Source organism: Nerophis ophidion, linkage group LG04 (assembly GCF_033978795.1).
Source record: "Nerophis ophidion isolate RoL-2023_Sa linkage group LG04, RoL_Noph_v1.0, whole genome shotgun sequence".
In the NCBI taxonomy this organism is placed as follows: domain Eukaryota; kingdom Metazoa; phylum Chordata; class Actinopteri; order Syngnathiformes; family Syngnathidae; genus Nerophis; species Nerophis ophidion.
In genome coordinates, this window is record NC_084614.1 from 62,392,132 (window position 1) to 62,536,310 (window position 144,179).

General features: G+C 39.9%; 3 protein-coding genes across 6 annotated transcripts; all 3 read right to left on the reverse strand.

Annotated features, from left to right (window-relative positions):
- Positions 1–3,679: 3,679 nt before the first annotated feature.
- On the reverse strand, positions 3,680–27,813 carry LOC133551689 (glutaredoxin domain-containing cysteine-rich protein 2). 2 transcript variants are annotated; one of them, XM_061898658.1, is made up of 5 exons: positions 27,590–27,813; positions 24,978–25,155; positions 21,205–21,314; positions 9,863–10,066; positions 3,680–4,348 (listed from the first exon to the last, which is right to left on the reverse strand). In XM_061898658.1, the coding sequence occupies exons 1-5, from the start codon at positions 27,644–27,646 to the stop codon at positions 4,103–4,105; spliced, it is 795 nt and encodes a 264-aa protein (XP_061754642.1). In that variant the 5' UTR covers positions 27,647–27,813; the 3' UTR covers positions 3,680–4,102. The 2 variants fall into 2 exon arrangements, with proteins under 2 accessions (XP_061754642.1, XP_061754643.1); XM_061898659.1 differs by having other exon boundaries at positions 3,680–4,322; positions 27,590–27,810.
- Positions 27,814–44,443: 16,630 nt separating this feature from the next.
- Positions 44,444–81,150, reverse strand: plac8l1 (PLAC8 like 1). 2 transcript variants are annotated; one of them, XM_061898662.1, is made up of 5 exons: positions 81,007–81,150; positions 78,792–79,009; positions 78,588–78,724; positions 75,860–76,004; positions 44,444–44,733 (listed from the first exon to the last, which is right to left on the reverse strand). In XM_061898662.1, the coding sequence occupies exons 1-4, from the start codon at positions 81,033–81,035 to the stop codon at positions 75,873–75,875; spliced, it is 516 nt and encodes a 171-aa protein (XP_061754646.1). In that variant the 5' UTR covers positions 81,036–81,150; the 3' UTR covers positions 44,444–44,733; positions 75,860–75,872. The 2 variants fall into 2 exon arrangements, with proteins under 2 accessions (XP_061754646.1, XP_061754645.1); XM_061898661.1 differs by lacking the exon at positions 44,444–44,733 and adding an exon at positions 58,361–59,544 and having other exon boundaries at positions 81,007–81,149.
- A 3,912-nt stretch (positions 81,151–85,062) lies between these two features.
- Positions 85,063–133,458, reverse strand: LOC133551691 (leucine--tRNA ligase, cytoplasmic-like). 2 transcript variants are annotated; one of them, XM_061898664.1, is made up of 32 exons: positions 133,295–133,458; positions 132,868–132,989; positions 130,848–130,935; positions 130,696–130,776; positions 130,466–130,606; positions 127,090–127,251; positions 126,906–127,018; positions 126,757–126,820; positions 124,068–124,156; positions 123,752–123,977; positions 115,100–115,187; positions 114,703–114,779; positions 112,814–112,867; positions 112,549–112,689; positions 111,277–111,354; positions 111,093–111,178; positions 110,948–111,013; positions 110,790–110,872; positions 108,192–108,330; positions 107,911–108,123; positions 107,428–107,485; positions 107,275–107,338; positions 103,389–103,572; positions 103,227–103,317; positions 102,937–103,077; positions 102,291–102,431; positions 98,515–98,625; positions 98,331–98,441; positions 96,129–96,233; positions 90,212–90,307; positions 90,002–90,134; positions 85,063–85,490 (listed from the first exon to the last, which is right to left on the reverse strand). In XM_061898664.1, the coding sequence occupies exons 1-32, from the start codon at positions 133,298–133,300 to the stop codon at positions 85,285–85,287; spliced, it is 3,558 nt and encodes a 1,185-aa protein (XP_061754648.1). In that variant the 5' UTR covers positions 133,301–133,458; the 3' UTR covers positions 85,063–85,284. The 2 variants fall into 2 exon arrangements, with proteins under 2 accessions (XP_061754648.1, XP_061754647.1); XM_061898663.1 differs by having other exon boundaries at positions 98,515–98,628.
- Between the last annotated feature and the right edge of the window lie 10,721 nt (positions 133,459–144,179).

Genomic DNA, 144,179 nt, shown 5'->3' on the forward strand with positions numbered 1-144,179 from the left:
TAGCAAGCTGGTCTCGCTTTGCTCGACATTTTTAATTCTAAGAGAGACAAAACTCAAATGGAATTTGAAAATCCAAGAAAATATTGTAAAAACTTGGTCTTCAATTGTTTAAACAAATTCTTTTTTTTTTTTTTACTTTGCTTCTTATAACTTTCAGATATTCAATTTTAGAGAAAAAATACAACCTTGAAAATGATTGTAGGATTTTTCAACACATATACCTTTTTTACCTTTTAAATTCCTTCCTCTTCTTTCCTGGCAATTTAAATCAATGTTCAAGTTTTTTTTTTTATTGTAAAGAATAATAAATACATTTTAATTTAATTCTTCATTTTAGCTTCTGTTTTTTCGACGAATAATATTTATGAAATATTTCTTCAAACTTATTATGATTAAAATTCCCCAAAAATATTCTGGCAAATCTAGAAAATCTGTAGAATCAAATTTAAATCTTATTTCAAAGTCTTTTGAATTTCTTTTAAAATTTTTGTTCTGGAAAATCTAGAAGAAATAATGATTTGTCTTTGTTAGAAATATAGCTTGGTCCAATTTGTTATATATTCTAACAAAGTGCAGATTGGATTTTAACCTATTTAAAACATGTCATTAAAATTCTAAAATGAATATTAATCAGGAAAAATTACTAATGATGTTCCATAAATTCTTCTCTTCATTTTTTTTTGGGTTGAATTTTGAATTTTAAAGAGTCGAAATTGACGATAAACTATGTTTCAAAGTTTAATTTTCATTTTTTTCGTGTTTTCTCCTCTTTTAAACCGTTCAATTAAGTGTTTTTTTCATCATTTATTCTCTACAAAAAACCTTCCGTAAAGGAAAAAAAATCCATCCATCCATCCATCTTCTTCCGCTTATCCGAGGTCGGGTCGCGGGGGCAACAGCCTAAGCAGGGAAACCCAGACTTCCCTTTCCCCAGCCACTTCGTCTAGCTCTTCCCGGGGGATCCCGAGGCGTTCCCAGGCCAGCCGAGAGACATAGTCTTCCCAACGTGTCCTGGGTCTTCCCCGTGGCCTCCTACCGGTTGGACGTGCCCTAAACACCTCCCTAGGGAGGCGTTCGGGTGGCATCCTGACCAGATGCCCGAACCACCTCATCTGGCTCCTCTCGATGTGGAGGAGCAGCGGCTTTACGTTGAGCTCCTCCCGAATGGCAGAGCTTCTCACCCTATCTCTAAGGGAGAGCCCCGCCACACGGCGGAGGAAACTCATTTCGGCCGCTTGTACCCGTGATCTTATCCTTTCGGTCATGACCCAAAGCTCATGACCATAGGTGAGGATGGGAACGTAGATCGACCGGTAAATTGAGAGCTTTGCCTTCCGGCTCAGCTCCTTCTTCACCACAACGGATCGGTACAACGTCCGCATTACTGAAGACGCCGCATCGATCCGCCTGTCGATCTCACGATCCACTCTTCCCCCACTCGTAAACAAGACTCCTAGGTACTTGAACTCCTCCACTTGGAGCAGGAAAAAAAATGTATGACGGAATGACAGACAGAAATACCCATTTTTTTAATATATATAGATTTATTTATTAAAGGTAAATTGAGCAAATTGGCTATTTCTTGCAATTTATTTAAGTGTGTATCAAACTGGTAGCCCTTTGCATTAATCAGTACCCAAGAAGTAGCTTTTGGTTTCAAAAAGGTTGGTGACCCCTGGTTTATCTTCTTCATTTTTTATAACTTAAAAAAAATATATATTTATTTCAATCAGAAAAGGCCCATCTGTTTTTTTGTTTGTTTGTTTTTTAAGTGGAATTAAGTACAGTACGAGGTAAAAAATAAACTTGCATTTGAATTCAAAACATTTTCTGAAAGGTATTAAATAATTGGCACTAATCGGACAATTAACATGAGTGAAATAAGTCATACTAAACTATTAATAAACATTGTATATTTTTTATAATTTGTAGTATTATTTTCAAAGCAGTAGCAGTAATAAATAGTATAAAGAAACTCCTAAGCTATTTACAATATATAATTTTATAAGGTGACACCTTATAAAAAAACATAGTTCCCTGCAACTCATTACTTTCCACATGCAAAAGCTTGAAAAGTCCATTAAATTCAAAAATATTCCATCCATCCATCCATTTACTACCGCTTGTCCCCCTTGGAGTTGCGAAAGGGGCGCTGGAGCCCATCTCAGCTGCATTCGGGCGGAAGGAGTTGTACACCCTGGACAAGTCGCCACCTTGTTGCAGATCGAGTACGAAAATATTATTTATAATAAATATATGTTTAATCTATAGTATAAATCTATATTATTTGCTTTTTTATTTTGAAGTTGTTGAAAGTGAAATAAAGGTAGATGCAAATCAAATACTGTAGAATTTTATATTTTGTACTCACAGCATAGATGCTGTTTTTTCAAAACGGACAAGGTTATTGTTTTAATGAAAACACTAATGATAATAAAAAGTCTCAATTTAGTCAACTTATTTTCAAATTGTTTGTATTTTTTAATATTCACAATATTAAACTTGAAACATAATATCATTCCCTGCAGCCGATTACTTCGCCCATGTAACAATTTTCTGATAGTGTAACATTTGTAATATTATATCCATGGCAGTAGTCCTAGTAGTATACATAACTACCCCAGCTTCATTTCTATTTACAGTATGTAATTTAGTTGTTGATTTTACCTTTAACAAATAGGTTATGAAAATGACACCTTGGTCTACATTGTCAAACTCTAGACCTGGGGCCAGGACCGGCCAGCCACATCATTTAATGTGGTCCGGCCAAAAGCTGGAAATAATGGGTCAATAAAATATTTCATATTTCAAACTGAATGTATTTGTTCTTGCCATTTTGACGGAATAAATGATCAACAGAAATCGCATGTCTTTATGAACTTTAACATGATCTGATCATGCAACATGATAATTTGTATGACATTTTCTTGTGAAAATAAAAATACTTGAAAATTTGTCATCTTGACTTATAGTTTTAAAGGCAAGTTCTCCATAAATTTGAGTGTTAAGGAATATATACTTGTCTATATGATTATGCAATGTAATGAATATGATTGTCTAATATCATGATGAGATTATACATTTAGGTTCATATATATTCACTGTTACAAGCGGCCCTGTGAAGGCAGCCATAACTTTGATGTGGCCCTTAATGAAAACAAGTTTGACACCCCTGTCTTAGTCCTTTCAATTTAAAAAAAAAATGTTTTGGTGTTGTTCTATTGTTGTTGTTTTTGTTGTTATTGTTGTGTTTGCTGTTGTTGTTTTTGTCTCTCTGTCTAATCCCCCTCTTATCCCCACAATATCCCCCTCTGTCTTCCTTTTTTTCTCTTTCCATCCCCTCCTGCTCCGGCCCGGCTGCACCAAATAATAATATAAATACATTTAATAAAGTCAAATTCAAATAAGGCAACAAGAGAATTATCCTACACTTCTCTTTTGTAAAGTAAATCTGAACAGCCGATATGGGCATCTACATCAACTATATGATTTGCCTGAGAAGCTGGACAGGACAAAAAAAAAATGTTTTTGATAATTAAAGTGTTTTTAATCAATTATTTTATCATTTAGAACAAAAAAATATTTTTTTTAATTTTTGGAAGTGAAATAAAGTTATAGGCAAAGCAAATACTGCAGAATAGCAAATCTGGGTTATTTATTTCAAAACAAACAAGCTCAGTTGGCAATGACTGGGGATTTATTTGAATAAAAACAAAACAATTAAAAAAAAGACACAAATTGGTCAACTTATTTTAAAATTATTTGTACTTTTTTTTAGTATTTTATTACACATATTATTACATTTGAAAAATAACCATATTTCCTGCAGCTGGTTCCATCCTCCATGCGACATATTGTGTGTCGGTACAAATATATCATGTTCTGGTGCAGACAGATAAGAATGGCCGGATTAAACCAGTGAATAGGATTCTTGCGCGAGGTAAAAATACAATTGGTAAATGTTTGCATCATTTTAATTAAAAGCAGCAAAATAAAATGGGGATTATGTCCGCCTCGTGTATTTTCCACCTGCTGCATAATTCCCATATTCAACCATGGCCTCTATGCGTGTGCCTTTAAACGACCCCCGGCTTTCATTGGATCAGTGGCCAAACACGAGCGGTCGCCTTGCCGTTGTCCAAACATGGCGACTTTGCTCGGCACGACTGGCACCTCTCCAGGCCGTGAGGGTAGCAGGCCTGGCAGCGCAGCTCGCTGATGGACTCGTTGAAGCGGTTGGCCAGCATGGACAGCTTGCTGCCGTGACACAGCGAGCACGGGGCGAGGCCCGAGCCGTCGCAATGCTGGCATCTGGCTGCTTCCTGGAGAACAAACACACGGGGGAGCACTTATGGTAGCGAGAAGTGCCATAATTTGAAGAAGAAGAATAAGTAGTCCAGTCAGACATTAACAAGATTTTTTTTGTCGCCCTATTTACTATTAATAGTCACGTAAAAAAACTACATTGACGACAACAATTGAATCCGATATACAGTACAGGCCAAAAGTTTGGACACACCTCCTCATTCAATGCGTTTTATTTTCATGACTATTTACATTGTAGATTGTCACTGAAGGCATCAACACTATGAATGAACACATGTGGAGTTATGTACTTAACAAAAAAGGTGAAGTAGTTTAAAAAAATGTCTTCAAAATAGCCACTCTTTGCCATGATTACTACTTTGCACTCTCTTGGCATTCTCTCGATGAGCTTCAAGAGGTAGTCACCTGAAAGGGTTTTCCAACAGTCTTGAAGGAGTTAGCTCATCGAGAGAATGCCAAGAGTGTGCAAAGCAGTAATCAGAGCAAAGAGTGGCTATTTTGAAGAAAATTTTTTTTAAACTACTTCACCTTTTTGGTTAAGTACATAACTCCACATGTGTTCGTTCATAGTGACAATCTACAATGTAAATATTAACGATAATTAAGAAAACGCATTGAATGAGGAGAAGGTGTGTCCAAACTTTTGGCCTGTACTGTATATCGGATTCAATTGTTGTTTCTTCAAAATAACCACTCTTTGCTCTGATTACTTCTTTGCACACTCTTGGCATTCTCTCAATGAGCTGTAAAGTGAAAACCATTTCAGGTGACTACCTCCTGAAGCTCATCGAGAGAATGCCAAGAGTTAACAAAGAAGTAATCAGAGCAAAGGGTGGCTATTTTGAAGAAACTAGAGTATAAAACATGTTTTTGGTTATTTCACCTTTTTTTTGTTAAGTACATAACTCCACATGTGTTCATTCATAGTTTTGATGCCTTCAGTGACAATCTACAATGTAAATAGTCATGAAAATAAAGAACGCGCATTGAATGAGATGGTATGTCCAGACTTTTTGGCCTGTACTGTATTCAATGGTCGTGCTTATATTCAAGATAATGTCCAAAAGGTAAAAAAATAAATGTAAAAATAAGTTGATAGGTCAAAAGGGAAATAAAAGTGAAGTGAATTATATTTATATAGCGCTTTTTCTCTAGTGACTCAAAGCGCTTTACATAGTAAAACCGAATATCTAATTTTTACATTTAAACGAGTGTGGGTGGCACTGGGAGAAGGTGGGTAAAGTGTCTTGCCCAACGACAAAACGGCAGTGACTAGGATGGCGGAAGCGGGGATCGAACCTACAACCCTCAATTTGCTGTTACGGCCGCTCTACCGACCGAGCGATACCGCTAAAGTGTGAGGTATCGTAAAGCCAATTCTAAACTGCTATATGTCACGTCAACATTAATTGGAAAAGTAAACAATACATGGGTAAAAATAATAATACAATGTTCTTCAGACTTTATATTTAGGGAAAAGATTCTTCTACGATAAAAACTTTGTAATGTGGCTGGTTTTGTAAATACAGCTGTAAATCTGTCACCATGACGGGCGTCCGAAGAAATGCTAAATGAGCAATTATCGCTACGGGCTTTTGAATGGACGAGGTCGTAACGCTTTTAGACTGAACTAAAAATATTACATAAGGCCACGACTGAATAAATGTTTTGCCGACACAAAATATGATTGCATCCATGAGACGATTGAGCGTGGCCACAAAACAACGGCACAGGGCGTTTATGCCAGGGGCCGGCCCTAAGTCCAGTAGGTATGACAATTTTTATTTTTATTTTTTTTAATTAAATCAATATAAAAAACACAAGATCCACTAACAATTAGTGCACCAACCCAAAAAACTTCCGCCCCCCCATTTACACTCATTCACACAAAAGGGTCGTTTCTTTCTGTTATTAATATTCTGGTTCCTACAATATATATCAATACAGTCTGCAAGGGATACATAAAGTCCGTGAGCACACATGATCGTGCGTGCTCCTGATCCACTAATAATACTAACCTTTAGCAGTTAATTTTACTCCTTTTCATTCATTACTACTTTCTATGTAACTGTTTTTATATTGTTTTACTTTCTTTTTTGTTGAAAAACATGTTTTTCACTTAAATGCTCCATCTCTCATCTCGAGACGCATCATTCGTGAAGAGTTGTGGGGACGTCAGTTGCTAAGAGTGTTGGCCGTCCATAAATTAGCCATAAATCATAACAGAATATACCGGAAGTCCCATTTAGATAAAACTTACATTACTGTACAACTATCTCAGGTTCACTTATCATATAAATAGTCCTTACTTTGACACAGCTGGTACTAAAAAAAAAGAAACTTTAAACACACGACACATACATCCCAATAATCGACAGCACATAGTATGTCACCATCTTCCATGACAGTTTTGGACTAGTGTTTGATTTCCTTTGCTTGGTGTTATTTCTGGTTCAGTGGCTCTTCTTTTCTTGTTTCCACATTGTTGCCTCCCTCATCGGTCCCTGATTGGCAATCAAGAAACACCAGTCCCTGGTTTCCAGTCAGGATGATTTGTATACCGTCCAGATCATGTTATGTTGTGTAATGGCTACACTACTGAGATAGGTGTTTTTTTGCTATCACAACAAGTGTAGTGTCTTGTGCACTCCCTAGCTGCACTAGTTTTTTGTGCTAATAAATAAACATTTTACCATTAAGAAAATGTTGCGTCTGGTCGCATGTGGGAAGGACAGGAAGCGTGCCGGTAAGAGTCTTTAAATCCAGCAAGGCAAAATACAAACAACGTTGTGCTGCTCGGAAGTGCACGGGAAACGCAAAACGAACGTGACCAAGTTAAAGTTAGCACAAGGCGGGCATGGGAAAGCTATTTTAGCCTAGCATGAAACAAACGCAACCTGTCGCCTCGATCGAACCTTGATCCAGCAAAGACTGGCTGGGTGAAACGGTAATAAGAAAGGGGAGTGATTGGAGGCAGAAGCAGGCGTGGAAACCGGTGTCGAGATCAGTGCACCTAGCAACAAGAAAGGAGCATTGAGAACGGAACACAAACCATAGGGAGAATCATTACAACAGAAAACAAAAAGGTCATGTCAGAAAAACTAAAAACAAGAGATAGCTAATGTTTCACCCTGGTTAAATTGGTGCCCTTCGCAGAATTAATTTGGAGGAACCCGCCTGCCATTAAATTCTCTCACAGTTTTTATTTGTGGGAAACGATTGTTATTAATTTTTAATTTTATTTATTTATATATTTTATACAACTTTACTATATTAGATGCCGTTTTAAGAGGTATGTCCAGATTGAACCTATTGATGAATTACCATCAATTAATTGACATGGACCCCGACTTAAACAAGTTGAAAAACCTATTGGGGTGTTACCATTTAGTGGTCAATTGTACGGGATATGTACTGTACTGTGCAATCTACTAATAAAAGTTTCAATCAGTCAATCAATCAATCAATGATTTCAGAGTAACCCAAAAAGAAAATAACGGTGTGCTTTTTTCAAATGTATCAGCTATAAATTCTTGTTTCCAGCAGTTTTACCACCGCGACAGAAGGCCACTGTATTGCACCCCGCATATTTTTTTACTTGCCCAGAGGCTCGACGATGCCTCTGCATAATTTATGTCACGATAAGCAGCCCATGTAGTCCACATTGTCTTACGAAAAAAAAAAAATTATATATATATATATATATATATATATACACAGTGGGGCAAAAAAATATTTAGTCAGCCACCGATTGTGCAAGTTCTCCCACTTAAAATGATGACAGAGGCCTGTAATTTTCATCATAGGTCCACTTCAACTGTGAGAGACAGAATGTGAAAAAAAAAAATACAGGAATTCACATTGGAGGAATTTTAAAGAATTTGTAAATTATGGTGGAAAATAAGTATTTGGTCACTTCAAACAAGGAAGATCTCTGGCCCTCACAGACCTGTAACTTCTTCTTTAAGAAGTTATTTTGTCCTCCACTCGTTACCTGTATCAATGGCACTTGTTTGAACTTGTTATCTGTATAAAAGACACCTGTCCACAGCCTCAAACAGTCAGACTCCAAACTCCACTGTGGCCAAGACCAAAGAGCTGTCGAAGGACACCAGGAAAAGAATTGTAGAACTGCACCAGACTGGGAAGAGTGAATCTACAATAGGCAAGCAGCTTGGTGTGAAAAAATCAACTGTGGGAGCAATTATCAGAAAATGGAAGACATACAAGTGATAATCTCCCTCGATCTGGGGCCTCAGGCACGATCTCATCCCATGGGGTCAAAATGATCATGAGAACGGTGAGCAAAAATCCCAGAACCACACGGGGGGACCTGGTGAATGACCTGCAGAGAGCTGGGACCAAAGTAACAAAGGTTACAATCAGTAACACTACGCCGACAGGGAATCAAATCCTGCAGTGCCACACGTGTCCCCCTGCTTAAGCCAGTGCATGTCTAGGCCCGTCTGAAGTTTGCCAGAGAGCACATGGATGATACAGCAGAGGATTGGGAGAATGGCATGTGGTCAGATGAAACCAAAATAGAACTTTTTGGTATAAACTCAACTCGTCGTGTTTGGAGGAAGAAGAATACTGAGTTGCATACCAAGAACACCACACCTACTGTGAAGCATGGGGGTGGAAACATCATGCTTTGGGGCTGTTTTTCTGCTAAGGGGACAGGGCGATTGATCCGTGTTAAGGAAAGAATGAATGGGGCCATGTATCGTGAGATTTTGAGCCAAAACCTCCTTCCATCAGTGAGAGCTTTGAATGGTTGACCAAATACTTATTTTCCACCATCATTTACAAATAAATTCTTTAAAATTCCTACAATGTGAATTCCTGGATTTTTTTTTCACATTCTGTCTCTCACAGTTGAAGTGTACCTATGATGAAAATTACAGACCTCTGTCATCATTTTAAGTGGGAGAACTTGCACAATCGGTGGCTGACTAAATAGTTTTTTGCCCCACTGTATATATATATATATATATATATATATATATATATATATACACATATATATATATATATATATATATATATATATATATATATATATATACACATATATATATATATATATATATATATATATATATATATATATATATATATATATATATATATATATATATATATATATATATATATATATATATATGTATATACAAATTGTGTGAAAACACTGTGCCGTGTGCTCTGAACACAAAAGAAGATTAACTACCGGACTTGTGTGCAGGCGAGACCAAGAAGAGAGAGGGAAGGGATTGCCAATTTGTAGGAAAAAAATGAGATGAACTTTTTTTTTTTTTGCGCTTGTGAGTGGCAGGGGAGTGCTGCAAAAAACATTGCAAGGGATGTGAGGGTGAGAGAATAAGCAGCCCTGTGTGAGCAGTTTGACATTATGGGATGTAACGCGGTGTTTAATCTCTTTAGAGGGAACATGATTGAGAGAGCGGTCAAGAAAAGAACAGGCTAATAAATACTCGCCAGCACCCTGCTGAGAATACTGGTGGGCAAGGATTGTTACCTCCACCTGTTTCTGCTCCCCTTCCTGTGTACTAAGAGCTTTAGGTCGCCTCCTGCTCACACGCTCGCGACCCTGTGTGTAGCCCTCCGAGACCACTGGGGGCGCCGAGTAGTGGCGCACCATTTCAGCCTTCTTCATTGGTGCTCGTATAACGCGCAGGTTGCTGGTGTAGATGATGATCTTTCCGAAGTCCAACACCGACGACTGAAGGGGGAGAACCAAATACAGGGAGGAATTATATGTTTTTGTATTTAATGCAGAGCAGGGATTTCCTGGTCAGACCCGAGTTTGCAAATCGAAGAGCTATGTGGTGTGGCTTGGCTATTGCCGTCGTCCAACGGGAACCCACGTGACACCATGTTGGTTTGTAATAAGCACAAAGGAACATATTTTTTATTTTAATTAGCAAAAAGCTGCCGGGCAAACATGGTTTTGGTTACACTTTTGATTTATATTTAATATATTTGTATGTATTATATCTATTATGGATGGATGGATATACTATGGTTACAGTTTTAATTTAATTTGCCGCTGTGTTCGCGACAGACAAAAATTCAGTAGATAGCATAAATAAAACAAGAATAAATATTCTAAAATAGATTTAAATGGATGATCATAAGTAAGAAATATGCAATATAAAATCAATACAATTTACAGTTATCAAATAATAATGAGTATGCTTTTAATTTATTAAATTAATTGAATTTAATAAAATTAAGAGAACAGGACAAGCAGTAGAAAATGGATGGATGGAAGATTACCATTTTAAATATTTAATTCATATTGAGAATAAAAATTGTATATTTAATTCAAGTGTATTTCTAAAAAAATTTACATTTAAAAATACATATTGTATTTTTTTTATTCTAATTGTAATGTAAATACAACCATATTAAAAAAAATGTTAATAGTAGTTAAAATAAAAAATAATAAAAATGGAATCCTGGTTGATAAATATATATGTTAAATTGTATAATATTTTGGATATAGTAATGTAAATATAAATATTTATGACAATAAAAGAAAAGTTGTTTTTCCGATGAAAAAATAACCTGGAAATACATGCTTTTTTACAAACATATTTTAAATAATTGATGTAAATTAAAAACGTGCTTTATACAATTAATTAATTAGCATATTGTATAAAAAGTGATTTCGTTTATTGAAAAACTTTTTTTTTCCAATTCAATTTATCATTATATATTGTAAGTTAAGGTAATAAACTTGATGTATAAACTTATTTTGAGTAATGTATTCAATGATGTAAAAATAAATATATTTGTTCATTTGCATAATGTACATCATTTGTGATTTCACAAAAACTATTTCTAATTTAATATGATCCATTTATTATATTTTTATTCTAACTTTAGATACAAAAACATTATCTATGAACATTATATTAGTAATTTATCACATGAAAGGACTTAGTTTAATGAAAATGTTGATTAAAATAATTCAGCTATTATCAAATATTTATAAAAATGTATCAAACTAATTCCACATGTAATAACAGAAGCAATATATAATAAATGTATAAAATACAAAAACCTAATTTACGAACATTATTTTAGTAATTTATTACATTTATTTAATGATTTTGTGTGATGAAAATATTTAAATGATTCAAAAATATATACAATTTATCAAATAAATTCCACAAATAAATATATAGTAAATGGATGCAATTATATTTGTTTGTTTCATTTTCTTAATTGTTGTTTCATAATTACATAATTAGCCGGGATAAATCACAATGTTTGTGAAGTGGTGTTCAAATGTAGTTCCTTGCGTTACACATTAACTTTGCATTAAGAGGTTAAGAGGGGCTAGTGGTTCTCAACCTTTTTTCAGTGATGTACCCCCTGGGAATTTTTTTTCAATTCAAGTACCCCCTAATCAGAGCAAAGCATTTTTGGTTGAAAAAAAGAGATAAAGAAGTAAAATACAGCATCGGTTTCTGATTTATTAAATTGTATAACAGGGCAAAATATTGCTCATTTGTAGTGGTCTTTCTTGAACCATTTGGAAAAAAGATATAAAAATATCTAAAAACTTGTTGAAAAATAAACAAGTGATTCAATTATAAATAAAGAGTTTTACACATAGAAGTAATCATCAACTTAAAGTGCCGTCTTTGGGGTTTGTAATAGAGATCCATCTGGATTCATGAACTTAATTCTAAACATTTCTTCACAAGAAAAGAAATCTTTAACATCAATATTTATGGAACATGTCCACAAAAAATCTAACTGTCAACACTGAATATTGAATTGTTGCATTTCTTTTCACAGTTTATGAACTTATATTCATATTTTGTTGAAGTATTATTCAATAAATATATTCATAAAGGATTTTTAAATTGTTGCTATTTTTAGAAAATTAAAAAAAAAATCTCACGTACCCTTTGGCATACCTTCAAGTACCCTCAGGGGTACGCGTACCCCCATTTGAGAACCACTGGGCTAGTAGGTCAGGCGAGCATCAGCAGACACCGAAAACAACACCTTTTTATGACTTATCGCTAACATTTATTTCATTTGTATCTGCTATGGTGCAGATAAACGCAGCAATATACATTTTTCTTTCCATACGTGGAGAAATGGCAATCAGATAAGGAGCATATTGTGCTCAGTAGGAATGTGTGTCTGTGAACTCCGAACGGCCTCCACAAGAACACACCATCCTTAAATCCACATTGCTGTCCTTCGCTGATAAAGGCGATAACTTTCTGTGGGGCGTCTGAGACGGAGCGTGGCTTTGCGTGAGGGAATGAGGTTGACACTAAGCCAGCGGGCAACGTGGTTGACCTCCCTCTAATGAAGCCGCTGTCATGGAAGTGTCCATGTCCTGTCACATGGGCAATTTGCTGCTTGTTTGCCTGTTAATTGTTTGCAGCCAAAGCTACTTTTTAATACTTTTTGCATTTCTCTTTGAAGTCTTATTCATAGCCTTCTTCTGTGAGCTTCTTTAGGAAACCCAACAGGAGATAATGTTGTTATTGTGTTGTGTCTGTTTTAGGCAAGTCTATGGGGGACTAAAAAATACAACTTTATTCATATTTATATACATATACGGGTACTCCGGCTTCCTCCCACTTCCAAAGACATGCACCTGGGGATAGGTTGATTGGCAACACTAAATTGGCCCTAGTGTGTAAATGTGAGTGTGAATGTTGTCTGTCTATCTGTGTTGGCCCTGCGATGAGGTGGCGACTTGTCCAGGGTGTACACCGCCTTCCGCCCGATTGTAGCTGAGATAGGCGCCAGCGCCCCCCGCGACCCCACAAGGGAATAAGCGGTAGAAAATGGATGGATGGACATATATATATATGTATGATGACGTGTCCAAGCATCACCGTGAGGTGTATTCAAGTTCTATATATATATATATATATATGTGTATATATATATATGTTTTTTTTTTTTATTCCTTCCATATTCTTCACGTATACAATGCTCCCGGAAAGTTTTCACGGCGATTCAGTTTTTCCGCATGTTATGTTACAGCCTTATTCCTAAATGGAATATTTCCATTGGTGTCCTAAAATTCTACAGACAATACTACATAATGACAATGCAAAAATTATTTTTTTTACATTTTGTTCAATTTTGAAAATTACAAGCCTCAAGTCTTTGAATATAATGGGATTGTTTTAGTTTTTCATTTTGAATATATTTGCAAAAAAAAATAATAATAATAATCCAACATTGTCATTATGGAGTATTGTTTGTAGAAATTTGAGGACACAATGAATTCATTCCAATTTGAAATAAAGCTGTAACATAACAAAATGTGGAAAAAGTGAAACGCTGTCAATACTCTACGGATGCACACGTCTGCTATGGACTCCAATTTATCTACTTTGATTTCTATTTATTGTTTTACCCATTAAAATCGTTTTTAAATCATATTTTTATATTGTTTTTATTTTTTATTCAGTCATTAGTGGAGCTAAGGATATTTGAATATTGTTTTTAATATTGTTGTGCAGCACTTTGGAAACATTTAAGTTGTTTTAATGTGCTATACAAAATAAAGCGGAATAGTTTGGATTGATATTAACTGCTTACTTTCTGCTGTTATGTGGTTCCATCTAAACTTTTTAAACCTTATTGATGTTTAAAGCCAGTTTAGCGTTTTGCTTAGCTATTAGCATGCCTGCTCAAGGTGTGTTATAGGTTTAGCCTTGTCCTCCAGTGATAATACTACATGATTATACTAAGAAATGCACTCTGATTGCAGTAATGGAGGACATTATTATTAAATTAGGAGAACTGCTGGAACAAATAATTAGCTCCTAGGTGCTTGTCGGCCGGTGGACCAAATATAAACAACGTATCATCCAAAGGGGATCGATAATTGTGATCAGCATTAAAAGGCATTAATCAGAAATGGCGATCACATACTTTTCACAAAACTCAGGATACTGATCAGTGGCCAATCACTCGGTACATCCCAAGTTATTGGTATTGGTATTGGTATCTGTTTGAGAAAAAAATATTGTACATTACTTGTCCAGGGTGTACTCCACCTTCCGCCCAAATACAGCTGAGATATGGTTCCATCACCCCACCCGCGATCCCAAAAGGGACAAGCGGTAGAAAATTGATGGATGGATTATTAAAATATATATAAACACATATGATGTATCCGTATGTATATATCATTTGCTCTTTCTGCCACTGAAAAACCAACCCAAAGTCATATATTTAAAGTTGAAATTATGAGTTAAGAAAGTCTTAATTGAGAGATAAAAAGTCCTAATTATGAATTACAAAAGTTATAATGTGATGATAAAGTCGAAATTATGAGGTAATTATGAAAAAATTATGAGATAAAAAGTTTAAATTATATAAGGGTCAAAATTATGAGATAAATCGAAATTATGATCATTATGTTATACCGACTATTAATCCCGACTTCGTATTTCATAACTATGACTTTATCACTTAACTGTCATCAAGCGTTGCTTAGCAAGCATGAAATTATTTTCTGTTTTTCTTTTTGCAACACAAAAACATGGTTGGCATTCAGTAAGAGCTCCATGCACCTTTGGAAGGAGAGTATTTTCATGCTCTTTTTTTTATGTAAACAGCTTTTTAAACAATCAAATCTATCAAGAGATTCCAAGATGGCGGCGCCCGAACGGGCTGCGCTCTCGAGGAGCTCTTGCTAAAGATGGAACATTTGGCAGAAATACCGGACAATTCCACAAACTTTATGGCTGGCTCACATCGTGCTCACTCCGTGATCACGTACGACCGCCAGACACTTCTGGATGTGGACGAATCGGGCCGTTTTGGACTGATAGACACGGGCGTGCTAGAATTGCTAACTAGCACGGGAATACATCGGCGGCTACATCCAGCGGCCTGTGAAGCAGGGGAGTCTAGTAGCAGCGGGGGCCGTCTACGGAGCAGACGCCAGCGGTGTGTTCGGAAACGCGGATGCCGAGCGGGGCTAAAAACAAAGCAGAAGGCTAATCCCCACAGAACACCACTTTCCTCCATCCCGAAGACGGATTTAGATGGAAAATGCGAGACTACTGGTCTGGGTAAGGAGTCAGTTAAATTAGAACAAGTTTTTTCTGCTTTGAGTGTTTCAGAGTTGGACATGTGTTTTACTGAGGTGGCTAACTATGATGCGTGCAGTTTATCAAAGCAACAAACAAACAATCGGAAAATCCCCGTTACTGAGATGGCTAACCATGATGTGTGCAGTTTATCAAAGCAACAAACAAACAATCGGAAAATCCCCGTTACTGAGGTGGCTAACCATGATGCGTGCAGTTTATCAAAGCAACAATCAAACAATCGGAAAATTCCTGTCGTATCAATTCTTAGATATGGTCGTAACTATACTAAATGCACTGGGCATAATAAACACAACATTATTAATATTGCTACTACGGATAATTTGATCAAAAATTCCCTAAAACAGCCCACTACCTATAATATAGGTTTTTTAAACATAAGATCATTGTCTCCTAAAACGTTGTTAGTTAATGATATTATCAGAGACAACAATCTTAACGTCATCGGTCTCAGCGAAACCTGGCTTAAACCAAACGACTTTTTTGCGCTAAATGAGGCATGTCCTCCTAACTTTACACATGCGCATATTGCCCGTCCGCTTAAAAGGGGTGGGGGGGTCGCACTAATATACAACGAAAACTTTAACCTTAGTCCTAACATAAATAATAAATATAAATCGTTTGAGGTGCTTACTATGAGGTCTGTCACACCGCTGCCTCTACACCTGGCTGTTATCTACCGCCCCCCAGGGCCCTATTCGGACTTTATTAATGAATTCACAGAGTTCGTTGCTGATCTAGTGACACACGCCGATAATATAATCATAATGGGGGACTTTAATATCCATATGAATACCCCATCGGACCCACCGTGCGTAGCGCTCCAGACTGTAATTGATAGCTGTGGTCTCACACAAATAATAAATGAACCCACGCATCGCAACGGTAATACGATAGACCTAGTGCTTGTCAGGGGCATCACCGTTTCCAAAGTTACGATACTCCCGTATACTAAAGTATTGTCCGATCATTACCTTATAAAATTCGAGGTTCAGACGCATGTTCGTCAAACTAATAATAATAATACCTGCTATAGCAGCCGCAACATTAATACAGCCACAACGACAACTCTTGCTGACCTACTGCCCTCGGTAATGGCACCATTCCCAAAGTATGTGGGCTCTATTGATAACCTCACTAACAACTTTAACGACGCCCTGCGCGAAACCATTGATAACATAGCACCGCTAAAGTTAAAAAAGGCTCCAAAAAAGCGCACCCCGTGGTTTACAGAAGAAACTAGAGCTCAGAAATTATTATGTAGAAAGCTGGAACGCAAATGGCGCACGACTAAACTTGAGGTGCACCATCAAGCATGGAGTGATGGTTTAATAACTTATAAACGCATGCTTACCTTAGCTAAAGCTAAATATTACTCAAATCTCATTCACCGTAATAAAAACGATCCTAAATTTTTGTTTAGTACGGTAGCATCGCTAACCCAACAAGGGACTCCTTCCAGTAGCTCCACCCACTCAGCTGATGACTTTATGCAATTCTTTAGTAAGAAAATTGAAGTCATTAGAAAGGAGATTAAAGACAATGCGTCCCAGCTACAACGGGGTTCTATTAACACTGACACGATTGTATATACGGCGGATACTGCCCTCCAAAATAGTTTCTCTCGTTTTGAGGAAATAACATTAGAGGAATTGTTACAACGTGTAAATGGAATAAAACAGACAACATGTTTACTTGACCCTCTTCCTGGGAAACTGATCAAGGAGCTCTTTGAATTATTAGGTCCATCAGTGCTAAATATTATAAACTTATCACTCTCCTCGGGCAGTGTTCCCCTAGCATTCAAAAAAGCGGTTATTCATCCTCTTCTTAAAAGACCTAACCTCGATCCTGACCTCATGGTAAATTACCGACCGGTGTCTCACCTTCCCTTTATTTCAAAAATCCTTGAAAAAATTGTTGCGGAGCAGTTAAATGAACACTTAGCGTCTAACAATCTATGTGAAACCTTTCAATCCGGTTTCAGGGCAAATCACTCCACGGAGACAGCCCTCGCAAAAATGACTAATGATCTATTGCTAACGATGGATTCTGATGCGTCATCTATGTTGCTGCTCCTCGATCTTAGCGCTGCTTTCGATACCGTCGATCATAATATTTTATTAGAACGTATCAAAACACGAATTGGTATGTCAGACTTAGCCCTGTCTTGGTTTAACTCTTATCTTACTGATAGGATGCAGTGTGTCTCCCATAACAATGTGACCTCGGACTACGTTAAGGTAACGTGTGGAGTTCCCCAGGGTTCGGTCCTTGGCCCTGCACTCTTCAGCATCTACATGCTGCCGCTAGGTGACATCATACGCAAATACGGTGTTAGCTTTCACTGTTATGCTGATGACACCCAACTCTACATGCCCCTAAAGCTGACCAACACGCCGGATTGTAGTCAGCTGGAGGCGTGTCTTAATGAAATTAAACAATGGATGTCCGCTAACTTTTTGCAACTCAACGCCAAAAAAACGGAAATGCTGATTATCGGTCCTGCTATACACCGAACTCTATTTAATAATACAACTCTAACATTTGACAACCAAACAATTAAACAAGGCGACACGGTAAAGAATCTGGGTATTATCTTCGACCCAACTCTCTCCTTTGAGGCACACATTAAAAGCGTTACTAAAACGGCCTTCTTTCATCTCCGTAACATCGCTAAAATTCGCTCCATTCTGTCCACTAAAGACGCTGAGATCATTATCCATGCGTTTGTTACGTCTCGCCTCGACTACTGTAACGTATTATTTTCGGGTCTCCCCATGTCTAGCATTAAAAGATTACAGTTGGTTCAAAATGCGGCTGCTAGACTTTTGACAAGAACAAGAAAGTTTGATCACATTACGCCTGTACTGGCTCACCTGCACTGGCTTCCTGTGCACTTAAGATGTGACTTTAAGGTTTTACTACTTACGTATAAAATACTACACGGTCTAGCTCCATCCTATCTTGCCGATTGTATTGTACCGTATGTCCCGGCAAGAAATCTGCGTTCAAAGGACTCCGGCTTATTAGTGATTCCCAAAGCCCAAAAAAAGTCTGCGGGCTATAGAGTGTTTTCCGTTCGGGCTCCAGTACTCTGGAATGCCCTCCCGGTAACAGTTCGAGATGCTACCTCAGTAGAAGCATTTAAGTCTCACCTTAAAACTCATTTGTATACTCTAGCCTTTAAATAGACTCCCTTTTTAGACCAGTTGATCTGCCGTTTCTTTTCTTTTTCTTCTATGTCCCACTCTCCCGTGTGGAGGGGGTCCGGTCCGATCCGGTGGCCATGTACTGCTCGCCTGTGTATCGGCTGGGGACATCTCTGCGCTGCTGGTCCGCCTACGCTTCGGATGGTTTCCTGCTGGCTCCGCTGTGAACGGGACTCTCGCTGCTGTGTCTTGGATCCTCTTTGGACTGGACTCTCGCGCTGTGTTGGATCCATTGTGGATTGAACTTTCACAGTATCATGTTAGACCCGCTCGACATCCATTGCTTTCCTCCTCTCTAAGGTTCTCATAGTCATCATTGTCACCGATGTCCCACTGGGTGTGAGTTTTCCTTGCCCTTATGTGGGCCTACCGAGGATGTCGTGGTGGTTTGTGCAGCCCTTTGAGACACTAGTGATTCAGGGCTATATAAGTAAACATTGATTGATTGATTGAAGGTACATTTTCAGCACTGACAAAATACACTTCTGGTAAGAATGAGATAAAAAGTCACAATTATGAGATAATAAATTATAAGCTTAATGTCACGATCGGCAAAAAGCCCACTCAAAAAGGAGTGAGGAAAATCAACTAAGGATGCACACAAATGTGCAGAGGAAAAAGTAAACACTACACATCAGCGTCGGAGACAGACACTGGAATCAGGAGCATGAGTGGAGCCAAAGCAGAGGAGACGAACACGACTGGACAGGTGAACCATCAAATATTGAGTGAATGGACTGGGGAGCTTAAATTTTTAGTCAGAAGGAAATTGGTATCAGGTGTGTGTGAAGGTGACTCCGCCCCGTAACCCAAAAAAACAGGCACTGCAATACAAAGCAGACAGGCGGCAGCAGAGCTGCCAGATAATGACGATAAAATGTCGCAATAAGATAACAAGTCATAATTAGTAGATAATAAATTCTGAATATTTAGCTAAAAAGTGATAATTTTGAGATAAAAAGCCAAAATTATGAGATAAAATCATAATAAGCAGATTCTTTTTTTAATCAAAATAATGAGACAATACAAATATCATAATTTTGACTTTTTATCTCGTACTTTTCAACCACTTTTCCCTCTCGAGGTCGCGGGGGGTGCTGGAGCCTATCTCAGCTGCATTCAGGCGGAAGGCGGCGTACACCCTGGACAAGTCGTCGCCTCGCCGCAGAGCCAACACAAACAGACAGACAACATTCACACTCACATTAACACACTAGGGCCAATTTAGTGTTGCCAATCAACTGATCCCCAGGCATACTTGCCAAACCTCCCGAATTTTGCGGGAAAGTCCCGAAATTCAGCGCCTCTCCCGAAAACCTACCAGAAGAAATGTTCTGCCGAAAATCTCCCGAAATTCAGTCGGAGCTGGAGGCCACGGCCCCTCCAGCTCCATGCGGACCTGAATGGGGACGGCCTGTTTTCACGTCCGCTTTCCCACTATATAAACAGCTTGCCTGCCCAATCACGTTACAACATCTACAGATTTTAATAAAAAACTGTACACACAAGGAGACGAAGCAGAAGAACGAGGAAGTTACAGCCATGGCGACGGCGGCCGTAATAGAGTGATCTATGTTGTCTTTTGCCATCTCCTGGTGAATGTTGGCTATAGCGTTATGGGGTTGCTTTTTTGATTGGCCAACGATTTACGTGGTGTTGTGCACCTGACGGCAAGTGAGGGAGGCTGTTCTGATTCCTGAAGCTCACAGTAAAGAGATGTAACTTCATCACCATATATAGCTAGATTTCCCTGAAAGTCATGTATTTCATATATATGAAATACTCGAGTTGGTGAATTGTAGATGTAAATATACTCCTCCCCTCTTAACCACGCCCCCATCTCAACAACGCCTCTGCCCCACCCCCCACCTCCCAATATCTGAGGTCTCAAGGCTGGCAAGTATGTCCCCAGGTGCATGTCTTTGGAGGTGGGAGGAAGCCGGAGTACCCGGAGGGAACCTTACGCAGTCACGAGGAGGACATGAAAACTCCACACAGACAGACCCCGAGTGCTGAGATTGAACCAGGACCTTGTTATTTTGAGGCACACGCACTAACCCCTGTACCACTGTGCTGCCCATAATGTTGACTTATCTCATAATTTGGACTTTTTATCTCATATATTCAACATTTTGACCTCATAAATTTGACTTTTTAGCCTCTTTCACATAATTATAACTTACTATTGGGCCTCCATAGATTTATGATTTTTAAACAAAGCTATAAAAAAATTAAGTAAATTGTGCATAAACATAATCTCGTTCCATAGTTGCATGGATGTCAAACTGTATGTCAACCATGTTGTGTGTAGCAAAAAGTAAAAAAATAAAAAAGACAGAATTAATCCTTTCATGCTTGCTGAGCAAAGCTTGTTACATGCGACTTGTGTGTATATTTGGACTGAATATTTGGGTCAAGTTACCAAACGATGCAAGGTGTGGCGCATTAATTTTAATGAAGTGGGCAATAAAAAATACTGCATGTTTACTTTCAAATTAATTTGTGTCTACTACACCATTCGGCTGCAAGCTTACGTTGGGGTCTCCATCTGTTTGGTGGTTCTGGCCCGCAGCAGCCTTGTAGGCTCCCGTTCCTCTGTACACGTTTATTCTCTGGGCAGTGAGCCCTGTTGGAGCGTTGACACCTGGACACACAACAAAACATCTTGTCACGCTAGAGTGAGAAACTGGACTGCACATCTCCTGCTCCCCCCTCGCCAAAACGGCACATATGCTGCATAAGTAGTCAAGGGCAGCAACGGACCTCATTGAATTTTTAAATAGCAAGTCACATTTACACGGTAAAAGTCGTCCTTTTTTCACGTCCTGTTCTGTGTAAAAAGCCACAAAATAGGCGGTTCAAAACTGACAGTTTACCACCTTCTGAGCCATGACAGAGGCTGGACAGCACCTGTGTGCAAAGAAATATGGAAAAGTGCAGTTTAACACCTCACACTTACCGTATTTTCCGAACTATAAGTCGCAGTTTTTTTGATAGTTTGGCCAGGGGTGCGGCTTATACTGTGAAATAATTACCACATTACCGTATAATATCAAATATTATTTAGCTCATTCACGTAAGACTAGACGTATAAGATTTAATGGGATTTAGCGATTGGGAGTGACAGATTGTTTGGTAAACGTATAGCATGTTCTGTATGTTATTTGAATGACTCTTACCATATGTTACGTTAACATACCAGGCACGTTCTCCGTTGGTTATTTATGCATCATATAACGTACACTTATTCAGCCTGTTCACTATTCTTCAATTATTTTAAATTGCCTTTCAAATGTCTGTTCTTGGTGTTGGGTTTTATCAAATAAATGTCCCCAAAAAAATGCGATTTATACTCCAGTGGGACATATACTCCGAAAATTACGGTACTCCCACAACTGTCACCCTCTGAAAAAGACTTGATAAATGGACATTCATGCTGGAATCTATTTTTTATGCCTATTTAGTCGCATCTTTGCTTAAAAGGTAACATATTAACCAGTTTAGCATCTCCGCTAACAATTTCGAAGAATGTACATAAAGAACAGTGGTTGCTGTACACACTGTAATGAAAAGTAGCAGACCCAATACAAATCCCTGTGGGACTGTCACACCGCCGTGAGGGATGTCTTGTCTTGGTTTCTTCTGCCTTGTGAATTGCATGTTTTAGTTTGAAAAGTAGCTCCTCTCATTTCAGATCACTTGCCCTTCCTTTTGTGTCAGTCTGACATCATCCCAGACCCCTGATTGTTTCCACCTGTTCCCCATTACCCTCATGTGTCTTAGAAGCCCACACCTCCCTTTGTTCTGTGCCAGGTTGTGTCGTTTATTCGTGCCTCTCTAAGCGTCCTGTCCATGCCTTGCCTCGTCTTGTGTTAGAATGCCTTGATCCTGAATTCCCTCGTTGATATTTTCAGTTTTCATTTTCTCCTCCTCAGCAGAGTGATTTTGTGTTATTAGTTTTACAGCCGAAGTGGTGAGTTTAAATTTTTTCTTATAGTTCTTCCTTTTCCTCAATTTTTGGAGCGACATTTTTTGTTGACCTTCATTAGATGAAAGACAGTTTAGAAGTTTAATAGCCATTGTTTTTTCCTCCTGTTGGATCGTTTTGTGTTTATAATACGTTTCATAGAATATACGGCGCCAAGTATAGTTCATTGTTTTTGTGTTTTCCTCCTTTTGGAGTGATTTTTGGTTGTTCCTTTTTTTTGGAACCTATTTCACCAACTAGTTTGGTTATAGCCTATATTGATCTGCCCTGACTCTGGAGGTGAAAGGAACCTTTCAAAATAAAAGGCTGCCGAATTATTCCCTTCTCTGCATCTGAGTACTATCTTTTGACCAAGCCTGACAGGGACAACAGCAGTTCTCTGACTTGTGCTGACTCATTTGTACAACCTGTTGTCGAATTTCTATAAAACGTTTTAGTCATTGTGTATCAAATGTAAAGGTTTTGTGAGGATAATTCCAGGCATTTTCAAAGTAGTATTTCACTTCCCTACAAAAATATGTGATTTATTATTAATAGGAAGAATCTGGAGACAAAATAAAATGCTCAAATAGTGGAAATAACAATCTGAATAAACATTGCTGATTGATACTGCCAGAGACATACTCTTTTAACAATATGGTTTCAATTAGCATTTACAATTGTGGCTGTAGGCAACCCACCCTAATGTGGGGGGGGGTTGGTGGATTTGAAACATCAGTGCATAGGGAGGAAAATGGCACTCTGCCATGGCGGCATAATGACACGTGTACCTGCATGTACTGTACTTCATATTACGCTCTTTTTACTTGGCTCTCAACGAAGCCGGTCGCATTTCCCTCCCTCTCCATTTCTTTCCTGCTTTGGCTCGTTTGCACCGTTCTCCGAAAATCTAAACATGGAATTGATAAACTGGTCTCTCAGATCAATTGGCAAGACTTTCTCGACAAGGACATGTTCGGCCCGTCCTGGCGGAACGTTTTCGTGAAGGACTCTTGGGAGAGGTGGAGAGTCACGTGCCTGACCGAGCTTTCCGTCAAAGACGTGACGTTTTGAGACTGTGATAACAGGTCATCCGATGATTTTCATTGATTTCACTAATACCAAAAACTTCTATTTTGGTTTCATCTGACCACATGACATTCTCCCAATCCTCTGCTGTATCATCCATGTATCCATTTTGGTATAAACTCAACTCGTCATGTTTGGAGGAAGAAGAATACTGAGTTGCATCCCAAGAACACCATACCTACTGTGAAGGATGGGGGTGGAAACATCATGCTTTGGGGCTGTTTTTCTGCTAAGGGGACAGGACGATTGATCCGTGTTAAGGAAAGAATGAATGGGGCCATGTATCGTGAGATTTTGAGCCAAAACCTCCTTTCATCAGTGAGAGCTTTGAATGGTTGACCAAATACTTATTTTCCACCATAATTTACAAATAATTGTTTTTAAATTCCTACAATGTGAATTCCTGGATTTGTTTTCCACATTCTGTCTCTAACAGTTGAAGTGTACCTATGATGAAAATTACAGACCTCTGTCATCATTTTAAGTGGGAGAACTTGCACAATCGGTGGCTGACTAAATACTTATTTGCCCCACTGTAAGAGCTGCTTGTCGCGATATATGGAGCTATAGGCACTCGATTTTTAGTGATGTTAACATCTCGGAGAAGCTTTCCACTCCACAAGGCGAATTAATGTCCAATTTGAGAGCCAGAAGAGGCAATTAGATCCTCCCTTCTTCAAGAACACCTGTGATGTTTCGCTAGGTTTTCTAAACGCTGAGCAGAGCGTTCTCTAGGGTCTATAGACCGAACACACACTCATGGACTTCCACACCCGCCCCAACCCTTCGCTGCTTAACCCTTCGTGGAGCGGTGGTGTTCAGAGCAGCGCCCTGATGGCAGCAGCTTTGAACCGAATGCTTCCACTCCCTCACTGTTACAATCTTGAGTCTTTTTGTGTGCTGTAATATGTTTGGCTTTTTTTAAATCTTAAGCTGAGTCCTCCTCAGAGGGACTAGTTTAGGAACACCTTCCCTACCTTTTTATTCCCCGGGCGCTCTTGTCCGGTCCTGTATTCCCCTGTCACTGTATACTGTTCAACTGGAAACTAATTTAGATGTATTTTTTTTTAAGTGCGATGACAAAAAAAAGTGATATTCTAATGTGCACGTTATCATTACAGTTGACTTCATGCCAAAAAAAAGCCAACCTGTGACCTCAGCAGCTTCCAGCCAAGTTATAAGCAGCCAGGCTAAGTGCATCCATCCATATTACATGAGCAAGCGTTGTCGCGGTAACAGTTAACAACCTACCCTGCTGCTCCGACAGAGGCCGGTCGAAGCCGCAGAGCTGCTCCATCTCCAGGTGGCCGGGTGGTGCCGTCTTGAAGCTGTGAGGATATTTCTCCTGAGGGCTGTCCAGCTCCTGCCCGTCCTCGTACACGTGCTTGAGGACGCGGCCGCTGTAAGACGACGCCAGTTTGAACCTCACCTGGTGTATTAGGAGCGGGATGGGTGCCACGTTAGTACTTAGTAAGATTCACAGCGATGCGTAGTTTGCTTTGTAGTTAGGACGCCATTAAAAAGTTAAAGTTAAAGTACCAATAATTGTCACACACATACAAGATGTGGCAAAATTATTCTCTGCATTTGACCCATCACCCATGATCACCCCCTGGGAGGTGAGGGGAGCAGTGGGCAGCAGTGGTGGCCGCGCCCGGGAATCATTTATGGTGATTTAACCTCCAATTCCAACCCTTAATGCGGAGTGCCAAGCAGGGAGTTAATGGGTCCCATTTTTATAGTCTTTGGTATGACTCGGCCGGGATTTGAACTCACGACCTACCGATCTCAGGGCGGACACTCTGGTTTTAGCGATACGCTTAGTAATGATCAAAGTATCATGTCATCCGCTAAAACAGTCGTAATGTACTGAATTGACCCCAATGTAAGAAAAAAGTGAAAAAGACAAGTGGCGCCCATTGACTCCCAGCTTTTCCTCCCATCACTCACGCAGTAAACTACAGACAATAAATGGGGAAAAATAGTAATATTACAATGTTCTTTAGACATGATATAATTAGGGAAACTATTATTCTGCGAGAAAATCATAAATAATGCAGTTGTTTTTTTTAAATAAAATCATTTCAAATTGCTCCCCACACACCCTGACACTTCAGTATGTGACCCTTGGTGGAAAAGTTTTCACACCTCTGGATTATCCATCAATCCATCCATCCATTACCTACCGCTTGTCCCATTTGGGCTTGCAGGGGGTCGCTGGAGCCTATTTCAGCTGCATTCAGAGTAAGTAAGTACCGTAAATTGCCGCTGGGGCACTAATTAATTTAAAACCTCTTCTCACTCCTGCGCTTACCAAAGGCATGCGGTAAAAATAAGCATGCGTTAATTATTTTAAAACCTCTTCTCACTCCGGCATTTACCAAAGGTATGCAGTAAAAAATTGAGTGTGATGTAAGCTTGGACCTTAAATCCTACTGAATAGCTCTTAATATTCTTCCCTTTATGCGATTTCAAATTACCTGTATTGAAATCAGCCTCCTCCATTTTAAAAATGTTGATAGGGGAAGTGTCACTCGTGACGTCACGAGTTTGACCAGGCGGTAATACTAAGCATGCGCTTATTATTTTGGGAAGAGAGTTTGACCAGGCAGTAATTCAAGGCAGGTGCATATTATATGCCCTGCGGCAATTCAAGGAAATTCGGTAAGTTGATTTTTTTCTTTAAAATAATGAGACAATATAAAAAATCATAATTTGGATTTATCTCATAATTTTCTACCACTTGTCCCTCTCAAGGTCGCAGGAGCCTATCTCAGCTGCATTCGGAGTAAGTAAGTATATATTTTTTTTAGTTAAACTAATGAGTCAATACAAAAATCATAATTTCGATTTATCTCATGAATTTAACTTTTGATCTCATAATTTGCGCTGGAGCCTATCTCAGCTGCATTCAGGCGGAAAGCGGGGTACACCCTGGACAAGATGCCACCTCATCGCAGGGCCAACACAGATAGACAGACAACATTCACACTCACATTCACACACTAGGGCCAATTTAGTGTTGCCAATCAACCTATCCCCAGGTGCATGTCTTTGGAAGTGGGAGGAAGCCGAGGGAACCCATGCAGTCACGGGGGGAACATGGAAATATTAGAAATAAATTCTCAAATTTTTTCTCCATCCATTTTGTACCGCTTATTCCCTCTGGGGTCGCGGGGGGCGCTGGTGCCTATCTCAGCTACAATCGGGCGGAAGGCGGGGTACAGCCTGGACAAGTCGCCACCTCATCGCAGGGCCAACGCAGATAGACGGACAACATTCACACTCACATTCACACACTAGGGCCAATTTGGTGTTTCCAATCAACCTATCCCCTGGTGCATGTTTTTGGAGGTCGGAGGAAGCCGAGGGAACCCACGCAGTCACGGGGAGAACATGCAAATATTAGAAATAAATTCTCAAATGTTTTCTCATACATCAATAATGTTAGCTCATTTTTTTTTCAATCCTACTGTTACGGTTTTATCCATAACAATACTGTGGGCCAACAGAACACAAGCTGCAGGCCAATGTAAGTGAATAATTGTTTTTTTAGTGCCTGTAGACATACTGAATGTGTATTTGTGGGGCGGTGACATCTGGTTTAGGGCGAAGGCCCCAAAAAGCCTAAATGTCTATGTGCACAGGTGCGAACATAACGTAACACTTGCTTTTGTTTCCCGCCGTGCCAAACGCTAGCAAGACAGAACTACGGTGGTCCTAAAGGAACAAAAAGATTAGTTTTTTTTTTGTTGTTGTTTTTTTAGCTCCAATTTGATGCAAAAGGCTGAACGAACGCTGACTCGATCAACACGCACCCTTGGCCTTGTGAGGCATTTGTAGGCGTTCCCTTACCAACGTACCTTTCTAGGCTTGGCGGCTTCATGCCGTTGACCCTTTCTCCGTTGTGGTTCGTCCATGGCGGCGGATAGGGAGCAGAGCGAGTCAGTCCATTCGCTGAGAGCTGCGGTGATGGACTGCAATAGCGAGAGAGCACAGTTGGGAGCGAGAGTCCTGCTGAAGAGCAGCGAGTAAGAAAGTGGGTGGAAAGAATCCTTCTTCTACTTGTGTTCATGTATTGTATAGTGTGTGTGTGAGTGTGTGTCCAGCCTCCTGTGCCCAAATTTGGCCGCCATTGGCCCACCGTTATAGGTAAGCACGTTGAATTATTCACACCTGGATCAAGTGTACTGAAGGGCGGAACAGAAACCAGAGGCCGCCTCATTATTAAATAATAATGATGGCTGCCAAAATAGAAGCTAATGTGTGTGTGTGTGTGTGTGTGTGTGTGTGTGTGTGTGTGTGTGGGAGGTGTTGCACAAGAGTAGACCGCAGGTAAGTTAAATGGAGCAGAGTGTGTGGGTTTTGAATTGTAAATATATTCAAATCCTGAATTATTGCTTTATTTATCGACTAGAACATTGTGCAACAAAGCAACACCAGAACCAGCAAACAACAACACTGCAAGTGCAACACGCATGACTTTTATAGCGCAGGCAGAGCTGGACAAAGCCGCTGGATGCTGACCACTCGCTTGTATAATTCAAATGCAGCTACTGCCCTTTGTAGGGTTAATTAAAAAATATTAAAAATTGAGGTTGCCTACAGCCACAGCTGGCGATGATAGTTTTTTGACCCTTTGCTAATGAAAGACCACAACGAAGATTTGCTTTTAAAAAATGATGCCTCAGAGCGTGTTAATTGAATAGAGGCGATCATTTGAGCAATTACGGTATTTTAATGTGTTGTTAGTGTTTCTATTTAATTTTTTTTATCAAGCTGTCACGACTCGGAATAAGGAGTGGACCCAGATGCAGAGAGAAAGTTCCAAAATAAAGCTTTTATTTTGAAATGACTTTTTTACCTCCAGAGCAAAAAGTATTTTGCAAGAATTAACAATAATACGCGGAAAATAATTCCGGAAAAAGGTCAATTAAAATCACTCCAAAAAATAGGAGGAAGTAACTAACAAGAGAATGAACTAACAATAAAGTCGTATTAAATGTAACAATAACATAAAGCGCTCCAACAGGAGGAAAAAAAAAAAAGGAACTATATATGTACGCTAAATATGAATAAACAAAAAAATCACTCAAGCAATGAGGCAAAAAACGGAATTTAGAAAAACACAAAAACTCACCAATTAGGTAGGACAAAGGATAACAAAGGGCGCTCGAAGGAGGAAAAAGTAAACTCAAAATTACAGCAAAATGATTTCTCGATCCAATGGGCATGGATGCTAGAAAGACACGTAAGAACGAGACGATCTGGCACAGGACAAGAGGAGGCATGAGCTTATATAGGATATGAGGTTAATGGGAAACAGGTGAAAACAATCAAGGCTCAGGGTTGACGTCAGATTGGTGACACAACAGGAAGGGCCCGTGATATGAAACAAGAGGATTTGCTTTTCAAAATAAAACATGTAAGTCACAAGATAGAAAAACCAAGACAAAACTTCCCTCACACAAGCTTTTATCAAAATTTGAGGAAAATAACAAAAATAACACAGAAATAAGTAACAATACCTAAAAAAAACTATAAAATACACCACATATTTATTATATTTTACCGCAATTTAAACCTATTCAAATTCATAATTGTATTTACCTAATAAAATACAACTGGACGGACTCAGCTTCCATGAAATATCATCCATCCATCCATTTTCTAGCGCGTATTCCCTTTGGGGTTGCGAGGGGCGCTGGTGCCTATGTCAGCTACAATCGGGCGGAAGGCGGGGTACACCCTGGACAAGTCGCCACCTCATCGTGGGGCCAACACAGATAGACAAACAACATTCACACTCACATTCACACACAAGGGCCAATTTAGTGTTACCAATCAACCTTTCCCCAGGTGCATGTCTTTGGAAGTGGGAGGAAACCGGAGTACCCGGAGGGATCCCACGCATTCAAAGGGAGGACATGCAAACTCCACACAGAAAGATGCCGAGTCCAGGATTGAACCCAGGAATACTCAGGACCTTTGTATTGTGAGGCAGACGCACTAACCCCTCTTCCACCGTGAAGTCCCCATAAAATATCAGATAAAAGGAAATCGCTTACATTTTTTTTTCTTTAAAGTTTTTGTATTTCAATTTGTGGAGTGAAACTATGGAATGGTTTGAATGTGGAGTTAAAGCAATGTCCAAACATGAACCAGTTTAAAAAGAAGTATAGGTACATGGTATTCTGGAGGTACAGAGATGAAGAAGGGGTTTGATATTGAGTGTGGGGTTGCCCATTGAGGCAGTGGTGCTGCTGCTGTGGCATGATACCATTTCCATGATCACTAATGGTAATGGTGTGGCTATGTATGTGTGTAGTGTGCATATGTATAAATACGTTTATCATTTATGTATATACACGTTCATTAAGTTTGTACTAGGGGTGTGGGGAAAAACTTTTTTAGAATTTGAATCGCGATTCTCACGTTCGATTCATAATCGATTGTCATTTTTTAAAAATAGATTTTTTTGGGGATTTTTTTTTTATCAATCGAACAAAACAATACACAGCAATACCATAACAATGCAATCCAATTCTAAAACCAAACCTATGTTCAGGAAGCTCCTGGAAAGCGACTCGTCTGGACAACAGGTGTAAATATTAAAATCACCCACAATAAGGACACGATCATATTTGGGCAGGATATCAGCCAGAAATTCAGAAAAGTCGGTTATAAAGTCTTTGTGGTACTTGGGTGGTCGATAGTCGACGGCACACAGGACGACATCAGAAAGACCCAGTTCAAACATGCACAGTTCGAAGTTTGAAAAGGAGGATTGCAGACGGCTCTGACGCCATTTAAAGTAATTTTTAAAAACGACTGCTAATCCTCCTCCTTTTCGACCGGACGAATGCGGAGAATTAAAGTAGGAACACTCTGGAGGCAGAAGTTCATTTAGAATTAAGAGGGGCGGACTGACCGGTTCTCAGCCATGTTCCCGTCACACAGAGGAGGTCAAGTCCGTGGGAATTGAAGAAATCCTTCAGGATAAACGTTTTGTTTGTCAAAGATCTTGCGTTCACGAGACCGAACCTGGCAGGGGCCAGCAGGTCTAAGACACAGCTAATCAAGGTGGGGCCGGACACACAACCTGCAGGTGGTGGGAATCCACCCCGCGCCCCTGGGAGCGGGGACAGCAGGAGCGACGGCGGCAAGCCTCATCCTCCAAACCAATGATAGGAAAAAGCCAGGAAACGATGGGATCCAGCGAGTGTGGGTGCAGGAAGAGACCGGATATCACATCATTCCTCCTTTTGAAAAGCCACGGGAAGCCGGGCCAGGAGTGCCCTAACTTTCACCAGCTTTTTACCACGGCGCCGGAGACGCTTCCGCCGAAAGGAAGGCAGGAAACCGCCCGGGTGAAAAAGCTGACTGGGACGTCGAAAAACCAACGTCAAAGTTGGTCATATCAGTGGAAGAGAGGCAAAGATCAAACAGTGTTTGGCGGTCATACACAAGTAGTGAGTTGACAGAGACGAAAATGGACGCAAACAACACAAGAACGAACAGAGCTGACAGCGGGAGACGGCAGGCCAAGGCACATACTGGCGCCATCTTGAAAAGGGCATTAATGACATTAAAAGAGCAGAGCTGATGCAACCAGCCACTTCTACGTACAGATAGGAATAAAAAGTAAAATAAACATATACACTTTGGTGGCCTCTGCGGTGTTCCACGCCATCTGCTGGGGTGGAGGGAGCAAGGCCAGAGACGGGAGCAGACCCAACAAAGCAACCAAGAGAGCCGACTCCACTTTCGGCCGCCCACCAATTCTCGGCCAGTGCGAGGATACGTCCAAGGAGACTGAGGTGTCAGATACCTGTTCATTCAGCCAAGACACTGTGAAGCTTGTCCATCCCGGTGCTCAGTGCTAGCTCTGCAGCCCTGTCTCTTCATCTGCATCTCCTCCAGTCTCTCCAAATGGACTCTGGTGTGGCAGAGACCCAGTAGCTGCTCTCCATGGCAAAAAGGCTCTCCAGGAGGCAGATCCAGAAGTCCACAAAAAAGCACCGCAGAAGTCACGAAAGTGCCACCCCTTGTCACACAGTCCCAAAGGGTCCCGTACCAAAAGGCAAAAAAAAAAAAAAAATATATATATATATATATATATATATATATATATATATATATATATATATATATATACATATATATATATATATATATATATATATATATACACACATACACAGTGGGGCAAAAAAGTATTTAGTCAGCCACCGATTGTGCAAGTTCTCCCACTTAAAATGATGACAGAGGTCTGTAATTTTCATCATAGGTACACTTCAACTGTGAGAGACAGAATGTGAAAAAAAATCCAGGAAATCACATTGTAGGAATTTTAAAGAATTCTTTTTGTAAATTATGGTGGAAAATAAGTATTTGGTTAACCATTCAAAGCTCTCATTGACGGAAGGAGGTTTTGGCTCAAAATCTCACGATACATGGCCCCATTCATTCTTTACGTAACACTAATAAATCGTCCTGTCCCCTATTTTCCACCATAATTTACGAATAAATTATTTAAAATTCCTACAATGTGAATTCCTAGATTTTTTTTTCACATTCTGTCCCTCACAGTTGAAGTGTACCTATGACAGACCTCTGTCATCATTTTAAGTGGGAAAAACTTGCACAATCGGTGGCTGACTAAGTACTTTTTTGCCCCACTGTATATAAACACATGAAAACAAGAGGGAAACACAAAAGGATGACACAAGAGCACAGGGCTCCTGCCAACAGCAGCCACTACAGCGGCGCCATCTTGGGGGGAAAAAAGGGTTGGAATTGGGGGTTAAATCACCAAAAATGATTCCTGGATAATTTTAGCGATATTACAGAGATAAAAGAAGGCTGTATCTATCTAAAGCTAACGTCTCCTTGTCTTTGCTTGTGTTCATTCACTATGCACAAGTAAAGCCTACAAAAGGTGAAGAAAAAAAAAGGTGAAGCTCTCATTTCAATGACACCTGCTGTGCTATTTTGGATGTATTCTCAAGGGGAACATGGAAGACTGCAGTGGAGTTCTGCACCACTGCCACAATAAACATATCGTTGTATTAATAGTTCTCTGGGAGTGTCAATCCAGAAGGAGTATTATTAGCATGGTAAAGCTTGGAATTTTTTAGCAAAACCGTACTCTTTCTGCACCAAACTTCACTTCTACTTTTCCCGCTCTGGCTTTGCCTTCGGGCGACTTTGTGACAGAAAGGAGGAATATGAGCGGGTGGAGAAGAAAAGGGAGGGGGGGAATAGATGAAAAGACAGATGGAAGCAGGGAGTAAAAAATAAGATGGATGAGACTACGAGGGCAACCAAGGAGAGATGCAGAGAGAGGAAAGATGGACTGCAGATGGATGTGAGAGAACGACTGTATGTGTCTGAAATCATGTCCGGAGACACTTGGACCGAAGGTTATACGAGAGAAAAACGAAAGATTCAATTATTAGTTTTAGTGAAATGTAAATGTATATACTTGTATAGCGCTTTTCTACCTTCAAGGTACTCAAAGAGCTATGACAGTATTTCCACATTCACCCATTCACACACACATTCACACACTGATGGCGGGAGCTGCCATGCAAGGCCCTAACCACGACCCATCAGGAGCAAGGGTGAAGTGTTTTGCTCAAGGACACAACCGACGTGACGAGGTTAGTAGAAGCTGGGGACCCAACCAGGAACCTTCAGGTTGCTGACACGGCCCCGCTCCCAAACAGCGCCACGCCGTCCCCAAATGTATCATCGTATGTATTTGTCCACCTACTCAGTGGCCTAGTGGTTAGAGTGTCCGCCCTGAGATCGGTAGGTTGTGAGTTCAAATCCCGGCCGAGTCATACCAAAGACTATAAAAATAGGACCCATTACCTGCCTGCTTGGCACTCAGCATTAAGGGTTGGAATTGGGGGTTTAATCACTATCAATGATTCCCGGTCGTGGCACCACTGCTGCCCACTGCTCCCCTCACCTCCCAGGGGGTGATCAAGGGTGATGGGTCAAATGCAGAGAATAATTTCGCCACATCTAGTATGTGTGTGACAATCATTGGTACTTTAACTTTACGATAACTTTTTTCAAGCTGACGCTCCGTATCAGCTGCTTGCAAAAGGGTGAACATGTTTTAAAACATGCACCTGGGTCAAATGCGGAGAATAATTTCGCCACACCTAGTGTGTGTGTGACAATCATTGGTACTTTAACTTTAACCTCTACTGTGTTGCCTGTGCTATTATTTCTCCTGACAAGTTCACCATGTCATTAAAGCTCATAAATCGGATTAACGTGAAATTTCATACACAGCTTAATGCACTCTACATAACAATCTACTGGAACTTTAAGGAAGGGGCATCAAAGTCATTTTAGATCGAGGGCCACATGAAGAAAAATCTACTCCCAAGTGGGCCGGACTTGTAAAATAACTTAAAAGTAAAGACACATTCAGATTGTTTTCTTTGTGTAAAAATAGAACAAGCACATTCTGAAAATGTAAAAATCCTAATAATGTTGCGGGTTTTTTACACTCACAGATTGCAGTTAACAGTATTCTATCTGTATTTGTCGTTATTTATACGTCCTGAATAAATTATGTGATGATGTTCAACAGTCAACTCATTGGTGTAAACTTTTAGTCTAACAAGATAAAAAAATTAATAACAAAATCAAATAACAGGATGTTATTTATGTAATTTGCTCATTTTCAATGACTGGTAGACTAACATCATGTGGTTTATTTTATTTTTACATACTGTATCTACCATCATCTACAAATATACAAAGAATTGCTATTGCGACATCTAGTGGACACATTTAGAACAGCAGTTTCGTTCATTCAAAAATTTCGGCTCATTTTTCTACTTAGCAAACTCATCCCGCGGGCCGGATAAAACCTGTTTGTGGGCCTGATCCGGCCTTCGTGCCTTACGTTTGACATCCCTGCTTAAAGGTGTTTATCACAAAATGTGTTGTGTAGCTTCAAGGTTTCCCATTGGGTTGAGTTCTTTATTGCCTTGATGTGGGATCAGATCTGAGGATGTCATTGTGGTTTGTGCAGCCCTTTGAGACATTTGTGATTAAGGGATGTATAAATATTATTTGATTGATTGATTTATTGATTGATTGATTGATTGATTGACAACCAACAAGTACTTGAGTGTAAAATTTAAGTAAGGTTGGTAGAAAAACATGGCTGCCATCCAGCAAAATGTATTTGCAAAGCTCACAGATTTAACAACTAACTGTCCGTACGCTATTGACCATTTGTCCACTATAACATATCATACCTTATATGATACACACAGACGAGACGTAACATAAAGCTGTTAGCAATTTTTGAGCAAATAAACAACATGCATACAAGTAAAATAAAAAAAATGATAAGTTCCAACACCCCACGTGACCCCAAAAGGGACATGCGGTGGTAGAAAATGGATGCATGGATGTTTATTTAAAATTATGCACACAAACGGCAAAAGAGAGGAGCCAGATGAGGTGGTTCGGGCATCTGGTCAGGATGCCACCCGAACGCCTCCCTAGGGAGGTGTTTAGGGCACGTCCAACCGGTAGGAGGCCACGGGGAAGACCCAGGACACGTTGAGAAGACTATGTCTCCCGGCTGGCCTGGAAATGCCTCGGGATCCCCCGGTAGATGCTGGACGAAGTGGCTGGGGAGAGGGAAGTCTGGGCTTCCCTGCTTAGGCTGCTGCCCCCGCGACCCAACCTCAGATAAACGAAAGAAGATGAATGGATAAAATGCAAAAGTGTAATTAATCTGTTTGGAACATGTGATAAAGAAATTGTGGTAGGCAAGCTCTATTTATTGGTACGCGAAAGAATCACTTAAAAAAACGTAGTGTTTTATTTTCCCATATTCAAACACAAGGTTACGTTGGCCCTGCGACGCCAAAAAAGGGAATAATCGGTAGAAAATGGATGGATGGATGGAGGTTACGTTGGAAAATGTGTTGAATGTGGCCAAAAGTATTAAAAACATGTTTTGAGTAACACCTCTGCTTTGTTTTTTAATGAATACTTAGACCTACAATGCTACTGTATTTTAAAGTTGGTCAATATGGTGGTACTTGGAGAGCCAAGTGTTTTCAGGGATTGTATTAGGTGAAAAAAGTTCAAGATATCATATGATATGCACTATATGTATGCTAGTGTGTCTTCCAAATCATAACCCATAGAGCAGGGATATTCAACTGAATTGTTTTGGGGGCCACATTTCACATGTCTCTTTACTACCAGTACTCTGGAATACCCTACCAGTAATAGTTAGAGATGCTACCTCAGTGGAAGCATTAAAGTCACATCTTAAAACTCATTTGTATACTCTAGCCTTTAAATAAACCCCCCTTTTAGACCAGTTGATCTGCCGTCTCTTTTTCTGCTCTGCCCCCCTCTCCTGCGTGGAGAAGTACTTAGGTGACCACGGATGAAGCGCTAGCAGTTCAAAGTCAGGACTTGGAAAGGACCACTCATCTGTGCATCAGTTGATGGCGTCGTTGCGCTGCTGACTTGTCTCCACTCAAGATGCTGGCCCCACTATGGACTGGACTCTCACACTATTAAGAAGATCCACTCGACATCCACTGCACCGGTCGCCCAGGAAAAGGGGGGTCGGAGGAAGGTAAACCCCACATCTGCGGTCCCCTCCAAAGTTTGTCTTTGTATCCCATTGGGTTGAGTTTTTTCTTGCCCTGAAGTGGGATCTGAGCCGAGGATGTCGTTGTGGCTTGTGAAGTCTTCTACAGTAGATATCTGATTTTTGTCAATTTTGGCAGAGCTTCAGAAGTGGCCTTCTGCTTTTAAGGACCTTCGACAAAAAAAATCTAGACAAAGATCAACTCTAATATTTTTAAGAATCTGCTGCATAAATGTGAGTCTTTCACAATTTTGAATAGCCCAATTGATGAAAAAGCGAGGACCTAAAATGGAACCTTCAGAACACCAATTTTATAAATAAATAAGATAAACAAATAACTACTGACTGCCTCTGAAGCTACAGCAAACTGCCAAAAAGGAGAATGTCAGGACTTTGACTTGGATTTGTTTTGCTTCTTCGATGCAGAGGGAATTTGGGACGAGCCAGGCGTGAATTCAGGTACATGATTTATTTATTAATATACTATAATACAAAAAGGAAACACAAAGGGCGCGCTCAGTGGCATATAATAACGTAGACTAAACTCCAAACAAAACTGCACAATGGCGTGACTATATACAACTAAACAAAATATACTATCAAATAGGGCTGTGAATCTTTGGGTGTCCCACGATTCGATTCAATATCGATTCTCGGGGTCATGATTCCATAATATATCGATATTTTCGATTCGATTCCATTCTCGATTCAAAAACGAAATTTTTTTAGAAATTAAAAAAAAAAAAAAACATTTTTTAAAAATGAGAATCGATTCTGAATCGCACAACGTAAACGATTCAATTCGTATTTGAATCGATTTTTTCCCACACCCCTACTATCAAAGGTAAAAAACAAAACAAAAACTTGCACAGAGGCATAAATACAAACAAGATTTTACGTGGCGTTGTCAAAAGAATCATCAGCGTGGCAAGGCAAGGTAGGTGCGTGGTCCTACTAAGTAGCATGTAGCACAAGCATGTAGCAAGTAGTACAGCATAAGCAGTAAGCAAAGTTCCCAGGCCGAGGAACAGAAAACAAATTACTTAAATAGTGACTATGATGATGAGAAACAGGTGTGGGGCTGAGGGCAGGGGTGCGACTTGGAGATCAGGTGGAAACTAATGAGTAACTATGGAAACCAACAAAACCAAGAAGTGCAAAAACGGGAAACAAGAGTCAAAAAACAAAATATAACATGATTAAACATAAACCCAAATTAACAGGCATGACAGAGAAGACTTTATGGGGTGCCTTGAGGAACCACACGTTTGGACCCCAGTGTTTTATGTTCGCTAGCAAGGTCAAAATGTCAATTAGCAAGGATCTGCTAATGTGTTCACGGCGGTTTAAGTGCCTCAATGAAACAGGAACACTCTAGTGTTTTTAGGGATTTGCTGCACCCCCAGCCTTATGGGGGTGCCACAAATGTCCTCAGCTGTATCTCCATTGACCATTAAAAGTCAGTGATGCAGGGTTGCCATAGCCATATTCATATATGCATATTCGCCTAAAAACACGGACTCAAAAAACCTCCTGAGAGCTCTATAGCCTGCAGCTAATTTCTGAATAATAAGCCCGAAATGTGCCATAGCAAGCTTATCTTTCTATCACTTTGATTGACACGGTAATTAAGATAATGAAGCTGAAATGTTCCTTTTAAAGAGTTGCTGCTGCGGAACAGATTTCCCTTTGAATGGCAGTCTAATCTAATTTGCTGGTTCTGCTTGGTCATCATTTAGTTTTTATCAAATTTAACTTTATCACGTGAAAGCCACGACTTATTATCACCTCCAACAAACGTGGCAGCGCAGAAGTCGGAGGTGATATTATTCGGATTGTGGTTTGTGGTGAAAGATGCTTACATGTGACAGAAATATCCTTAAAAGTTCAAGTCCCAACAATAGTCTCACACACACACTAGATGTGGTGAAATTATTCTCTGCATTTGACCCTTCCCCTTGTTCCACCCACTGGAAGGTGAGGGGAGAAGTGAGCAACAGCATGCGCCACGCTCGGGAATTATTTGGGGATTCAACCCCCAATTCCAACCCTTGATGGTGAGTGCCAAGTAGGGAGGTAATGGGTCCCATTTTTATAGTCTTTAGTATGACTCGGCTGGGGTTTGAACTCACGACTTTCCAGTCTCAGAGCGGACACTCTAACCACAAGGCCACTGAGCAGGCTTTATAAAGCCAAAGCTTCATAATTATTAGACAAATAGTCAAAATCAGATGACCGTTTATTCCTGCTGGTTTTGGGTGATGCCAGACATGTTTTTTAACTAACATTTCTCAAAATCTACGCACAAAGGCACTTATCAGTCCATAAAAGGTGTGCACCATATGTTATCAAATGGGGCGGTATAGCTCGGTTAGTAGAGTGGCCATGCCAGCAACTTGAGGGTTCCGGGTTCGATCCCCGCTTTCGCCATCCTAGTCCCTGCCGTTACTTCCTTGGGCAAGACACTTTACCCACCTGCACCCAGTGCCACCCACACTGGTTTAAATGTAACTTAACTATGTAAAGCGCTTTGAGTCACTAGAGAATCAATCAATCAATCAATCACTATTGTCTCAAAGGGCTGCACAAACCACAACACAAACCACAACGACATCTTCGGTAGAGCCCACATAAGGGCAAGGAAAACTCACACCCTGTGGGACGTCGGTGACAATGATGACTATGAGAATATAAATATAAATATAATTCACTTCACTTTACTTATGGTTATAGGGCAAAACAATCCAATGTTACAATGTGTACAATTGAGATGTGTGAGAAATTTCAAGTCTATTTGACTTATGGGGTTTAATATCAGCGCCACAATGTGGTGTGTTTGCAGAAAAATGATACAGCAGGGGTGCATCTTTTGACAAATTTTCTGTGTAGAGCAACGGTTCAGGAATAGAAGAGTTAGCTTACACCAATAAATGCATAATAGCCGTGACGAAGGGAGGACACCTTAATAAAAGGTGTGCTTCATCATGTATCGACATAATTGTTAAATGCGATGTGAACAATATTGACTTCAGAAAAACCAACGATAATGCTTCTTTCAATTAAAGCAGGGATTTCTGTTTTCTCCCATGCCAAAAAAAAACATTCATTTTTCACTGAGATTGGAAAGAGAGTGTTACACAAACATTTTACATTCTGCTGCTGCCAGGGTGTTTATTTCATCCAAGCGAACTCCCGAGATAAGGTCTCCCGTATGAGAGAGCCAGGTAAATTGATGGATTATACCATAACCCAGAAGGAGGTTTCTGCATGAGCCCAAATTTGTAATATTTATGACCTCGGTTGCTCAAAAGATATTTCCAAAAGTTATTTTTCCACTTGGATGCTTTGTTTCACAACAGTTGTACAGTTGGGGGGAATTGGACTTTTTCTTTTGCACAACAGCAACACAAAGAAGTGACTTGGTGGAAAGAAAGGGGGCGTGGCAGACGCAGGTGAAAAGTGACTAAAGAGATGTGACACAAGTCTGTCTGTCATTGATTTCTCTATCCATGCATGTAATGATCTATCCGCCATTCCATTTCTTCACCTGTCCATTCACCTGTATGACCAATAATACTCTGTGTGGATGTGCACGTTGCTAGTAACAAACCTACCTGTCCGTCACACAAACATGTCAAATGATCCACCTATTCGTCTCTAATCTGTCTGCATGTTTCCACTCAATTGTAAATAATTAATATGTCCATAATCCGTCATCCAGTTTAGTCCATGTCCATCTATCCTTTCAATAGTTTGTTCTTTGATTGGTTAATCGGTCTGTCCACCCATCTATTGATCTGTGTTAAGTCAGTGCCTCCATCTATCCAGCTAATGATCTGATCAACCATGACATGTCCAGTGATTGATCCGTCCGTTCAGCCATCAATCTGTGTGTAGCGCGCCCATCCATCCATCTATTCCAGGGGTCACCAACCTTTTTGAAACCAAGAGCTACTTCTTTGGTACTGATTAATGCAAAGGGCTACCAGTTTGATACACACTTAAATAAATTGCCAGAAATAGCCAATTTGCTCAATTTACCTTTAATAAATAATTCTATGTATACAAAAAAAATGGGTATTTCTGTCTGTCATTCGGTTGTACATTTTTTTCCTTTTACGGAAGGTTTTTTGTAGAGAATATATGATGAAAAAATCACTTAATTGAACAGTTTAAAAGAGGAGAAAACACGAAAAAAATGAAAATTACATTTTCAAACATAGTTTATCTTCAATTTCGACTCTTTAAAATTCAAAATTCCACCGAAAAAAATGAAGAGAAAAACTAGCTAAGTCAAATCTTTTTGAAAAAATTAAAAAAAGAATTTATGGAACATCATTAGTAATTTTTTCTGATTAAGATTAATTTTAGAATTTTGATGACATGTTTTAAATAGGTTAAATTCCAATCTGCACTTTGTTAAAATATATAACAAATTGGACCAAGCTATATTTCTAACAAAGACGAATCCGTATTTCTTCTAGATTGTCCAGAACAAAAATTTTAAAAGAAATTCAAAAGACTTTGAAATAAGATTTAAATTTGATTCTACAGATTTTTAGATTTGCCAGAATATTTTTTTTAATTTTAATCATAAGTTTGAAGAAATATTTCACAAATATTATTCGTTGAAAAAACAGAAGCTAAAATGAAGAATTAAATTAAAATGTATTTATTATTCTTTACAATAATAAAAAAAATACTTGAACATTGATTTAAATTGTCAGGAAAGAAGAGGAAGGAATTTAAATGGTAAAAAGGTACATGTGTTTAAAAATCCTAAAATCATTTTTAAGGTTGTATTTTTTCTCTAAAATTGTCTTTCTGAATGTTATAAGAAGCAAAGTAAAACAAATAAATTAATTTATTTAAACAAGTGAAGAGCAAGTCTTTAAAATATCTTCTTGGATTTTCAAATTTTATTTGAGTTTTGTCTCTCTTAGAATTAAAAATGTCGTAAGTGCTGCTATTTGAGCTATTTTTAGAACAGGCCAGCGGGCTCCTCATCTGGTCCTTACGGGCTACCTGGTGCCCGCGGGCACCACGTTGGTGAACCCTGATATATTAATTCTAGAATTTGTTCAACCGCCATTCAATCATGTCTAATGATCTGTCTGTCCATTCTTCAATTGGTAATCAACCTTTGCATACATTCATTGTCCATTGAGTCCGTTAATCCATCTAATAATCTGTTTGACCATCACGTGTAATGATCTGTCTGTCCATCCATCAATCTTTGTTTAGTCAGTTCATCCATCCATCCATCAAGTTATCTGTTTGACCTTCACACAAACAATTCTAACTGTCTGTTCATTCACCAATTGGTAAATTAATCTGTCCATCTATTGATCTGTTTAGTTTGTCTGTCGATCTAATGATCTGCTCAATGATCATACAAACATTTCATATTATTCAACCGTTCATTTATCTGATGATTTGTTCAACTGTCACATGTTTAATTATCTATCTGTTCATTCATCTGTTAATCGATATGTCAATCCATTGATCTGTTTTTAGTCCATTCATCCATCTAATCATCTAATGATCCGTTCGCCCATCATACAAACACGTTCAATGATATATCCGTCTAATTATAATTTGGTTAATCAATTTTTCCATCCATCGATCTGTGTTTAGTCCGTCCTTCCATCCCTCCAGCTATTCATCTAATGATCTTTTTGACAATCACATCTAACGATCTTTCTCTCCATAGATCAATTTCTTAATCAGTCAGTCTATCCATCAATTGATCTGTTTTCAGTTCATTCAGACATCTATCAATCAATTTAACTACCCGTCAAACAAGTATAATGATCTGTCCATTCATTAATTTGCCAATACATCTGTCAGTCTATTTTTCCATCTTTGGGTCTGTCTTTCAATCCACCATCCATCCTACTAGCTATACGTCCTACTGTCCATCCATTCAATCAATTTGTGCGCCTCATAAGTCTACCCAGTCATCTGTCTATTTGTCCGTCTATCAGTTTGTCTCATGATCAGTTTTTTTGGTTTATCCATTAGTTTTTAAACTCTGGTATGTCTTCAGTCAGAAGAAAACAAATTCTATCAACTTTATTTGGACGTTTTCTAAACCAGATTAGTCATTCCAGGGCTGGAAATCCTTGTTTTCGCAAGTGCCCTGATCCAAATGAATCATCCATAGAGTAAACAAGTCTTAAGACCCTAGAAATAAACAAAGAACCGCACGGCCTCGTCTTCCTTTCAAAGACAAGCCAGCCTGTGATCATGCAAGCGTGTCCAATCTAGAGTGCAAACGTCTTCAGAGAATGACACGTCACTCAAAGACAGACAAAAACAATGAAACGCAATGAGGCGTGGTAGCGAGGCGATTGGTGGAGGTGTCACTGTGCGCCGATATGCGCTGATATGCACCAAGCGGAAGTTTGCTGATGCGGTTAAACATGCGGTCAACATGGAAAAGGTCACTGAGGTAAAGTAAGCAATTTAAGATGAAGATGACAAACACTACAAATCAATGAGAAGGAAAGAGAAAATTATAGACAAGAGACTGATTGACAGTGTTCTGTCCTCACAATAATCCACAGAATCAAAGTGGATTATTAGTATCGTCTATGATGGCAGAAAATATCATACTATCAGAGCCATAGTACTGGTTGGTGTGAGGTTAAATGCAGAGGATAAGAGTTAATGACAAATTGTACAAAATATGTTGAGCTCCAAATTTTTTCACATGTGTAAAAGCCATGGGTTGGGTCCAAAATACTTTGGTTGAGATGCTAGCATTCATTCATACGCTTATCAAAGTTTTAGCAGTAGTTCAGTTTAAAAAAAGATACAAAGACATGATTTTCAATATATACAAGTGTCAGGGGTATTTGTTGATGTCGAACCCCGAGATGCAGAGATGGAGGCAGGCATGGTATATGAAAACCTGATTTAATTAAAAGTAAACAAGAACAAACAAAAAGTACGCACGTGGGCAGAATAACAAACTAAGAGAGCTAGCACTGGGAGCTAGAAAAACAAAAAGGAACTGTAGAATGGAAGCTAGAGGATAACAAACAGAAAAACTGGAAATAGCTAATGGCTAACAAAAACCGCTTACCTCTACGACGACCAGGACAAGATGTACCACGACAGGAAATAGCTGAAATGATGCCAGACACGACAGGTAGCAAAGACACAAGAGTGACATGAGGCAACAACAATACAATGATCCAGCAACTGACACAAGACAAAGCAGGTGCAAATAGAAGCAGGCTGATTGGCAATAGGTGTGGCCAGGTGCCAATCAGCCGCAGCTGAGGAGGAACACGGCACTCAGGGAACAAAACAGGAAGCTGACAAAATAAGAGCACTAGACAGGAACTAAAGACAGGAGATACTAAACACAGAGGAAACAGACAAATGCAGAGGAAAAAACTGAAACATAGACAAACTGTCAGGGGAAAGCCTAACAACAAGAATGAAAGTTTCGAAAAATCACAAGGTGTTTACATGATCATTATTTGTATTATTTGCATATTTATTCACCCCGAGGTGGAGCTCGATGGCGAGTGCCTGGTGGCTGGCCCTGTCTCCATGGGGCTCGGGCACAGCCCAAAGAAACAACGTGGGTGCCCCCTCCAAGGGGCTCCCCACTCATAGGAGGGGACATAGAGGTCGGGTGCAGTTTGAGCTGGTTGGCAGCCGATCTTCGGCTACATAATTTAGCTCTTTGGGGGAAGGAGTTGGTGCACGAGGTGGAGAAATTCCTGATTGATATCGTCGGACTCAATTTGACGCACACCAGTGGCTCTGGAACCAGTCCTCTCGAGATGGGATGGACTCTCTTCCGCTCTGGCTCCGCACACAATGAGATGCGCCGGGCTGGGGTGGCAATGCCTGTTGGAGTTTAACCCAGTAGACGAGAAGGTAGCTTCCCTCCGCCTCCGGGTGGCCCTGACTGTTATTTTTGCTTATGCACCAAACAGCAGCTCAAAGTATCCACACGTACTGGAGAGTGCCTCAATCAACAATTAAATCAACTTTATTTATGAAGCACATTTAAAATTTACCACAGCGGTAGCCAAAGGGCTGTACAATGGGCAGGTTAAAAGATAATACGAGGACCGAGCAAACAACACAACAACAAACAGAACATGATAAAAAAATAAAAAAATAAAACATGAAAACATAAAAACAGGTTCACAGCAGGTGTATAATGGGGCGCCATTGCAGGATGGATATGTTGGCGCAAGGTTGTTTAGACATTTAAAAGCAAATAGAAGGGTTATAAAATTAATTTGATAATGCACAGGGAGCCTCAGAGGATTCCCTTGTTCTGCTGGGTGACTTCAACGCTCACATTGGCAACGACTGTGATACCTGGAAAAGTGTGATTGTTAGGAACCGCCTGGATATGAACCTGTGTGGTGTTTTGTTATTGGACTTTTTTGCTCATCACAGATTGTTCAAAGTAAACACAATGTTCAAACATAAGGATGTCCGTATGTGCACTTGGCACCAGGACACTCTCGGCCGCAGTTCAATGATCGCCATTGTGGTTTTGTCATCGGATTTGCAGTCTCATGTTTGGACACTCACGGTGATGATAGGACCGGAGCATTCTACGATGGTGGGGCCTGGCAATCCCAAACGCATTGTTAGGGTCTGCTGGGAACATCTAGCAGAATAGGACTCCGGAGACAGCAGACAAGTATCGACAGGCCAAGCAGTGTGTGGCTTCGGCGGTCGCGGAAACAAATACTCGAACATGGGAGGAGTTCGGGGAATCCATGAGCGATTCTGGACTACCATCCGCCACCTCAGGAGGGGGAAACAGTGCACTGTCAAGAACGTGTATGGTGGGGATGGTGTGCTGCGGACTTTGACTCAGGATGTTGTGGATCGGTGGAGGGAATACTTCGAAGACCTCCTCAATCCCACCTATTTGTCTTCAAATGCGCAAGCAGTGCCTGGGGAGTCTGTGGTGGCTCTCCTATTTCTGGGGCTAAGGTTGCCGAGGTAGTTATGATATAAACAAAACAATTGTCAAAATGACACCATAATGGCCAAGTTAAAGGAAATAAAAAGTACAAACTTAACCCATGTGAATAGGATAGATGTATGTATAAAATAAAATAGATCAAACAAATGTAGAAACATTCATTTTTACAATGGAGTTCAGGATGCGCATTGCGTTGTCAACAAATTGCGAGCATTGCACGGAACTTCGACTACAAAGATATGGTCATTTTGACTTAAGTCTTTGCATCTTACGGTTTTGTTATTTTATCAAATGAGTGGATAATTAACAATGAGAGAAGGTATTGCACGTTGCTATAGCATCAGTCTGCCGCCATCTGCTGCCAGCCACAACAAGAGCAGCTGATTGCTTGCACCTGCGCTGATTGGAGTCGCAGCAGTCAATCCATAGAGTGCTTAAAGTCAGCTGACACCTCATGTTTAAACAGTGTCATGGTGGACGTGGGTTACACTTGAATTGCTACTGAGACACAATGTGAACACATTTACAAACCCCATTTCCGTATGAGTTGGGAAATTGTGTTAGATATAAATATAAACGGAATACAATGATTTGCAAATCCTTTTCAACCCATATTCAATTGAATGCACTACAAAGACAAGATATTTGATGTTCAAACTCATAAACTTTATGTTTTTTTTGCAAACAATAATTAACTTAGGATTTCAAGGCTGCAACACGTCCCAAAGTAGTTGGGAAAGGGCATGTTCACCACTGTGTTACATCACCTTTTCTTTTAACAACACTCAATAAACGTTTGGGAACTGAGGAAACTCATTGTTGAAGCTTTGAAAGTGGAATTCTTTTCCATTCTGGTTTTATGTAGAGCTTCAGTCGTTCAACAGTCCGGGGTCTCCGCTTTCGTATTTTACGCTTCATAATGTGCCACATATTTTCGATGGGAGACAGGTCTGGACTGGAAAAGTACCCGCCCTCTTTTTTTTTTACGAAGCCACGCTGTTGTAACACGTGCTGAATGTTGCTCGGCATAAGCAGGAGCGTCCACGAAAAAGACAGCACTTAGATGGCAGCATATGTTGTTCCAAAATCTGTATGTACCTTTCACCATTAATGGTGCCTTCACAGATGTGTAAGTTACCCATGCCTTGGGCACTAATGCACCCCCATACCATCACAGATAAAGGCTTTTGAACTTTGCGTGGATAACAGTCAGGTTGTTTCGCTTCCCCTTTGGTCCTGATGACACGATGTCGAATTTTTCCAAAAACAATTTGAAATGTGGACTTGTCAGACCACAGAACACTTTTCCACTTTGCATCAGTCCATCTTAGATGATCTCGGGCCCAGAGAAGTCAGCGGTGTTTCTGTATGTTGTTGATGAATGGCTTTCGCTTTTACATAGTAGAGCTTTAATTTGCACTTACAGTTGTAGCGACAAACTGTATTCAGTGACAGTGGTTTTTCTAAAGCGTTCCTGAGCCCGTGTGGTGATATCCTTTAGAGAGTGATGTCCGTTTTTGATACAGTGCCGTCTGAGGGATCGAAGTTCACGGTCATTCAATGTTGGTTTCCGGCCATGCCGTTTACGTGGAGTGATTTCTCCAGATTCTCTGAATCTTTTAAATATATTATGGACCGTAGATGTTAAAATCCCTAAATTTCTTGCAACTGTACTTTGAGAAATGTTGTTCTTAAACTGTTTGACGATTTGCTCACGCAGTTGTGGACAAAGGGGTGTACCTCCCCCCATCCTTTCTTGTGAAAGACTGAGCATTTTTTTTGGAAGCTGTTTTTATACCCAATCATGGCACCCACCTGTTCCCAATTAGCCTGCACACCTGTGGGATGTTCCAAATAAGTGTTTGATGAGCATTCCTCAACTTTATCAGCATTTATTGCCACCTTTCCTAACTTCTTTGTCACATGTTGCTGGCATCAAAGTCTAAAGTTAATGATTATTTGCAAAAAAAAAATCAGTTTGAACATCAAATATGTTGTCTTTGTAGCATATTCAACTGAATATGGGTTGAAAAGGATTTGCAAATCATTGTATTCCGTTTATATTTACATCTAACACAATTTTCCAACTCATATGGAAACGGGGTTTGTAGAAAAGCAGTTTCTTTCATTTAAAAAATTGCAGCTCATTTTTAAACTTAGAAAACTAATTTGGCGGATCGGATTAAACCTGGTGGCGGGGGCTGTACGTTTGACACCACTGCCGTCGCCATATGGTGAATTGCATATGTACAATTTGTTGCCGGCCATGTTTTTTTTCCCCCCAACCAATCTTGCTCAAATTTTACACACATGTGCTCCTCTGCCCACTAGAGGTGCGCATCGACTTTTGTGATGATTTAAGTCATAGTCAAGCCACATGTCCCGGCAAGAAATCTGTGTTCAAAGAATTCCGGCTTATTAGTGATTTCCAGAGCCCCCAAAAAAAGTCTGCGGGCTACAGAGCGTTTTCTATTTGGGCTCCAGTACTCTGGAATGCCCTCCCGGTAACAGTTAGAGATGCTACCTCATTAGAATTATTTAAGTCCCATCTTAAAACTCATTTGTATACCATGACCTTTAAATAGACCTCCCTTTTAGACCAGTTGATCTGCCGTTTCTTTTCTGCAGATTCGGTGACCACAGATGATGTGCCAGCTGTCCGAAGCCGGGACCCAGGTTGGACCACTCATCTGTGCATCAGTTGGGGACGTCTTTGCGCTGAAGTCTTGTCTCCATTCAAGATGATCTCCTGCTGGCCCCACTATGGACTGGACTCTCATAATATTATGCTAGATCCATTCGACGTCCATTGCACCGGTCGCCCGGGGTTCCTCTCCAAGCGTTTTCATTGTATCCCATTGGGTTGAGTTTTTGTCTGGCCCTGATGTGGCATCTGAGCCGAGGATGCCGTTGTGGCTTGTGCAGCCCTTTGAGACACTCGTGATTTAGGGCTATATAAGTAAACATTGATTGACTGATTGAAGTCAATCCGACACATCAAATTTTCGATTAGAACGTGTTTGTCTGGAAAACAAAACAGCTTCGACAAGACAGTAGGGGGCATGTTTGGAAAAATGTTCCCCCCTTTTGTGCGCAATAGTTCAAGAGGAGAAGTCTGCTCACTAGAGATGCGCGGTTTGCGGTCTCATCCGTGGAGTCCGCGGATAAACCGCGGGTCGGGCGGGTGACATGACGAAAAATTAGATTTTAATTAGATTTGGGCGGGTGGCGGTTGAACCATTCGGAATTATTTGATATACGTGGTTCAGGGATCGGCAACCTTTAACACTCAAAGGGCCATTTTGACCCGTATCACAAAGTAAAGAAGGAACCGCAAACATTCTCACGAATATCTGCTGGCGGCCACCCAGTTAACAAGAATAGGGCGTGCTATAAAGCCATTGCCTTTGACGTCTTCTACAACATGTATAAACTGCATGCCAGTCCAGCAACATGTTGTATGTGGCTTCCGCAGGCACACGCACAAGACTGCAAAGCATACTGGGTGACACAGAGTACACTGATGGTTGTGATATAAACAATTTTAACACTCTTACTAATATGCGCCACGCTGTGAAGCCACACCAAACAAGAATGACAAACACATTTCGGGAGAACATCCTCACAGTAACACAACATAAATGCAACACAACAAATGCCCAAAATCCTTTGCATCCACGAGTGTTCATGACTATATTATACACCCCGCTAGCACCAAACCCCCCTCCACCCCCCCGTGCGTTGGTAAGGTGGGAGGGGTTTGGTGCTGGCAGGGTGTATAATATAGTCAGGAAGACTCATGATGCAAAGAATCCTGGGTATTTGTTGTGTTGCGTTTATGTTGTGTTACTGTGAGGATGTTCTCCCGAAATATGTTTGTCATTCTTGTTTGGTGTGGCTTCGCAGCGTGGCGCATTTTAGTAAGAGTGTTAAAATAGTTTATATCACAACCATCAGTGTACTCTGTGTCACCCAGTATTGCCTTTCAATCTTGTACGTATGTCTGCGGAAGCTGCACACAACATGTTACTGGACTGGCAAACAGTTTGTACATGTTGTTGAAGGTGTCAAAGTCAATGGCTTCATAGCACGCCTTTAATCTCGTTATCTGAATAAGCACCAGCAAACAGTCGCAAAAATGTTGGCTCTCATTATCATCTATTCTCTTTGAAACGGGTCAATATACATCTATGAATGGTAAAAGCTGCCGACCCCTGATATATAACAACGGGCGGGCGGTTGCGGTTTTGATAAAATGTTGGTCGGGTGGATGGCGGGTGGATAACGACTTTAGTGATGCGGTTGTGGATGACTTAATTGCCTATCCGCGCATCTCTACTGCTCACACAGGCGCATATGGTCGAGAAAAATGATACATTATGTCATGTGTTGCCTGCACTGGTGAAAAGATGTCATCCTTTACTGTAGAAAAGTGGAAGCAAGAGAATTTCAAGACAGGATCACTGAATGACGAGCACAAATATCGACGAAAGACACAATCAAGAGATGCAAATAATCGGTCAGGTATGTTCTTTTTTTAAAACACGCAGAGTGTTAAGACATACATTTATGCAGAAGAGGAGAGGTGCGCGGAGCTATGTGCGAGTAGGAAAAAATAAAAAGACTCCTCGTGAATCAAATGTAGGAAACACAAATGAGATCCAAGCCGTCGCTCAGTTCCCACATGGCAGAGCGGTGGGCGAGCGCAGTGAAGTTATTTCAAGCTTTGACATGTTCTCATTGTTGCCAACAACAACGCGCCGCTACACTCACTTGCAACAGTAGCTGTTACATTGTTGCACTTGTCTCTCTGCATACTGATATGACCCGCTTTCTCGCTGCAGATGATTGTCAAAAGGAGGCGTTCGGGGAGAAAAATGAAAATATTCGGAAATAATAATATGGAAAAGGACATTTTTATTGTTATCATGACTATTGACAGATCATTGTGAATGTGAGTGCGAATGTCTATATGCGTTGGCCCTGTGATGAGATGGTGAATTGTCTGGGGTGTACCTCGCCTTCCACCCGAATGCAGCTGAGAGAGGCTCCAGCATTGCAAAAAAGTTGGCACAGGGGCAATCTTACCACTGTGTTACATGGCCTTTCCTTTTAACAACACTCTGTAAACGTTTGGGAAATGAGAAGACTCATTTTTGAAGCTTTTCAGGTGGATTTATTTCCCATTCTTGCTTGATGTACAGCTTAAAGGCCTACTGAAATGAGATTTTCTTATTTAAACGGGGATAGCAGGTCCATTTTATGTGTCATACTTGATAATTTCGCGATATTGCCATATTTTTGCTGAAAATATTTAGTAGAGAACATCCACGATAAAGTTCGCAAATGTTGGTCGCTAATAAAAAAGCCTTGCCTTTACCGGAAGTAGCAGACGATGTGCGCATGACGTCACTAGTTGTAGGGCTCCTCACAACCCCCCATTGTTTATAACGTGAGCCTCCAGCAGCAAGAGCTATTCGGACCGAGAAAGCGACAATTTCCCCATTAATTTGAGCGAGGATGAAAGATTTGTGGATGAGGAAATTTAGAGTGAAGGACTAGAAAAAAAAAAGCCGATTGCATTGGGAGCGATTCAGATGTTTTAAGACACATTTACTAGGATTATTCTGGGAAATCCCTTATCTTTCTATTGTGTGGTTAGTGGTTTAGTGAGTTAAATAGTACCTGAGAGTCGGAGGGGTGTGTCCACAGGTGTGTTGACGCCAGTCTCTGAGGGAAGTCACGAAGCTGCAGCATGACAGAAGCTCAGCTGATCTCCGGTAAGAGCCGACTTATTACCACAATTTTCTCACCGAAAACTGCCGGTCAACATGTAGTCGGGATCCATGTTCTCTTGACCGCTCTGATCCATAGTAAAGCTTCACCTCCGGGAATTTTAAACAAGAAAACACCATGTGTTTGTGTGGCTAAAGGTTAAAAGCTTCTCGCCTACATCTTTCTACTTTGACTTCTCCATTATTAATTGAAAAAATTGCAAAAGATTCAGCAACACAGATGTCCAGAATACTGTTTAATTGCGCGATGAAAAGAGACAAATTTTAGCTGTGTGTGGTACTGGGCTAAAATGTCCCCTCCAACCAATAACGTCACAAACACGCGTCATCATTACGCAACGTTTTCAACAGGAAACTCCACGGGAAATTTAAAATTGTAATTTAGTAAACTAAAAAGGCCGTATTGGCATGTGTTGCAATGTTAATATTTCATCATTGATATATAAACTATCAGACTGCGTGGTCGGTAGTAGTGGGTTTCAGTAGGCCTTTAAGTCGTTCATAATGATCGTGAACAAATTCCCAAAAAAAAGTGCAGTTCCCCTTTAAGGGCTAAAACATGCACTTTAAAGGCCTACTGAAACCCACTACTACCGACCATGCAGTCTGATAGTTTATATATCAATGATGAAATATTAACATTGCAACACATGCCAATACGGCCTTTTTAGTTTACTAAATTGCAAATTTGAATTTCCCACGAAGTGTCGTGGTGAAAACATCGCGGTAAGATGACGCGTATAATGATGCGTGTGTTTGACGTCACCGGTTGTAGCGGACATTTTTTTCCAGCCCAATCCAAGCTATAAGTAGTCTGCTTTAATCGCATAATTACACATTATTCTGGACATCTGCGTTGCTGAATCTTTTGCAGAATGTTCAATTAATAATGGAGAAGTCAAAGTAGAAAGATGGAGGTGGGAAGTTTTTTCCCTATAGCAGCTCAAACACAACCGGTGTTTCCTTGTTTGAAATTCCCGAAGGTGAAGCTTTTCTATGGATCAGAGCGGTCAAGCGAACATGGTTCCCGACCACATGTCAACCGGCAGGTTTCGGTGAGAAAATTGTGGTAATAAGTCGGCTCTTACCGTAGTTATGAGCGGAGCTTGCGTCCTCCTGCAGCTGCGTGGCTTCCCTCAGAGACACTGGCGGTCACCACACCCGTGGTCACACCCATCCAACTTTCAGGTACCATATAATCTCACTAAAACACTACTAACACAATAAGCAGATAAGGGATTTTCCAGAACTATTCTGGGAAATGTGCCCTCGCCTTTTTTTTTTTTCTCGTCCTTCACTCTCACTATCTTCATCCACGAATCTTTCATCCTCGCTCAAATTAATGGGTAAATAGTCCCTTTCTCGGTCCGAATCGCTCTAGCTGCTGGTGTCCATGATTGTAAACAATGTGAGGATGTGAGGAGCTCTACAATCAGTGACGTCACGCGCACATCGTCTGCTACTTCCGGTAAAGGCAAGGCTTTTTTATCAGCGACCAAAAGTTGCACACTTTATCGTCGATGTTCTCTACTAAATCCTTTCAGCAAAAATATGGCAATATCGCGAAATGATCAAGTATGACACATAGAATGGACCTGTTATCCCCGTTTAAATAAGAAAATCTCATTTCAGTAGGCCTTTAAAGTCAACAGCAACTGCAGTTTCTTCACTGCAACGTGAGGAAAAAGAGGCAATGGACAGGAGAACTTCTGCGTGGAAAAAAAAAATTCAAATCCCGAGGACTTTTCATCATTCCTCCCTGCACATTCTGTGTGCCACCTACACAATTTCCACACTTAGCAAAGTGCTGATGCCTTTGACATGCTGTGTAGTAATAATGTGCATACGCGTGGTACAACTTTGATGAAAGAACACCTACATCAATGGCAGGACCAGGCCACCGAGTGTGCGTGTGTGTGTGTGTGTGTGCGTGCGTGTGTGTGCGTGTGTGTGTGTGTTGTGGAGATGAAAGCATTACGCAACGCTTGCTCGCCGCTAACAACACCCAATATAACAAGCAAGGTAATATGCAGCACAGGTCACATGATACCAGAGCAACGAGGACTTTTAATATGGACGGACGTATTGCAAAGGGCCTGCAGGAGTTGTTGACATGAAACATTGATGACAGGTGTCAGCATGGGGGATTCATGCAAGCTGGAACAAGTTTTTATTAAGACCCTGGACTAGGGAAACGTAGAAACAATGCCCTGTATATTTTTTGCAGGGGATACACCTTTAAGAAACCCTAAAAATAGCAATCTGGGCTGACGTTTCTTTTTACGCCCGTTTTAGAATGAAGTCACCTGTCACAGTTATTCGATGTCGAACCCCAGGATGCAGAGAAGGAGGCAGGCATTGAATGGGAAAACATGGTTTTAACTTAAAATACTAGAACTAGAACAAACAAAGGGTACAAACAAAAGGCGCGTACATGGGCGGAATAACAAACTAAGGGTCTTTAGCATAGAAGGTAGCAAGAAACAAAAAATGACCCAGCGTGGAAGCTAGCGGGTAGCAAACAGGAAAAACTGGAAATGGCTAATGCTAACAGAAACAGCTTACCGCTACGACGACCAGGACAAAATATAGCACGACAGGTAGTAGCTGTAACAAAACGACACGACAAGAGCGAAATGTGGCAACGACAATACAAATGACAATCCAATGATCCAGCAACTGACACAAGACAAAGCGGGTACAAATAGGAGCAGGCTGATTGGCAACGGGTGTGGCCAGGTGCCAATCAGCCGCAGCTGAGGAGGAACACAGCACTAAGGGAACAAGACAGGAAGCTGACAAAATAAGAGCACTAGACAGGAACTAAAGACAGGAGATTCTAAACACAGAGGAAACAGACAAATGCAGAGGAAAAAACTAAAACATAGACAAACTGTCAGGGGAAAGCCTGATATCACCTTTTGAGTGAATTGCTTGATAAACATCCATCCATCCATTTTCTACCGCTTATTCCCTTTCGGGGTCGCGGGGGGCGCTGGCGCCTATCTCAGCTACAATCGGGCGGAAGGCAGGGTACACCCTGGACAAGTCGCCACCTCATCGCAGGGCCAACACAGATAGACAGACAACACAGATAGACAGACAACATTCACACTCACATTCACACACTAGGGCCAATTTAGTGTTGCCAATCAACCTATCCCCAGGTACATGTCTTTGGAAGTGGGAGGAAGCCGGAGTACCCGGAGGGAACCCACGCATTCACGGGGAGAACATGCAAACTCCACACAGAAAGATCCCGAGCCTGGATTCGAACCCAGGACCTTCGTGTTGTGAGGCAGACGCACTAACCCCTCTGCCACCGTGAAGCCGCTTGATAAACAGTTAAAAGTTAAAGTCAAAGTACCACTGATAGTCACACACACACTAGGTGTGGTGAAATTACGCCATACTTGCCAACCTTGAGACCTCCGATTTCGGGAGGTGGGGGAGGGGGCGTGTTCAGGGGTGGGGCGGAGGCGTGGTTTGGGGGTGTGGTCGGGGCAGGGGGCGTGGTTAAGAGGAGAGTATATTTACAGCCAAGTCACCTACTCGAGTATTTCATATATAATATATTACATATATAAATATATATTATATATATATATGTATATATATATATATATATATATATATATAAATATATATATATATATATATATATATATATATATATATATATATATATATATATATATATATATGAAATACTTAACTTTCAGTGAATTCTAGCTATATATATTTATTTTATTATATATATAAATAAAAGAGTTGAATTTCAGACGGCACCTATCAAATACACAGTAACAAAAACACAGTTGTTCTACTAACTGTACTGTGCTTGCTGGTTACTAAAAAAACAACAACAACACTTACCTGTCACTATTTGAGTGACGTCACTTCAGAGTTTCCTGAAGATGGCGCCAGTATGTGCTTTGCCCTGCCGTCTCTCTCTGTCAGCTCTGTTCGTTTTTGTGTTGTTTGCGTCTATTTTTGTCTCTGTCAGCTCACTGCTTGTGTATGACCACCAAACACTGTTGGCTCTTTTCCCCTTTCCCACTGATATGATCAACTTCGACGTTGGTTTTTCGACGTCCCAGTCAGCTTTTTCACCTGGCCGGATTCCTGCCTTCCTTTTTCCCACCTCGTGGCTCCTCTCCCCCGCCACCTGCGGGCTGTGTGTTTTCGGGAGGGGCACTGAATTTCGGGGGTCTCCCCGGGAGGGTTGGCAAGTATGAATTACCCTCTGCATTTGACCCATCCCCTTGTTCCACCCCTTGGGAGGTGAAGGGAGCAGCGAGCAGCCGCGGTGGCCACGCTCAGGTATCATTACGGTGATTTAACCCCCAATTCCAACCCTTTATGCTGAGTGCCAAGCAGGGAGGTAATGGGTCCTATTTTTATAGTCTTTGGTATGAATCGGCCAGGGTTTGAACTCACGACCTACCGATCTCAGGGCGGACACTCTAACCACAAAACCACTAAGCAGAAAAAGATTTGTTGAAAAAAAAAAATAATAATTTTTGATCAGTAGTGCACATTGTTATACTTGCAGAGCACAAGTTTACACAAAATTACGTCTTGTCAAACCATACTTGACAACCCTACCGGGAGAATCCCAAAATTCAGCGCCTCTCCCAAAAACATCACGGGACAAATTTTCTCCCGAAAATCTCCCGAAATTCAGGTGGAGCTGGAGGCCATGACCCCTAGCTCCATGAGGACCTGAGTGACGTGTCTGAGAGAGTCTCTGCCAAATTACGTTATAACTGTAGAATGATCGAGGGCGAGTTCTTGGTTTCTTATGTGGGTTTATTGTTAGCCAGTTTCAATAACGCTCTCCCAGCGCAATAACAACACAGAACAACCCCAGTCACGTTTACGTCTAACACTTTACCATAAGGCAGTTCGTCTGCCGTAAACAGCATGTGACACTCTTAAACAGGACAATACTGTCATCTACTGTACATGATGCACCACAACACCTCCAGGCAACTTCAACCCTTTAATCTTCCTCCATTCACATCCCATCTCCCCGGATTGTAAATAACCTAAGGTAAATAATCAAATGTATTTCTAATGTATATACTTGTTCTTTTGCTATCTGAACTCACTATGTTCTCTGCTGGCTGTACATATCCTACTAAGTAAGACCTACACTGTTTCAATGTCCATTTCTCTGTTGATGCAATTGTTGATGAATGAAGTACTGATATCAACCAAAACTCCTCATCCCACCCCCCGGATTGTAAATAATGTAAATAATTCAATGTATATACTATGATGATTAACCCGTGTGATGACTGTATTATGCTGATAGTATATATTTGTACCATGAATTGATTAACGTGGACCCCGACTTAAACAAGTTGAAAAACGTATTCGGGTGTTACCATATAGTGGTCAATTGTACGGAATATGTACTGAACTGTGCAATCTACCAATAAAAGTTTTAATCAATCAATCATGCATTTGTGACAATAACATCTACTTTAGAAAGTGCAGAGCACAACTGCGCACACAACAGCTGTAAATATACTACTCCCCCTTAACCACGCCCCCCACCACCCACCTCCCAAAATCGGAGGTCTCAAGGTTGGCAAGTATGTGTCAAAGCATCATCTGGCTGGAAAATGTTGAGTGAATTGACATGTAAAACAGCACCCTCTACTGGATTCACAACTGCAGCACTCCTCTCCCCAGCTGCAGATAGAGCCATTCAATTACTTTCTATGAAAGTTGTTTCCTTTTCATATCATCCTTGGAATAATTATTATTGTTGTTTAGGCAACAATTTTCTTGCTAGGACTCGTACTCTGGGGAAAGGTTGAACAAACTTTGGCGAATAAAGCTGAATCTGAATCAAAAGTGCGCGTATTTTAGGGCAGGGTTCGGGAACCTTTTTGGCTAAGAGAGCCATGAAAGGCAAATATTTTAAAATGTATTTCCGTCAGAGCCATATAATATTTTTTAACACTGAATACAACTAAATGCATGTAGGTTTGCCTGCTTAAAGACGTAAAAAAAACTTGTCTTACCTGCACTCCAGCTCCTGCCTTTGCATTTTGGTATTGGTATTTTTTACAATGCTACTTCAGCTGCTTCTTAGATAAAACGGCTGGGCATCAAATGTAGCTACGGCCATATTGTGGTGTAAAAAATATATATGAATATACATCAGGAGGTTGCCTACAGCCACATCACACAGTTAACTTATTTCAGAACCATGCAGTGGTTTGCATTTGTAGACTATACAGACTTTGTCGGTTTTGTCAGCTTCCTTTGGCCACAGCAAAACCGTCAATAAATTATTAAGACTGCAATTCAAGCTAACGATGCATCACTCGCTTATGAATTGCAGCCCGGTAAAAGTGTGGCAGAATTAGAACCATCAGAAGATAAAAAAGAAGAAAAGTGTCCTGTCAAATGTCAGCCTAAAGTTTTCATTCTGCAAAGTGACATGAGGAAGAAAGAGAAATGAAAAAGAGGAAATGCTTGTTTGCTCTCGCCTGGAGGCCTTCAGTCAGCGACATAACAATTGTTTGCCTTGTGGGCTTTTGGGAGCGGTTTCCTTCGTCTTTCTTTCCTGAAGGCTCGCTGGTGGAAGGAACTTTCTTTTGCAAAAACCTTTTTTTCTATTTAAATCCACACCTGCTGCAGGACAGGAGGGACATGTTCCATCGCTGAGCTGCTTCTTGAAGCTTGTTTGGATCGTCCAACATGTTTAGTTTTTTGGGGTATTTTAGTGATGCTTTTTTTTGGCGTTGTTTACAAACACGCCGTCCGTGCCTGAAGTGTTATTAGTGGAGATTGAGGAAGTGTTGTTGTGTGTCCGGCTCAAGGAAACCAAAGTGTTTTCATGGGAGGTAACACCTGTAGGAACTGTACCGTTGTTTAATATCATAAGTTTGGTAATAAAAGTTAAAAATTGCGTCAGACTCTGTGTGATTTCTTATGGGGGCTACAACATATCATATTTCATTTGTTTTCAAGTTAAAAAAAAACAAAAACATAACTACATACATGCAGGACTACCTCAGAAAATTTGAATATTGTGATAAAGTTCTTTACTTTCTGTAATGCAACTAAAAACATGAAAATGTTATACATTCTGGATTCATTACACATAAACTGAAATATTGCAAGCCTTTTATTATTTTAATATTGCTGATTATGGCATACAGCTTAAAAAAAACTCAAAAATCCTATCTCAAATTTATTTATTTATTTCCTCAGACCAAGTAAAAAAAAAGATTTATAACAGCAAAACAAAATCAAACATTTGAAAATCTCAATTAATGCGCTCAGTATTTGGTTGGGAATCCCTGTGCATGGATTACTGCCTCAATGCGGCATGGCATGGAGGCAATCAGCCTGTGGCATTGCTGAGGTGTTATAGATGCCCAGGATGCTTCAATAGTTGCCTTTAGCTCATTTGCACTATTGGGTCTGGTGTCTTTCAGCTTCTTCTTCAATATACGCCACATATTCTCTATGGGGTTCAGGTCAGGGGGTCTGCAGGCCAATCAAGGACAGTAATTCCATGGTCAGTACACCAGTTACTGGTGGTTTTGGCACTGTGGGCAGGTGCCAGATCATGTAGGAAAATGAAATCATCTCCATAGAGCTATTCAACAGATGGAAACATGCAGTGCTCTAAAATCTCTTGGTACACAGCTGCATTGACTCTGGACTTGATGAAACAAAGTGGACCAACACCAGCAGCTGACATGGCTCCCCAAACCATTGCTGACTGTAGGAACTTCACACTGGATTTCAAGCAACTTGGATTTTGCCACTCTCCAGCCTTCCCCTAGACTCTAGCGCCTTGACTTCTAAATGAAAGTGCAAAGTTGTTTTCTTCTGGAGGCTACAATATATTACACTGCTTTGTGTTACATGTGGCGGCTAATATGAAGCCCTTACATTAAGGAGAAACCCTAAACGTAATTAAACTGGATGTATAGCGTTGCGCTTTTATTTTGAAGCCGGAAAAGTGATTGGTGAGAGGAAGTGTCTTGACATGTTTTAATGTTGGATCGACTGTTAAACAATAAAAAAGCCGTCTTTCATTTTTGTTGAGCTTTCATGTCGTCTTACTTACTGAAGCGGTCACAATCTAAATGTGATGTTGTCGATGTACCTTAATCGTAATCTGAACACAGAAGTGAAGCACCACCCACCTCTGAACGACACACGGAGCAGGTGTTTGCTGCAGGGATGTTGCTTCTTCTTACGGCGAAAAATAGTCTTTTCTTGTCGGGAGAACAACTGGCCATGACTTTGAACCTGATATTTCCATAGGGTAGCATTTTCTTTTGTCCATTTCTGCCTGCTTGTGGCTCATCAGTAGTAAGTGAACTGTAGCCAAGTTTCCCCCGTCACGGCCTGGCCCTGGTGTCAAAAATGAAGAATTCCCTTTAAACACCCCATAAAAAATGAGAGCCGTTATTAGCAATTAAGTTTGATGTAACGGTATGAACAGTCATCATATTATTGTGACCAAAATGTTCACTGTCAGGTTGAAACACTGATGATATCTATTAAACAAGACAAGAAGCAAAGAATCAAACAGACACAGAATTCAATTTGGCTCAATTTGAGGAGACTCGCCTGGACTCTCAGTACGCTATGGCGAAAGATTGTACGCCTCCTCCTTTATTTGGACTTTCTCTAACTGCATGTCAACAGCTGATTCCAAAGGGACAGGGTCGTAAACAGTTCACAGAAAAGGTCGTAAAACGGTTCAAAGAAGAGGTTCGTAAAACAGTTAAAAAAAGAGGTCGTAAAAGACTTCAAAATGAAGGTTCGTCTGGAACATGGGCAGATCCTGCCTTCTCTCCGCTTTTTAGTTCTTGGGTTAAAACAATATATTTCTGTTGATTACAACCGAAACACCTTCATGTTGCTTCCCCCCTACACAATGGAGTTTTACAAGCCTTCTTCTTTGTAGGTTCAGAGAAAGCTTTTGATCTTCTTGCTGGGAACTCATTTCAACACAAAGTTTATGTGATAATTTTGATAGAATTATTTTAACATTCACGGTTATTATTACTGCAGTGTTTTTAAATGTGCTCGACATGTTATAAAAGTACTTATACCAGAATCTTTTAACCAAATTTATCAGTATTTCTAAAAACCCACAGACACGTTCAAAATGATTTACTTTGCATGAGAAACATTATTGTTGATTAAAAAAAAAACACTGTTTCATGGACCTCAAGTAGAAATTGAATATGCATATAAAAGCAACAAAAGCATTATAAACAAGTACTATGGTAGTAAAAAAAATTCCATAAATAAATAAAATACATGTGAAAATTGTGCAAGATAGCACTTTATGGACATCCATCCATCCATTTTCTACCGCTTATTCCCTTTCGGGGTTGCGGGGGGCGCTGGCGCCTATCTCAGCTACAAACGGGCGGAAGGCGGTGTACACCCTGGACAAGTCGCCACCACATCGCAGGGCCAACACAGATAGACAGACAACATTCACACTTTATGGACATATGAGATAAAATAAAAAACAAAAGTAGCACCTGATGGCCATAAGACCTAACTGCACTTTTTGTCCATATACATAGAAATAGTGTATGAGACCTAGTCTTAAACATAGGACTGCACGATTATGGCTGAAATAATTGTTTTTTTTTATCAGTATTGAAATTATGATTATTGATTGTTAGGTGAAACAGAGTTGGAGTGGGGTGCGATTGCGATGCCATCATGTAATGTTTAATGTCTAATAAAACAGTAATAGATTAACGTTATCCATATATCTTAAGACAAGTATTTGTTTTGGGGTTTTTTTTTGTTCATGTGTTCAAGTAAAAAAAACAAGGCGTATACTTTTTGATATCAATACAAAACACAAAGCAGTTTGTCTGATGAAGATGAAGTCTAATAAACAATATTTGTTCTTCAACAACACCATGTGGTACGGAACAACAGTTTGGCCCAAAAAAAATAAACAGGAGTGATACCTCTCACATCAATTACACAATTATCACAGCCTGTGTTCAGTTCGATGAAATAAAACATTTTAGCTAGTTTTGATGTTATTTTAACGCTGAAAAAGTTTGCAGTTAAATAAAGGACAAGTGTGCATCCTAGTAAACTAATTAAATACTTTATAAACAAATTGTGGCAACGCTCCCGACCCATCGCCTGCTGGCATGTTTCCTCACATCATTACCTCTAAGTCACAGCAGCTGATGGACGCTGTATTAAGAAAATAAAAGCAATATCAAATTATTTTCTCCTTCACTGTATACTTTTAGTATGGGACAGATGGGTATGTCTCCAATATTGTCCACACCTGTCTCTAAAACGCAAGCTATTAAACACACGCCGAGACCCCACGGAAATGAAGCGAGGGAAAATGAAGTTAAACTATGGCCTGGCTCGGTTTACTCCAAGGGGAAAGCTCCGGAGCAAAGTCTGTATAGTTTGTGCCGCCATGTTTCTTCAAGCCAAACGAGGCGCTGCTGTGGCTCCGTTTCCAGGAAGTTTGCAGTGTTGCCTAAAATGCATTAATAAATGACTGTTTTTCTGTAAACATGTAAATGATATTAATTCTTGAAGTAAAGCACATAACAGGCTGAATATTTTCAAGTTGGAACGGTTGGAATCAGATTTGAAATGCAGGAGTTGTGGAACTTTGAAGAATGTTTTGAAGAATTTTTGGAAATTCCCGCAGATGTAGTGACAACAAGCAGCAATAGTTTATTTTTTCCTCTTGCTTGCACTTTTACCATGGAGGATTACATATTTAAAATAAAACAGTTTTCTAAACTGGACTTTCAACCGAAGCAGGAAGTAAGGAAGAATGATCTCCATCGAGACAGAGAGACTTTTAAAACTGAAGAAAGATAAGGAAGACTTCTATAAACAAGTTATCGATGATTTCGATCAGAAGGAGCTGCGCATGGACTTCATTTATAAGTAAAGGTAAGACCAAAATAAAGTTTTTTTATTAAATGTGTTTTTCATGATGGTATCCTTACATCACACTCAAATTTATAAGCGCAGGCCTAAATTTTTCTGCATGCCTTTGGTAAGCGCCGGAGTGAGAAGAGGTTTTAAATTAATTAACGCCCCCGGCGGCAATTTAAAGAAATACCGTAAGTTGAAAAGGTTTTTGCAAATCATGGTATTCAGTTTTTATTTACCTTTCACACAACGTGCCGGGGCTCTCCCTTAAAGATAGGGTGAGAAGCTCTGCCATCCGAGAGGAACTCAAAGTAAAGCCGCTGCTCCTCCACATCGAGAGGAGCCAGATGAGGTGGTTCGGGCATCTGGTCAGGATGCCACCCGAACGCCTCCCTAGGGAGGTGTTTAGGGCACGTCCAAACGGTAGGAGGCTACGGGGAAGACCCAGGACACGTTGGTAATACTATGTCTCCCGGCTGGCTTGGGAACGCCTCGGAATTCCCCGGGAAGACCTAGACAAAGTGGCTGGGGAGAGGGAAGTCTGGGCTTCCCTGCTTAGGCTGCTGCCCCCACAACTCGACCTCGGATAAGTGAAAGAAGATGGATGGACAAGGTGCCAACTTCCCTGGTGTTGGGGATTGTACAACACATACGCTCAAGCTTAGTTTTCCATCCTTTTTCATTTTTGATATACAGAGTGATCATTTTTGGCGTGTTCTTTTTTTGAATCACCCTGAAAATGGGGGCATTTTGAAGAAAAAAAAGGCAAGAGTGGGCTTCCTTCGCCGCAGACTGTCGGCGTGTGTACAGCCCAGGTGCTCCATGTTTTATCACCCAAAGAGAACCTGTTCCACTTTTGCTCATTCCACTGCCATTTTACCCTCCCTGGACTAGGTGTGCAACATCTTGCTCCGTTTAAATTAGTGTGAACACAACCCTAACTGGCTTAGGCCTGGTATCGGATATGTCAGCGTATTGTGCAAATACTATCGATTTTTGTATGGCATACGTCACATGGGTAGTGTAGAATAAGTGAAGATAAACACTTCTCTGTCACCTAATCGTGTTTACATAGCGGTGTGGGTGTGTGTGTGTGTGTGTGTGCTTGCGTGCGTGCGTGTGTGTGTGTGCTGCTTCAGGACCATGATGCATTTGCCCTTGAGCGGTGTTTTTTTTATTTCATCTGTTAGCAAGCAAGCAAAAGAGTGCAATCCTGGGACGAGAGATACTGCCTAAATTACTCACACACTCATTTCCCCAAAGGGCTGTTTCCTATAAGAGTGTGTATTCGACACCCCATGCATCTGCGCGTTTCCAGGCTGAAACGGCAGGAAGTAATATCGGCACGCAAGGTTTTATGGCCCCCTGACTGTTGCAGATCCTGACCGCTTCTCTCGCTGTGGGAACCCCAAATCTGACCTCGGATCAGCACGCTGGATCGAGTACTCGTCCCTTTTGGCAGAGCCTTGTCTTTTCTTTTTTTTTATTGCTGGAGAACAGCAGCTGTGACTCACATCTGCGGCAACACTGCCCCCTGTCGGCGGAGGCAGATGCAACAAAGTGTGTGGACTTCAGACTAACCCAGGGGTCGGCAACCCATCCATTCATCCATTTTCTACCGCTTATTCCCTTTTGGGGTTGCGGGGGGCGCTGGCGCCAATTTCAGCTACAATCGGGCGGAAGGCGGAGTACACCCTGGACAAGTCGCCACCACATCACAGGGCCAACACAGATAGACAGACAACATTCACACTCACATTCACACACTAGGGTCAATTTAGTGTTGCCAATCAACCTATCCCCAGGTGCATGTCTTTGGCAGTGGGAGGAAGCCGGAGTACCCGGAGAGAACCCACGCATTTCCTATGTGGAAAGGGTCTCTAACTTCAGGTTCCTGGGCATCCAGATCGAGGAAGACCTGTCGTGGAGTATGAACACCTCAGTGACTATCAAAAAGGCACAGCAAAGACTTTACTTTCTGAGACTCCTCAAGAAGAACAATCCGTCTCAAAAACTGCTTGTGTCCTTCTATCGCTGCTCAATAGAGAGTGTGCTGACATACTGCATGTGTGTATGGCATGCCAGCTGCACGGTGGCAGAGAGGAATGCACTTCAGAGGGTCATAAAAACTGCCATGAAGATCACTGGCTGCTCTCTCCCCTCCCTAGATGAACTGTACAGTGCCAGGTGCCTCAAAAAGGCCCAAAACATCATAAAGGACCCATCTCACCCTGGACATAAACTTTTTGACCTGATGCCCTCAGGCAGGAGATACAGGGCAATAAAATGCCGGACGAACCGTTTTAAAAACACTTTTTACCCGAGAGCAACAGTATCACTGAACAAAAGATAAGAATAAGGACTGTGCACGTGAGCTGTAGGCTTGGTATTTTTATGAATTTTATGTATTTTTATCTATTTATCTATGTTCTTATGGTTTTGAGTATGATTTTGCACTGAATTAGTTTGCATACAATTTCGTTGTACAAATGTACAATGACAATAAAGATATATTCTAATTCACGGGGAGGACATGCAAACTCCACACAGAAAGATCCCGAGCCTGGGATTGAACCCAGGACTGCAGGACCTTCGTATTGTGAGGCAGACGCACTAACCCCTCTTCCACCGTGAAGCGGGGTCGGCAACCCAAAAAAAACCGTCGAAAGAGCCATATTGGACGAAAAAAAAAAATTCTGTCTGGCGCCACAAAAAATTAAGAGCCTTATATAAATTGATATGTGGACTGCAGGGGTCTGAGAATTCCTCTTATTGTACAGATTACCAATCCTAGGTGTAGTTATGTTAAGTAACAATCGTGTATATGTAAATCAGTGGTTCTCAAATGGGGGTACGCGTACCCCTAGGGGGTACTTGAAGGTATGCCAAGGGGTACGTGAGATTTTTTTTTTAAATATCCTAAAAGTAGCAACAATTCAAATATCCTTTATATACAGTATTTTTCCAATAATATTTCAACAAAATATGAATGTAAGTTCAGAAATATTGCAACAATGCAATATTCAGTGTTGATTTTTTGTGGACATGTTCCATAAATATTGATGTTAAAGATTTCTTTTTTTGTGAAGAAATGTTTAGAATGAAGTTGATGAATCCAGATGGATCTCTATTACAATCCCCAAAGAGGGCACTTTAAGTTGATGATTACTTCTATGTGTAGAAATCTTTATTTATAATTGAATCACTTGTTTATTTTTCAACAAGTTTTTAGTTATTTTTATATATATTTTTCCAAATAGTTCAAGAACGACCACTACAAATGAGCAATATTTTGCACTGTTATACAATTTAATAAATTAGAAACTGATGACATAGTGCTGTATTTTACTTCTTTATCTCTTTTTTTCAACCAAAAATGCTTTGATCTGATTAGGGGGTACATTTTTTTTTTTAATTAAATAAAAGTTCACAGGGGCTACATCACTGAAAAAAGGTTGAGAACCACTGATGTAAACACTGGTATCTGTGCCTTTTATAGAATGTGTAGACACATTTTTAAAGTATATATATTTTTCTTTTATTGCTGCTCGTATTTATTTATTAGATGCCTTTTACTGAATATGCACACGCACTCTTTTTAATATGATGTGATAATGCCTTTTGCTCTGTATTTTGTTTGTTTTATGTACTGTATGTGATTGTATGTCTACTTGGACGTCGGAGTCTGAAATAAAAGTTTGATGTTGAGGACAAATGTTATAATGAAGGCAACACATGATGTAAGTGTCTATATTAGCTATGTCTATAAATCAATCAATGTTTATTTATATAACCCTAAATCACAAGTGTCTCAAAGGGCCGAAACAAGCCACAACGACATCCTCGGTTCAGATCCCACATAAGGGCAAGGAAAAACGCACAACCCTGTGGGATGTTAATATGAATGACTATGAGAAACCTTGGAGAGGACCACCCTCCTGTTGGGGAGACCGGATGCAATGGACGTCGAGTGCGTCTAGCATCCATCCATCCATTTCCTACCGCGTATTCCCTTTTGGGGTTGCGGGGGGCGCTGGCGCCTAGCTCAGCTAAAATCGGGCGGAAGGCGGGGTACATTGTAATGTCCAGTCCATAGTGGATCTAAAATAATAGTGAGAGTCCAGTCCATAGTGGATCTAACATAATAGTGAGAGTCCAGTCCATAGTGGGGGCCAGCAGGAGACCATCCTGAGCGGAGATGGGTCAGCAGCGCAGAGATGTCCCCACCCGATGCACAAGTATCAGCCTACTATCAAATGCTGGCGCAAATTTTCGTTGACAGAAATGTTGTATTTTGATATTCATTCTACACATTTTTTGCAACACTGGAAATCAGTAGTAAAATGGAGGCTTCTCACAGGATGAGATAAGTTCTGGAAATGACTGTTTCCGAATGTCCAAAAGGTGGATATGTGTGTGTGCAAGTTGAAGGAAACGGCAGGCCGTATTCTTCTAATAGATTTGTTACAGTCTTTGCAAGCTGGAAGATGTTTGCTGTGGTCTGGAACAACATGGTGCACAAAAAACTATCAGAAATGCAGCCAATTATCAGTTCCTGCCATTGAAAACCAATCCCACATCATGATGCTGCCACCACAATGCGTCACTGTATTGATGGTATTGGCCTGGTGATGAATGATGTATGGTTTCCTCCTAACATGATTCCTGGCATTCACGCCATAGAGTTCAATCTTCGTCTCACTAGAGCAGAGAATTTAGTTTCTTCTGGTCCGACAGTCTTTCATGTGCATTTTGGCTTTTTTTTTTAACTAAGAAATAGATTCCGTCAGAAAGGCAGTAAATATTACACACAGATAATGTGTCATGAGACATTCAAAGATAAATTAAATACACAGAGGACATAAGTAAAGGAAATTAAAATAGCTCAAATATAGCTACAAATAAGGCATAATGATGAAATATGTACATACAGCTAGCCCAAGTAGCACATTAGCATTGATTAGCTTGCGGTCATGGATTGACCAAATATGCCTGATAAGCACTCCAGCAAATCAATAAAGTCAACCAAGCTCACCTTTGTGAATTCACACAAAGCATAAAAAGTTTGGAGGACAAAATGAGACAAAGAAGGAGTGGCATAATTACACGTCTTTCTGTGGCCGCGTCGGAAAAAGTTGTACATGTAAACAAACTACGATGAGTTCAAGGATCGCTGAAATTAGTACAATGTATAATATAATAATAATAATAATAATAATATGTAAAATATCAACAGTGGGGTTTCTAACAATTAAGGTTTGTGTCATGGTTGTTCTCCTACAGAAAATATATTTAAACAACTTTTTCCATTTTCACACATCTCTGAAAGAGGTCCAGGGAGCCACTAGGGCGGCGCTAAAGAGCCAAGGGTTGCTGGACTATCCATTTTCTACCGCTTATTCCCTTTCGGGGTCGCGGGGGGCGCTGGCGCCTATCTCAGCTACAATCGGGCGGAAGGCAGGGTACACCCTGGACAAGTCGCCACCTCATCGCAGGGCCAACACAGATAGACAGACAACATTCACACTCACATTCACACACTAGGGCCAATTTAGTGTTGCCAATCAACCTATCCCCAGGTGCATGTCTTTGGAAGTGGGAGGAAGCCGGAGTACCCGGAGGGAACCCACGCATTCACGGGGAGGACATGCAAACTCCACACAGAAAGATCCCGAGCCTGGATTTGAACCCAGGACTGCAGGAACTTCGTATTGTGAGGCAGACGCACTAACCCTTCTGCCACCGTGAAGCCCCTAAAATTGGACTTTGCTCTTATGAAAGTTCCGATGTCCTTGCTTTGATTGAGTCATGGAAACAAATCTTACTTTTTTTTATGGGGTTCATTATAAGCCATTCTTTTTTATTTTCTTTTTTAAATTGGCAAAACATTTTCCGGATGCCGCAGTCGCCAGGAGGTTTATGAAACCTTCCAGACACACAGCAGGACCCAAAGGTGGTAGAAAATGGTATTTTCCAGGTTGGAGATTAATCCTGGCTGTACCCAAAAGCAGGGGATTTGGCACAACCCCTCAAAAAGTGTGGTTTTGTACAAGTTCACAGCTGTCACTTGGGTGGCCTCAAAAAGGGTTATTTTCTAAAAATCGTTCCATGGCCAACTTTTCCTGAAAGAGTTTCCTTTTGACCCTTTCTTTTCCAAGAAATACATATTTATTTTCTCTCTGGACCGCAGAGTGGCGCACATTTTTTGTAAAGTGCATCCCAAAAGTATGTACAGTGCTTCACTTTCTCCACATTTTATGTTACAGATTTATTCCAAAATGCAATAAATTAATGTTTTGTCCCAAACATTCTACAGACACTATCCCAAAATTACAATGTGATAAGTTTTGTTTTAATTGCTAGTTTATAACAAAACATCCATCCATCCATTTTCTACCGCTTGTCCCTTTGGGGTCGCGGGGGGGTGCTGGAGCCTCTCAGCTGCACATGGGCGGAAGGCGTTGTACACCCAGGACAAGTCGCCACCTCATCGCAGGGGAAAGAAAAAAAATCACAAGTATTCACATCCATCCATCCATTTACTACCGCTTGTACCCTTCAGGGTCGCGGGGAGCGCCGGTGCCTATCTCAGCTACAATCGGGCGGAAGGCGGAGTACACCCTGGACAAGTCACCACCTCATCGCAGGTCTTTCCTCATACTTTGTTAAAGCACCTTTGGCAGGGATTACAGCATGAAATCTTTTTGAATACGATGCCACAAGCTTGGCTTTCCTCTCTCTTTTCCATTCCTCTTTCCAGCACCTCTCAAGCTCCACCAAAGTAACCCCACAGCATGATGCTGCCACCACGCGTCACTGTAGGGATGGTATTGGCCTGGTTATGAATGGTGCCTGGTTTCCTCCAAACATGATGCCTGGCATTCACGCTAAAGAGTTCAATCTTTGTCTCATCAGACCAGAGAATTTTGTTTCTCATGGTCTGAGAGTCTTTCAGGTGCATTTTGTCATTTTTTTTTTTTTTTTAGTAAGAAATGGATTCTGTCTTGACACTACCATACAGGCCTGATTGGTGGTTTGTTGCAGAGATGGTTGTCTTTCTGTAGGTTATCCTCTTTCCACAGAGGAATGCTGTAGCTCTGATAGAGTGACCATCGGGTTCTTGTTCACCTCTCTAACCAGACTAAGATGAATGCAGCAATGTACAGAGACATTCATGATGAAAGCCAACACTTCCCACCCAACCTGATGGAGATTGAGAGGTGCTGCAAACAGGAGTGGGCGAAACTGCCCAAAGATAGGAGTGCCAAGCTTGTGGCATCGTATTAAAGACTTGAGGCTGTAATCACTGCAAAAGGTGCATCAACAAAGTATTGAGCAAAGGCTGTAAATACTTATGAACATGAGAATGTATTTGTTTTTTATTTATAATACATCTTCCATCCATCCATTTTCTACCGCTTATTCCCTTTCGGGGTCGCGGGGGGCGCTGGCGCCTATCTCAGCTACAATCGGGCGGAAGGCAGGGTACACCCTGGACAAGTTGCCACCTCATCGCAGGGCCAACACAGATAGACAGACAACATTCACACTCACATTCACACACTAGGGCCAGTTTAGTGTTGCCAATCAACCTATCCCCAGGTGCATGTCTTTGGAAGTGGGAGGAAGCCGGAGTACCCGGAGGGAACCCACGCATTCACGGGGAGAACATGCAAACTCCACACAGAAAAATCCCGAGCCTGGATTTGAACCCAGGACTGCAGGAACTTCGTATTGTGAGGCAGACGCACTAACCCCTCTGCCACCGTGAAGCCCTTATAATACATCTTCAAACGTTAAATAGAAAAACTTAACATTGTCATTATAGAATATTGAGAACAATGAACTTATTTTATTATGGACTAAGGCTGTAACTTAAAATGTTACAGCCTTTATGTTTTAAATTATAATATTCCATTTTCAGATGAATATTATTACACATACAATTTTCCAGCCAGAGAACCATTAGTGAGGGGCTTTATTTAAAAGTTCCACTATCTAGGTCTGGGCTGCAGCTATCGATTATTTTGGTAATCTATTTGTCTGCCTCACAATACGAAGGTCCTGAGAAGTTCTGAGTTCAATCCCGGGCTCGGGATGTTTCTGTGTGGAGTTTGCATGTTCTCCCCGTGACTGCGTGGGTTCCCTCCGGGTACTACGGCTTCCTCCCACTTCCAAAGACATGCACCTGGGGATAGGTTGATTGGCAACACTAAATAGGCCCTAGTGTGTGAATGTGAGTGTGAATGTTGTCTGTCTATCTGTGTTGGCCCTGCAATGAGGTGGCGACTTGTCCAAGGTGTAACCTGACTTCCGCCCGATTGAAGCTGAGATGGGCTCCAGCGCCCCCTGCGACCCCGAAGGGAATAAGCGTTAGAAAATGGATGGATTAATTTGTTCAAATAACCAAGTAACCTTTCTAGCCTCAATATGTTTTTTAAGGAAAATATTTGAACTAAACAAGGAATTTTTTTCTTCTGATGACCTTTATTTTTCCTTTTTAACCTTGAAATTGCACTTTCACCATGAGATTATTGCCACATAATACACGTATTTAAAAAAAAAACAAAAAAAACAAATAGCCTGTGTAGCTTAAAACTAGGTAATAGATAATAAATAAAGAACCGGACAACACAAAAACACTTTCTGATCAAGTATGATAAGTGACAACACTCACACATTTCAAAACGTATTCATTGGAGGAGTTGTGTTTGATTTTTGGACAAACTTGCTAGTTTAAAACATTACTTTTCAGAACATGTATCAGAATAATCTTAAACCAAGAGCCCGGTCATTTCTCTCTCAGGCCAACACAAAGATGCTACGGCATGCTTTTATTTCCTGTGGTTTAAACTTTTGTAATGCTTTGCTCTCTGGTCTTCCCAAAAAGAGCATCAGAACTATGCTGCATGTGAGCTAACGAGGACAAGAAGGCCGGAGCACATTACACCAGTTTTAAAATCGCCACATTGGCTTCCTGTCCGCTTCAGAGTCTATTTTAAAGTTCTACTAATAGTTTTTTTTTTGAGTGATTGATACTTTTAGTAGTAGATTGCACAGTTCAGTACATATTCCGTACAATTGACCACTAAATGGTAACACCCGAATAAGTTTTTCAACTTGTTTAAGTAGGGGTCCACGTTAATCAATTCATGGTACAAATATATACTATCAGCATAATACAGTCATCACACAAGTTAATCATCATAGCATATACATTCAATTATTTACATTATTTACAATCCGGGGGTGGGATGAGGAGCTTTGGTTGATATCAGTACTTCAGTCATCAACAATTGCATCAACAGAGTAATGTGGACATTGAAACAGTGTAGGTCTTATTTAGTAGGATATGTACAGCCAGCAGAGAACATAGTGAGGTCAGATAGCATAAGAACAAGTACAGTATATACATTAGAAGTACATTTGATTATTTGCATTAGGTTGTTTATAATCAGGGGAGATGGGATGTGAATGGAGGAGGGTATTAATAAAGTGTTTTTAAATGTTTTAATGGGCCTTGCGCATTTTTATCTAACTAACCTGCTTTTACTGTATCTCAACCCTCACGGATCCTGGGGTCCTCTGGCACTGGCCTTTTATCTTCACCAAATACTAGAACAAAGACTAACAGTGAGGCGGCATTTCGTCACTACCAGAGTCGTGTACCAAGAGAGAATATGTAAGACGTGTGCGGCTGTGCTGGGATGTATGCAATTGCTGCCGTTTTGACGTTAGTTTTTCTGACAAAACAATCCAACATAATCCACATTATTGATCAATATACTCCAGCTCATTAACTTACCACAAAACATGTTTTTTTTTTTTCATGAAAGTGTAATTTTGCAGCTGTGTTTGAGGCACTCTGCTGCTACATTCCTGCAGTGTTTAGTGACTACAAATAGACTCAAACACGCACTAGACGGCGCAATAAACGTTGAAAAATACACAATTGCGCCCAAACCTTCATTAGCTTTTGGACCAACAATCGTAGAGAATTTGTGGCTTGTGTGTGAAGAATGTCAACTGTGTTGTGGCTGCCTCCAATGTATTTGCAATCAGTGTATGCATCACTCATGAAATATTATTCTAACTGATCTTTCTTTCTGTAACATGCTCTGTCAATATGTGTACTTTAGTACTTATTTCCCCATATTTCTGCACAATAGTAGTAACACTGGCAAGCAGTAAGAAGATGGAGTGACTTTTGGTGCAGAACATATTTTGCTTAACACATTACTGTCCTATTTCTTGCCACTTTATGTTGTACATATTTAATGAGATTTGCTGTTCATTTTATAAACGATTATTACACCTAAAATTTGGTTTCCTTTACTCTTTCAATGTCGACTCCGTCTAACTGTATTTGTGTTTGACCCTTTTCTTTATTTTGTTACCAAATAGCATTATTTTAGTATTACTGAGATTCAGAGTCTGTTTTTGTCAAACCATCTCTTTAATTAGGGACCGATTGTCCCTTTGGGACGGAGGACCATATTGTATTGCTAAGGTTTTATTATTATTATACCGCCGCCTCTTTGAGCTGTAATTTAACCCCCTTAACATGCTTCAAAACTCGCCAAATTCAACACACACATCAGGACTGGTGAAAATTACCATCTAATGAAAAAAACAAACCTCAAAACTCAAAATTGCACTCTAGCGCCCACTAGGAAAAAACACAGACAAAACTGCTTGTAACTTCCGTTAGGAATGTCGTAGAGACATGAAACAAAAACCTCTATGTAGGTCTGACTTAGACCTAGATTTCATACTGTGACCTCTTTCAGCAAAAATCAATATGAAGTTGGCAAACACCCCTTCAAAACTAAAGTTTCCTAAAAAAAATTCATTTTTGCCTCTTTGAGCTGTAATTTGACCCCCTTGAAATGCTTCAAAACTCACCAAACTCAACACACACATCAGGACTGGTGAAAATTGCGATCTAATCAAAAAACCAAACCCCAAAACTCAAAATTGCGCTCTAGCGCCCCTAGGAATAAAATACTGACAAAACTGCTCTGGGGAAGAAAAAACAGACAAAACTGCTTGTAACTTCAGGTAGGAATGTCGTAGAAACATGAAACAAAAACTTCTATGAAGGTCTCATTTAGACCTACATTTCATTAGTTGACATCCTTCAGCAAAAATCAACAGGAAGTTGGCAATTACCCCTTCAAAACAAAAGTTTTGTAAAAACCTGTCACCTTTTTTCAAACATTATCTCCTCTGAGCGTGTTTGTTGTGTCGGCTTCAAACTCGCACAGGAAAGAGGTTGAACGCTTCTGATTAAAAGTCGCACAAAGAGTTTTTCTAACTGCTCCAGTTTTGATTTTACAAGCCTTCAAATAACTTCCGCGCTGATGCTGCTGCGCTGCTGCCGTCTCAAAGATGGCCGCTTAAAAGCTGGAAGCACCAGCGTGACCACACAATGCAGAGAAGGTAGGTACTGTGCGGGTAAAAATATGTTGACTGGGTGAAAGAAAGAGGCACCAGTTTGACTCCAGGATACAGAGAAGGTAGGTAATGTGCAGGTAAAGATATGTCGTCTGGGGGGGGTGTCACCATGCTGTACAACAGGGCATATTTACACTCGAAAAACTAACGAGGAAGCGCCACAAACACAAAGGATCAGCTTAAAGTCATGGCGCTCTGTAGGTACGTGAGTGCCTTTTGACCAATCATTGAGGAGATTGTCTGAAACTGAGTTGGCCATACTCTCGCTACACACGACTCTGGTCACCACTGGCCCCAACTGTGGAACTGCCTGTTGGAGAGCCTCTGGACAGCAAAGACTATTGATATTTTTATTCTTCTTTTTTTTTTTTTTTTTTTTTGAAATGTTAAGGCTCACCTTTTTAATCTAGCTTTTTACTGATCCCATCTTAAACGTTAGTTTTTTATAATATTTAAAACAATGTAATGTGTTATTTTCTATACTATTTATTCCTATTATTACTACAATTATTCAATCAGTGTTAGGGTTTTATTAATCTATTAATTATATTTTATAATGTGTTTCATACTATTTCTTCTTTAGATGGGATTAACTTCAATTATTATCCACTGTGCACGCCCAAAGGTGGCATTTTTTCCTCAATCCTTAATGACATCCAGCCATCCATCCATTTTTTACCACTTGTCCCTTTTGGGGTCATGGGGGGTTCTGGAGCCTATCTCAGCTGCATCCGGATCTGCAATGCCATGTTTTTTTATTGTCAACAGGGCAGTGTGTGCGCGTGTTTCTATGTGTGTATTTTCAGCTCTTATTTCTTTTTTATGTAAAGCACTTTGTGTTTCCACTTGCCTGTGCCATGAACAAAGATTGATTGAATGAGAAAAAAACAACAGACCTTTCAGAAGGTCTGTTTTATGCCATTTTTCAAATCCACAGTTACTGCAACATCCATCCATCCATCCATTTTCTACCGCTTATTCCCTTTCGGGGTCGCGGGGGGCGCTGGCGCCTATCTCAGCTACAATCGGGCGGAAGGCGGGGTACACCCTGGACAAGTCGCCAGCTCATCGCAGGGCCAACACAGATAGACAGACAACATTCACACTCACATTCACACACTAGGGCCAATTTAGTGTTGCCACATTCTGTGGTTAAATAGTGGGACTCATTTTTTTCTGGAAGCACCGGGCATAAAAAAAAAAAAAAAATGTATTGGAAGTTGGGAGCGTTTTTTTGAGAATGGTTCCCTATTATCTAACAAGGACGTTCAGTAAAGCTTTTTTAAATGCACACCCCAGGGCTTAAAATCCCACTTTTCCTCAACGATCACATCTTGGTACCCTTTTTTCGCCAGGGGGTCTTAAAAACCTCCCGAAGAAAAAAAAAAAAAAAAACCCTCCCGAAGAAATTAACAGCGAAGAAACCAACCAGACCCCCTCCCTAAAAAAATGGCATCCTTTCCACAGTATCCGTTGTTTTCTGCCATTTTCTCAAGTCCACTGTTATTGCAACATTCCGTATCTGGGCATAAAAACCTGACTTTTCCTAGAAGACTCCTGTAAAATCCTGTTTTCACACAGGTAATCTCATCATATTCAAACTGAGTGAAATAGCTGCCAGCTCGTCACTCACATCCACTGGAGGTAACCAATTACATTTGTGCCCTTTGAGCACCCATCTGCTTTATGTTATAATAATATTTTCACACCCTTAGTGTGTGTGTGTGTGTGTGTGTGTGTGTGTGTGTGTGTGTGTGTGTGTGTGTGTGTGTGTGTGTGTGTGTGTGTGTGTGTGTGTGTGTGTGTGCGTGTGCGTGTGTGCGTGTGCGTGTGCGTGTGCGTGTGTGTGTGTGTTTTGGCTCTTGCTGGCCAGCATTTTAAGTTGAGGGAAGCGCACCAATAAGGATGAATTCATTAAATCAGTGTCGGCAGACATAGGAGCAGGTATGGATAACTGATTAACGTACATAAACGTATGGAAAGTCACCTTAAAAGGGATTTACACTTTGGCAAGCCAGAAATTTTTGCAGGCCAAAATGCGGCGTACATAAAAGAGAGCACATTTAAAGTGTCAGCTGACCTTTGGTGTGCCAGGCAAAATTTAAAAACCTGCAGAATCCATAAAGCGCTGTAGCGAGGCGGCCGCTAAGATTACGAGGCTCATATCTCTCTAACTCCGTGCAGTAAAATAATGCATTTTAGCGAAAATGCATTCGGATGAAATTCTGATAGTCGAGCATTGCCTTTGTTCGATTAAAACTGTAATTTGCTGTAAGAAGTGCTTTTTGTAAGGCAAGAAAGAACCATATTTGTTTACTTTTTGGGTCCAGTCAGGAGGACTGCAGCGCGGTGGACACGTGATACGTCCGCCTCGTCGCGCGTCGCTTGCTCTCTCGCACCATCTGACACAGGGCCAGGGAGTAGCAGCAACATACGGCGGTCCAGTCGTCACATATGTTGCCCTGTGGACACAAGCACACACAAAATCAGGAACAGGTACCGTGAGTGACAGGAAGAAAAGCTCCGATATGCTTGGGGAGGAGTTACATTGCGCCACCTGTTTGTTTGTAGGTATGAATCCATGGAATTTTCAATATATACAACCCAAATATATTGCGTTGCATCGCGGTCAATACAGAATAGTTATGCAATTTTTTTTAAAAACATGCACCTCTATCATGTCACCATTGTTATTATCTTTCTGATAAATACATAATGGCTCGGTTATCAAACCCCCTCAAGATGGAGTGTCTTGAAATGTCTCGCACACACTCTACAAAATGTAACTTTGAGATGTTTTGCCCAATTGTCACAAAATATAGTACAAACCATTCAGGGACTGCAAAGGACATGTCTGTAAAATTTGAGCAAGATCGGTCGGAAAAAAAACAGCTGCCATTAAGTAAATCCGGGGTCCCCAAACTACGCCCCGCGGACTGATTTCGGTCCACCAGCGTCCAAAATCCGGTCCGCGGGAAGTCCCAAGTTAGAAAAAACAAAAAAAATGTAAAAATACATACAAACCCCGTTTCCATATGAGTTGGGAAATTGTGTTAGATGTAAATATAAATGGAATACAATGATTTGCAAATCATTTTCAACCCATATTCAGTTGAATATGCTACAAAGACAACATATTTGATGTTCAAACTGATCAACATTTTTTTTTTTGCAAATAATCATTAACTTTAGAATTTGATGCCAGCAACACGTGACAAAGAAGTTGGGAAAGGTGGCAATAAATACTGATAAGGTTGAGGAATGCTCATCAAACACTTATTTGGAACATCCCACAGGTGTGTAGGCTAAATGGGAACAGGTGGGTGCCATGATTGGGTATAAAAGCAGCTTCCATGAAATGCTAAGTAATTCACAAAAAAAGATGGGGTGAGGGTCACCACTTTGTAAGCAAATTGTCGAACAGTTTTAGAACAACATTTCTCATTGAGCTATTGCAAAGAATTTAGGGATTTTACCATCTACGGTCCGTAAAAACATCAAAAGGTTCAGAGAATCTGGAGAAATCGATGCACGTAAGCGACAATATTACGGACTTTTGACCCCTCAAGCGGTACTGCATCAAAAACCGACATCAGTGTGTAAAGGATATCACCACATGGGCTCAGGAACACTTCATAAAACCACTGTCAGAAACTACAGTTGGTCGCTACATCTGTAAGTGCAAGTTAAAACGGTACTATGCAAAGCAAAACCCATTTATCAACAACACCCAGAAACGCCGCCGGCTTTGATGTTGCCCGTGCTCATCTAAAATGACATCTTGCGTGGAGACCCAGATCGAGGGAGATTATCAGTGGTCTTCCATTTTCTGATAATTGCTCCCACAGTTGATTTTTTCCCACCAAGCTGCTTGCCTATTGTAGATTCACTCTTCCCAGTCTGGTGCAGGTCTACAATTCTTTTCCTGGTGTCCTTCAACAGCTTTTTGGTCTTGGCCATAGTGAAGTTTGGAGTCTAACTGTTTGAGGCTGTGGACAGGTGTCTTTATACAGATAACGAGTTCAAACAGGTTCCATTAATACAGGTAACGAGTGGAAGACAGAAGAGCTTCTTAAAGAAGAAGTTACAGGTCTGTGAAAGCCAAAGATCTTCCTTGTTTGAAGTGACCAAATACTTATTTTCCACCATAATTTACAAATAAATTCTTTAAAATTCCTACAATGTGAATCCCTTGATTTTTTTTTCACATTCTGTCTCTCACAGTTGAAGTGCACCTATGATGAAAACACACACACACACATATATATATATATATATATATATATATAAATATATATATACATCCATCCATCCATTTCCTACCGCTTATTCCCTTTTGGAGTCGCGGGGGGCGCTGGCGCCTATCTCAGTTACAATCGGGCGGAAGGCGGGGTACACCCTGGACAAGTCGCCACCTCATCGCAGGGCCAACACAGATAGACAGACAACATTCACATATATATATATATATATATATATATGTATATACACACATACATTGGGGCAAAAAAGTATTTAGTCAGCCACCGATTGTGCAAGTGAGTGGAAGTGTTTAGTATAATTTGGGGAGAGTCCGCTGCTCACCTGCTTAACACCTATCTGCTCGACGATGAAACGCTAACTACATGCGCTCTGAATACGCACTGCTGATTGGCTAGTTACCGCTGCGGTTGTAACCAATCAGATGGTTGTTTGGGTGGGACAATGCTGGGTGCTGTGCAGGAGACAGAGGCAGAACGGAGCGAAACAGCTTATTAAGACTTTAGCATAGGCGGCTACTTCTTATGTTCGTGTGGAAACTTGTTCGGTACTCCTCCGCACCAAACCGAACCCCCCGTATCGAAACGGTTCAATACAAATACACGTACCGTTACACCCCTAGTATACACACAGAATCATCATATTGCTGTGATTATATGCATCAAGTGTTCATTCGAGGCCAAGGCAAAATATCGTAATATATATCGTATATCGCGATATGGCCTTTAAAATATTTAAAAAAGGCAACATCGCCCAGCCGTAACCTGAAGTAAATCGTCACTCACTTGTATCTTGTACCGCTCCCTGAGTGCGACCCTCATAGCAACAGTGGATCCGGGAAGAAGAGGCAAGCAAAGAGTCTCGCCGTACTGATGTGCTAGACTCAGGTCCAAACAGCACGGCGCCACAGCGCCGGCGACACCTGCTCAAGAAGAACCTTTCAGAACGACAGGAATTTCCCACGACACAAATGAAGGGAATCTTGTTACATGTGCTTGGGTCCGCATCAACGTCGAGCAGGCCAGTGCTCCAGGTGCCCCCCGTCTGTGTGATGGTGGTAATGGTTGTCGTGGTGACGCCCAGACCGGGTTGCGTCAGTGCGACTACGCTCGCAAAAGGGGCGCCGTTTGATCTCTCATTAGCGCTACTTCCTGCAGGGAGGCCTCCGTCTTCTTTCTCTTTAAACCTGGACCCTAAAAAAGAGGGTCTATAGTGGATTTACTGCTTTTGCAATGTTTACGTAAAATCATCATCTTTTTCTGTTTTTGGTAACGACAAAAAATTGTAAAATATCACAAAACGTTTCTTTTTGTACATTCATATTTTATTTTTCTAATTTGTGAATTTGCCTTTACAAAAAGTCTAAACAAAAATAATGGCAATAAAAAAAGGATTTTATGTTATTTTAGTCATTTGTCTTTGCAAAGCGTAGATAAACAGAATTTAGTCATTTGTGAATTTCTCTTGAAAAAAAAAAAAAACGTAGTGTTTGACATTATAACACCAATAATTGTATTCAATAATATTTAGCATTCCTTTGTGAATTTTTTTTACTAAGTTTTCCATTACTGGATTTGTAAATATTTAAACACTTCAGATATATTAGGTTTAAAAAAATATATACAAAAAAATGGCTGAAAAGAAAAAGTTTAACAAAAAGCATAATAAAAAAAAATGATTTATACATGTATAAAAACAAATACATATTAAATGGTATAATTTACTGTATTTCTTAATCCTCATTTGTGAATGTTCACTTGTTTTTTCGATCATTATTTGTTCTTACAATGGTTGTTACTAAATAATAGTATCAAATTATTATAAAAGCATCTTAAAGTAACTTAAGATGTATAAAAACAAACACAAATTTTATAATTTTTTGTAATTTTTGTTATCCTCATTTGTGATTTTTTTTCTTCTCAGTATTTGTTCTTACAGGGACTGTTGCTAAATAATAGTATCAAAATTATATAAAAATCACATTTAAAATAATGAAACTATAAATTAAATATGAATTAAAACAAATACTAATTAAAAGTTTACAATTTCACATATTTTTATACTCATTTAGGATTTTTTACTGTTTGTAACAGTATTTGTTCTTATAGTGGCTTTTACTAAATGATACTATCAAAATAATATAAAAAGCACATAAAATAATAAAAAAATGGATGGGTGGGAAAATAAATATTTAATATAAATTCATACTAATTAAAATTTCACAATTTCATGTATTTGCTATAGTAATTTGTTATGTTATATTTTAATTTTTGTTATCCTCATTTGTGAATTTGTACTTGGTTTTTTTATCACTATTTGTTCCTACAGTGGCTGTAACTAAATAATAGCATCAAAATAATATGAAAAGGACATTTAAAATAATTAAACTAAATATTGAATCCAAATTTAAACAAATACTAATTAAAAATTCACAATTTCATGTTATTCTTTATACTTGTATATTTGTACTTGTTTTTTCAATCAGTTTTTGTTCTTATAGTGCATGTTACTAAAAAATGTTATCAAAATATGATAAAAAGCACATTTTAATAATAAAACTAAATCTTTAAATATAAATTAAAACAAATACGAATTAAAAGTACTCAATTTCATGTAATTTTGTATACTCATTTGTGAATTCTTACTTGTTTTTTATCAGTATTTGTTCTTACAGTGGCTGTCACTAAATAATTGTATCAAAATAATATAAAAAGCACTTTAAAAAATTAACCTAAATATTGAATATACCGTAAATAAGAGGAAATTCTAATAAAAAGGTTACAATTTCACATTTTTAAAACCCATTGGTTTTGGTTTTTTTAACTTGTTTTTGTAAAAGTATGTTATTACTGTGGCTATTAATAAATATTGGCAATACATTAATATAAAAAACATCTTAAAATAAAGAAATACATATTCTATATATCGTTCTCATTTGTGGATTATTTTAGTAGCACTAATTAGATACATTGAAGTTTTCTGCAAAATTTGCCTGAATTTAATAAGACTAAGTCAGCAATACCAAGCTGTTTAGTTTCTATGTCAGGGTTTTAAGGTGAGTACGCACACACAATAGATGTTAACTTGTTTCAATGTTTAAGGGTTATTATAAACAACAAAAAAGACACAAGGAGCTGAAGCAAAACACACATTCGCTGTGTGTCAGCGGTGAGGAAGAGCAAGTCGTGACAAGCCAACACTTACTGGTGTGTGACCACGGTGGGCTCCATCATTACCAGCTGCTGGCATCCACACACCGGGAGCGGGGCCGGGGTGAGCGGGGAGTCAACAGGGGTGAGGGGGTGGAGGAAGAGGAGGGGTGAAGTGACACTTCCCCTGCGAGAGGCGGTGTGTCGGGGGCAGATAAAAGGACAACACGCTGCATGACACAGATAAGTCGGCTAGCTCTCCTCTGCACTAAAACCTGCAACAGAACAGAAACATGGACATAATGCATTGAAACACATGATGCAAATCTGCAAGAGTGGACTTTAAAAGGCAACATAATATGCGATTTAATTGTTAACACAATAGATGTTATACTCCCCGCTGAGTGTAACACAATTAGGTGTGGAGGGGTTCTACGGTTCACCTGCAAAAGGAGATGTATTCGTGCATTTGATTTGTTGTGACACTGACCTTTCACATTTTCTTCAATAGACTTGCAGCATGTGTGACAGTGACACATTCTCCCCCCTTCGCCAAAAGGCATTCAATTAAAACATACAGAAATACTAGAAGAGATTAAAGGCATCACAGGGTATAAGCATCAAAAGGAAGACATTTGAATAATAGTCATCCCTAAGGTAAAATATTCATACTGTTGCCTTTGAAGCAGACTGAGTGGGAATATTGTACGTATCTCAGTGGTGTCCAAAGTAAGGCCCTCAGGGCTAATTGAAACTTTTTTTAAATTTCAGATTTTTTCAAACATATGTAATTAAACTGGCATGTATCAGATCACATTGAAAATTAAAAAAAAATAAAACTAGATTGTCGTTTTTTTATTTTTTTTAAAAGGTCACTTTACTTTTAAATGACTATTAAAAAACTAAAAAGTATTTGTTCCTTTATCAAAACTTAAAGATGAAAAAATGCTACATTTTAAAAGTATACACAAATATACACAGTAAACCCTTGTTTATTGTTGTTACAGGCTTGCTGAGGAAGGAAGGCCTTCACCCTAACCAGGAAGAGATCATCACTCTTCCTAGAAACATAAATTAATGTTTGAGTCGCACTTGACTAATACACAAGAGCAAGCTCGGACACAGGCAATTACAGTGCCTGGTAGCCCCGGTGAGGAGTCAGTTAAGATAGAACTAACCAAATTCCTGCACACATAGCATTTCCCGTAGAATAATACACAACTCACATGTTTTTTCTGTAGTGACTGTGCCAGAGGTGAACATGCAATCTACTGAGGTAGCAAATTATGATGCGTTAAATCTATCGCAGCAACAAGCCAATAATCTCAAGATACCCATCATATCAATCGAAATTATTTAAGGGGCACTACACAAAATAAACGTAACAATATTAATATCGGTACTACGAACACTATTGACAAAAATGCCTCATAACAGCCCATATAATACCTATAATATGGATTTTTAAACATTAGAACAGTCTCCCAAAACAATATTAGTTAATGAGGTCATTAGAGACAACAATCTTAACGTCATTGGTCTCAGGAAAACTTGGCTAAAATCAAGATTGATCTTTCCCGCTTTAACGAGGCATCTTCTCCTAACTATAAGAGTGCATATATTGCCCTTCCCTTTCAAAAGGGGTAGAGAGGTCGCACTAATACCCAATGAAAACCTTAAAGGCCAACTGAAATGAGATTTTCTTATTCAAACGGGGATAGCAGGTCCATTCTATGTGTCTTACTTGATCATTTCGAGATATTGCCATATTTTTGCTGAAAGGGTTTAGTAGAGAACATCGACGATAAATTTTGAAACTTTTGGTCGCTGATAAAAAAAAGCCTTGACTGTACCAGAAGTCGCAGACGATGACGTCACCCGTGTGAGGGCTCCTCACATCCTCACATTATTTATAATGGGGGCCTCCAACAAAAAGAGCTATTCGGACCGAGAAATTGAAAAATGTCCCCATTAATTTGAGCGAGGATGAAAGATTCGTGGCTGAGGATATTGATAGCTAAGGACTAGAAAAAATAAATAAAGTTAAAAAAACAAAAAAAGGCGACTGCATTGTGAGCAATTCAGATGTTTTTAGACACATTTACTAGGATAATTCTGGAAGATCCCTTATCTGCTTATTGTTTTAATAGTGTTTTAGTGAGATTTCAAAGATTGTAAAGGCATACCTCGAGGTCGGATGGCTGCGGTGAACACGCAGTGTCTCAGAGAGAAGCCGAGGAGCCAATCTCACAGCTGCCTTTTTTAACATGACAGCTGCTGCAGGACAACGAATGATCCATTGATGTCCCCGGTAAGATATATATCACAATTTCCCCATCCAAAAACATGCTGGTTGACGTAGAGAAAACATGTTCGCTTGACTGCTAAAGACAGCCGCAATCCACCGCTTTCCACCAACAGCATTCTTCTTTATAGTCTCCATTATGAAATGAACAAATTGCAAAGGATTCAGCAACACAGATGTCCAAATTACTGTGTAATTATGCGATTAAAGCAGACGACTTTTAGCTGTGTGTGGTGCAGCACTATTTTTTCCTGACAGTCCGTGACGTCACGCGTACGCGTCATCATTCCGCGACGTTTTCAATAAGAAACTTGCGGGAAATTTAAAATTGCAATTAAGTAAACTAAAAAGGCCGTATTGGCATGTGTTGCAATGTTAATATTTCATCATTGATATATAAACTATCAGACTGCGTGGTCGATAGTAGTGGGTTTCAGTAGGCCTTTAACCTTACCTCTAACCTAAGTAAAAAATATAAATCATTTAAGGTCCTTACTATGAGGTCTGTCACACAACTACCTCTCCACATAGCTGTTATCTATCGCCCCCACAGACTCTATTTGGGTGTGAGTTTTCCTTGCCCTTATGTGGGCCCTACCGAGGATGTCGTAGTGGTTCGTGTTGTGGTCTGTGCAGCCGTTTGAGACACAAGTGATTTAGGGCTATATAAATAATCATTGATTAATTGATTGATATTTAGACTTTATCAGTGAACTTTCAGAGTTTGTCGCTGATCTAGTGATTCACGCAGATAATATAGTTATAATAGAATAGTTTAATATCCACATGAATAAGCTGTCAGACCCTCCGTGTGATGTCACTGTTGATTGTGGAGCCAATTATTAGGGCTATATAAATAAACTGATCGATTGATTAATCTATTGATTCTTGGTTCCGGCTGGAATCTGGTAAATGTATTTACATGAAGATGTAAGAATTCCATCCATCCATCCATTTCTACCGCTGATTGCCTTTGGGGTTGCTGATGCCTATAGAAGTAAGAATTATTTATTATAAATAAAATATCTTAATAGCTCCGGAATGAGAATATTTTTATTTATTTTTTAAACAGACATGAAATAACACCTTTTACCTGTTCACTCTTTTATTCCAATATAGTAAATGCTGATGGAGGCTGAGCCAATCAGTGGCCGTGTTACTGAACAGCGTGCTCTTAATGGTTTTGGTCTCATACAGCGTCCACTAAATTAATACCATTGTTAATAGTTTTACATAATTTAGACATTTTTCATGGTTGGAAATGTTTAATTTAGCAATTTTTTATGCTTGGAAATGCTTAATTTAGGCCAGCAATCTGTAGGATACGTGTAAAAAATACACAAATACATAAAGTGCATCATTCGGAGAGTATTCAATATTTTTCGCTTTTTCCACATTTTATGTTAGGTTACAAAAATAAAATTATTTTTGTCCTCAAAACACAAAAAAACCCATAACAAAAATGTGACCTTTTTTTTATTATAAAATAAACTAAGAAATCACATGTGTCTCGTGTACATAAAACATTCAATAATTTAAGCTTTCACAAAATGGAATTTATCCATGTTTAAAGTAAACATCTATTTTAAAGTGATTAAATAACGATGACCACACATCATACAGTAACCCCCAGTGAATAAAATTTGGACATTCCTGCCTTTTTAACACTTAACCTGCTTATTTTCAGCTTGACTTGTTCTGGAGGAAGTCCCACTCACCACCAACAAACCAGCAGTTATTCAGGGGAGAAATAAATTCATGTCGTTGGCATCATAGGGAGAAATAAAGACAGTTGATGAGAGGATGTTCAACATTTCATATCATAATGTTTATTATTTTCTTCTGGAAAAACCACACAATGGACAAACACCATCCAGGAGGGACCCTGATGCCTCATTTTAGGTGTACAAAATAAGCCGGCAGGCATTATTCCATCACCACGACAACAGGAGCGGTGTTAAAACTAAAAAGCTGTGCTATCAAAATGTTCCTAAATGGTTTGTGTCGCCTTCATGTGTACGAGGGATTTTAAAGAACCAAGTAGGCCAGAGTGTCCCCGATGTCCACAGTGACGCCGTCGTCGACCACCGTGACTTTCTTGGCCTCCAGGTTGATGCTGAACACAGACTGAGGAGAGAGGAGCACCTTGCCCTGCTCCTCCTGTCCCAGCACCGGCACACGACGGGGGCCCAGTAGGGGGTCCTCGTACCTCATCAGCTTCACTTTGGAGAGATCTGGAGGAGGAAGCGTTTGGGAGCGCCAGGGGAGAGAGATAAAGATGCACAGAAGAAAGAGTCAAACATTTTGTTTTTTTAACTTTAACAATGGCATGGAAAATGTCATGGAAAAAGTGGAAAGGTAAACAATTTTGCACTTTTAAACCACATGTTCATCTATTAACAAGTGCAAAACAGCAACAGAACCAATGTTGTAATAGTAAGAGAGAGTCAGCTTTACAAAGTTGACCTGAAAACAGAGAAGGTTCTGGTGGAAAACAGGTGCTGGATGTCCACCCAAAGATATGATGTCTGTGCACAACCTCTTAATATTCAGAATTGTTGCACTTGCAAAACCTTTTTTGCTTACAAACTTGTTGTTACTGTAATATAATTACATTTCAAATACTGAAGAAATCGAAATAGATGAATAGCAATATTGTTAATCTCCTGTTATTACTTTATTGGTAATTTAAGGCATTTAGACCACAGGAATAAGCGGTAAAAAATGGATGGATGGACCACAGGTGTGAAATTCAAGGCCCACAGGCCACACTTGGGTTTAATAGCAATATTGTTAATCTCCTGTTATTACTTTATTGGTATTTTAAGGCATTTAGACCACAGGAATAAGCGGTAGAAAATGGATGGATGGACCACAGGTGTGAAATTCAAGGCCCACAGGTCACACTTGGTCAATAGGGATGGGTGATATGGACTTTTACAAAAACCTGCCATTTATTAAAGTCCCAATGATTGTCACACACACACTAGGTATAGGGCGAAATTATTCTCTGCATTTGAACCATCACCCTTGATCACCCACCTGGGAGGTGAGGGGGAACAGTGAGCAGCAGCTGTGGCCACGCCCGGGAATCAATTTTGGTTATTTAACCCCCAATTCCAACCCTTGATGCTGAGTGCCAAGCAGGGAAGTAATAGGTCCCATTTTTATAGTCTTTGGTATGACTCGGCCATGGTTTGAACTTTTAACCTACCGATCACAGTGCAGACATTAACCACAAGGCCACTGAGTACGGTGAAAACGATAAAAGTGAAGATAAAAAACACACATAGAACTTCTTGACGATGAGTCTGTCAGTGCATCTAATCTTCAAAACCCCCAAAACACGACTCTAAAATAACACTAAGGCTCTTAAACTACATCAATTAAGTTTTGGTAACACACCTGTACTGCAAGGCTATATAGTAGTGTGATTTGCTTATCCTATGTTATAGAAGTAATTTTTCTGTCAGCAATATTATAGACAATATTATTGCAAGTTTTAAATTACAAATCAATGAGTTAGTGTTCTGATGCGACTTCAGTGGGACCTCTCGGTCGGATAACGGTGAATAATGACGCTTAACATAAGCGTCTATCTCTACACACCAAAATAGACGGTTATAAAATAAATAGTTGACAAATTAGCATAAAAACAGGCGAAGGTAATGTTTTAGGAACTACCGTCAATCAATGTTTCACCACTGATCGCCAAAACGCTCTTCAGAGCAGACATCGTAGCATATGTCCCAGAAAACTGCGGGAACACATCTTCTTGCGGTTCAGAAAATGTTGACTTTGATTGCACAGAATCTTTGAAATTGCCACGAATGCGCCAGTACTAAGACGACTAGAATTGGAGTATGTTTACTTCAGAGTTTACTTCCACAAAAACTGCAGGACTTAGACTTATATAAACTTTATTGATCCACAAGGGATATTAACTTGCAATGTTATGAGGGGTCAGTTTGTGTTTACATTGCAGTCTGGACACATTTTTTTGTAATGTGAACGACTACATAAAAAGATCAGCTTGACAAAAATGGGAGCCTGAGCCCCTCTTAAATACCAGTAGGTCTAACAACACCAATGCTTACAGCTCAGGAAAACCTTCAATTGAAATTGTTGGGTTTTTAAAAAATGTAAGCAAATATAATAAAAATTAGAACAAACGCTTGACATATATCACTTTGCATGTAATACGTGTATATCAAATATTAGTTTCACTTCACATATGAAGTTTAGTTGCTGAAATGAATGGACTTTTACACAACATTAAAATTGTTCAAGTTTTACCTGCATAAACACAAATTAATCACACAAAAAAACAGGTAAAAACAGTAATAAACACATTATATTAGTGTTATTGAAAAAGTTAAGAAGAAAAAAAAAAGTTATTTTTGACAAAAAACGTGGTCACACTGAAGTTTCCAATTTTGTTCATTACATTACTTAGTCCATGTGTTGATTGATTGATACTTTTATTAGTAGATTGCACAGTTCAGTACATATTCCGTACAATTGACCACTAAATGGTAACACCCGAATAAGTTTTTCAACTTGTTTAAGTAGGGGTCCATGTTAATCAATTCATGGTTGGCAAAACTGCATTCGGTGAGTATATGTTTTTTCGTTATGCCTTTATGATGTTCCGTGTTTATTTAACTGCGAGTAGAGGCAGGTCAAACCACTGAAAACATTTGGTTGCCCTTAATTTCTCGTGTAAATCTACTGCTAATTCAACCTGAAGAGTTGTTGGTTGTACTATGTCTTTGATATTATTGAATTATTTTTATGTTGAAAAACAACAGCAAAAGTAGCAGGCAAATCTGCCACTAAAATGTTGGTTACTGTACTTTTGTGGAAAATTTCTTGAATATTGAAAATGAGAGCAGAAAGTTTTTCCTCATGTTAACTCAACCTTAAGTGTTGGTTGCACTTTATTCAAATAAGATGTGAATGCATTGGACATTAATTGTTGTTTACTTGCCTGTTTGAATCCATCATTTCTTTAAACGTAACTCCCTTACAATAAATAACAGGTATATAGGAATGTTCACTTGCATCCATCCACCCATTTACTACCGCTTGTCCCTCTTGAGGTGGCGGGGGCTGCTGGAGCCTATCTCAGCTGCATTCGGGCGGAAGGCGGGGCAGTATACATTATTTATTTCACAGTCACACTGCTTGATTTTTTTACTCTCAGGTTTTCCTGACACTATTTTAACTCACTAAATAATTTAGGATCGTATCGTTTAAAAAAAAAAAAAAGAAAAAAAAAAGATTGTCCCTGAATAGTTTCGGCAACCACAAATTCCGAATTGACTTGAATCGTTGTCTAAACAAATCACTATGCCCTTACTTACCAAGTTTTCAGCAAACAAATAACATGTATTTTGGTAAAACGTATAAAAGATGTTATTCTATGACATCAAGAAAAAAAAATGCATTTCTGTCCAAATATCACCGTATTTTTTGGACTGTAAGTCACAGTTTTTTTCATAGTTTGGCCAGGGGTGCGACTTATACTCAGGAGCGACTTATGTGTGAAATTAACAACACATTACCGTAAAATATCAAATAATATTATTTAGATCATTCACGTAAGAGACTAGACGTATAAGATTTCATGGGATTTAGAGATTAGGAGTGACAGATTGTTTGGTAAACGTATAGCATGTTCTATATGTTATAGTTATTTGAATGACTCTTACCATAATATGTTACGTTAACATACCAGGCACCTTCTCAGTTGGTTATTTATGCTTTGATTGATTGATTTGATTGATACTTTTATTAGTAGATTGCACAGTACAGTACATATTCTGTACAATGCGTCATATAACGTACACTTATTCAGCCTGTTGTTCACTATTCTTTATTTATTTTAAATTGCCTTTCAAATGTTTATTCTTGTGTTGGGTTTTATCACATAAATGTACCCAAAAATTTCAACTTATACTCCAGTGCGACTTATATATGCTTTTTTCCTTTTTTATTATGCATTTTCGGCAGGTGCGACTTATACTCCGGAGCGACTTATACTCCAAAAAAAAAAGGAAAGTTTTTTTTTTCCCCAATCTAATTTAAATTATGCATTGATTGATTGATTTAAAATGTTATTAGTAGATTGCACAGTACATTACATATTTTGTACAATTGACCACTAAATGGTAACACCCAAATAAGTTGTTCAACTTGTTTAAGTCGGGGTCCACGTTAATCAATTCATGGTAATGCATGCGAGTATAACCTGTGATTAATCATGATTCATTGGTGTAATTAATCCCGCTTAAAAAATGTATCATAATAAAGCACAAGTTTCTACTAAATAGAGTTGCTTTACTTGGAGACATGAGATGTTGTGTTTTCAGAATGAATTATAGGATTGATGTATGTAAGAGCAACAGACTTCCTCACAATTTCCATGGGATTAATAAAGTACTACTTTATTTTACCTATATGTTTGTACTCTGATAAATCATGCAGCAAAATAAAACAACTAGGACATTTATTTTGTTGTTGCTTGTTTTTGATTCACCCATTTAAGTACACTGATATATTGTAGGCAATTAGGAGCAATAATAATGGCACTAACGCCATATCGAGACATCATTATGAGATCTACTTAACACCACATTTTTTTTAGCATTTACTGCCACTATTTTCTAAAAAAACAAACAAACAAAAAAACAGTTGTGTAAACAGACAAAGAAAACAAATAATCACTGGAGGGGTCACGGACCTTTGACGATTCTGTTGACTTTGGAGAGTCTGCGGACAACGCTGTCCCTGCTGTCTCCTTGTCTGATGTCAAGCTTAGTAGAGAAGATTCCGTTGCAGGGCTGAGGGTTTACCAAGGACACGCACACGCCGAGCTGCGAAACACAACACAAACATAATAACAGACTAGTTTCCATTTGCGGAGTCAAACGTTCAGCACAAAAGCATTTACCTCCGATCTGAATAAGGAGAACGGTTTCCCCGGGCAACAATCTTCCCGGATTTTGTCGTCGGCCTCGGACGCAAACAAGATGTCGATCTGGTCCAGCTGCGGGTAGAAAGAAACACCTTTAGAGTAATTGGTTATTGCAAGGTTAAGCATCACATGACATCGTGTGGCTCCACACTCTTTAGCTCTATCACTTATCTAGGATGCTAGCGTCCATAATATCATCTCATACATCAAAGTGGCCATAAAAAGCATCCACTAATAACGTCTTACGCCTCGTTCATAAACACATTATAATGGGACTGCTTGTGAATGTAGCTCGTCATTACAACTTCGTACAGTACATAACGTTGTAACAAGGGGTGGCACGATCCGATATTGACATCGGATATAAGCAACAAAAAAAGTGTCGAATTACAAACCCCGTTTCCATATGAGTTGGGAAATTGTGTTTGATGTAAATATAAACGGAATACAATGATTTGCAAATATTTTCAACCCATATTCGGTTGAATATGCTACAAAGACAAGATATTTGAAGCTCCAATTTTTTATGTTCAAATTGATAAACATTTTTTTTTTGCAAATAATCCTTAAATTTAGAATTTCATGCCAGCAACACGTGACAAAGAAGTTGGGAAAGGTGGAAATAAATACTGATAAAATCGAGAAATGCTCATCAAACACTTATTTGGAACATCCCACAGGTGTGCAGGCTAATTGGGAACAAGTGGGTGCCATGATTGGGTATAAAAGCAGCTTCCATGAAATGCTAAGTAATGCAGAAACAAAGATGGGGCAAGGGGCACCAATTTGTAAGCAAATTATCGAACAGTTTTAGACAACATTTCTCAATGAGCTATTGCAAGGAATTTAGGGATTTTACCATCTACGGTCTGTAAAATCATCAAAAGGTTCAGAGAATCTGGAGAAATCACTGCATGTAAGCGATGATATTACGGACCTTTGCTCCCTCAGGCGGTACTGCATCAAAAACCGACATCAGTGTGTAAAGGCTATCACCACATGGGCTCAAGAACACTTCATAAAACCACTGTCAGTAACTACAGTTGGTTGCTACATCCGTAAGTGCAAGTTAAAACTCTATTATGCAAAGCAAAAGCCATTTATCAACAACACCAAAGAACGTCGCTGGCTTCGCTTGGCCCGAGCTCATCTAAGATGGACTGATGCAAAGTGGAAAAGTGTTCTGTGGTCTGACGAGTCTACATTTCAAATTATATTTGAAAACTGTGGACGTGGTGTCCTCCGGAATAAAGAGGAAAATAACCTTCCGGATTGTTATAGGCGCGAAGTTCAAAAGCCAGCATCTGTGATGGTATGGGGTGTATTAGTGTCCAAGGCATGGGTAACAAACATCTGTGAAGGCACTATTAATACTGAATGGTCCATACAGGTTTTGGAGCAACATACAGTATGTTGTCATCCAAGCAACGTTATCATGGACGCCCCTGCTTATTTCAGCAAGACAATGCCAAGCCACGTAATACAACAGCATGGTTTCGTAGTAAAAGAGTGCGGGTACTTTCCTGGCCCGCCTGCAGTCCAGACCTGTCTCCCATCGAAAATGTGTGGCGCATTATGAAGCGTAAATAAGACAGAGGAGACCCCGGACTGTTGAACGACTAAAACTCGACATAAAACAAGAATGGGAAAGAATTCCACTTTCAAAGCTTCAACAATTAGTTTTCTCAGTTCCCAAACGTTTATTGAGTGTTGTTAAAAGAAAAGGTGATGTAACACAGTGGTGAACATGCCCTTTCCCAACTACTTTGGCACATGTTGCAGCCATGAAATTTTAAATCAATTATTTGCACACAACAAAATTTGAGTTTCGAATATCTTGTCTTTGTAGTGCATTCAACTGAATATGGGTTGAAAATGATTTGCAAATCAATGCATGTTCTCCCCGTGAATACGTGGGTTCCCTTCGGGTACTCCGGCTTCCTCCCAATTCCAAAGACATGCACCTGGGGATAGGTTGATTGGCAACACTAAATTGGCCCTAGTGTGTGAATGTAAGTGTGAATGTTGTCTGTCTATCTGTGTTGGCCCTGCGATGAGGTGGCGACTTGTCCAGGGTGTACCCCGCCTTCCGCCCGATTGTAGCTGGGATAGGCGCCAGCGCCCCCCGCGACCCCGAAAGGGAATAAGCGGTAGAAAATGGATGGATGGATGTATTCCGTTTATATTTACATCTAACACAATTTCCCAACTCATATGGAAACGGGGTTTGTATCTAAAATCTCAGAAACAAGGGTTCTGATGTAAGCGCTCAGATACAAGTAGTCTTGCAGCGCGGTTAGTCTTTTCTTGGATTTCAGTGAAGTTATTTACAAAAGGTAAACATTGTAGGTTATAGGCTACTAGGAGCTAGCAGTTTCACAAGAGTTAAGCACATAAGCGAGACATACGTAATAAGTGTTCTTAACAGGACATTTGTCAATTAAAGCAAGTATCAAATAATTCTAGTTACAAATGACTTAGAGATACGAAGTCTCGTGGGCAGAAGAGTATTAAGAAGTATCCAGTAATAAACCTGTCTGAATAATTTAACTTACTGCACTAAGAACTTATCTTAATGAATTATTGTAACCAATGGGTGTAGGAAAAAAAACAATTACCACTTCACTTCGAATATGATTCAGGAGCTACGATTCAATTAAAAATCGATTATTGATCCATCTTAAATTCATGTATATTGATGCATATTTACATTTATTTCGTTTCACTAAAAAGGCATGTATCACTTGCAACTTTTAATAAACGTTTATTTGTAATAAGAACCAGATGACTTAATTCCCATCACATTTATTAAATTAATGGAAGTGTGTGCTAAACTGAAACTTAAGTGCCCTAAAATAAAAGGAGCTCGTCGGATCTCTTGGTGAGGTTGTTCGCTCAAGTCAGCCAAATTGTTTAATTCACTTTACAATAAATAACTCGATTTACTAATTAACTTACTTTTTTACTAATCGATTTTATAATCGATTAGTCCGAATTGTGATGCATTTAAAAATCGATTATTTGCCTCGCCTCTATCAATTAGTCCATTTCAGACAGTAAATAATAAATAGGTTAGTGTTTTTTTATACATAGCATTGTTCTAAGTAATGTCACTTGATCAAGCCTTTTCTAGCAAAATATTAAAACTTTGTATGATTTGTGCTGATATCGTATCAAATAAATATCCGTTTCAAAGCGCTTTGACACTATTTCTAGATTCACCCATTCACACACATTCACACATTGATGGCGAGAGCTGCAATGCAAGGCGCTAACCAAAACCCATCAGGAGCAAGGGTGAAGTGTCTTGCTCAAGGACACAACGGACGTGACTAGGATGGTAGAAGGTGGAGATTGAACCAGTAACCCTCAGATTGCTGGCACGGCCACTCTCCCAACTTCGCCACGCCGGCCCCTGAAGTGAAAAATATTGGGTCACCACTAATCGTAACAGTGCTGTCACGATCGGCCTTCGCCGCAGTATGACTCCTACACAGAGAAGACTGAATACATATATAATCACAAAAAGCGCACTCAAAAGGAGTGAGGAAAAACAACTCAGAACGTACACAAAAATTGTGGAAAAATGGAAATCGCACACAAAAGGTGTGGAACGGAACAAGTAAACACTACACAGCAGCGCAGGAACAAGGAGTGTGAGTGGAGCTAGAGCAGAGGGGATAAACTTGATTTGAAGGGTGAACCATCAGGAATAAAATGGCGCCGAGTGAATGGACTGGATAGCTTAAGTAGTCAGGAGGAAATGGGTATCAGGTGTGCACGAGGGTGGCTCCGCCCCGTGGCCCAAAAAACAGGCACTGCAGCAAAAAGCAGACAGGCGGCAGCAAGTCTGCCAGATCACGGCAGTTGTTCCTTAACACACCTCATAAGCACCAGTTATGCCAGAGAATAGGACGTTGTGTGGTTAGTGTTGCCAATTTAGCAACTTCTTAGCGAGAATTCAGAACCAATCTAGATCTTAGTAACATTTTCTGCTCTTACTTGACATTTTTAGAGATATTACAGCACATATGGCTAATCTCAACAAGCAGCACTAATTACAGTATGTCATTTAGGTTAATTTTGTCTTAAATCTCTACTTTGCTGGCAAACTCCACAGGTAGATTGCAGTACTGTGAGAAGCACTGAAATGTATAGATAAACGGATCCAAATCTGGTGTCATGTCTGGTGAAAACAATGTTGGGATACAACTTTTTACCAAGTTAAAATGATACTAGGGGAAACAAAAAATAAAGTTTACTGTTTTAACGAATAGAAAGTATATAACACAAAAGAGTGAATCAAGGCGAATGCAATGTCACCGCTTGAGAGAAAAAAAGCATTTGAGGAAAGCAGCAAGTTTCTTTGGGTTTCGATTTGGCCATAATAGTGTTTTACTCCTTCTAAGATGGGGTGAGTAACGCTTCTTTCGAACCACTGCTGGTGTGCAATCATTCAGAACTGACATGACCCAAACAGAGCACAAAACACTCTAACCTGGTAAGACTCCCAAGGTGGAGAGAATCTGCTTCTTTTTGATTATATATTTTTTTTATGATTAGTGATAACGAAAATATTTTTGTGTGCATCAAAGTTGATACCAGCAGGGGCGTAGCACAAAAATCTATGCCCCTATAAACAAGACTCTTAAAGAGCCCCGATCCCACCCTAAACTCAATGTACCCTAAACTCAATGTCGGCTCTGCATGCACGCAAGCACGCACACACAACACGTTTAAATGCACCAAATACCTAATTATTGCACAGATTTGGTTTAAACCAACTTTTTATTACACATCTGAAAACATGATTAGGTTTTTGACTCTTTAAAGATGGGATTAACATATCTAGATAAACCCCCTCAATAATTTTGTCTTTAATGGGGTTTTTTTTTTACAAAAAACTGCCAACAATGTCCTTATCAAGTGGCCTTATTATTAATCTTTAATAATTATTTAACCTGTCATATTCCCTTAAAAATTACTATGATTATGATTAAATATAATCTGTCAAGTTGTCCTTTACTTTAGAGTGTCATGTAGAATTATCATTAGTGGATAATACGAATCATAAGAATACATTCCATTTTGATTTTGTTATTATTAGTGAATCACCTAGATGAGTTAAGTCTCCACCTGCCTGTAAAAATTTGAGACGCTTTTTTTTCTAACTTTAACCAAGGATCTTGAATGCACTACAATTATGTACAATGCGCTACAAAAGTGAAACTTGAACATAACTTTCTCCTCTGTTGCCACATATATAGAATCTATCCATCCTTCCATTTTCTACCGCTTGCCCTTTTTTGGAGTCACATGGAGACGGTCTGCAGGCAGGGTAAATGCTGGACAAGTGGCCAAAACAGATAGACAACATTCACACTAACATTCACACATTTAGTGTTGCCAATAAACCTATTCCCAGGTGCAAGTCTTTGGAGGTGGGAGGAAGCCCACGGAGTCACAGGGAGAACATGCAAACGCCACACAGAAAGACCCCAAGCCCGGGGTCAAACTTAGGACCTTCTAATTGTGAGGCACTAGCACTAACCACTGTGCTGCCCTTCTTCAGTCACTTCATCCTTGTTCCAAAATGTTGGTGCTTTGTGTGAAAGCTTAAAGTTGAGCTTTGATGACTTTATGAAATACATGTTGAGTAAAGTGGTCCAAGTTTGCTTTGCGGCAAACTATTTCACATTTTTGATAGGGGTTATAGGTAGTCTTAAACATTCTTAATTTGATTGGATTTACGTAAGCAACTTTCATGGCTGACGTCTTTTATTTATTTTTTTTAATTTTCAAATTGCTATATTTTTTTCCCTAAATTTTACAAAAGCCCATACTCGATATGTATTTGAGCCAGCAATAAGACTTAAAAATGCTAACTTCATACCTCAAGAGAATTTGTCAAGTAGACCAGGTTCTCCATCAGAACTGCCCGCTCATCGAACTCCAGCTCCAGATCCAAAACTCTAGGCCCGTTCTTTTCAAGGTTCTCCTAAAGAAAGATGGACCCAGCGAAACATTAAGATAGTTAGACGTCATGTGACGGCTTGTAATAGTCAAGCAAGATGAATGTCTTCAATAAATGAAGATTTGTTTTTGTTGTGGATTAAAACTGAACATTCGAACAGAGAAAAACAGGAATAAAAATTTAAGTTGAAAAAGGCAAAAAGACAATAAGCAGCTTCTCTCAATGCGACAAAACATCAGTATTAAAAACATTCATGTTCCTGTGCTTCTGTCCAATGAATACATTAAAAATAAACGTCTTTGCTGGACACAAGAATAGAGGAACATTTTGCTGGACGATATACTGCATCTGGAAAGTACTGAGAGTGCTTCACTTTTCCCACATTTTGTTATGTTACAGCCTTATTTCAAAATGTAATAAATGCATGTTTGTCGTCAAAATTCTACACACAATATCCAATAATGACGTGAAATGAATGCTATTTTTTAAACTAATTTAAAACCAAAAAAATCACATGTACACAATGATTTAGAGCTTTTGCGCAATACTTTGTTGATCCACCTCTGGCAGCATTACAGACTCAAATGTTTTAGAAAACGATGCCACAAGCTTGGCACACTTATCTTGGGGCTGTTTCCCCCAGTCTCTGTAGCACCTCTCAAGCTCCATCAGATTGGAAGGGAAGCATCGGTTTTCATCCAGAATGTCTCCGTACATTGCTGCATTCATCTTAAGTTTAGTCATGGACGTGACCCGATGTTCACTCGGTCAGAACTACAGAATTTCTCTGTGGTGAGAGACAAACCTTCCAGAAGGACAACCATCTTTGCAGCAATCCACCAATATGGTAGAGTGGGCAGGCAGAAGCCATTTCTTAGTAATTACTTTGCCAAAATGCACACCTGGAAAATTATCATGTCACAAGGAAGAAAATGGCATGAATGCCAGGTGTCATGTTAGAAGGAAACCAGGCATCGCTCTACATCAGGTCAATACCATCCCTACAGTGAAACATGGATGTGGCAGCATCATGCTGTGGGGATGTTTTTCAAAGGCAGGAACTGGGAAACAAGTCAGAATGGAAGGAACGATGAATGCAGTGCTGCAAAGAAAAATGGGCGAAACTGCCCAAAGATCTGTTTGCCAAGCCTTTGGCATCGTATTCAAACAGACCTGAGGCTGTAAAAACTGCCAAAATTATATGAACTAATAATTAAGCAGATGCTGTGTATTCTTATGTACATGGGATTTTTTTATTTATTATTTTTAATTAATTTGCAAATTAAAAAAAACTTCACATTGTCATTATGGTGCATAGTCGCACAAATTATTGCCGATAAAAGATATTGTCAGCATTTTTTTGAGACCAAATAAAGCACTAATGTAATCCTAATATATAAGAATCATGCAACTAACCCTGTCAAACACATTAAGCTCTTATTTGTAATTACTATTTTTAACCATTGTAATTGGAAGTCAAGAACATTTAATCCTACATAATTAAACAAACACAAATAAAATGAAATCTCTTTCTCTATTAGCATAAATTGAACTTCAATAAATATTGAACATATTGAAGTGCATTTTTTTCCGTAGTTGAAAAACTGGATCAGGTGGTTTGTTGTGTTGTCCTTTATTGCCTTTACTTTCCAGCAAATTTAGCAAACTGGTTTGTCCGTGTTGATGGGCTCATCTTTCTCATTCGGTTTGAGGCCGAAATATTCCCGCAATTTGCTCAACAATCATCTTGTTTCCTTCTAATTGTTGCTACTTTGCAGTCCTTTTCACATGGTCTATGCATTTGTGTCCCGCCTCCTTCCACCGAGATAAAGATTATGGATCACTGACAAAAGTATTCACTGCGTTCATTATATTCTGCTCTTGAAAAAGACGCGCTCAGGTGCTGAGACCGATGCAGAGTGAACCCTCATGCTCCAGACTGACGAAAGACAAACAAAACAAAACCTCGGACATGGCAATTTTTTGACCGCGGCAAAGTTAGCAAGTTTATTCTTATTTGTTCCATCATTTGATTTATTGCCAAGCCACGGAAAAGGCCTTTGAATACTTTAAGAACACACATTCATAAAAAAACAAAACAATTTGCTAGTGAAGACCTACCTTGATCATGGCCACAAAAGGCATGACTTTCTTCATGTATTTCTTCAGCTCGGCCAGCGCGCCAAGCTCGCTCGCGATCACCTTGTTGTCTGGGAGGACGCCGCTGTTGCTCTGTGCAAAAGGAAAAGACGCGATGTAAGCATCCTTGGCGGCATTGCGATGTGCTGTATGAAATGTCGCTGACCTTGTAGTGTTTTCCGAGCAGGGACAAGGCGCTGTGCTGCCATGGCGGGTAGCTCCTGGCCACATAGATGGTGCAGTGGGAAGGCTTGTTAGGAGGCTTGGAGTCACTTTTCTGCTGGAACAAAATTAGATTAAAGCTAACTGATCTAATATTGCCAATTATATAAGAGACCCTGGTGTACTAATCTCATCATGAATCCCATAAGTGATCTCTTTATGTGAATAGTTTTTCATTTTAACCACATTTAGTACCACAATGGAAACATTTATGTACTTGGCATGTCAGTAAGACTTTAAGTGGAGAGATTGTTTGACCATATATGGGCATACGTGTGCAACAGCAAAGCCTTTAGGTCATCTTAAGACAAAGTTTCCAAAACAGTGAGGCGGGTGCAATGAGGTATCAGGGGGGCCGTGAGAGCCAGGGGGACTTCCAGTATTTACAAATGCTTAAACGATACACAGGCCCCCAGCGAGGTGGCACCGCTGTTTAATTAATTAATCAACATGTTGACCAGGAAAGATGACAACCCTTAGATTTACTGTAGATACCTTAGTTAATGTCATATCCTAAAATTGACAAAAACAAATAAAAATGATCGGGTTCTTAGTCGCATTTCAGTTTAGGCAGGAGGCGTGAAAAAAATGTAAAATACTAATTAATCTGCTTGATGGCAGGTTGTAAATGGTAAAAACAACAGATTTACAGTAAAATTCTGGCAAATGAGCATATCGCTGGAAATGGAAAAACTCCTGGCAATGTGATGCCAGATTTTTTTTTAACATTGAAAAACTTTGGTGCTGCATTTCCTTTTACAATAATAGGCCGTTAAAAAAAACTGTAGATTATATTGGACAAAAAACTGTCAGCTAAGTCGCTGGAACTTTACCATTAACACAGCACGGTCCTCCATTTACAGTAATATCTTGTAAAAACCACCATCATTTTACAGTAAAATTCTGGCAAAAGGGCTTCCATTTTTTTTTTACCATAAAATCTACAGATTTTTTTTTTTTTACACTGTACATAAAAACATACACTAATCAAAGCATAGGCAATAGGCCATTGTTTAATACCATCATTCACTGTTAGATGTGGCCCTCTGAAGGCAGCCATAACTGCGGTGTTGAACTAAATGAAAATGTTCAGCTCAAAAAGTTCCAACATCCCTGTAGTAACTGATTTTATGAATGTAAACATCAATAAATGTTTTCCTTCAACAATAGTTGGCATAACATAAGTTTGCTGGGCAGCTTTTAAAACATGTTTTCTTTATTTTTTTAAGACTGCTACTCCTCTCAGTCTTCTGGCTCTGACATAATATCACATAAGAGATATTAACTGGATGCTTCGGCTTGAGGATATGGCAAAAATTACTGAACACTTTCAAATGGTAAATTTCTATTTGTATTCTTTAATGACTTGTATACATCAGTGCTTCTCACCAGTGCTTTGGCAAAGGGCAACCCATTGTGAAGTTTTTATTTTTTTTAAACCAAACTGCTTTAAGTTATTTTTGATAAAAGTACATTAAATTGCAGTTTGAATTTAAAGTACTGTAAAATAATGTGCACAGACACATTAAACAAGTTTATTACTTTAGGGACAAAATGTTTTTATCCACACACTCAAAAATGGTTTGAGCTCAAAATGTCTGCAGAGTTTTTAGTACATATTGTAGAGGAGTTGAATACTTGCACACATATAAACAACAAGTCTAATTGAAAAATACATAGATACAAAAATGCATTTTTCTGATTAAATGATTAAGTGTTTAATCTCCCAGTCTTGAGCAATACAGTATTGTTAGGTTAAAAAGACATGTGACATAGACATCACACAAACACATTTTTTTTACATTTAAAACTATTGAAATTTTAAAATCTTGTGTAACTACAAACAGTACAAATTACACAAAAAGCTAATTTAAGTGTAAAGTGGGTATAATATTAAAGATAATATATCTTATTGAGACCGTTAAATGTATTATTGTATAACAATAATGATGATAAGAAAGCTAGTTATTCAATTTATAAATAAGGGTTTGGAGTAAGTATGTTTCACTTCTCACCACTCTTTTTTGGATATGAAAAAAAACCTAACCATTATGTATTGTTTTAGCTTATGTGTTTCATTGTGAAATATTTGTTTCTTTTTCTGTACCTTATTATATTGTTATTAAGATTTATGTTATTTGTTCTTTTGCTTTGTTTTTTACATGTCCAAAATAAACTACTACTACTACTACTACTAACTTGTACAACATGTAAAGTACAGAATATCAGAAACATTTAATCAAGTAAAAAAAAAATATCACCTAACATCTTTGACAATCAAAGCATGATCGTAACAATCCACATTTTGTTATTAATGCGTGAAACTGCTCTCCTCTAACTGCAAGTGCTCCTACTGTAAAGCAAGAATACAAATTATGCGTATCTATAAAAGAGAAAATCTGAAAAGACAGGTATTTTTTTATTATTTTTAAAACCGTGTTTATATTCTTCTCGTGTTGAGCTGTTTCAAAAAGCACAATGTTTCGACATTTTATTAAAGCAAATTAATTGTTCATTTATGGTATTACAAATTTTAAAAATGATCTGTCTAGAGTCCACTCATTAATGACAAGAAATTATATTTTTCTGCGATTATTCAAAATTAATTTTGAGGTAACTATGGCAATGTGATTAATTGCGATTAAATATTTTAATTGTTTGACGGCCCAAGTTACAATAACTAATGTTAAAAATAGAGAACACTCAAACCCTTTATTTACAGTAATCGAAAAATTTTAAATCCACAATATAGCAAATTTGCAAACATCATGCAAAAAATATGCACAAAGTAAACTATAACCTGCTACTACCTATGAAAGTACAATAATTATTCTCAACAAAAGAGGAGAAATACAACCTCAAGGGAAAAATGTAACTTAAAACATTTGTATGCACTTATAACACTTAAAACTTTTAGCATATTTGTACGTGGAATTAAATTATGGAATGGATTCAGTAAAGAAATCAAACAATGTACTAATATTATCCAGTTTAAGAAACTGTTCTGATTAAAAGTGTTTACAAAGTACAAATAAGAAGAACCATGATAAACATTCTGAACTTATTGATAATCGTATTCCTCTCACTACATGAAATACAACTTAATTAACTATTCTTTATTTGTTTATTTATTTATTTTTTTAACATTATTTATGGAGTGTATTGTGCATAAATTGAGAACAGGTAGTGAACTAAAGTGCGAGCAATTGCTATGTGATGGAAAAGGGGTGGGATTATATAAACTATGCTGCATCCCTACTCTTCGAAATATGTTGAAAAGAGAAACTGGAAATTGTGATGTATCATGTTGTAATTGTATGAATGTTCGAAATAAACTCAAACCATAACTAATATATATAAATACATATGCACATACATACATATACACATTCTGTATATACGCACACATGCACACATTCAAATGTAGTATATATTAAAGCCACCACAGTACTTTCATTCAAAAAATGTACAGAAAACCAGCCGTTATAGTCCAATTAATTAACACATTTCTTGCCAAAAAATAGCCGATTGAACAAGTGTGAGCAAAACTGACCAATTAATATTCTAAACCTTTTCCATACAGATTAGTGTTCACAGGCACGCCTGAAGATACATTATAAATGTCAAGCCTTATATTTTCATTACAGTTCACAAAACTGCACATACTATAGTAACCACTCAAATGTGCACGATGTTGGCTGGCATTTCCCTGTGTTTTACCTTATTTTTAGGTGGGAGCATATAAGCTTTGAGTCTCAGTCGGAGGTCATGTGCCGTCTCCATCAGATACTGAGAAGAGCGGATGAGAATCTCATCCACTGGACCGGCGGCGGGCCATGAAGCCTTCATCAGGGATGTGGTCTGTTGGTGGAGAACAGACAACTTTAGAATCCTGGATTAAGTATTTTTTTTATAATATGCTTTTAGCTAGTGGAAGAACTGAAACCTGATTGTATGGGCTTCAGGTGCATGTTGCTAGGCAACAACCAAAAAATACCCATCTCTAAGGCACAGCGGTGTTCTTTTGTACTTGTACATTAGAGCGTTAAAAATATTCTTGGCCCTTTGAGGTGGTAGTGTTGTTGGAACGCACAAATAAAGTGTGCGCGCCTTCCTTTTATCGACGGCAAGAGGACGTGTGTGCGTGTGAAGACGAGCTCCTGGTGGTCATCAAGAGGAAGAGCGCTTAAATAAACCAGGCTGGCGTTCTCATGAATATTTACTAGAGCTTGTCTTTTAAACGTCTCTTTTCAAGAGAAGATAACACAAAAGGTGGGGAGGAAACAGATCAAAGTCTGGTTTTAACTCAACTCTCAGCCAGTTGGCAGCTTCTGTAAGGGAGGTGGCAAATGTGCATGTGTCTTACCTTGCCCAGCAGACCCCAGGTGTACTCGCACAGGTGTGGACAGATGGGGGCCAGCAGTAGCGTTTGTCTCTCTATGAACTGGAACACCAGCTCTTTGTGCATGCCTTCAATCGCCAGCTCTCTGTACTTGTCTTTGGCAGCCTGTGTGAAGGATGAATCGTTATCAATAATGTTTAGGGTTGGATTTTGAACAGCTTTCTTTAGTACTTTGCCATGTCCATAAAGTCGATTTTATTGGAAAGATGCAAGAAAAGAACACTTGCTTGCAAAAATGACTGAATTATGCTTACCTGGAACTCAAAGAAGCCGCTCTTCAAAGCCTCCTTGTACATCATTTTGTCATAGTGTTGCTCTGTCTTTAAGATTCCTGCATTCATTTCGCTGACCAAGACACAAAATCCTCAAGTATCCAAAGGAACCTCTGAATCTTATTACAAAATAGGAGTGTCTACCTTGCAAAGACGCGGTCGTTGAAGGTGTCAGCAGGTCCGGTCCTCAGGTTGTTCTGGTTGGCTATCATCTCCTTCACCCATTCGATCCAGGTGTACAAGCGCAGGATGCCAGCGTCCGCCATGGTCTCCACGAAGTTGGCGTCCTCCACTGTGTCGCCGGCGTCGGCCAGAGCCAAACGCATACCTGAGGGCGGAGGAGGACGTTTTAACATCCATGGATATCACTAGGTATATCACGCCCCTTTCAGCTGCGTGCCCAATGCAGGCCCAAGTAAGCTAGTTGGGACAAAGTGTCAGGGTATTTCATTGTTGTTGATAGCAGGGAAACAAAGACAGAGAGAATGCTGGCACATTGCGCTCCATACGGTTGCAAAATACGCAATACAGTTGAAACAAGGACACTGGGATGAATCGTTAATAGGTAGTATATTTTTTTGTTTTTACAATAAAAAAACATGTAATAATGGCACATATTTTTACATTTTCAATAAATTAAATCAATTGACTTATGACTTATTTTCAGTATGTAAAACATATTGCTGCTTTCCAACAATAGGCCCGGCCCTATGGTTAAAAAACACTGGTCTCCTCTATGCTAAGAATAACACGGCATTCAGACTTATACAAACCATGGCAGAACTCTTGTTGCTTTCACTTAATCACAAGAAGAGGGCGAGGCAACTCGCAGACATACAGAGACAGTTCGATTGACGAGACTAAAAAAAAACACAGCGCTAAATATTATAGTAATTAATTATTCGCAATAAAGATGATCATTTGACACTCTTTGTTATATCTATGCTAACACCTGTTATGCCTGTGAAAGTTTGCATTTTCACAACTTTTAAGAGTGTCTTCTGGAGAAAACTTTGTTTTGTCTTTTGTGGGGAAAAAGTCAAACGTGGCAATACATTACATTAAATATTGGTGCTGATTCATTTTGCATTTAGTTATCTTTTTTATTATTTTTTCAATCTCTAATGATCGGAGTGTGGGATGTCAAGTTGCGGTGCGAAAGTTCACAGTTGCGGCAATATCTCTCTTTGCTGGGTTCTGTGTAAAAACACATTGGTAAATAAATGCTCGTTACACTTTTTTGGTCAGAGACATTTATATGTTTAAAGTTAAAGTACCAATGATTGTCACACACACACTCGGTGTGGCGAAATTTGTCCTCAGCATTTGACCCATCCCCTTGATCACCCCCTGGGAGGGGAGGGGAGCAGTGGGCAGCAGCGGTGCCGCCCCCGGGAATCATTTGTGGTGATTTAACCCCCAATCACAATCCTTGATTTATAGTCTTTGGTATGACTCGGCCAGGGTTTGAACTTCCAACCTACCGATCTCAAGGCGGAGACTCTAAACCACTAGACCACTGAGTAGGTTCAAATGGAAGAAACACCCGCCAATTAATTGAGATAAGACGTCGATTAAAGTGTAGGCTGCTAATCAGTTGTTACATCGTGCATTGAAGTAATCAAGATGCTTTAACTATTGCTTGCCGACCCTCTGACAGTGGATTTTGACGCGCGCTCACACACACACACACACACACACACACACAAACACACACAGCTGTCAAACTAGTGAACTGCAAAGGAATAATGAACAGCACACCTGTGCATCAGCACGGAGACAGCAAAGCTAAACCCCAAAGATGTGAGGTGAACCGAATACGTCTATCTCTGTGTTAAGACAATGAAACCCGGGCTCTTGGTCTCCTACATCTACGATCGGAAACCCTCCGTCATTGCCCGACAGGCACCGCGGAGTACTGAAAGATGGGCCGTGAACTTAATATGTCGGTCTGCTGTCAGAACATGAGGTTCTTTCACAGACACACACTTCCATTCATTATTCAACAAGGCTCAAACCAAAGTATAAGCGGAAAAACAAGGTGTTGGGAGGAAAATCAAGGAGATTCTTTGTCAGGCACAAATGTGAAATTATTCACAGTTGATGAACAAAAAAGGAGGCAATTAATGCTCTTCTGTCTTGGGGAGGATGTGCATCACTAATAGTCTTTATTTGTAGCCAGACAATGTTGCATAGTTACACATATTAGTATTACTATAATGGCCATTCCACCAAGTAAGTGCCATTTGCATGCCCAGGAAATAAAATGTGTGAACCCACGATAAGGAAAAACTGGTAACACGTTTTATTAATGGGGGTTTTTTCATACTTTTTTATAGTCACAAAACACACAAACAGAAAAAGTTGTTTTATGCAGCAAAGTGTTCTACGATTTTATCTGATGAAATATTTAATGAACAACATTTAAAATTATATTTTAAGCTTTTGTTATGTCAATGAATTGGTTTTTATTCAGTTCCTGTTAGACTACAAAATGTCCAAACATTTCTTTTTTTGTGTACTTGATATTTCAACTATGACTGGGTGGTTGGATATCAGCACAGTCTTGTTGCCTAAATTATTTCTTTTGATGTTTTTTTATTTTTTATTTTGTTACATCACTGTAATGTGCTTGTGTTTTTGAGGCCCCATTGGTCTTTAGTATTACTTATTTATTATTATATCATTAGTAGACTCCTGAAAGGCCCCCAACCCATGCTAAACCTAATATTGTCGCCCACATGCACACACTTGGTATGTTGACATGCGCTAAAAACAAATTATTGACTTAAATTTGGCTGAAACTAGCTTTTTAAAACACGAGTAAAATTATGGGTTTTGCATGCAGCTTGTAATGCCACCAAGATTTGGAAGTTTGAGTCATCATACAACCTATTAATCACTTAATTATTATTATGAATCTGTGAATTTTTCCTTTACTTCATATTGTGAGGTAGTGATTATCTGATTTATGTAAGATTATCATTACTGGATTGTAATAATACATAATTATTTATAAATATTATTTTTATTAGTGCATCTAATGGTGTCAAGCCTCCCCTGTCTTTAAAAACCAGTGTCGCTTTTGTTTCAAACTTTGAATCAATGTTAATTGAAGGAACCTTGAACCACAATTATGTGCTATGATATGGAAAAGTAAAATTAAACGTGATTTTTGTCTTTTTTTTCTCCTCATCCTGGTGTGGGTGAATGCCCAAATACGACGATATGACATCAATGTCTTAACACATCAATAACAGTGAAGTGTTTCAAGGAGGGTTTGCCACTACGAGGAGGAAAGAACCATTTTGCATTTTTGCAAGGAGTGTAGACTTTGTAAAACATTCTTAATTTGATGAAAACAATATTGTTATTGAACTTTGACAGTAAAATGTATTCCATAACTGACAGATTTATATATCATATTTATTAGTTCCATCTTATGCAGTATATTTGATTAGTTTTTATTTCTCTAATCAGTCTCTAATCAGCCTAAGGTTTAGGTGTTAAAAAAATTATACTCTTTGTGATTGACACATTATTTTATTTTATTCGACATGGTTGAAAACTGTTAGATTAGGCAGATGAGATATATAATTATTGAATAAGTTTAAAATCAAGAGTAAGATGAATAAATCCGTGGTAATTTTGAGTCGGCCCCAGGTCACTTTGTAGTGGAAAAGTTGGACCCCAAGGTCAAGAAGGTTAGGAAGCCCTGCCCTAAACAACCGCATGGTGTTAATGCAAGAGGCCATACAAATTAATTTATTTGCTAATTCTATACAAAAGAAACCTCACTGATGTTATTTCCAGTTCTTGGCATTTTGTACAAAAAAAAAAAGTCGCCTAAGATGAGTAAAAACACAGAAATTAAAATTAATTTTCAGAGCATTTTAAATGGCACGGATTCAGTAGAATGGCCCATAAATAATGATGTTTTTCTGACAAAATATTTACTGTATTGAAAATAGAAAAAGTGTTATCGCTGAGAAACTTCACAGCACAGATTGGATGCTTAAAATTGGCGTACCGTCTGCTGAGAACTTTTTGACGGCTTGGCTAAGAGTGAGGAAGTTTCCAGTTGATTTGGACATCTGTTGGCCCAAAACAAGCAGCTGTTAACACAACACACCAGGAGACACACTTACATAACATAAAAAACAGCATTAAAATTTAGACACACCTTTTCAGAGTTTAAGAGCAGATGCCCGTTTGCTCTCACTGCCTGTGGCCACTTTCCACTGTAGGCAATTGAAAGCAACACTATTAGCAACAATATGATTACGTATGATGAATTTTGTTGTGAAATCACCCATTTACAATAAGCGCACTAGTAAGGGTTATAAGCTGCTGAGAACTAGGTTAGTATTTTATTAATTGTAATGAATTATTAGGAGTAACTGTAAAGTGTAAGGAATTATTTGAAATATAACAATGTGCTTCCATTCGCTACAAGTAAAGAAGTAAGACATTACTGCTAAATGTGGCTTTACAACTGAGAAAATAGTGGCTAATCCTTGCTAACCTGTTTGCGTTTAAGGCTTTATAAAGTGTTAAGATGTTTTAAAACAACTTATTGTACAGTGCAGTAGCAATTAGGTCGGAGGACAAATATCTATTGTGTACTGTAAAAAAAAAAATATATATATATCCTCAGGAACCTCACCTGTCATTGGGCCACATGGCCACATGGTTGTAGAGATAATAAGACAAGTGATTGGGCACCAAGTCTTTGCCAGAGACGCGCACATCCACCGGGTACCAGTACTCAAACTCCCTCCTTAGCTTCTGGAGGTGCTCTTTCGGGATGCTGGTCTTCGGGAAGGGGGATGCCTTAAAGAAGATGAAGTCCCAGACCTCCTTCGTCATCTGCTGCGGTCTAGAACGTAAGAAAAAAACAATTAACATTAGAACTTAATGGATTGTTAGCTTGTGTCATGTCCTTACTTGATGCCCAGTGGTGAGTTGCCCTGCCCGTTGAGCACTCCACCCTGGAGGAGGTGGGCCACAGTGTAGTAAGCCATGTAGATGGTAGAGTCTGAGAGCGACTCAATCAGCCAATGCTCGTCCCAAGGCAGCCGTGTTCCTTAGACAACCCAGCAAAACTTAAGTAGTGACAGGCACACACCCAAGAACACAAGCAGGGACAAGAGATGGTTATTCGGTAGCACATTGCTACCGAACATCTAAATGCAAACTGAAACAAAAAGTTACATTAATTAATTTTTTTAACATGTCCTGTAAAAAAAAGTTACATTTAGAATGTCAACAAAGACTCCAAAGGTACCATGACTTTTTTTTTTCCAAGATGGCGCTGCTGTAGTGGCTGCTGTTGGCAGGAGCTCTGTGCTCTTGTGTTATCCTTTTGTGTTTCCCTTACTTTTCATGTGTTATTATAATTTTTTGCCTTTTGGTCCGGTACACTTTGGGACTGTGTGACAAGGGGTGGTACTTTCGTGACCTCTGTGATGCTTTTTTTGTGGACTTCTGGATCTGCCTCCCGGGAGCCTTTTGGCTATGGAGACCAGCTGCTGGGTGTCTGCCACACCGGAGTCGGTTTGGAGGGACTGAAGGAGATGCAGATGAGGGGACAGGGCTGCAGAGCAATCACTGATCGCTGGGACGGAGAGGCTTCATGGTGTCTTGGCTGGGTGAGGAGGTGTCGGACACCTCAGTCTCCTTGGACGCATCATCGCTCATCCATGCGGACTGGACACTGGCCAAGAGTGGAGTCGGCTGTCTTGGTTGCTTTGTTGGGTCTGCTCCTGTCTCTGGCCATGCTCCTTCCACCCCAGCGGACGATGGCGTGGAACACCGCAGAGGCCACCACAGTGTATATGTTTCTTTTAGTTTTTATTCATAGCTGTATGTAGAAGTGGCTGATTGTATCCGCTGCTTTAATTGTATCCTCTGTGTTCTTTGATGTTTGATGTTTCCCTCTTACACACATGTAAGAGGGATGTGTACTATGGCTACGAGTTATTTTTTTACCTTGGCCTCAGTCTGCACCCCCTCGCCATGTCCCAGGCTAAGACCGATTTTTTAATTTTATTTTAATCTTCAATTTTTTTCTCCCATTCCCCCCTTGTTTACTTGTATCTCATCTTTTTTGTAAGGGCCGCTGGAAGCCGGCAGACCCGTCAGCGATCCTGTTCTGTCTCCCTGTAATGTTTGTTTGATCTTGAATGGGATTGTGCTGAAAATTGTAATTTTCCTGAAGGAACTCTCCTGACGGAATAAATAAAGTACTATCTAATCTAATCTAACTGTGGTAATGCCGAGTTAGTGTTGCGCTAATTTGTTTTGCCTTGGAAACCTCACTTTCTTCCTTTCATACCAGTATTGAACATACGCACACATTTTTGGGATTCAATCCCTGAATGGGACTACAATATTTAGAACACATTAACCAAACCTGGACTGAAAGTGAAAACTTGCAGCAATGTGCTGATTTAGCCCATATGGGAAACGTTACTCCATTCCATAATACTGTATTACATAGAATACAATACTAAGATTTGTGAACACCTCACTATACAAACGTTTTTCTATTTACAAACTTGACAGAATAGAAATATGTTTTTTTGTACAAACCTGGTCTCCGTGCTCGAATGTTTTTCACCCATTATGTGAGCCTGCAACTCATCAATTGTGGACCTGTTTAATAACCTCCGTCAGCAAAGCAGTGCTGTTGCTAGCCACTGTGCAAATTGCTTCTTGCTAAGCGTTTAACATTTCTACAGCATTTTTGTAGTTTTGCTAGCTCACTGAGTCCTAAGAAATATCCAGTGTTGTCAACACAACACATGTATACCATGAGGATTAATCAACAAGGCAAAGTGGATTTTTTTAAAATTCCTAATCATTGAAGCACCCAGGCTGGTAGTATTGTGCTTTCAAACTATGAGTGCAAAACAGGGTGAGTGACAGTGTGTGCGCATGTGACGGCTTCATTTAGAGAAGGCAAGTTCAGCTAGTGGTCGTTGTTTCAATTTTGTTATTAAACAGAAGTTGATCAACCACCCCCTTGTTATAAAAAAAAATAAATATGGAATAAATATATATTTGTTGGAAATACAGTACGGTATAGTGCTTTACATTGTGTTCAAACTTTAACTAAACTATGGACTTTTTTCGAGGCTGGAACCCATTATTCATGTTTACATTATTTCTTATTAAGAAATTTTCTTCAATATAGAAACTTTTGTACTTACGAATCCTGTTCAAGTTGGTTAATCAAAGTTCTAATGTAACTACATTTTTAATCAAATACAAATGCTGTATTGATCACATATGTTGGTACATTTTAAGTCAAAATGGTCCTACACATCACATTGCTTTGCTTCAGAATTACTTGATTTCTGATGCAGCCTATTTAGGCAGCAAACTGCAATTGCACCCTCTGCTGGCTGTTACCATGTACTTAAATTCAATATGCTAACACTGCCACAAATCGAACGTATCATACATATATATATATATATATATATATGAACCCACTCCAGGAAACCAACCAAACATTATTTGATCAAACTCCAGACCTACCGAGCCCATAAGTACGTGAGCAGGCATGCTCCTGTAGCCAGGACAAAGTAGCCTCAAAGTTTCTTCTGGTCTCGTCACAAAACCTGCCAATGTGTGCAGATGTTAGATGTTCAAACAATTAATTACTATTGAAAATATTAGGAAAGCAGTCTTGTTACGTCTCCAAAGTTTTGAGGGCTTGATTGGCTTGCTTCTTCCATTCAGCATCACCGTAATCCAAATACCTTTAACAACAAGGGAGCTGATTCACTTTTCTTGCAACTCCTCTGCTTCCACTGGCTTTGCACAAGTCGTGTTACTCACCACTGATCACAGAGCGCCACCACACACTCGTCCGCTGAACGGGACATGACCTGTTTTTCTGGCTCCATGTAGATAGCGGCTTCGCCCTGCCAAGGACCGATGCAGCGCCGAAATTGTTAGATACGAGCGAGTCCAACGGTCGACTGGCATTATAAACTTCAGCAAGTCATGGAAGTTGTCCTACCCTTTCTACCATCATCTTCTGGATGGGCTTCTTTACATCCTGGACTTTCTGCCCCTTGTAGCCATCAACCAACATAATCTGAAGGGAATAAAATGAATCATTAGGCAGTCAAACAACCTATGAGATGGATATTTTTTGATTAAGTTGTTGTACTACATGTCTCTAAGATGTATTACAGTTATACACTGTCAATACAAAAATTAAGACAGTGGTACTTCGTTTTTTAAACCCCACATTTTTGCCAAAAATTTGCCATGATCACAAAGCTTAACATTGGGCATAACAACTAGTGTGTCTGTCCATGTAGGATTCTGCGGAATCAAGAGCCCAAACAAGTCTCAATCACCGTGATTTTTTTTGCGGTCAAAGAAAGTTGCAAGTTGTAGCGTTCTGCTGTGGAGTTGTGGGGTCACGACAGTGTATTGTGCTGTTAAGCGCTGTCTTGTAAATAAAGGCGAGCAAGAACATCCTTATTGTCAGTGCGTTTTTGGATACAACATGAGTGCCAGCAATTTGACAAGGAAGGAAGGAAACAGTATTGGAAGAAAAAACTTGTAGCATATATGAATATGGTGTACTCCCTCGCCGCTCATCTGCGTCTTTGTCGACAAAAACCTTCACTAAATGGTACAAATAAAATGCTCAGAAATCTATCTAATGTATAATTTATATCGGTGATCCTCAATTACCATTGAGAACTTGATATTTATCCGTAAAATGCAGTTTGAGTTTAATTTATTTATTTATGCTGTTGACTACTTTTTGTCCTGTTTTCTACTACTACTACTCAGAAGAACAGGGGGCATATTAGTTAGATTGAGCACTGCTGCAATCTAACTGAAGGCTTCTGTATCTCTCTGACATGAATTCTGGAGTGTGGGCATTCAATGAAAACCTACTCTGTTGCTCACGAGCCAATATCTGACTAGTACTGATTTATTTGTACATTGTGTGTATTTTGCCTGTGAAAGTATAATTATTCTCTTTGTAAAAATGTTTTTGTAAATATTTTGAGTGTTTGGAACAGATCAACTGGATATACATTATTTTTGTGGGGAAACACTGCTTCCGTTTTCATATTATTAGTTGAAGTTTTCAATGGACCTTTCGGTACATACCACTGTACAAATACAAATAAAATATAATATAATTTTATAATATATATATAATATAATTATAATATAATTCATATAATTGTAATCAATCCAAAATAATTAAAAATGTATATTATAACAATATTCTGGCATATGAGAGTGCATACTACCAACTAACCCCTTCATAGAATCCCTTCAAGTAGACTTTCTCTTTGGCTTCAGCCAGTTTATCCTTGTCATTCTGGCTCTGGATCTTCAGCTCATCACACACTAGAGGAGCAGACAGGCTCCCGTAACCTGGAATGTCTATAATGGGAATCTGAAATGCAAACAGAAACACAGAAAGAGAGAAGTATCATCCAAAATCTGTGTTAAGTATAAATGAAGAGGTTAAGTATAAATGCAGTGGTTAAGATGACATGACAGATGACAGAAGAGGTTACCGGCTCAAAAGGCAGCACCATCTTGTCCTCGATTCCATACTTCTCTCTCAGGGCCTTTGAGGGCATAGATAATGCAAGTTTAATTAAGCAATAATGAGTCATTGTCTTTTAAAATTATTTGCATGTGGTCTGCTGAACCTAAAGCATTCGCAAATGCCTGAGTCATAACAGGACATCTGGCATTTATTTGCTCTGCCTTTTAAACAGAACCCAGCCAAGCGGAATATTGCCATAAAGTGCCAGCGTATAGTGTGACGTATAAAATGCACGCTGGAGTGCCCCCCCTGTCTCGCCGGGCATTGCAAAACAGTCTTATACACAAAGGGCCTGATCTACTTAAGGTATATGTGTACTAAAAGACGTGCAAGTTTGATAACACACACAAAGCTGATCTAATAAACTAGTGAGCGATGGATTGCGTCTGAAGATGCAAGTATGTTAAACAGCATAAACAATGTGATGTATCAACATTGATTTGCAACTAATGTATGGCATTTTATTTAGCGTAACTAAAAAGTACCTTCAAACTGACAGTTACACACACAGCTGTTAGAAAAGAGGTGCTCCAGCTGTAAAGACGGATGGACTATGAATCATTTGTCCTACCTGAGTGCGTGAGAACATATTTAGACTGTCAGAAATGAAACATATTAAAACATATTGTCTATTCAGCAACATCCTTTTATAATTGCATGCTGGGTGACTTAAGGGGATGATTAAAACAAATTAAATTGAAACGTTTTGTATCTGTTGGAGTTTTATTTTAAATGTTATTTGTTTTTTAATTTAGGTAATATATTATTATGATACATCTCATTTAAAAAAAAAAAAAGTATTTCATTATGCATTTTTTTGTCTTTGAATCATTGCAGACGTACAAATAAGATGTGATGATGTGATCCACAGCCTCGAGGACAGAATGCATAGTCTGTGCTAAAAATGTTTTTGTTTAGGTTGCGATTCAGAAAAGATGTTACAGATTATAGATGTGTGCTGCTGGTTCAACACATTGCACACATGTAGGAAAATCCTTAATATTTTATAGCTGCTGGATGACTTAAGGGGCTGATTAAAACAAATTCTACTCAAGCGTTTTGATGTCCTATTGTTTTTTTGATTATATTCATTTTTTTCACATAGAATATATAACAACATATCTCTTATATAAAAAAATGTATTGAAGTTCTTCAGCCAGTAAGTGCAGCCTCTGTCCCATGAGCGTGGCTTCAGCACTAAAAAAAAAATGTTTTTTATTGTACATGCACTGCAGGACTGCTTCCAAAATGCTCATAAAAAGTGGTACATGTCTCCTGCTTGTTTCAAAACACAAGCAGGAGAAATGTACAACATGTCTCCACAGGCAATCTCATGAAGGTGGAGTAAATGATCAGTGTCTCAATGTCGAAAACTGCGTTGTACACACAAAAACCTCATTTAAATAAGGCAATCAGCATGAGTTTAAAATAGCATGTGCAATGTTAGCACATTACATGCAATATGCCCACTTATGGTACACGCTATTTTATAGATCGCACGTGTTGTTTATTGTGTGGTGTTTGGATCTTAGTAAATCAGGCCAAAATTTTCCCATCCTCTGTTACTAACTACCTCTAGAAAAAGTGGAAAATTGACAGGTAGGTTGCATCCCATCAATATTTGTCAGTGCTGTTTAGACATAACAATATGATGTTTTAAAGAAGTATAAAATGAGTTAAAAGTCCTGCAAAACAGCTGCAACAGTAGAACCGGCATTTATTCATCCTATATACTAAACGCAGCAAATCGGAACATTTACACAGGATCCTATTCCTATTCATTCAGAACAGCAGAAAAAAATATGGAAAAGGCCATTATTTGTTACGTGCAAGAACTTCTGCAGAGAAACTCACTTGTTTTTTCTTTATGTCTCTGAGAGCGGCGATGTCATCAGGAGCATCAGAAGGCACACTAGTGACCACACCGGTACCTGGCCAAAGCAAATAAGAGGAACAGGGAACAGGCATACATTTAAAGGCCAAATCTGAGTTTTGCCACCACAGTACACAAAGGTTGTGCCACTGTGTGTGTCAGAGCAACTATTGAGGAAAGGAGAGGTATGTAGCTGCTTGAGAAGCCGCCTAAATGTCAACGCATCAACACACCTCATTGCTTCCCATAACCTTTCAAAATTATGTGGACCTGAGGGTAATTAGATATTTGATTCTGACATTTAAACTTTGTCATTTGGAAAAACTGTTTTTTTGGGGGAGTCTGAATGCTGAATTGTTTTATGTCAACTTGTCGTACCTTTGTCCTCTTTGATGGTGAGCATGGGCAGGGCGTAGATGATCTTGTATGATGTCAAAGGCGCACTCAGAGCACTGCCGAGGATATCCTGCATGCACAAAATTTAAGTGAGGATTAAATCCAATGGTTCTTAAAGGGCTCCTTCATGGCTCTGACATTCTAAACTGGTCATGAGCCTTTTATTGGGCCTTGTCACAAAATGGTTTGTTGCTCACTTTACTTCAAATAATGGAGAGAACATAATAAAAATGTGTTATAAAATGGCAAGGTAATAAAATGAGTGAGGCAAAATAGGGACTGTATTAACCATCAGGGGACAAGGGTTGACTTTTTTGTAATTTCAGTAAATTTTTTACTCTATTTTTGGTCGCTATTTATGCTGCGTTACTTTTCCTAAGAGGATTTTTTTCAATGTCCAATTCTTTCCCAGGTGTAGGATACAATAGGATAGGATAGGCTTATTTATTATAAAACGTTGAAATTCCATTGTTGCAGTGCAGATTTTTGCATACGGTAACAGAAGTAAAAAATAATTAAAAATAAAACATTTGTGATAAATACTTCATATTGCGCACTAATATGTATAGATAAATAAAAGATAAAATAAAACAAAAATCACTAACACATGTATTGCACACCACCAAAAAAGATCACAGTAAACTTATACAGTAAGTGTAAAGTCTTATGGCTGTGGGTAAAATGGACATGCGGTAGCACTCCTTCTTGCAGTGGATGTAACAATCTAATGCTGAAGGAGCTACTCAGAGCCTCCACAGTGCCGTGCACGGGGTGAGAGGGATTGGACACTACGGTTCTTTTTGTCAGCCCATAGTACCATGTATCCAAATAATCCACCAATATCATTTATCACGTATGGTTCTTACAAATACATTTTCTAAAATAAAATGTACCTTTGCCTCTAAAAGCTTTGACTCGAATTACAATAAACAAATTGTAACTATTTTTATAATCACATCATATACCATCAACATTAATTGAAGAACGAGAGTTTTCTTTGTTTACATCACAACAATGTCAATGTAAATATGGGGATATTATATTGTGCTTTTCCCATGTTCTCCGCCACACTACACCACACCAAACTAAACCACTTATAAGGCTAGAAAGTAGGAGACTGCCGGGGTTACACCGGTCTTCCCTCCAGTCATTGCTGTCTTTGCCATCATGAGACTTCAGTACATTTATTAGTTTTTGGCCTGTCCAAGTCCCTATGAGAGGTTGTCTGAAAGATTCCCATCTTTGCTACTCGACTCTTTCTTTCATAAACTGTAATTTGACACGCAGGCATTATGCTCTCTGCGGATTACCTGCCATAATGAATGTGTTTGCAACAGCCACGCCGAAAGCGAATGGGCCTTCCTTCCCGGCAGTGGAGGGAGGGCGTAGCAAGTATTCAGTCCACGGCTCCGAACACAGCGAGGTACGGGCAGGAGACACTGTGAAGCCACCTTTACAGAGTCTGTCCATGCAACTTCGTAAGTGGAAATGCACCCGGAGTGTGCCAGCTACAACTGTATGTTGCACAGTGCTTTCACACAGTCGCAGTAATTATCCACCACTTTTTTATTGCCCTCGTCATAACTCAAGTTCTCAAGCTCGCCATGTCTACAAATTCTACAACAAGAAAACCTCCGCAACTCTCCTGTTCCTCTTTCATCTCATGATGTGCGCACACAACTACACATTCATGCTTCAAACTGATTAGCGACAAAGAAAAAAAATACATTCACACACACGCTTCAAATCGTGTCAAGTCAAACCAATAGTTCAGATTTTTTTTTAAATCGATGGCACAGTTTTGACCCAACAACAACCTGAATTATATTTCCTTTATTTAACAACTTTGTACTTGGTAAGTAGGACGATTATAACACAACAAACCTGTTCAAATTGACAATTCTCAGATTGGCTGAATCAAGGAGGGTTTGCCCAGATTGCCAATATACCTGTAGCAGTGGAAGCGTGGCTAGGGATGTGGTGGGGATGTGGTTAAAATGACATCTTAAATTAATTGCATGAGCAGTAATAATGCATATAATTTCTTTAATAGGGATAAAATATGTTATAATTATATCTAAAAACAAATCTTATTTTATTGGCAGTTGGTACTAGAAACTTTCCTCATCATACAGTTTAGCTCTATTGTTGCTGCTTATTGTACAATATACTTGAGAATTGTTCAAGTTTCTAGAGATTTCTCCAATCCAATTTTAGTAACTTTTTATTTATTTTAACTGAAAAGCAACATATTTAGCATTTTTTTTCTGTTGTTCTTGTAGATTGCACTCATGTTGAGAGACTCTTGACTATTGACGTTAGTAGTCCGCATCAAACCGTAACAGCTTCAGCGAGCCTGAAGTCAACTTGCACTGTGCTGCTTATCCACCTGCACTTTCTCTCTCTGAAAGAGCACCGCGGTCCTCTTAAAAATGTGCTATGTATAATATTTTCATGTCAAGTCATCATTAAAATGTCCCTGATATGTCAAAAGGCATTAATAAATCATGTTCTTTTTGCATACCTTTATAACTGATAACGGTAGTACAGCCAGGATATGTTCTTTTCAAAATTAGATTTGCAGCCCCAAAATATTATTGTTTTCATTTCGATGCCCCGCCCCCCACCGTTTGACCAATTAAAAAGTCAGAGAGTGTGTCACTTCCACGTTGCCAGTTACGCACCACCCTGTTCGTCAAGCTACTGCCACTGGTAAAGTTACTAAACATGTCAGACCTTAGTAAATCTAAAAGGCGTCGTTACGATTCTCACCTTACTCATGACATAGCCAGCAACAAAACAAATATTTGTATCGGGGATGCCTTTGAAAGATGGAGACGATTGAAGACGGAGAAGATTTTTTCTTCGCCAAACTTGCTAATTTCCTTTTTGATAGGTAAGTCAGGAATTTACGTTTTCTTATTACTTGTGATAAATGAAAAAGGTAATTTCGTATGTAAACAATACTGTCCAATACAGTCAACGATCTTGTCTAACAAACCTAGTATGTTTGTGCAACAAATGCTTAGAAGCGAAGCACCATCACACTAGTGTAGCTTAGCATGCTAGCACAGTCAATGACACATCAACATAGGCTAACGGTGAAATATATGCCCATTAGCTTGTATGTCGATGTGTCATCCAACTCACAGGGCAAAATATATTTTGGGAAAATAAAACCTATGTGGTTATGGTTAGTGTCAGTGCCTATTTCATTCTAAATATGCTGATACGCTGAGGAAATAGGTTCCAACATTAGTACCGCTAATTGCGGTTTCTGGTACTGTATGTGCATCAGGCACATATTGGGTGGTATTCGCTTGGCACAATGTAATGCATTACACGTAATAATTTTCTGCTTTGTGTATTGACATGTTACTGCGATGAGGTGGCGAATTGTCCAGGGTGTACCCCGCCTTCCGCCCGATTGTAGCTGAGAAAAGCACCAGCGCCCCCAGCGACACCAAAAGGAATAAGCGGTAGACAATGGATGGCTGGATGGGTATTGATATGGTAGTAGGCTGTATGATTTATGTTTAACGTGGTTCTTGGGTAACGTGGGTTGGCTCACAGAATTGCACTCTGCACTGAAAGATGGTGATGTGCGTACAACCTACTCAGTGGCCTAGTGGTTAGAGTGTCCGCCCTGAGATCGGTAGGTTGTGAGTTGAACCCCGGCTGAGTCATACCAAAGACTATAAAAATGGGACCCATTACCTCCCTGCTTGGCACTCAGCATCAAGGGTTGGAATTGGGGGTTAAATCACCACAAATGATTCCCGGGCGCGGCACCGCTGCTGCCCACTGTTCCCCTCACCTCCCAGAGGGTGAACAAGGGGATGGGTCAAATGCAGAGAACAGATTTCACCACACCTAGTGTGTGTGTGACAATCATTGGTACTTTAACTTTAACATGGAAGTAAATGCAGTGTCAGGTTGAATGCAACATTGTGTTATGCTAAACAAAATGAGGCGTAAATCTCAGAGTTCGCCGTGTTTTGTCATCCAAGTAGGACTATGCAATATATAACATCCATCCAGTGTGATGCAGTAGTCAATAAGCTCCTTTTTTGTTATCCGGTTGTGGGGCACTCTGGCTTGTACATGCTCATGCATCCTGCACTGTTGCCATTTCTAATACAATGTAGCGTATAGGAAGTGTGGAAGTGCTGAAAACTACAACAAAGATGGAATGGAGAAGACGCTGTTGAAGTGGAGACACGTAAATAAGACCAACCCACAAAACGGCGCAACCGAAAGATATGGTCAGAAAGCAGCTTAGAAACAGTCTATAAAATATAATCTGTGCAAAACTTTGACAAAAGAACCACCGTTACATGTTTTGTAGTCCACGAGTGTTTTAAATGTAGAAAAAAATCATAATATGACCCCTTTTAACCAATTATCATTTCCCTATCAAGCCTGGAACCTAATACCTGTTTATATAAAAGGGAACTAGCAATACAAGCAGCATTTAATAAGGCCTCAAAGACTTGACTGCGCAAGAACCAAAATTGTAATACTAGTTGATAGGCTACTGGTATAAACTGGAAGTGCATATTATGAAGTATGTATTTTATCAATTGTTTCTTGCATTTATGTCATGTACAAGGTACATCTGTGGCGGTGAGTGTCTACAACATCACCTTTGGCACATAAATCTTGGAATTTTTACATGTTTAATATTGTGAATCTGTGTGCTATGTTTTGAATGTGTGTCTTAATTTTAACAGAAACTTGCCAAGGGACTGCATGTGGAAATTAGCTATTGGCTATAATCTCAGAACTATATATGTCAAACAATAATTGAAATGTGTCGTCCCTTTTAAATAAAATGAATATAAAAACCGACGTTATTTTTCACCTGACATTTACTGTAAAGCGAAAAAAGAATGAAGGACCTTTGGTCTCATACCAAAGCTTAGGAGGTAAGGAAACTTACCTTACCATCTTTCTACATTTGTTTTTATTGATTCTGATATAATTACAAACCTGCTTTGAAAGTGAAAATGATAAGGTAAAAGTACCACAAAACGTGGACATAAATAGACCACATTTTTATGGAAAAGACCGCTTTGAGTTTGAAATTGAATGTCGACAAAAGCAACAGACATGTATTTCGACATCAGCTTTAGTTGGCGCTATTTAGTACCAAGAACACATTGGATCAGCTACTTGAGTAGTTGGGAAACTGGTTCCACTGTTCTGTCATCCATCCATCCATCCATCCATCTTCTTCTGCTTATCCGAGGTCGGGTCGCGGGGGCAACAGCCTAAGCAGGGAAACCCAGACTTCCCTCTCCCCAGCCACTTCGTCTAGCTCTTCCCGGGGGATCCCGAGGCGTTCCCAGGCCAGCCGGGAGACATATTCTTCCCAACGTGTCCTGGGTCTTCCCCGTGGCCTCCTACCGGTTGGACGTGCCCTAAACACCTCCCTAGGGAGGCGTTCGGGTGGCATCCTGACCAGATGCCCGAACCACCTCATCTGGCTCCTCTCGATGTGAAGGAGCAGCGGCTTTACTTTGAGTTCCTCCCGGATGGCAGAGCTTCTCACCCTATCTCTAAGGGAGAGCCCCGCCACACGGCAGAGGAAACTCATTTCGGCCGCTTGTACCCGTGATCTTATCCTTTCGGTCATGACCCAAAGCTCATGACCATAGGTGAGGATGGGAACGTAGATTGACCGGTAAATTGAGAGCTTTGCCTTGCGGCTCAGCTCCTTCTTCACCACAACGGATCGGTACAACGTCCGCATTACTGAAGACGCCACACCGACCCGCCTGTCGATCTCACGATCCACTCTTCCCCCACTCGTGAACAAGACTCCTAGGTACTTGAACTCCTCCACTTGGGGCAGGGTCTCCTCCCCAACCCGGAGATGGCATTCCACCCTTTTCTGGGCGAGAACCATGGACTCGGACTTGGAGGTGCTGATTCTCATTCCGGTCGCTTCACACTCGGCTGCGAACCAATCCAGTGAGAGCTGAAGATCCCGGTCAGATGAAGCCATCACGACCACATCATCTGCAAAAAGCAGAGAACTAATCCTGCGGTCACCAAACCGGAACCCCTCAACGCCTTGACTGTGCCTAGAAATTCTGTCCATAAAAGTTATGAACAGAATCGGTGACAAAGGACAGCCTTGGCGGAGTCCAACCCTCACTGGAAATGTGTTCGACTTACTGCCGGCAATGCAGACCAAGCTCTGGCACTGATCGTACAGGAAGCGGACCGCCACAATAAGACAGTCCGATACCCAATACTCTCTGAGCACTCCCCACAGGACTTCCCGAGGGACACGGTCGAATGCCTTCTCCAAGTCCACGAAGCACATGTAGACTGGTTGGGCAAACTCCCATGCACCCTCAAGAACCCTGCCGAGAGTATAGAGCTGGTCCACAGTTCCACGACCAGGACGAAAACCACACTGTTCCTCCTGAATCCGAGGTTCGACTATCCGGCGTAGCCTCCTCTCCAGTACACCTGAATAAACCTTACCGGGAAGGCTGAGGAGTGTGATCCCACGATAGTTGGAACACACCCTCCGGTCCCCCTTCTTAAAGAGAGGAACCACCACCCCGGTCTGCCAATCCAGAGGTACCGCCCCCGATGTCTACGCGATGCTGCAGAGTCTTGTCAACCAAGACAGCCCCACAGCATCCAGAGCCTTAAGGAACTCCGGGCGGATCTCATCCACCCCTGGGGCCTTGCCACCGAGGAGCTTTTTAACTACCTCAGCCCCAGAAATAGGAGAGTCCACCATAGATTCCCCAGGCACTGCTTCCTCATAGGAAGACGTGTTGGTGGGATTGAGGAGGTCTTCGAAGTATTCCCTCCACCTATCCACAACATCTGCAGTCGAGGTCAGCAGAACACCATCCGCACCATACACGGTGTTGATAGTGCACTGCTTCCCCTTCCTGAGGCGGCGGACGGTGGTCCAGAATCGCTTCGAAGCCGTCCGGAAGTCGTTTTCCATGGCTTCCCCGAACTCCTCCCATGTCCGAGTTTTTGCCTCAGCGACCGCTGAAGCTGCACACCGCTTGGCCTGTCGGTACCTGTCCACTGCCTCCGGAGTCCTATGAGCCAAAAGGACCCGATAGGACTCCTTCTTCAGCTTGACGGCATCCCTCACCGCTGGTGTCCACCAAGGGGTTTTAGGATTGCTGCCCCGACAAGCACCAACTACCTTGCGGCCACAGCTCCGATCAGCCGCCTCGACAATAGAGGTGCAGAACATGGTCCACTCGGACTCAATGTCCAGCACCTCCCTCGTGACATCTTCAAAGTTCTTCCGGAGGTGGGAATTGAAACTTTCTCTGACAGGAGACTCTGCCAGACGTTCCCAGCAGACCCTCACAATGCGTTTGGGCCTTCCAGGTCTGTCCGGCATCCTCCCCCACCATCGCAGCCAACTCACCACCAGGTGGTGATCGGTAGAAAGCTCCGCCCCTCTCTTCACCCGAGTGTCCAAAACATAAGGCCGCAAATCCGATGACACAACTACAAAGTCGATCATGGAACTGCGGCCTAGGGTGTCCTGGTGCCAAGTGCACATATGGACACCCTTATGTTTGAACATGGTGTTTGTTATGGACAAACTGTGACGAGCACTAAAGTCCAATAACAAAACACCACTCGGGTTCAGATCCGGGCGGCCATTCTTCCCAATCACGCCTCTCCAGGTTTCACTGTCATTGCCAACATGAGCGTTGAAGTCCCCCAGTAGGACAAGGGAATCACCCGGGGGAGCACTTTCCAGTACTCCCTCGAGTGCTCCCAAAAAGGGTGGATACTCTGAACTGCTGTTTGGTGCATAAGCACAAACAACAGTCAGGACCCGTACCCCCCACCCAAAGGCGGAGGGAGGCTACCCTTTCGTCCACCGGGTTAAACTCCAACGTGCAGGCTTTTAGCCGGGGGGCAACAAGAATTGCCACCCCAGCCCGTCGCCTCTCACTGCCGGAAACGCCAGAGTGGAAGAGGGTCCAGTCCCTCTCGAGAGAAGTGGTTCCAGAGCCCTTGCTGTGCGTCGAAGTGAGTCCGACTATATCCAGCCAGAACTTCTCAACTTCGCGCACTAGCTCAGGCTCTTTCCCCCCAGTGAGGTGACATTCCACGTCCCAAGAGCTAGCTTCTGTAGCTGAGGATCGGACCGCCAAGTGCCCTGCCTTCGGCTGCCGCCCAGCTCACATTGCACCCGACCTCTATGGCCCCTGCTATGGGTGGTGAGCCCATTGGAGGGGTGACCCAAGTTGCCTCTTCGGGCTGTGCCCGGCCGGGCCCCAAGGGAACAGGCCCGGCCACCAGGCGCTCGCCATCGTGCCCCACCTCTGGGCCTGGCTCCAGAGGGAGGCCCCGGTGACCCGTGTCCGGCGAGGGAAATCTGGGTCTATGTTTTTTCTTCTTCATAAAGGTCTTCGAACTGCTCTTTGTCTGATCCCTCACCTAGAACCTGTTTGCCTTGGGAGACCCTACCAGGGGGCATATAGCCCCCGGACAACATAGCTCCTAGGATCATTGGGACACGCAAACTCCTCTACCACGATAAGGTGGCCGGGCGATAAACATTGTTCTGTCAATGTTTACCAATGTGTCAGAGTTGATCTACCATTAGATTAAAAAATTGCTTACTTGTCCCAGTATTTCCATGAGCACAGTTACTACTCCATTCTCCTTGGTGAATCCTTGGAAGGACATGTTCCGGGCAGACCTCCTGGTGCAGATGAAGATGTCCCCGCTGGTGGTCTCAAAGGCCACGTAATTCATGTCGGGCCTCACCCAGCAGTTGGTTTGACCGAACATGGTCTCCGGCCTAAGAGTGGCGGCCACCAGGTAGATGTTCTTGGACTTCATAGCACTGGAGGAAGAACCCCATGGAAACATTACTTCTGTCTCAGATTCAAATTGCATTGCCTGTGATGTCAATTGCAAGAAGGTCATTTGTAACCTGCTGTAAAAAACTTTGGACTTGAATTTTGCAGTGTACGGTTCAACAATCTTCATTTTGATGAGTGTGTACTCCTGTGGTCCAACTCCCTATGAGTGAGACACAGTGTTAAAAATTAACTTAGTTCATAACTCGAAAGCCACACAGTAGCATGCAGTAATTATACTGTAGGGCAGGGGTAGGGAACCTATGGCTCTAGAGCCAGATGTGGGTCTTTTGATGACTGCATCAGGCTCTCAGATAAATCTTGGCAGACATTGCTTAACACAGTAAGTAATGAATACTTTCGCTGGTAATCACAGTGTCAAAAATAACGTTCAAAATACAAAAAATTCTCATGCATTTTAATCCATCCATCCTGTTTCTACCGCACTTGTTCAAGAAGTATTTTATTTATTGTTGGTTAGCTTCAGAATAACAATGTTATTAAAAAGAATAAGAGACTGATTATACTCTAAAAATGTTGGCGTTACTTAAAAATGCACGCATTTAGTTGTATTCAGTCTTAAAAAAAAATTATATGGCTCTCACGGAAATACTTTTTAAAATATTTGGCATGTATGACTCTCAGCCAAAAAGGTTCCCGACCCCTGCTGTAGGGTATTGGTGAAATCATTATTATTCATTACGTTAGGTAAAAGTTTTTTCCCAGGGGAGGATTTGGGAGCCCGCTGTTGTTTTCCTGCGGCCGCAAGCTTTTAAAGTGCTTTATTGGATAAGCAGTGCAACATTATGCGATTGTTTAGGGCCACAACAACTGGGCAGTAGGGACACATGATTATGGCGCCCGCTCCCTTCAGTAGCTGATCACCAACGTGATCGTCGCCCTGCAAGGATTTGCTTGTTCTACTTGTATGGACTAAATTGTGTATTGTACATACCTGATTAATTTAAGTACATACAAATCTTAACAACATTTGTAAAATATTACCAATACAGTACTGCTCAGGCTCCCATAGCCAGATCTACTTCTGGTTCCAAGAGTAATACGGTAGACCCTTATCTATTGCTGTCAATTGGTTCAAGGCCTGGTCATGTTAAATTATTTTCGGAAAACTAGGGATGTGTGATAAAACGATATCCATATATAAAGTTAAAGTACCAATGATTGTCACACACACACTATATGTGGGGAAATTATTCTCTGCATTTGACCCATCACCCTTGATCACCCCCTGGGAGGTGAGGGGAGCAGTGGGCAGCAGCGGTGCCGCGCCCAGGAATAATTTTTGGTGATTTAACCCCCAATTCCACCCCCTAATGCTGAGTGCTAAGCAGGGAGGTAATGGGTCCCATATTTATAGTCTTTGGTATGACTCAGCCGGGGTTCAACTCACAACCTACCGATCTCAGGGCGGACACTCTAACCACTAGGCCACTGAGTGGTAATATATACCGCGATAGACATGTAATCATTATCAATAAAACATTTGATTAAAAAAGCCCCCAGACTCTGGAATAACTTACACCAGTCCCTCCACGAGCTTGACTGATTTTACACTTTAAAAAAAAACATTTGAAGACTCCTTTTTTCAGTAAAGCTTTTAGTTAATGAACAGCACTTTGTGATTTTATCTGTGAGCAGCGCTTTATAAATAAAACTGACTAACTTACTATTAAGTTTAGGAGCGCCATCTGGATGTGTCGCGGTTGATTATTTGCATGGAGTTAGAAGAGAAAACTAAAAATGAGTGCTGCAGAGAGCGAAGAAATTGTTGATCAAACAGGAAAAGTCACCTCTACAGTATGGCAATTTTGACTTTTTTTTTTTAAACTGACCAAAGTCAGACCAAAGCGCTCGTAATCAGTAATCCCACACCTCTTTAGCCACACTCACCCTTAAAATAGTTATTCTCAGGTTTCTGTTATGCTTACATATTTAAACTTTGCACTATTTTGTCACACTTTATTGAGCCTTTTCTCAGGTTTCTGTTATGCTTACATATTTAAACTTTCCACCATTTTGTGACACTTTATTGAGCCTTTTCTCAGGTTTCTGTTATGCGTACATATTTAAACTTTCCACCATTTTGTGACACTTTATTAAGCCTTTTTTTTTTTTACTAATTCTTTATTTTTGTATGTTGTGAAAGTGTTTATTGTGATTTTAGGACTCAGTTGACGTTGATTCAGTGTTTTTCATGGTTGTGTTCACATTTCCTGTCTTTTCTGCTTTGATATCTGAGGGGATTATAATCAGAGGAAGGTTACATTTGATATTAAAAGGTTTACATTTATTATATTTTTCTCCTGGTCCTTATATTCAATAAGTCATAAAAAATATCAATAATTATCGATATCGAACGATATAAAACAATTAGTGATACAGTTTTCAGCCATATCACCCAAGCCCACCGTAAATTAAAAATTTTGTACCTTTTTTTTCCCATATATCTAGAACATAAACCTACAATACTCACTAGGCAGCAGTCAGACCCATAGCCCCTATAGTTACACAAGTAATTTTAAAGACTGAAATGGGGCCCCAAACAAAATCTTGTTTCGGGCCACAAAAAGCCTCAGAGCCTGATTTTTAAACGTTAATATCATGGACAATCACCTTAATTTATCTGGGGCAGCCAAAATAGTGATTGTAAATAAGTTTCTCTGTTTGCAAAGTCACATCTAAGTTGGGTGCCCGTACTTGTACTGTACATGGTATTTTGATGCAAGAAAAATATACGCATACCTCTCCTGTCTGCCGGTCATGGTCCATGCATGGTTGCCCATCGCTCGGGGAATAGATGGTATACCTGCACGAGCACAATATAATATTGATTAATACAAATATCAACTATGGATACCCATTTGTCAATATTTCTAAAAGAGCCATTCCACCGTTTCCCAAACTTGATTTTTTTCCTCTCCTTTAGGGTGACAAACTGCCACCGGACAAAGGAGTCATAGAAAGGGTTGACGTCTGTGGTGATGAATGACCGCCGCCAGTCCACCTGTGGGGCCACAGACTGCCATGTAAATGCATTTCATCAGGAGTGTCACACACAGATCATGTCTTCGTCACCTTCACGCCCATCAGTTTGAGGTCTTTGACAGCCAGGGGAGGGAAAAACTCCAGCCAGTGTTCAGCACTGGCGAATTTTTCAATGTCGCTGTCATCCAGGCCCAGAGACCTCATGATGTTCCACTGAAAGGCCGAGCAGCCGGATTTGGCCACAACTTTACTCTAAAGGGACGAACAAAAAAACAACAGGTAAAATGGCGCAATAAATGATTTCAATACAGGACAATATGTTTAATGACGAGTTGTATGTTCTATTTGGGTATTCAAAGGATAACTGCACTTTTTTGGAATGTTGCCTATCATTTACAATCCCTATGTAAGACTTTTTATGTATTGTATTTCATTAATAAACGTTAGCAAAAAGTCAGCTAACAATATTATTTCGAAAATCCTCGAAAAAATTGTTGCAGAGCAGCTAAATGAACACTTAGCGTTTAACAATCTATGTGAAACCTTTCAATCCGGTTTCAGGGCAAATCACTCGACTGAGACAGCCCTCGCAAAATTGACTAATGATCTATTGCTAACGATGGACTCTGATGCGTCATCTATGTTGCTGCTCCTCGATCTTAGCGCTGCTTTCGATACCGTCGATCATAGTATTTTATTAGAGCGTATCAAAACACGAATTGGTATGTCAGACTCAGCCCTCTCATGGTTTAACTCTTATCTTACTGATAGGATGCAGTGCGTCTCCCATAACAGTGTGACCTCGGACTATGTTAAGGTAACGTGTGGAGTTCCCCAGGGTTCGGTCCTTGGCCCTGTACTCTTCAGCATCTACATGCTGCCGCTGGGTGACGTCATACGCAAATACGGTATTAGCTTTCACTGTTATGCTGATGACACCCAACTCTACATGCCCCTAAAGCTGACCAACACGCCGGACTGTAGTCAGTTGGAAGCGTGTCTTAATGAAATTAAACAATGGATGTCCGCTAACTTTTTGCAACTTAATGCCAAAAAAACGGAAATGCTGATTATCGGTCCTGCTAGACACAGACCTCTATTTAATAATACAACTTTAACATTTGACAACCAAATAATAAAACAAGGTGACTCTGTAAAAAATCTGGGTATTATCTTCGACCCAACTCTCTCCTTTGAGTCACACATTAAAAGCGTTACTAAAACGGCCTTCTTTCATCTCCGTAATATCGCTAAAATTCGCTCCATTTTGTCCACTAAAGACGCCGAGATCATTATCCATGCGTTTGTTATGTCTCGTCTCGATTACTGTAACGTATTATTTTCGGGTCTCCCCATATCTAGCATTAAAAGATTACAGCTGGTACAAAATGCGGCTGCTAGACTTTTGACAAGAACAAGAAAGTTTGATCATATTACGCCTGTACTGGCTCACCTGCACTGGCTTCCTGTGCACTTAAGATGTGACTTTAAGGTTTTACTACTTACGTATAAAATACTACACGGTCTAGCTCCAGCCTATCTTGCCGATTGTATTGTACCGTATGTCCCGGCAAGAAATCTGCGTTCAAAAGACTCCGGCTTATTAGTGATTCCTAGAGCCCCAAAAAAGTCTGCGGGCTATAGAGCGTTTTCCGTTCGGGCTCCAGTACTCTGGAATGCCCTCCCGGTAACAGTTCGAGATGCTACCTCAGTAGAAGCATTTAAGTCTCACCTTAAAACTCATCTGTATACTCTAGCCTTTAAATAGACCTCCTTTTTAGACCAGTTGATCTGCCGCTTCTTTTCTTTCTCCTATGTCCCCCCCTCCCTTGTGGAGGGGGTCCGGTCCGATGACCAAGGATGAAGTACTGGCTGTCCAGAGTCGAGACCCAGGATGGACCGCTCGTCGGGACCCAGGATGGACCGCTCGCCTGTATCGGTTGGGGACATCTCTACGCTGCTGATCCGCTTGAGATGGTTTCCTGTGGACAGGACTCTCGCTGCTGTCTTGGATTCGCTTGAACGGAACTCTCGCGGCTGTGTTGGAGCCACTATGGATTGAACTTTCACAGTATCATGTTAGACCCGCTCGACATCCATTGCTTTCGGTCCCCTAGAGAGGGGGGGTTGCCCACATCTGAGGTCCTCTCCAAGGTTTCTCATAGTCAGCATTGTCACTGGCGTCCCACTGGATGTGAATTCTCTCTGCCCACTGGGTGTGAGTTTTCCTTGCCCTTTTGTGGGTTCTTCCGAGGATGTTGTAGTCGTAATGATTTGTGCAGTCCTTTGAGACATTTGTGATTTGGGGCTATATAAATAAACATTGATTGATTGATTGAACAATAGAGCCAATTGGAGTCGCTCTAATCCATCTATAAGGCGCTCTAAAAACATCCAAAACCAACATAAATGTTTTATATACATTCTATAAGTATATATTAATTGTAGTAACAATCACAATTATAACAACATGTAATATTTACCCATTTTGGTCATTTTAAACATATGGCGGCGTATTTTTACAGACACATCATTTTTACTTTTGCCTTTAACAACAACAACAACAACAACAAAAACTACTACCAATAATGACAGACTTCATGAGAACCATCCTTGAATACCTTGGGACAAATGATGATCCAGAACTTTATTTTATTGCGCCTGAATGGCAAATGGCCCCCGAAGTTGTTGAAGAAGAAAAAGACAAAGAAGAAGACAAAGAAAAAGACAAAGGCAAAGAAAAAGACAAAGAAGATGAAGAGGAAGAAAAAGAACAGGTGGACCTGGCCATCTTCACTTTCCACTCCCTCAAAAAGGGGGGGGGGGGGACTGGGCTCAGCCGGTCGGAGTCCCGGCTTGCGTCTGGCGGTGGAGGACTGTGGGGAGGCGTGGCCAGCAGACCGACAGCGAGGCGGGGCACGCCGGGGCCGACCCCGAGATGGCGGCGAGGAGGCGTGGCCGGCGGGCAAGCGACGAGGCGGGGTGCACCGGGATCGACGCCGTAATAAACGGCAGGTGCGTGGATTGCCCAGGTGGGCACAATTGTGTAATCACCTCTCAATGAATAAAAGGACAGCAGCAGAGAACGACGGGGCAGAAGGAACTGGAGAGACCCGAGCACATGCAGCGCGAAATCAACACAGAGCGAGAAACAGACGACGATGCTTGAGGCTGAAAAACAACCGGAAGAGCGAGCAGTGAAAGAGGAAGGAGCTGAAAAGCGACCCGCACAGAGACTGAGTACTATTAAAAAATAAACGAAGTCGCAAATTGCTTGCAGTAATGTCTGTCCTTGGTGGTCCATGGAACCCCGACAGTGAGAGACTGTTACACTCCCGAATAAGTTTTTCAACTCGTTTCAGTCGGGGTAAACGTAAATCAATTTATGGTATAATCCAATCATTTTTAAAAACCTATAGAATGCAACATTACAATTCAAAGTAAACAAAGAAATATGCTTTCATACCTTTTTGCTCTTTGCTTTGTCCTTAATGATGATTTCATCAGACACCATTGGCTTTTCCTTCTCCTTCTCTTCCTCCTCGTCAGGAAACTGTGGTGGATTTCCGTACAGCTCCATCTCTCTCTTTAGCTTGTCTGCGCAGGCCTTGGCAAAGACAACATGCATTTGCAGTTAGATTTTTTCATTCACAGAGCAGGTATGAGACCTGTGTTTGGTGAAAAATAATCACTTACTTTGATTGGCATTCCTGTGCAATGGAGGCCAAATGGGAAAAGGCATTTTTTCCCTTTTAAGGCCTGGTAGCCAACTGCAAACTGACAAGGAAAATACATACACATTTGAGACATCATTTTTACATTTTCTTTTGAAAATATATCCAGCTTACCTCACACTTTGACAAGCTAAATGTGTGACCGAGATGCAACTTCCCATTCATGTATGGGTAGGGGAAGGTGACAAAATACTTGTTTTTGCTGTGGAAAGAAGCGTTTTAGGGAAAGTGTAAGCAATAGCGAATGTAGGGAAGGACAATTAATAGAATTTTGATTTCAATTATGGCTTGTCACAATCATAGAAATATGTGCATGCAAATTAAGAGGTTCGTAAAATCTGAAACAGATGGAGTGCATGAGTGAAAAAAGAGCACGTTTGGGATCTCACCATGGTTGCTACTTTTTGCCTAATCAATTATCACTAAACTCACCAAAAAAAGTAAGGTCATATGATTTCCGCGTTCACGTAACCGCGGACAGTCACTTAATTGGTCAATAAAAACAGAATCTGCTGTTGAACACACGATATCACAAAGATTGACATAAATGTAAGTGAAATACTGTCATTGTGAGAAGGAAGATTTGTTAGGGAACAAATTGTGTCCGGTACCGCTCATTCATCCCCGAAACACTCAACTGCTCCGTCTAGAACTTGACGTCAAAACGGCCACTTGAAACAACGACTCAACTATGAAGCTATCAAGAAAAACATCCTTACAACACATCTCATCTACTTTTGTTGTTGTGAACAGCATCATCGATGTAAGATCAACATACAAAAGCTTTCTCTCTTTTTTTGCAGCTTCAAGTAATCTCAAAACCCGTCAACTCAGAACAGCAGCACACTTCCACCCTTCACAATACCAGAACTCTGCGCCAAATCCGGTCTGACTGCGCAAATAAAATACAAGTTTGAAAAAGTACCCGTACATACCTAAAACACTTACTATTGTATTAATAAACATTAACAACCTTATATCAAAACACATATCAATACACATTACAAACGTATTATGCTGTGTTTTAAAATAATGGTCAAAATTTTCCAAAGATGTATTGCACCAATAAATGTGAGGATTTTTGCCTTTAACAACCATTTTATCAAATTTAATATATGACACAAAAAGCACACACTTTATTGGGGTAAAATGAGTGTAAAAATAAACAGAATTCAACAAAAGTTTAAATGAAAAAAGGTAATTTTATTGTTTTCTATATTGCTTTTGGTATTTGACTTTGTTGTTATTACAATCATACTTTTTGTGGTTTGTTCGTTGAAACTATATTTACAGTTGAGTTTTGTTGGTACAATACTCATGTTTTCAAATTGACATTTAATCCTGTTATTAATGGTTACTACAAGAGCAATCTAAAAACAGTGATTATTTTTGTCATTATCGCATAGCTCTAATTGAGTGTTAACATCTCATTTCCATCTCTGCTAAAGCTAAATATTAAGTGTTATATTATATAAATTGACAAATTGTGCACTGCCGCAAAATTGTAATGTGGCAATAAATCATAAGGTATCTACATCAAAAAAAACGTGTCATCCTGGAAGGTGGTGAGACGGCTTGTATTAAAAAGCCACCAATAGTACGTGTGCCTCACAACACAAAGGTCCTGTGTTCGATCCTGGGCTCGGGATCTTTCTGTATGGAGTTTGCATGTCCTCCCCGTGAATGCGTGGGTTCCGTCCGGGTACTCCGGCTTCCTCCCACCTCCAAAGACATGCACCTGGGGATAGGCTGATTGGCAACACTAAATTGGCCCTAGTGTGTGAATGTGAGTGTGAAAGTTGTCCGTCTATCTGTGTTGGCCCTGTGATGAGGTGGCGACTTGTCCAGGGTGTACCCCGCTTTCCGCCCGAATGCAGCTGAAATTAGTCTCCAGCGACCCCGAAAGGGATTGATGGGTATGTATGATCTGCACAACATTTGTTTTCTTGGCATTCAAAGCCTCTGAATTGGCATTCAAAGCCTACCATGAATTGATTTACAAGTTGAAAAACGTATCCGGGTGTTACCATTTAGTGGTCAATTGTACGGAATATGTACTGAACTGTGCAATCTACTAATAAAAGTTTCAATCAATCAATCAATCTGACCATTTATTTTCCTAAAATATACTCACTGTGCACTTTCCCCAAGGGTTGTGGGCACATCATTCTCAAAGGCTTTCTCCTTTTCCCATTTAGCTTGGATTTCCAGCTCGATTTTTCTCAAAAAGTCCAACTTTGCTGTTCCTTTACGCTCCTGCAAAATAAACAAAGTGTTGCATCAAAGCAGCTGCTGGTGTTACATTCACCAATGCAAATGCAATCGCAAAGGAAGATACAGGCGCAATTTAATGACAAATGAACATACACTTACAACCAAGAATAGAGCAAAATGTCTTAATCACATATTTCAAAGTCTGTCGGATGTGTTTTAGTACTACTAAACACAAGCTGTTAGCCGACTTAGCTAGCAGCTACAGAAAGTATGTGGTTATGTCCACGTGTGCTACTCCTACACCGACATTATCCACCCAAAAATTCATCTCCTAACAGCTGACTTACCGTCATCTTGGCACAGGCGATAATGCAACTGTTTTAGTCGGTTGCTTCGCAGAATTAAATTGACAGTATGACAAGGGAAGAGAAACCCACGCCACCGCTCTCCAGTGCCCGGCTGATGACATCCGGAAGTCAGCTTCTTCGCAATGCTTTCTGGGAAATGAAGTCCAAAACAATGTCCAGCGTGATAACGTTCGCTATCCGGCTAAGAACTGTACGTCACGACGAGTGGCGGTGACAGCCACGACACGGCCACTCGTCGTGACATAACCTGAACTTTTTTAACTATTATCAAAAAATTAAACGACACCAGGAAGCCAGAAGCAGAAGAGGGAACAAGGAGACTGGAGCCTATCCCGGAAGGCAGAGTACATCCTGGACAAGTCGCCCCTCATTATTAGAAATAAACAAATTATTATAAATCAATTCAACATGCCCCTTCTTCTTTCTTCAATGTGCTTTTTTTCCGCCCTTCAATTTCTAAAATAAGTAACAGATCATCAGCTAGACCAGGGGTCACCAAGGCGGTGCCCGCGGGCAACAGGTAGCCCGTAAGGACCAGATGAGTCGCCCGCTGGCCTGTTCTAAAAAAAAATACGGTAGCTCAAATAGCAGCACTTACCAGTGAGCTGCCTCTATTTTATTTTTATTTTTATTTTTTTCACTAGCAAGCTGGTCTCGCTTTGCTCAACATTTTTAATTCTAAGAGAGACAAAACTCAAATTGAATTTGAAAATCCAAGAAAATATTTTAAAGACTTGGTCTTCACTTGTTTAAATAAATTAATGTATTTTTTTACTTTGCTTCTTATAACTTTCAGAAAGACAATTTTAGAGAAAAAATACAACCTTAAAAATTATTTTAGGATTTTTAAACACATATACCTTTTTACCTTTTAAATTACTTCTTCTTCTTTCCTGACAATTTAAATCAATGTTCAAATATATATATATATGTATGTATATATATATATATATATATGTATATATATATATATATATATATATATATATATATATATATATATATATATATATAAAATACTTGACTTGGACTTGGTGAATTCTAGCTATATACTCTTCCCCTCTTAACCACGCCCCCAACCTCCCCCTGCCCCAGCCCCACCCAACCCCTTGCCTCCCGAAATCAGAGGTCTCAAGGTTGGCAAGTATGGCCCTCAGTGAAAAGGAGTTTGATACCCATCAATTATTTTCAGCTTTTTGAATAATATTTGTAAATTTTCTAAATGTTCTAAGAGTACCTCTTGTTTCTTCATGCATTTACAGTCCAGTCAGGCACATTACAGCATGTAGGGATGTAACGATAAACAGTGACATCAATAACTGCGGTAAAGCTCCAGACGGTCAGTATTTCCTCTTTGAAATAAAGATTATTGAAAAACCGTGATCGATAACTGCAATTTGATCGATAGATAGACGGACGGACTAACATTAGCTTGCTGGCTTAAATGCTAACATGAAAACACGACGTCAACATTTTTGTCGTATGCTGGCATGTTGGGAAGTATTTGCAATCCCAAAGATGCGGAGAATCTCAGGCAGTGTGCAGGTAATATTTCTCTACAAGGCAATGTAACACAAACTGGTGCTAGCTTATATATATATATATATATATATATATATATATATATATATATATATATATATATATATATATATATATACATATATATATATATATATACATATATATATATATATATATATATATACATATATATATATATATATACATATATATATATATATATACATATATATATATATATATATATATATATATATACATATATATATATATATATATATACATATATATATATATAATATACATATATATACATATATGTATATATATATATATATACATGTATATATATATATATATATATATATATATATATATATATATATATATATATATATATATATATATATGGGGGGGGGGGGAGAATAATAAATATATTCTAATTTAATTCCTCATTTCAGCTTCTGTTTTTTCGCCAAAAAATATTTGTGATATATTTCTTCAAACTTATTACGATTAAAATTCAAAAAAATATTCTGGCAAATATAGAAAATCTTTAGAATAAAATTTAAATCGTATTTCAAAGTCTTTTGAATGTATTTTAAAAAATGTATTCTGGAAAATCTAGAAGAAATAATGATTTGTCTTTGTTAGAAATGTAGCTTGGTCCAAATTGTTAAATATTCTAACAAAGTGCAGATTGGATTTTAACCTATTTAAAACATGTCATCAAAATTCTAAAATTAATCTTAATCAGGAAAAATGACTAATGATGTTCCATAAATTATATTTTTAATTTTTTCAGAATTAGCTGGTTTTTCACATCTTTTTTTCGGTTGAATTTTGAATTTTAAAGAGTCGAAATTGAAGATAAACATTGTTTCAAATTTTGATTTAAATTTTTTTCCTGATTTCTCCTCTTTTAAACCGTTCAATTAAGTGTTTTTTTCATCATTTATTCTCTACAGAAAACATTCCTTAAAACAGTGGTCCCCAACCATCGGGCCGCGGCCCGGTACCGGTCCGTGGCCCGATTGGTACCGGGCCGCAGAATAATTTTTTTATTAAAATATATATATACATTTTTTTTTTTTTTTATTAAATCAACATTAAAAAACACAATATACACTTACAATTAGTGCACCAACCACAAAAACCTCCCTTTTTCATAACAAATAAAAAAAAAAAAAAAAAAAGGGCTCCACCCCCCCATCCATTCATTTTTTGCCGCTTGTGCTTTTTGCGGTCGCGGGGGGTGCTGGACCCTATCTCAGCTGCAATTGGGCGGAAGGCATCGTACACCCTGGACAAGTCGCTACCTCATCGCAGGGCCAACACAGATGGACAGACAGCCTTCACACTCACATTTACACACTAGGGCCAATTTAGTGTTGCCAATCAACCTATCCCCAGGCAATAAAATTGGACCTATGCAAAGGTGATGGCCCTATCCGTGAGAAGAGACTACATGTTTAGCCCAATGACAGCATCTGTTTTCTTTTCAGTCACTTACACACAAACATCCCCTTTATGGCCAAGATGTGCTCTCCTGACTTAGCACACACACAGAGACAGGAGGTAGTAATATAAAACTGATGGATAGATAGATAGATAGATAGATAGATAGATAGATAGATAGATAGATAGATAGATAGATAGATAGATAGATAGATAGATAGATAGATAGATAGATGGATGGATAGTACATTATTGATTCCTTCAGGAGAGTTCCCTCAGGAAATTTAAAATTTAAAATATTTAAAATTTGATGGTTTGGCTTCTCCAAGGTAGAGTTCCTTCATTGTTGACCTGACCTCCTCCACAAACTGTTAAAGTTGAAGTTAATGTACCAATGATTGTCACACACACAATAAGTGTGGTGAAATTTGTCCCCTGCATTTGACCCATTCCCTTGTTCACCCCCTGGGAGGTGAGGGGAGCAGTGAGCAGCAGTGGTGTCTGATCCCGGGAATCATTTGTGGTGATTCAACCTCCAATTCCAACCCTTGATGCTGGGTGCCAAGCAGGGAGGTAATGGGTTCCATTTTTATAGTCTTTGTTATGACTCGGTTGGGGTTTGAACTCACGACCTACCGATCTCAGGGCGGACACTCTAACCACTAGGTCACTGTGTAGGCAACTGCAGTGCTGTATAATGACGCTCGCTTGTAATAAAGCAACTTTTGGTTCAGTGCAGCGTCTGAGACCTCTCTTTTGATGCAGCAGCACTCCCAAATTGCCTTTCTGCCCAAAACAGGGCGACAAGATCAGAAATACACATCAGTAGCACAGGCAGAAGGGCAGCAGTTCGAAGCAGCAAATGGGGGAGTTACCTTTACTGATTGAATGTAATGACATTCCAGACAAATGTGATGAATTCCCATCCATCCATCCATTTTCTACCGCTTATTCCCTTTCGGGGTCACGGGGGGTGCTGGCGCCTTTCTCAGCTACAATCGGGCGGAAGGCAGGGTACACCCTGGACAAGTCGCCACCTTCATCGCAGGGCCAACACAGATAGACAGACAACATTCACACTCAATTCCCAACATCCAAAATAGCTCTCCATTACCTTCACCTGAAACATCTTATCAATGGGATCCGGCCTCTTGACCATCAGACTCAAATCCTTCTACTCCTTTAGAGGGACATCATTTGAGCTCATGTGGTGAGACCAAAGATCAATGGACCTGAAAAATCACCTTTTGCCCAAAACTTAGATCATGGTTACGTCGTGGTTGGCAACATGTGCCCTGGGAACAGACACAAACCAACAGCTGGCAGCTTTAAATCAAATGTCCTTCAGAACGGCATACTTTTGGTGTTTGCCCCATGTACAAGTCATGCCCATCTAAAAAAAAAAAAAAAACAGTCATCCCCCAAGCTGCTACTTCAGTTTGAAAACTATCATTGAGGCCATAGCAAAAAGATGAACATTGATGGTCTTGGACACATGGTTTTTCAGAAAACAACAGGTGAGGATAAGCCCGCTCTTCCAATGGACGATGAGCTCTTCCTCTGAGCGATGGATAAAGAGGTCTTTATCTTTCTTTCAGATCCCCCAGACCACCACTGAATAGGAATAAATACCAGGTGCTAAACCGTCTTACAATTCTAAAACGAACACTTGGCCATGCACCAAAGATGAAATTATATTTTGTAATCGAATTCACGCACAGCGCTTCACGGTGGCAGAGGGGTTAGTGCGTCTGCCTCACAATACAAAGTTCCAGCAGTCCTGGGTTCAAATCCAGGCTCGGGATCTTTCTGTGTGGAGTTTGCATGTTCTCCCCGTGAATGCGTGGGTTCCCTCCCGGTACTCCGGCTTCCTACCACTTCCAAAAGACATGCACCTGGGGATAGGTTGATTGGCAACACTAAATTAGCCCTAGTGTGTGAATGTGAGTGTGAATGTTGTCTGTCTATCTGTGTTGGCCCTGCGATGAGGTGGCGGCTTGTCCAGGGTGTACCCTGCCTTCCGCCCGATTGTAGCTGAGATAGGCGCCAGCGCCCCCCGCGACCCCGAAAGGAAATAAGCGGTAGAAAAATGGATGGATGGATGGAATTCACGCACAATCACGTTGAACGAAACCCCGCAAAGCCAGCACCTATACTGCCCAAGGGAAACAAGTACTGGTACCTACCCCCCTTTGGGGTCATCCATCCCAGAAAACAGAACAGATTAGAGTACAATTTGACTCTAGCACACAGCTGGATGGCTTCTTTCTCAACAATATCCCGTCTCAATACGCTCACCTGATGCTCCTCATCCAGAAAGGCAGCAATCCATGTCCACCTGTAATGTTCTCATGTTTTGTGCTTTTGGCTAGCTTTTTCTGCCCAGTAAAAGCTTCATTAAAACACCGCTTTTGACCAAAAATGTTTAATCAGTCCAACAAAATAATACACAGAAATAGACTTACACTTAGACAAACTTTATTGATCCACAAGGGAAATGGTTCTATTTGTTCTAATACAACAATATTACAATTCCAATTCAAAACCAAACCCGGCCCAGCAACATTACGAATAGCAATCAACAGAGTAATTGAGAGGACACACAAACATGACACCAAACAATCCAAAGTAGTCAAACAAAAATGAACAATATCAACAACAGTATCAATATTAACAATAATTCCAACATAAAAGTAATTAAAATCCCTAATTTACATTGTCATCACAGCCATTTATAAAATATATATACATACTGTATATAAAAAACAACAATAGTATCACAGTGGATTACACTTGCACCACATCTCATAAACTTGACAACACGTTCTGTCCCATATTTACCACAAGGATAACAATAAGTCATATTTTAGGTTAATTTAATAGTCAAAACAAATTTAAATAATGGATCCCATATTCCAATATATGTGAAATGAATTATATATGTATAGCGCTTATTCTCTAGCAACTCAATATCTAATTTTTACATATGAACCACTGTGGGTGGCACTGGGAGCAGATGGGTAAAGTGTCTTGCACAAGCAAACAACGGCAGTGACTAGGATGGCAGAAGCGGGGATTGAACCTGAAACCCTCTAGTTGCTGGCCCAGCCACTCTACCAACCGAGCTATACCTCCCCGGTACAGCTAGTATGACACATTGTTATCTAAACTAAATTCAGGTATTTCTACTGAAATAATTTCCATAGCTTGTGTATATCAGTCTGTATGAGTTAGACCAGGGGTCGGGAACCTTTTTGGCTGACAAAGCCATGAAAGCCAAATATTTTTAAAATGTATTTCCGTGAGAGCCATATAAATAAATGATAAATGGGTTGTACTTGTATAGCGCTTTTCTACCTTCAAGGTACTCAAAGCGCTTTGACACTACTTCCACATTTACCCATTCACACACACATTCGCACACTGATGGAGGGAGCTGCCATGCAAGGCGCCAACCAGCACCCATCAGGAGCAAGGGTGAAGTGTCTTGCTCAGGACACAACGGACGTGACGAGGTTGGTTCTAGGTGGGATTTTGAACCAGTGACCCTCGGGTTGCGCACGGCCACTCTCCCACTGCGCCACACCGTCCCATATAATGTTTTTTTTAACACTGAATACAACTAAATGCGTGTTTTTTTAAGTAAGACCAACATTTTTACAGCATAATGAGTCAATTATTCTTTTTAATAACATTGTTATTCTAAAATTACCCAATAATAGATATAATACTGTACTTCTTACCATTAATGCGACATCTTGAACAGATGCGATAGAAAACGGATGGTTGGATTAAAATGCTCGAGAATATTTTATAATTTGAACGTTATTTTTAACACTGTGATTACCAGCGGAATTATTAATTACTTATCGTGTTAAGCAATGTCAGCTAAGATTTATCTAAGAGCCAGATGCAGTCATCAAAGGAGCCACATCTGGCTCTAGAGCCATAGGTTCCCTAGCCCTGAGTTAGACTATCAGCATCTATCTTTTTTATTTTACCGTTTTTGTTATAATGCATATTGAAAGAAATGCACTTTTATTCTTCAATGACACGTTATTCAATTGATGCAGATCACCTGGAGTACAAGTTTGCAGTGTCATTGGGATGTTTATCTTTTGGAATGTGAGTGATTATTTTGTTGTTTTAAACCATAACTACTTTTATTCTCTGACATTCCCCCAATAAATGACTAAGAGTTCCCTCTGCTGCCCCACACTTCACACACTTTTAGCTATCTACTGCACCAATGTGAAAATTATTAGTGTCAATTACACATTTGATTGAATTTATACATGTAAATATAAGCTTGTCAACACATTCTGTCCAATATTTACCACAAATAAGCCATATTTCAGGTTAATTTAATAGTCAAAACAAATTACTTATTGCTATCTAAACTAAATGCAGTTTTTTCTACTGATATCATCTCCATAGCTTGTGTATACCAATCAGTATGAGCTGGACTATCAGCATCTATCCATTTTTATTTTTGTTTTTGTTACAATGCATATTGAACTAAATGCATTTTTATTCTTTAATGACACGTAATTAAATTGATGCAGATTACCTCGAATACAAAGTGCAGTGTCATTGAGATGTTTACCTTTGGGAATGTTATTGTTTTTTTTGTAGTTTTAAACCGTAACTACTTTTATCCTCTGACTTTCACACAATAAGCTGCCCGACACTTCGTGCATTTCTTGCTATCTCCTGTGCCAATTTGAAAATTACAAATGTTAATTATACATTTGATAGAATTTATAAATGTTAATGTACACATGGGGCAGCACGGTTAGTGCATGTGCCTCACAATACGAAGATCCTGAGAAGTCCTGAGTTCAAACCCCGGGCTCGGGATCTTTCTGTGTGCATGTTCTCTCCGTGGCTGCGTGGGTTCCCTCTGGGTACTCCAGCTTTCCCCCACCGCCAAAAACATGCACCTGGGGATAGATTGATTGGCAACACTAAATTGGCCCCATTGTGTAAATGTAAGTGTGAATGTTGTCTGTCTATCTGTGTTGGCCTTGCGATGAGGTGGCGGTTTGTCCACGGTGTTCCCCGCCTTCCGTCCGAATGCAGCTGAGATAGGCTCCAGCACCCTCCCACCCCCCGTGACCCTGAAAGGGAGAAGCGGTAGAACATGGATTGATGGCTGAATAGTGTTACTTACACATTTGATATCATTTATACATGTTAATATACACATGTTATAATGTTGATAAAAACTCATAAAAAATGTTTAAAACTGAAATCATTAGTGTGTAAGGTGTTTTAATCGGTTAAAGATTTTGAGTTTTTTGGGGGGGTGGCCCAGGTCCCCTCTTTGCCTGGGGTCACCAAATACCTTGAAAGGGGCCTGAAAGAACATACTCTGTATTGGTTGGTTTTATTTAATTGTTGTTTCACAACTATTACGTTTACAAACAATTGGGTCAACTTAAAGCAGGTCTGGGCAATTATTTTACTCGGGGGGCCAGATTTAGATAATGGGGGCCGGTACATCTATTTTTAGGAACACTAATACAAAATAATAATAAATGTTTAAAACTGAAATCATTAGTGTGTAAGGTGTTTTAATCGGTTAAAGATTTTGAGTTTTTTGGGGGGGTGGCCCAGGTCCCCTCTTTGCCTGGGGTCACCAAATACCTTGAAAGGGGCCTGAAAGAACATACTCTGTATTGGTTGGTTTTATTTAATTGTTGTTTCACAACTATTACGTTTACAAACAATTGGGTCAACTTAAAGCAGGTCTGGGCAATTATTTTACTCGGGGGGCCAGATTTAGATAATGGGGGCCGGTACATCTATTTTTAGGAACACTAATACAAAATAATAATAAATGTTTAAAACTGAAATCATTAGTGTGTAAGGTGTTTTAATCGGTTAAAGATTTTGAGTTTTTTGGGGGGGTGGCCCAGGTCCCCTCTTTGCCTGGGGTCACCAAATACCTTGAAAGGGGCCTGAAAGAACATACTCTGTATTGGTTGGTTTTATTTAATTGTTGTTTCACAACTATTACGTTTACAAACAATTGGGTCAACTTAAAGCAGGTCTGGGCAATTATTTTACTCGGGGGGCCAGATTTAGATAATGGGGGCCGGTACATCTATTTTTAGGAACACTAATACAAAACCTCATAATAATGATTGAAAGCTAAAAACGTTATGACAGACCGCTTTAAAAAACGGAATGGAATTTGAAGTTTTCTTTACTGAATGACACAATCAGAATGTACGTGAAAATAAAGAATGTGGGATTTACAATATTAACTATGAATGATAAAACACTGAATATTGACAACATATTTTCCAATCAACCGAAACACAACAAAAATCAACAAACATAGTGAAAAAAAGGAGACCTACAATCTGAGAAATCTCATTGTGACCATAGTAAGTTATTAAATGACCATAGTAAATTATTAGATTACCATAGTAACTAATTAGATGACCATAGTAACTAGTCTATGATGCACATTACAAGCATTGAAAGACTTAGTATAGTTGAAAATAGGGCTGGGCGATATATCGATATACACGATATATCGCAGGTTTGTCTCTGTGCGATATAGAAAATGATTATATAGTGATATTCGAGTAAACGTTCTCACACAATTGCTTTTAGCTGCTGGCATTACACTACAGGCTCTCCTCGCTCTTTCCTGTCTGTCTTTCTCACAGACAGCAAGGGACCCTCTTACATACGTCACATACTGTCACGTCATACGTCACATACGTATAGGCCCTTGTTGAGCAGAGAGGTAGCAGCATGCTAACGTTAGCTGTGATGCTAGCAGAGCCGTGCGAGCGGTAATACGAGAGAAAGAAGGTGCAAATGAAGGAAGAATTAATTCCCAAGATAAACAGAAGGAGGTCCATCGTCTGGCGGTGGTTTGGCTTCAAGTGGGAATATGTTGACTGGACAACCTTCATTTTTCAAGTGTGGGCCAAAAGCGTTGCTATAAAAAGTAGCATTACTGCTAAAATGTAGCATCATTTGAAAAGTCACCAGCTAGCGAATGAAGAGTGCTTGAAACCGCATTTCAACATCTCCGGTCGGTGCCACACGCCCACACCATCAAAATGTCGAGGCAAACATTTCCACATCAACACCGTATGAAAAAAAAAGTCAACAACAGAATTTAATAACGTACGTAGTAACTTACCACATAGCGAAGGACGAACATTATTTGATTTCCTATTATGCAGCTCATTTTTATTTGACACTTAAAATGTCTCTGACAATCTGTCACTTTCTGTTTTGGAAATGACATGAATGTCTGTGCCATTGCTTAATAACTGTTTAATGATTACAGTTTGGGTCAATTGACTTAGTTGTGATTTCCTTCTCTGCATGAAAGTTTAAAATGAGCATATATTAATGCAGTATGAAGAAGAATGTTTTAATGTAGACACATAGAATCATCATACTAGTGTGATTATATGCATCAAGTGTTAATTCAAGCCCAAGGAAAAATATCGAGATATATATAGTGTATCGCGATATGGTCTAAAAATATCAAGATATTAAAAACAGGCCATATCGCCCGGCCCTAGTTTAAGACATCCAGTCATTAGAAAACATCACTGCACATCATAATGGCAGCTACACTTTCCATCTTAAACATCTAAAACAATTATTTACGAATGTCCGGCGGGCCAGATTGAAAAGCTCAACGGCCAGCATGCGGCCCCCGGGCCTTAATTTGACCAGGCCTGATTTAAAGTGTTGTGGTTGTTTAAAGGGGGCTTCACGGTGGTAGAGGGGTTAGCGCGTCTGCCTCACAATACAAAGGTCCTGAGTAGTCCTGGGTTCAATCCCGGGCTCGGGATCTTTCTGTGTGGAGTTTGCATGTTCTCCCCGTGAATGCGTAGATGTC

Excerpts from the sequence above, each read along its gene's own strand:
- LOC133551689 (XM_061898658.1), bottom strand. The coding sequence starts at position 27,646 with ATGGACGAACCACAACGGAGAAAGGGTCAACGGCATGAAGCCGCCAAG. Across the intron at positions 21,315-24,977 it reads GCCTCTGTCGGAGCAGCAGG|GTGTCAACGCTCCAACAGGG; the intron begins GTAGGTTGTTAA and ends TTGTGTGTCCAG. Across the intron at positions 4,349-9,862 it reads GGGAGCAGAAACAGGTGGAG|TGCTCCCCCGTGTGTTTGTT; the intron begins GTAACAATCCTT and ends CGCTACCATAAG.
- plac8l1 (XM_061898662.1), bottom strand. The coding sequence starts at position 81,035 with ATGATGGAGCCCACCGTGGTCACACACCA. Across the intron at positions 78,725-78,791 it reads TGATGCGGACCCAAGCACAT|GTGTCGCCGGCGCTGTGGCG; the intron begins GTAACAAGATTC and ends CTTCTTGAGCAG. Across the intron at positions 76,005-78,587 it reads GGGAGCGGTACAAGATACAA|GGCAACATATGTGACGACTG; the intron begins GTGAGTGACGAT and ends TTGTGTCCACAG.
- LOC133551691 (XM_061898663.1), bottom strand. Across the intron at positions 114,780-115,099 it reads CACCATCAAAGAGGACAAAG|GTACCGGTGTGGTCACTAGT; the intron begins GTACGACAAGTT and ends TGCTTTGGCCAG. Across the intron at positions 102,432-102,936 it reads CCTGGGGTCTGCTGGGCAAG|ACCACATCCCTGATGAAGGC; the intron begins GTAAGACACATG and ends CTCCACCAACAG.